The 138,345-nt window shown below is 50.1% G+C and overlaps 6 protein-coding genes across 12 annotated transcripts; 5 read left to right on the top strand and 1 right to left on the bottom strand.

Moving 5' to 3' along the window:
• Window positions 1-7,199: 7,199 nt before the first annotated feature.
• DYNLL2 (dynein light chain LC8-type 2) lies at window positions 7,200-14,255 on the top strand. 2 transcript variants are annotated; one of them, XM_034068777.1, is made up of 3 exons: window positions 7,200-7,341; window positions 10,609-10,747; window positions 12,377-12,780. In XM_034068777.1, exons 2-3 carry the CDS (start codon window positions 10,613-10,615, stop codon window positions 12,512-12,514), a joined length of 273 nt encoding a protein of 90 aa, XP_033924668.1. In that variant the 5' UTR covers window positions 7,200-7,341; window positions 10,609-10,612; the 3' UTR covers window positions 12,515-12,780. The 2 variants fall into 2 exon arrangements, with proteins under 2 accessions (XP_033924668.1, XP_005154435.1); XM_005154378.3 differs by lacking the exon at window positions 7,200-7,341 and having other exon boundaries at window positions 10,590-10,747; window positions 12,377-14,255.
• Window positions 14,256-23,287: 9,032 nt separating this feature from the next.
• HEATR6 (HEAT repeat containing 6) lies at window positions 23,288-38,367 on the top strand. The gene is made up of 20 exons (XM_005154465.3): window positions 23,288-23,455; window positions 24,207-24,314; window positions 24,756-24,896; window positions 25,829-25,944; window positions 26,636-26,750; window positions 26,998-27,099; window positions 27,528-27,665; window positions 28,455-28,732; window positions 29,121-29,298; window positions 29,589-29,795; window positions 30,333-30,432; window positions 30,673-31,031; window positions 31,348-31,470; window positions 31,858-31,944; window positions 32,872-33,006; window positions 34,172-34,294; window positions 35,267-35,391; window positions 36,057-36,153; window positions 36,581-36,785; window positions 37,252-38,367. The coding sequence occupies exons 1-20, from the start codon at window positions 23,288-23,290 to the stop codon at window positions 37,821-37,823; spliced, it is 3,477 nt and encodes a 1,158-aa protein (XP_005154522.2). The 3' UTR covers window positions 37,824-38,367.
• A 9,000-nt stretch (window positions 38,368-47,367) lies between these two features.
• HNF1B (HNF1 homeobox B) lies at window positions 47,368-68,493 on the top strand. Of its 2 annotated transcripts, none has more exons than XM_034068923.1 (9): window positions 47,368-47,705; window positions 52,327-52,526; window positions 53,793-53,979; window positions 54,453-54,697; window positions 61,887-62,050; window positions 64,571-64,703; window positions 64,796-64,987; window positions 65,651-65,769; window positions 68,392-68,493. In XM_034068923.1, the coding sequence occupies exons 1-9, from the start codon at window positions 47,368-47,370 to the stop codon at window positions 68,410-68,412; spliced, it is 1,599 nt and encodes a 532-aa protein (XP_033924814.1). In that variant the 3' UTR covers window positions 68,413-68,493. The 2 variants fall into 2 exon arrangements, with proteins under 2 accessions (XP_033924814.1, XP_033924813.1); XM_034068922.1 differs by having other exon boundaries at window positions 53,715-53,979.
• Window positions 68,494-76,342: 7,849 nt separating this feature from the next.
• DDX52 (DExD-box helicase 52) lies at window positions 76,343-83,672 on the top strand. Of its 2 annotated transcripts, XM_034069080.1 has the most exons (15): window positions 76,343-76,447; window positions 76,620-76,821; window positions 77,293-77,417; window positions 77,615-77,800; window positions 77,995-78,138; window positions 78,763-78,874; window positions 79,163-79,235; window positions 79,375-79,578; window positions 80,206-80,296; window positions 80,816-80,938; window positions 81,068-81,218; window positions 81,598-81,673; window positions 82,299-82,370; window positions 82,748-82,840; window positions 83,352-83,672. In XM_034069080.1, the coding sequence occupies exons 1-15, from the start codon at window positions 76,361-76,363 to the stop codon at window positions 83,437-83,439; spliced, it is 1,827 nt and encodes a 608-aa protein (XP_033924971.1). In that variant the 5' UTR covers window positions 76,343-76,360; the 3' UTR covers window positions 83,440-83,672. The 2 variants fall into 2 exon arrangements, with proteins under 2 accessions (XP_033924971.1, XP_033924972.1); XM_034069081.1 differs by lacking the exon at window positions 76,620-76,821 and having other exon boundaries at window positions 76,428-76,447.
• A 1,465-nt stretch (window positions 83,673-85,137) lies between these two features.
• On the top strand, window positions 85,138-123,570 carry SYNRG (synergin gamma). 4 transcript variants are annotated; one of them, XM_034068781.1, is made up of 23 exons: window positions 85,138-85,225; window positions 89,577-89,617; window positions 90,825-90,943; window positions 92,521-92,651; window positions 92,981-93,086; window positions 93,675-93,786; window positions 94,510-94,809; window positions 95,537-95,761; window positions 97,349-97,426; window positions 98,112-98,308; window positions 98,473-98,721; window positions 99,534-99,670; window positions 102,058-102,176; window positions 102,350-102,412; window positions 104,371-105,321; window positions 112,790-113,374; window positions 113,653-113,816; window positions 114,541-114,594; window positions 115,277-115,373; window positions 115,660-115,808; window positions 118,612-118,722; window positions 119,180-119,215; window positions 120,221-123,570. In XM_034068781.1, the coding sequence occupies exons 1-23, from the start codon at window positions 85,146-85,148 to the stop codon at window positions 120,350-120,352; spliced, it is 4,236 nt and encodes a 1,411-aa protein (XP_033924672.1). In that variant the 5' UTR covers window positions 85,138-85,145; the 3' UTR covers window positions 120,353-123,570. The 4 variants fall into 4 exon arrangements, with proteins under 4 accessions (XP_033924672.1, XP_033924675.1, XP_033924674.1 ...); XM_034068784.1 differs by lacking the exon at window positions 94,510-94,809; XM_034068783.1 differs by lacking the exon at window positions 95,537-95,761.
• Window positions 123,571-125,529: 1,959 nt separating this feature from the next.
• Window positions 125,530-136,547, bottom strand: DUSP14 (dual specificity phosphatase 14). Its single transcript, XM_034068688.1, has 3 exons — window positions 136,391-136,547; window positions 128,928-129,026; window positions 125,530-127,572 (listed from the first exon to the last, which is right to left on the bottom strand). The coding sequence occupies exon 3, from the start codon at window positions 127,465-127,467 to the stop codon at window positions 126,871-126,873; it is 597 nt and encodes a 198-aa protein (XP_033924579.1). The 5' UTR covers window positions 127,468-127,572; window positions 128,928-129,026; window positions 136,391-136,547; the 3' UTR covers window positions 125,530-126,870.
• Window positions 136,548-138,345: the final 1,798 nt, after the last annotated feature.

The raw sequence follows: 138,345 nt of genomic DNA, 5'->3' as shown, positions 1-138,345 counted from the left end.
AACTGAAGTTTTTGGAAGTGTTTAATTGATGTGTATAATTCCATGTGAACAGCTGAGAAAGGCAAAGGTGAAAGGTAAAATCAACTGCTTTTAAATGAGCAGGTTAGACTATGTCGTCAGAAATGAGGAGTGGGAGCACCCTGGTTATCTGCTACTGGCTGTTCTGCACCAAACTATGTGGGGCAAAGCAAAACCAAATCGATTTTCATGTCTTTTATGGTATCAGGCTTACAGCCATGGTCTTGGGCTGCCCCTTGCGAGGTTTTTTTGCTGTTAAGGGCAGAGGAAGAAAGAGCAATGAATGTGTGCTGCCCGGTTGTGTGGGCACACATAAAGCAGAGCCTCTGTGTGCTTTTGTTTGCTCTGAGAGCATCAGAGATGTCAGTGAGTAATTTTTTCTCTCCAGGGCTTTCTTTTTGTTATCATTTCCCATTTTACTCCTCCTTACCCACAGCAGAGGGCAACTTTGCTCCCTAACTGATTGCTTGCCTGTTTGGGAGTTAAACACAAGCTGAGTGCTGTGATGGACCAAAGCATCCCTTGAGCACTGGTGGGGCTGTGCTGAACTGGAAATGCACCTTCCAGACACCCACGTGCTGGGTTTACACGAAGGAGAGGGGTTTGGGTGCTCACAGGAGCCTGGGGAACCTGCTGTGTCCCCAGTGCTCCATGGCACAGATGTGTTTGTTGCGTGGAGCCCAGCGCGGAGGCAGAGCCATCTGAGGCCACTGAAGCTGTTCCCAAGGACACATGCCATCTGTGCGGAGGTTTGCTCTCCTCCACGGATGTTTCCTTGCCATGGGACCTCAGCAGCTGCTGCATTCCATTACCAACCACCACCTCTGCAGGCTTTGCCAAGTTTCCTCACTAGAAACCTCTCCTCTTCCCTCGCCATAAAGTGCGTTCCTGACACCTCCTCCCTGTCTCACCATGAGTAACCAGCACCCCTCACACTGGGGATGTGGCAGGATCCTGCCCAGTAACTCCCACTCTGGGGGGTGCCAGGCAGGGGATGCAATGTGCTCACAGCCCCTGCAGTGAATTACACCCTAATAAATCAGCTCAGGTGTGATTTGCTGTACTTCCACAGCACATTAAGCAATAGGCAGAGTAACCTTAAGCATTCCTCTAATTAAAACAAAATCGTGGCCTCTTATGTACAGAGAGATATTACAGACTTCAGGGATGTAGGAAGCTTCCGTTACTGATTGAATGAAACATTGCAGCTCCTTCCATGGAGTTCAGTGACAGCATTAACAGAGGAGAGGCCAGGCTGGTGAGGAGGGCAGGGGTTTGGCTGCTGCTGTCACTGGGCCTGTGAACTCTTGCCTGTATAAATACACATTTATATACAGGGCTGCCTTGCAAGGCATCACCTCCAGTGCCTGCCCCTCATTTCTGGTCCTGCTCTAAGGGGTGTTTGTGGGTTTGCAGAGTTGCACCCACAGTGCAACTAAATCTGTTCACAATGGGTTTTTTAGCATTGCAGGATAGCTTCTGGTAAAGCCTCAGCAGTGATCAAAGGACGGGATGTGTTTTCCAGTGAGAAACAACCACTCAGAAGCCTTTTCAGGATAATTTTATGCTTAGTAAGTTGCTCCACCTTGAAGAACTACTCCAAGTAATGGGAGTGTGTAGTGGAAACGTCTGCCAGCCTGGATGAAAATGGTGCTGGCTGTAGATTCTGCAACATAAACATTACTGAAAAATAGTGTAAATATGGGGGATTCTGTCTTTTTTTTTCTCCTCATTTCTTCCCTCACGCAGGCCAGGAACTGCTACAGCTTAAATAAATCACTGCAGAAGTGCGACTGACCTAAATCGTTCTACACCGTGCAGACCTCCTTGCCTGCTTTTGGAGCAGCTCGCATTTCTAGTGTGCCAGAACAGAGTGTGAGCTGTCTGTGTGGCAGTAGCTGCTTCCCACACCCTGGGGAGCTCGGGGGAAGGTGTGAGATCAGCTCCTGTGTGGCTGCTGGGGAGACAGAACCACCGGCTCAGTGGGTATGGTGGTGCTGCACCAGCCCATGCCTGGTGCTGGAGGGATTCCCTGCCCTGGGTGGGAATGCTGCTTTGCATCCCGTTGGGTCGTGCACAGGTGCCCAGTTAATGAATGCACAAGTGTGTAATCAGTGAATGCACAAGTGCCCAGTTCGTTTACATTTGAGCACCCAAGGTGCTCACACATTAGCACACAATTAGTGCATCAGCACCCAATTCATTCACCCATGAGTGCCCTGGAGGTGCATGAGTGCCTGACCAGCGCAGGAGAAACCAAAAAGGTCCTGTAGTGAACCTGCACAGAACCACAGTGATCTCATGCACAAGTGCAGGATTAGTCCATGCATGAATTCCCCATTAGTCCATGCATGGGCACACAGTTGGTTTGCATATGAATGCCCAGTCAGTGTGTACATGACTACTGAACTATTCCATGCATGAACACCAATTTACACTGGTTTCCCAGTTGGTTCCTGAAACAGGGACACCCCATGGGACTGCAGCCTGTGGCTCACAGCAGGGGAGGAAGGAGGAAACAGAGAGGCTGCTGTGGATGTGCTGCAGGAGGAAACCCCAAACCTGCAGCCACCCCAAAGCAACCCAGCATTGCCTTGGCACCCACAGCTCATCCGAGAGTGATGCTGTGCTCTGCTGGACCACAAAACCAACCTCAGTGAGCCCTGTGGCTCAGAGGAGGGTGCAGTAGAGGATCCCAACAGCACTTCCAGCCTTAAGAGATTTAGGAAGCCTTTAGTGTGCAGGCAGGGCCCCTTGTAGGACCAACTTCCTTTGGTGTTTATGTTGTCTCCAAACCCACCTTTCACTTTGGGACAGATGGGATTGATGCGAGTTCCCAGCTCTCTGCACTCAGCTGGTCTGGGAGCCAGGCCTGGGCTGCATCACCCCTCATCCCTCCACATGCACAAAGGCAGATGTTGTGTTCCTAATAGGACCCCGCTGAGATTCCAGGCTCTTATTTACAGCTCCTGCATGAACTGCACACCACAAGTCACTTGCAAAAACTTGCAGCGAGCAGATGACCTGAATCCATATTAATAAGGCTCACAAGTGGTTTAGTATTAGTTTTTCCTACCTCACTTGCAGGATGCCAAGGAACTCACTCCCTCCTGGAAAGCGACACTAGACAAGAAGCCATCTACAGCTTGTCACAGTTTTAAGCCCGTTTGCCTTGGAGATGAGCCCAGGCTGCCCTGCCGTGGTGCCACGCTGCAGCTACCGCTGCTCCAGGGCAGATCCAACAGGAGACATGTGCACACTGGAGACACCAAAGGGCCTTGGTGGCTTTGGGGACAGGGCATTGCATGGCCCAAGGATGTGTTTGGGGGGTTGAGACACACTGATCCCAGCAGCAATCATGGCTAGCCCCCCTCTTCCCAGCTGGGGAACCTGGGGGACAGCTCCAGGGCTGGGTTTTGTGCACTCTGGACTGAAAGCCTTTGTAGGTTAGGCATGGATGAGGTGCTCAGAGCATCAGGCACAAGAAGAACATGGTTCCCATCCCCTAGGGGATGTGAGAGTAACTCAAGGGAGAAAGAAATGCACCCAGACTGGATCTGTGCCTCAAAGAGGATGGCAGGTAATGAAAACACTTTATCATCCCAAATTTGTGAACTGTAAACTGAAGGACTTGGGGTCTCACATTGGGTGTTTATGGTCACCAAACCCTCAGCATCAGCACTGAAGGTCCTCACTGGAGTTTTATGTTTCCTTTTGTAGGGCATTTTCTTTTTCCACGGGATTTATTCCGGTTCTATAGCAGGATTCAGGGAGACAATAACGTACATTAACCAGGGCGCTGAAAGCTCTTCACAGACAAGATTGATCAAAGCACAGCCCTGGCCTGATCACAAACCCTCCCTTATGCAGTTTGCAAAGCACTTGCCAAAACAATCAGGCTCCTGGTACAAAATAACAGGTGAGGATGTGGCTCCAGCAGCTGGGAAGCTGGTGGATGGGGACTGCAGCCTGTGGAAGGGCAGATCCAGCTCACCCCATGGCTGCCGTATGGATGGGCTGTCACTTGCAGGGGACAATACTGCATCTTGTGAGGGGTCTGACCCTGCAAGGCTGCCCCGTGGCAGGAGCTGGGTGCTGGTTGAGCTGCTGCCAGTGCTTCCCTCTCACCCTTAGCTCTCCTTTCAGTGCAGTTGCTTTGCAGTGCCTCTCTGCAAGGAGCTGCAGGCTCCCTGCTCGATGCCTCAGCCACAGGAGGATGATGATCGGTGATTGCAATGTCACCAGACAGGAAGAGTGCCCGCAGCGTGTGATGTTCGTGCTCCAGCTGCAGCAGGCAGGGCCTGGCAGGGAGGGTTTGTGCTGCTGAGAGGATGAAGTGGCCAAATCTCCCTTAGTGTGGAGCGGTGGCTCTGCTCCAGGGTGCCTGGTGCTCACACACATCCCTTGGGACATGTGGGGAGAGTGAGGAGGGGAATTAATAACAGAAGGTTCCTTACTTCTGCTGCTTTTATTGATTACTGGCAAAAGAGAGTGACTGATGCTGGAGCCTGGAGAAGCACAGGGAGACATGAGGGAAGGAGACAAAGGTGACGTTTCGACAGTTGTCTGCTACAGACACATGCTGCAAAATACATCAGTGGGCCACGTCCATGGCAGGGCAGAGCACAGGGAACGGGCTAAGTTACAGCAAAGTGGGTTTAGATTTAGTAAGAGGAAAGATCTCCTGGGGGGGGGTGTTACAGTGGATGGATGTACAGATGGATGGTGTTACAGATGGATGCACACTTTGTGGGCTGCTGCAGCCACACTCCCAGCCTTTGGATCCCAGACCTCTGCATTTCTTATGGCAGTCTGTGGGGTTTGACTTCAAATCGGGATTGGAAATGTGTCCCACGGGAAGTATGTGGCCACGGGGCAGGAGGAGCAGAGCCTTAGATGGCAAACGGCTCCTCGCTGCCAGGCCCTTTTCCTGTGGATCCCTGTGGAGTGCCTCATACAGTGACTCAGAGGAATTTCTAAATAAATGCTTTTTGTCACCATTCAGGAACGCAGCTCCCTCCCTGGCATCTGGAGCACTTTCTTCCATCAAGGCCGTGCTCCTCCACATGCCAAGGACAGCGCCAAGCCACAGCCAGGCTGTGCTGGGCAGGAGTACAGCTCCTCCACCTCCTCTTGCTGCAGACTCGTTGGGGAAGGAGGCAGGATGCATCTGGGATGGGGTTACAGAAGCAGCCACTGATGCTGGAGCCTGCTCTGTGGCCCACTGACTGCCCAGGCAGGGCTTTTCCCCCCCCCTTAGCCTCAAGATCAGCACCTCACCCCCTCCAGCCATCCAGAGCCCCTGGAAACAGCACTAGAACAATATTTACTCCTGCTGTTGTTGAGATGGGAGCTCAGAAAGGGCTGTAGCTAAGCCTGTTACTGCATTAGCACCGGCATGCAGCCCAGCCAAAGCCAGGGGCCCAGCTGGGGTGGCCTGTGCTGACCCAAAGCATGTCAGTGGGTGCAGGGCATCGCCTGCATCCCAGCAGAACGGGCACTGCTCGCTCCCCTTCCTGCAGATGGAGCAAGGAAAGCCAGCCTGCAGAAGAAAGCAGGGAAAACACTGCTCCAAGGGTGCAGGGAGAGCATCAATGCAGAGGGATCTCTGTGTTTAAGCCTGAGGCTGCAATTTGATGGCTGCAGCCCAACCCTCTGCTCTGGCTGTGTATTTACTTATTGACACTTTCTTTCTCGGGCCAAGCAGCTCTTGGTGCTGCCATGGGATGTCCATGGGATGTGTGTGGTGGCGGGCAGAGAGTAGGGACCCACAGCCATTCCCAACTGATGCACTTGATGCGTTTGGGGTCTGAGGGGATGCTGATGCCCTCATATTACCTGCCTGAAGGTAGGTTCTGTGCCACCTGCACTGGGTTTACAAACTTAGTGCAGCCTTAGTCCTCACTTTTTCTGCTGCTCTCTGGCTCCTGCAGTCTTAGTGCTGAAGCTCAGGTCTATTTGGGAATAGTAAATATTGTATTTGCTGGCAGGAGTTTTGACCAGTACCTCAGAGGCTGCAAAGGTCACACCATGAAATACCCATCTCATTAGCCAAAAAGGATCTGCCCATTCATGGGCTGCCTGCTCAGGAGGCAAATACACAGCCATGGAGTGAGCTCCCACCCGTCCCCTCAGTGCTGTTACCAGGCTTGTCCTCCCTGAGCAACCACATTCAACAGATTCCAGTACCTGGTTCTCCAGGCCATGCGTGCAATTAACCCTGGTCTCGTTAAGAGCCGGATGAGGGCAGGCAGCCCCGTCTCCATCCCAGTGCTGCTCACAGCAGGGCACCAGGACTGTGTTCTGCATCTTCTTCAGGTGGTTCCTTTCACTCAGCACCTCTGCTCAGGTGAAATGGAGCAACCAGCAGGCTGGCTGGTGGCTATGGCAGACGGGCCCATGGCACAGGTGTGTGCCTGGAGCTCCAAGGGGCCGAAGCTCAGCATCACAGCAGTGTGCCTGGATCCTGCTGGGTGCTCCCTCGCTGCCAGCCCCAGAGCAGCGGTTATGACCATGAGTCTCCTTTGCTGTCTCTCACCCTGAGGTGTGCACACCATAGCGTGAGGTTTGCCTGCCACAAGGATCCTGCCCCAGGGATGCTGTGGTGGATACACAGCACTTCATCCTGCTCTGATGGCACTGGCACCTGCTGACTTACTAAAGCTGAGCTTTACCACGGCTTTACTTCAGGCAGAGCAGTAATGCAAACCAGGGTATCACAGTGCTGCACGGGAACAGGGTTCAGCAGATACCTCAGAGGACATCAGGTCTACCCGAGGCGGTCGGCCCCTCCCAGAGGCTCACGGTCACCCGGGGATCGGGGTCCCCCCTGCAGAGGGGACTCCCCCAGAGGAGCCATGGCTCCGTAGGGCAGCACAGACCTCTCCAAAGGGATCAGCCCCATGTATCGGGGTCCCGGGGCCGGTTCTGGGGGGGTCCCTGCAGCTCCGGGACCCGCCCCCTCACGGCACCGGGGTAGCCCCGCCCCCGCGAGGCCCCGCCCCGCGCCGCGGCCGCCCCGCTGCATTGTGGGATGAAACAGGATGTAGGCAGAACAGCGCGGGCGGACGGGCCGGGGTGGCGGGCAGCGCCGCGGCTCGGCCAATAGGAGCGCGCCGTTCCGGGCGGTGTAGCCAATGGGAGAGCGCCGGGCCGCGCGCCGCAGCGGGCGGGGCGGTATTTGAGCGCGGCGCGGCGGTGAGGCGCAGAGCGCGCGGCGCGGCGCAGGGAGAGGAGCGGCCTGAGGCGGAGCGGGTGCGCGGCTCTTCACACCGGCTTCTGTTCCGTGCCTCGGCCTCCCGGGGTGGCCTTGTCACTGTGAAGGTGAGCGGCACCCTCCGCCGACACGGCTGGGGGGGACTGGGCGCTCCGTGTGAGAAGAGGCCGGCCGGGAGGGAGGCGGGGATCGCGGCTTCGGCCGGCCGGCGGGTGCGGCCTGTGAGGAGCTCCCGGCGGCGCTCGGAGCCCACCAGGCCCCGGTGGTTTGATGCCAGCCCCGCTCCGGGCAAGGTCACCGCTGCCTCGGACGGCCCTGGGGCTCCCCCCTCCCCCTCGTGAAGGTCACGCGGGGCTCGGGCCTGCACATGCGCCCGGCTCCTGGGAGCGTCTCCCCGGGCCTGCTTGTGCCGGGGTGGGGAAGGGGCTGTGCCGCACCCCTCTGCTAGGGTCGTGGTTGAGGAAATGGTACATGCTGAGCTTGGGCCTCATCCCCACCTTCGGGCTCCGTGGTGTCCTGGTGGGGAAGTGATGGGTGCTGGGCTTGGGCCCTGTGCTGCCCAGTGGGGGAAAGAGTGCGTGTGGGAGCTTGTGTCTCATCCTGTTTCCAAAGCTGTGTCTTGTCCTGGTGAGGGAAGGAGAGCCGGTGCTGATCTTGAGCATCATTTAGCTCTCAAAGTCCCATCACTGTCCTGCTGGGGGAGTGGTTGGATGCTGGTCTTGGCTCTTACACTCTTTCTAAGAGCTCATCTTGCCCTGGTGAGGGAAGGGCTGGATGCTGGTTTGAGCCTGAACCCCCACATCCCCAGGACTTCATCCTGCTCTGGAGTGGCTGCTGGGGCTATAGCCTTTTCTTCCTCAAGACTGCATCCTGCCCTGGGCTGGGGAAGGGGTGGCTGCTGGAGCTGTATTATTCTGCCTCCCAACCTTGTCTTGTCCTGGGCTGGATGCAGAGGCCTTGTGGTTTTCGTCTGAGAGGGCCAGACTCAGGTGGTGAGGCCCTGAGGGCTAGCCATGGTCTTGTGGTTTAGGAAAAAGAAGTATGTGTGGTGTTGCTGGGATGCTTGTGGGGAGGATGCTTCTGTAATCCCGTGGGGTAATGAGCTGGGACTGGGGCCTTGTCCTGTGCAGGGGGGTGGAATGAGGTGACCCTTGGAGCTGCTCCCTGCCCAACAATGGGTACAGGGGACCCTCTCTGCAGTAGCACTGTCAGCTGCCAGCCCGTCCTATGGGTTGGCCTGTGAAGGATGCTGTGCCCTGGAGCAGTGTGGTGCTGGGGAGGGCAGCACTTGCAGCTCTGCTGAAGGAGAATCGTTCTCCTTTTCTATGGCGCTGTTGGCCCTTGGCAGCATGGGCCTGCACTGAGATGCTCCTTGCCTAAACAATGAGGAAGGGAGATGCTTTTTGCAGGTCACTCTGTGGCTGGTTATGTAATGGCCCTCTGAACTCCGTGTGTAGCAGAGGTATGCAAAGGCTTGATGTGTGTGTGAGAGCTTGCCTCTCTTCTTTGCCTAAAGAAGCTTTCCTGCAAGAATGACCCACGAGTGAATTTCTGCCACTTCCTTTCCCCTGTGGGCTGAACCCCCAGAAGACTTTTTCCAGGAGATTGCAGCATTCCTGGATAGTGAATCCAAATCTATGGGCTGTTGGTTGGGCTGTTGTAAGCTGCCTTGTCCTGCTCTGGCCCCCAGCTTAAACCACAGCATGGAAGGGAACAACCTGCCTGGAAGTGGCTTTTCCAGAGCTGTGGTAGGCACGTGTGCTCTCTGTTGGCATTTGAGCGCAGTTTCTGTCATTCCTCCTGATGCTATTAGCGTGTGTTAATAGCAGTGCTCTATTAAACATTGTATCTAAACCGTATAAATTAAGGTTGCAATAGAAGCCTTCAACTGCAGGCAGAGTGAAGAATTGAAGTATTGTAATCATAGGGCTGCAATTATGTAAGTGGATTCTCTTTCTCTCTGGATAGCAGGCTCCTTTAATTGCTGTAACAAAGCTACTCCTTCAGTTTTCTGGGACTATTCCAGGAAGTGATCATTGCTGCAGATTTTCTTCACTCCCCAGTAGAGCTAAAAATGTGTAGTTTCACTATTTCAAAACATGCTTGGTAGTATCATTCAGGACTTGGAGCACTGTAAAAAGACTTAGGAAACCTGATGGTGCTTTGCAGGCTTAATTGGAGGTACTCCTTGTCATTAGGGAGCTTATTCCCACAGTTTTAACATGCTCTGGCAAGAGCTGCTGTCAAGGTGAGCAGCTGGGGACCTTGGTGAAGACCTTTGCTTGAGCGGTCCCCCAGATAAAACCTGTGCCTCCTGACTGGGCCTCATGTGGCTGGGGAAGGGGGGCAGGGGCCTGTTGGAGGCAGGACTGCACAGGGCTCCTTCCACAGCGCAGGTGTGTGGCCTTGAAGAAAGGCTGCAGGGCTGGGATTGCCCGGTTTGTTTTCTACAGTAATAGTGACTGTGCTGGAAGTTTCCCAGGGCTTAATGTCTCCCTGGGAAGGCCACGGCAGATCTATGTGTAAGTGCCTTCAGGGACTGGTATGATGCACCTGAACTAACACAGAGTGAAGGGGGCTGCATGCTCAGCTGTAGTACACAGCTTTTGACTTTTACTGGCACTGGCATGCTGGTGTCTAGCATCTGTGGTGTGGCTCTCAGGTGGGAGAGCAAAAAGGAGGCTGCTTTGCCAGGCCCTGACTGTGGTGGGGCTTGCTTCCCCTGCCCCTGTTTCTAGGCTGCAGCATGGTGTTAACCTGTTTCTAGCTCATCAGACCAGCTTTGTCCCATGGGAACAGCTGAAGTCTGGGTTTCTGTGGCAAAGCAGCAGTGAGGTTGAGGGAATGGTAGGCTAAATGTGGAACAACACCACTCCTTCCAGGCTAAACTAGCAGTGGTAACTATAACACCTGGGATGGTGGTGGAATAAAAGCACTGCTGCTAACATATGCTTCCTGAGCCTCCCTACTGGTGATGGGCAGGGCTCTGAATAGATGATGCTCCAAACTGCTGGTGCTCCTGGAAGGCAAACTTGGCTTTAGCCTACTGATCTATAGGAGGGTTCTGGCTCTCTGCAGATCTCGTCTCCTCCCACACAGTAAGCTTCTTCTGCATGTGTTTAATGCAGGTGTTGATGTTGGGCTATCTTTGATCTAACCTCCAGACAGTGCCAGTGCTACAGTGCTCCAGCTGTAAGGTGCACCTTAGCCTACAAGGGACTACTGTAGGCTGCCCTGCAAAACTCACCCTGGCTGTAAGAGGGGCTTGTAGTATCTGCTTGTGACGCAGTGTGCCATAGAAAGGACAACCTCTGATGCACAGGAAGCTTCTCCTGTCTTGGGAAGGAATTAAAGGATTCTATGTTCTGTCTTAGGTTCATGATGTCTGACAGAAAGGCTGTGATCAAGAATGCGGACATGTCTGAGGACATGCAGCAAGATGCTGTGGACTGTGCTACACAGGCAATGGACAAGTACAACATAGAAAAGGACATTGCAGCATATATAAAGAAGGTAACTACAGGATGAGGGGGCTGCTCTTGCTGAGACTTCCTGAAGCTCTTAAGTATGTGTGCCTGTCATGAGCTTGAGTGTCTGAGGTTTGATATGTGTGTTTGGAGGGGGAAGGTGCTTTCTTCTTGGCTTTTTTACTGCTGTTCCCAAGAGGATGGAATGACTTCTCCAAGGTCAGAGGAGGGCTATGGCAGAGCTCTGGCAAGCTCTGAGCAATGTTGAGTGCTGTCCCTCTGGATTTGCCAGCCTAGAAAGAGCTGGCTGCAGTCTCTGTTTAGGACTTGCTCCAGAGATGCTGCTGCCTCACTTGCGGTACCAGTGCAGGGTGGGATTACTGATTCACTCAAAGTGGGCAGCTGTGCATGTGCAGTTCTCCCCACTGTGTTCCTGGCTCTGGGGTGGGTGGCGTGGAGGAGGATGGGGCCTTGTGCTGGCTGATGGGATTGTGCAAGATGCTGCTTTAAAAGCATGCAGGCAGCTGCCCTGGCTTTGGAAGAGGTGTCTCCCCATGTGCAGGAGCTCATGCTTGATGGCATCTGGGGAGCTGGCAGTTCTCTGTAGCCATTTCTCTGAATGGTCAATAAAAGAGCTTTTGAAGGAGGAAAGTGACTTCATAGAGAGTGCAGCCCTGGCACCTGGCTTTTGAGCCTTGCTTGTAATCTAAGCTTGAGTCGAAAGGATTCAAAGATGTCTCCTAACCTCTGTTCACTTTGAGGCAAGACTTCTCTCAAACTGCTTGGGGCAGTGCAGCCTATAAAGTGAGTGAGTGGCACAGAAAAGGCATCTGAAAAGAAGCTGGCCTTTATTTCCTGTGAGTGTGTTGGGAGGAGGAAAGCAATTTGATGGCCCTTTGTGCCCTGGCAAGAAAGTCTTTTTCTTACTTTAAAGGTTACCTGCAAAGAGCTCAAACTGTCTTGCTGCTGTCTGAGAACTAACACTGGCTTTAATCGTGAATGCTTGGTCTGTTCTTTTGGCTCTGTCTTGGTGGAGGAAAGGGTGTTCTTGGAAGTTGTGTGTTAACTAGAGGGAAGAAAATGGTCTTTAACCCCATCTTAACTGCTAAATGGAAGACTATTAAGGCAGCATTCAACTTTGTCACCTCTGACCTCTCAGGTCTTTGGGTGCTGCCTGGCCTGTGAATTTGCCTGCTTGCTTTCAGTGTACATTATCTCTCCTTTATGTGAAGAGACACAAACAGTAAAAGCCAGACTTCTCCTTCCTTGTTTTAGGTGACCTTTAAGCTCAAATGTTTTGCTGGAACAGACATGCCAGAACCTTGCTTTTTTGTGAGTGGGTTTGGAATGGGAGAGGAGAAATATTCCCCTGAGCAAGCCTACACACAGGGCTTGAATAGACTGTACCAAGGAAAGCTCTTGCGTCTGCTCTTTCTGCCAGGGCTGATGGATGCTCCAAGTCTCAGAAGCTGATTTGCTTGTGTTTGATCATTCAAACTATCCAGTGCAGAGGTCTGGTTGCTTAATATGACAGTGTCTTGCAGTGGGGAGTCAAAAGATGCTGGAGGTGGGAGGAGAGGCAATAGTGAGTGGACAGAACCAGCTAAGAATTTGGGCTTAGAACTATTTTCATGTGGGCTTTCTTGGCCTTAATGCCTCTCTTCTCTTTCTTCAGGAATTTGACAAGAAATACAACCCAACTTGGCACTGCATTGTTGGCAGAAACTTTGGCAGCTATGTAACACACGAGACAAAGCACTTCATCTATTTTTACTTGGGTCAGGTTGCAATTCTTCTCTTCAAGTCTGGATAGAAAGTAAGAGCAAGTGAAATTCGGACTGTAATGCACTGATGGCTGAAGCCACGACTCCCTTTAACATGGCTATGCCGCTGCATGGACTGTATACTATATTTAATGTGTATATGTTGCAGTAAAAATCTACTTCTGTCTAGTTGCCTGGGAAGAAGGCGGCATTTTTTTGTTACTGCTTTTTTTGGTTGTATTGCACTAGGAAACCTGTAAATGCTTAAAACAATGGCCTTTACGTGGGAAGAAATAAAACTATTCCACAGCAGCTCCCTCAGTGGTAACTCCTTCTTTGAGGCTGGGAAAACTTCTTTGGGCAGGCCAAAAGATCCTGACTTCCTTACTGAGTTTTATTAGACTGTTAATCTTGTAAAGAGGAGCAAAGCCAGTTTGAGCCTCTGTACCCACCCTGCAGGCTGTAGAGAGCTGGCTCTCCCAGTAACCTCAGTGCAGGTACTTAGCCCTTCCCTGAAAGCTGGTGGGGTGGCTCTTGGTTAGGTGGCTTTCACATACAAGTTGAACTCCACCTTGGACTGTGATAAACAGGCTTGCAGCTGGCACCCTCAGTGTTCTCTTTCAGTGTCCATCACTGTATTTTTGGCGCTGCTGAAACATTGACCTAGACTTGTAAGCAACTCAGCCTGGTCTAGAAGACTTCAACAGCCATCCCCCTGAGCTGCTGCTTGCTGCAGAAAGTGACATCCCGTGGCTATTAGACCTTGATACTGAGATCTAAAGCCACATGGCCCATCCCTGCAATGGAGTAGGATATCAAATTGGTGACTACTGACAACAGCTCTATTTGGCATGTTCATAGCCAGTTGTCTCAACACTGCCTTAACTTGATGCTCTCCTTAAAGCAAGTTAGTCATGTGGAAGACTTGTAAGTGGCCACTGTCTCCTTTTTTTATTTTCTGTAGCTGATAAGCTGTTTCTGGAGGAGTGTCCTCCATGTTCTGATATCTGCTTTTGTTCTTAAAGCACAGTACCAAGAAGTTAAATTTACATGTGATGTTTGTGTGAAGGAAACTCATGTGGCATCTGCTTAAAAGGCAGACAAATGTCTTGGTCTCCAATAGGTTCAGCAGTGATGTTGTCTTAGTATGTACTGACTTTTGGATTATACTGCAGGAAGTTCTTTTATCTGGGTGTAGAGAAATGCTGTGTGATGGCAAGTAAATAGCTGGTGCTTGTCATCAGGTCTCTTTATTGGTTTGTTAACTAATGCGTAGACAATATCACTAGACTGGTTGCACCTAAGTTGTGTCACTGAGATGATCTGGGTGTTGATAATAAGTCATTGCTGGGGGAAAAAGAGCAGGGTGAAGGGAAGTCTTTGTTGTGAAAAGACTTGATGACCCAGGTTGATGACTTCCTGAAGTAAAAGTCCTTCTTGTCTCTGTGCAAAATCCAAAGTATGCCTAATTTTGTAATATCGATAGAACAATGTTGTAACTAGAAAGAATGTAGCTGTCATAACTTCACGTTGATGGAAATGTTTCCACAGGGGTAATGTGCCTTGGGCTGTCTGGGGCACTCGTGTGGTCTTTGTCTATTCAGAACTCCATTCTGGGTCTGAAAGGAGAATGTTTTGGGTTTTGGTTTTTTCCAAGCATGAGTCTAATGTGAATCTGTTCACGGTCTCTCGTGGAGCAAAATCTGTTCCCTTCATAACTGCAATGGCTCAAATACCATTTATTTTTCTTCTTTTTTTTTCAAACATTAAAGGTGAATTGACACATTTAAATAGTCTCTAGTCTCTTCTTCGTTACCGGATGTCCCAGGCAAAGCCAGCACTTGTCCGCAGAGGGTGAGCAGTGAGTTCTTTGCCCTTGAAGGTGCTAATGACCCGAAGGACACATTTCTGCAGAGGGAGAACCTCAGCCTGGGGGAGTGTATGTGGCCAGTCTGTGCTGGTGCTGACCTCCAGCCTGCCTCCAACCCTGCTCCAGATGGTGGGAATGAGGGGAGTGTGTCTGCTGCAGCCCTGATGTGCTGTGCCCAGTAACCTGGATGTGCAGGTTCTGGGCTGAATCTCTTAATGACACCAGTCGAATGGGGTGCTATAGCAGCTGGGACCCTGGCTCCTGGATACTCTGAGCTGTCTTTCTGCTTTGCAGGGAATTGGGCTTCCCCTTCAGGATTCCCCTTCAGGCTTCCTCCCTGCGCTCAGTAGAAAGGTGAGATCTAAAACTCTTGCTGGTTGCTTGAGGCTGATGTATATTTAATGCCTCCAGCACTGCAGGGACTGTGGGCTTGGCCTTAAACAACCCCCTTCAGCTTGCTATCTTGCTCCTGATGCAACCTAAATGTGGGGTTGTGGCCTCCTGGTATTTTGGAAACGCTGTGGGCGCCTGCCAAGCGCTGTAGTGTAACAGCTATGTTGTGGGACAGTAACACCAGCATGAGAAAGGAGGGGAAGCTGAGCTGCAGACAGCCATGACTCATGCAAAACAGCTCTAAAATGAGCTGAACCCAAAACTCCTGAGCAGGCAGCAGTGTGGCTGTTACACACAGGCAATCTGCTGTAGCCTACGCTTGGTAGTGCTGAAAAGCAGAGGTGGTTTCTCCTTTGGGGAAGCTGGGAATGATGCTCCTCCCTCACTAGTCCCAGTCAGCCTTTTAGCTGGAAGTGTAGTTGCAGGGTTTAAGCAGGTCTGGCCTGCTTAGGTCTGGGTGAACACTGCAGCTCCAGGAAGGCTTCTGTAGCAGTGTGGGGTGGTTGGGTCCCTTTGGTGCAGGGGCCTGTTAATCAAAGCAAGTGCAGCTGCAGCATGGGAGGGCTCATCCAACCCTTCCCAGCCCAAGTGCCCCTTCCAGCCATGAATCCAGTGCCTGTGGTGCTGCTGTAAATCTGTCTCTGGAGGGATGGAGAGGCCCTACCCAGGCTGGAGGGACAGAGCTGACACATGTGAGTAGAACATGAGTTTGGTGCTTCCTTGGATGTGTCACTGCGGTGGGAGTTCTGCTTCAGGCTCGGGAAGAGGAGCTCTAACTCACACCCTTAGCAATTAGGCAATGAAACTGAGTCCTGCTCAGCTGCCCTAAGCCCTGCAGTGAACACTGTGTACTCAGCCTTGCCCTTAATCCATCCCTTGTGTAGCCCTAGGGCTCTGGAAGACACAAACTGCCCCAAGCTATGCAGAGCTTCCCTCTAAATGGCTGAGGATGATGTGAGATGTTAACATGGGGCTTTCTGTCCTTGCTGCCTGCCCCTGGGGCTCCCCAGCAGCTGCCTGACACAGCTTTTGGCTTTGGCTTTTTCCATTGCTGGGCTTCACTTTGTCCCCAGTTTCCACCAGGCGCAGGTGTCCTGTGTTGAGCATTAACTGTTTCTGTGCTGGAGGAGCCAACAGTATCCCCAGGATGGCTGCTCAGTTTCCACAGGGGCATGAAGGTGGTTGGAAACATCTGGATGTGGGGCACTGTGTGGAAGGTATGTATCCAGGGAAAGAAACTGCTTCCAGATGTGCTTGGGCGAAATGCCATTGAAGTGTAAACTCAGTACATGTTCCTGCCTTGCTTTACAAGGTTCAGAAGATGTCTGCTTGCAGGGGAGCCTGAAGTGCTTGTGGGTGGGGGTCTGGGTGCAGGGCAGTGTCTGCAGATGTGTGTGCTGTGGGTAACTGTGGTTTGTGGTTGGAGAGAGTGTCCCATTACTTTCTGTTGTACAAGCCAAGTTACTCAGTCCCTCTCATGGAATATTTCTTCCAGATGTGGCCTTTGTGGCACTGGAGAGCAGGCAGGCTGTTTGTGGGCAGCTGTGCTCCATGTGTGTAACTGCTAGCCATGATCTGGGATTCCTTCTGTGGAAGGAGCATGGTGCAACGCCCCAGGAGAAGGTGTTAGCAGGGAGAACCAGCCTTGCTCCGCCTGTGGCACAACGTTCTTCCCCTTCTCCATGACCACTGAGGACTTCAGGAAGGGAGAAAGTAATGGCAGCATCCTCCCCACCCTGGGCATCCTGCACAGGGACCGGGTGTTGCACCCTGCTCCTATGGGAGCACCCAGGCTTCTTGTCAGTGCTCTCCTTCCCTCCCATCCAGCCTCAAGCACGCGGAAGCAGAGGCTGCTGCTGGTGAGTGTGGTACCCAGTGGATGGATCCTTCTCTTGGTGCTTTTGTGGCAGATTTGAGATGAAGAGGGAGAACATGGAAATGATTTTTATCTCACTTTCAGTCTCCATCGGGTAAGTCCTTAGGAGGCCGGTGGCACGCGGGGAAGGAAGCAGGGCTGTGCCATCCCTGCCCACTCGAGGTTTCCCTGCTTTGTTCTATTTATTGAGCAATGATTCCAACACCCTTTCCCAGACTGTGACTCATAGCAGCAGTGTCTGTGCATAAGCCATGTGTCTCAGAGTGCTTTATAGATACAGGAGCTGCAGGAGTCAACTGTGTTTATTAAAAGATGATCAGATGCTTCCTCCCTTAAGGCAGTGTCTCACTGAGGCTGAGTAATAACTCATTACCAATGAGACAAATAACTGCTTATTGTCAGGCCAGTGCCTCCACCAGCCCTGCTGTTAGGAGGCAGGCACTCTGCTTCTACTGCACTGAGCACCAGTGCTCTCAGCACCCAGCACAGGGGGGAAAGGAGGGAGCTGCAGGGGCAACCCCAGCACTGCTTCACTCTCAGGAGGATGTGGCCTTGGGTTAAGCTGAAGGAACAGTTTTATCCAGCCCTGATGTAGCTTGTTTCCTCCTGCTGTGGGCACTGGCTGCTGTTGTGGCCTCACATCCACTTCTGTCCCAGTGCTGGGGACTGAGATCAAATGCACAGAGCTTGCTGTGGCCTGGTGGAAAACCCACTTTCCACAGCTCTCATCCCATGCAGGCTTGGTCAGAGGCTTTCCTCAGACGCCATCCTCTGGCGTAGCTGCCATGGCACCTCTCCATGTCCTTTGTTCCCTCCCTTGCTTACACATCTCCATTGATTTATGGCCGTTGCGGAGCAGCCTGACTGCAGCTCAGCTGCTTGCCCAGACCCTTCCTGCCTCTGCCCCTGGCCTGCAGGATTCAAGCCTCCCCCCCACCATGCAGTAGGGCCCCCCTGCATTTAAACACATGCATGGCCTTTTCTTTCTCCTCCTTCCATGCCGGGGGGTGAATGGAGTGCTTTCAGGGGGAGGAGATTGCTGGGAGCTGCACTCTCCCTGTGCATTGATTGCAGCCCATAAAAGCATCCGAGGAATTCACCACAGCAGTCCCTGTGCAGGGTGAGTGCAGTGAAAGCCACCCTTTGTTCCTGCAGCTCTGGACACTGAGTCCTACACACTGATGGGGCTGGAATCTGCAGAGCTGGATGTGTGCTCCCACCAGCACGTGAGCCGAAGCAGTCCCTGTGTGGGTGCCCCACTGCATTGAGTCCATTGGGAAGGGTTTTCCCATGTCTTACCCCAGCCAGGGTGAGCAGCATGAGGCACGATGGAAGGACTTCCCCAAGGTTTGCCAGCGGGGATGAGCACCAGGGTGTACACACAGCGTGACCCGGGCTTTAGCTGCTGAAGCTGGGTCAGAGGAATGCAAATCCCTTCTTACACAGATCTCTTTGCACCAAGGGTTTGATTACAGGTTTGGGGTTTAATCTCATGCCTGTCTCGTGGGGTTTCCTTGTTGGTTGTGCTGGGGCTGCTCCTCCAGCAGGATAGGCCCCAGGGCTGACACGGAGCTGGGATGTGCCTCTGCTGCAGCCTGCACACAGGCAGCTGGCACCCAGCCTGGAACATGGCTCTGGAAAGCAAGCAATGCCTTTTTGTTCCTGAGGGAAGCCCAGAATGCTTCGGCAAGGACAAAACCTCTCAAATCCACTTCTAAAAGCCCTTATTTCTCTTAAGGGTTCCAAATACCTGGGCCAAAAGTGTCTGCTCCTCTGTGGCCTTTGGGTCAGCTTGGATGGGTTCAACCCGGACCCACATTGTGAAGGCTCCCTTTGAAACCATGGTTTGTGGAGGGGCTGAGGGACAGCACCCATGTGTCCCCCTTCAGCAGAGACCCACCCATGGGTGCTGCCATCCCCCTGGCCAGGGGTCCCAGGACCTTTCCAGTGTTGTAATTAGCAGTAGAAACCCATTGGGTGACTCAGCACACATCGGGTGCCAGGCCAGGGCTCTGACACTGCCACTGTCCTCCAGCACTGAGGAGTGCAGTTCAGGCAGAGCCTGGGCTGGCTGAAGGTACCAAGGACTTAAATGCTTTATAGAAAATCATTAAGCAATTGAATCTGGCAGCTCTCACATCACAGAACAAGCAGCTTGAGGTCTGCAGTAAACAGGGCAATGCTTCTTGGTCGGTTGGGATGTCTTATTGGAGCCATAACTGCAACCCGGGCTTCCGGGTAACTATAATTATCCCTTAATTGCCATTATTGTTTAACATTTTTAGCAGTTGCAAGTGCAAACTGTTGGTTTTCCATGCGGATCCAATCAGGAGCTGAGGTTCACAATGAAAGCAATTAAAATCCTGTGATTATTCCAAGCCTGCATGTCTCTACAACAGCTTCAATCTGCATAACTTGCCAAGGCATAGGCTAGAAACTCAGACAAATTTAGCACTGATTTAGTAACCCAGCAGAGCTCCTACCCCTCTCTGCCTCCAATGATTTGCATCTACGGCATTTTTGGAAGGATGAGGGGAGGGGAAACCAAGCATTTTCTAGAATACATCCCTGGGGAATATCCAGCGGAGATAAAATTATGCACATGAATTATGCATCTGAATTGTGATTTCACTCCTATTTTTGTTGGGATTAGCTCATGTTTGGTGTGTATCCCTGGCAGGTTGCTGGCAGCTCCAACTCCCAGCAGGTTGCTGTGGTTTCGGGTCCTGTGTTCCTCGCTCCTCACAGAGCTTCCTGGGATCCAGCCCAGCAGCAGTGATGGCAGTCCCTGCTCCTTCATCCCTCGAGGGCCTGGGCAGGTAGGTTTTCTGTGTTAATTCATCAGTCTCTAATGAGAACAGATTTAGGTCTGGAACTCCAACAGCAAGTCTGTGCTGTGTGGTATAGAGGTGTTTGCAGGCTCTGCTCACACCAGCCAGGCTTCATCACAGTCCCCTCGGTCCCCATCATCTCCCAGGAAAGGCAGAGATGGAAACATCCCAGCTTCACCGGCTCTGGGAGGATAAAACCTCGAGAGAGGAGCATGAAGGCAGTAGCAGGGTTCCCAAAGTCTTGGAACCAAATCCTTGTCCCAGGCTTGGCTGCAATGGCCCTTATTACAGGGGAGGAATTATCCCAACTACCCAATCATGTCCCAGTCTCTGCTGCTGCCCCGCACGAGCATCCTGACAACCCAGCAGTCGTTTGCAGGAGAGAAGGAGATTAGGGAAGGATATCAAGTATTTGTGTCTGTTGGTCAGTGGCAAACAAGCCCAGAGCCAGTGCTGTTTGTCCTCTCATCTGGCCACAGCTTGGGGAAACAGCTGGAAAGGCTGGGAGACACCCACTAAATATAGGGGGCTGAATGGGCACATGCCTATGGGGAATGGTAGATGTGTAGCGGGGTGCAGGTAAATCCCAGTCCCTGGGGTGTGTTACCTGCATGTACACATTTGCAAGCATCCCTTTTTCCAAGGAAAGACCAGCAAAGGTAGGATTGATGGGAACAGTGGTGTCTGGGAAGGCCTGGGGCTGAAACCCCCCACATTCCCATGCAGGTTTTGGGCCAGGTACGCTCCCAGAGCAATAACATGAAGATGAACTCTCTCCATTTTGCCTTTTACAGGAAGAGATGGAGCTGACAGCTCTGCAAGGTGAGGAGGAGGCAGGAGAAGCAGCAGCAGCTCCCAGGTCATCATCACTTTGTCCAAATCAGCAGGTATCAGCCATGCCCTTGAGCTCTCCATTGTGGCTCCTGTTTAGTTTGGCTTCCCCCTGACAGCTGCCACAGCCCTGCAGTATCAAACCACCTGCCTGAATTTCAAGGAAGTCATCCATATATTCAACAGGAATCTCAACTTCCAGGAGCTCCCGAGGGCCTTGAGATCAGAGCAGCTAAACCAGGGGTTTCTGTTCACAGCACTGGGGCTGGAATTTGCCCTGGCTGAGATGTCTGCTGGGGGGTGTCCTGGGGCTAAGCCCCATCCCAGCACCATCACACTGGTGGGATGAAGCCAGCCCAAGTGAGGGCACCTCCTCCATATGTTTTTAACCCAAAGGTGGCTTCTGGAATCAGTAGAGGAGGTGATTCCTCCACAGCCTGGGGAATCCTAACTGCATTCCTCCCTGAGACCTTCAAAGGAGCCTGAGGAATGCAATTCCCACTAATTTGCTTTGGAAATACCAACTTAAATCACAGTTCTGGCATGCTGGGAGGAAGGATCAGACCGGACTGTAGCTTTGCTAAAACAACAGTTTTGATGATTTATTAAGACTTACATTTTGAACAGCATTATCTTGGTTGATGTTAAGATGCTCCTGCGATTAATGAAAATGTCATACACTGACTGGGGAAGAAAGAGCCCATTTTATGTCCCCAACCAGATGGCCCAGACCAGCTGCTCACTTTCCTTCTTTGAACTGTGATTCTAATGACTTCTGTGTCCTTTGAAGTCTGCTTCTGAGCTGCTGAACCAGATGTATTTGCATGACAGTAGCAGAGTTTAACAGTCGAGGACTTGTGCTGTTTTCCCTCATACCCTACCACATTTGCTCTCCTTTGGGGGTTTGGAGGGGTGAGCAAACACTGATAAAATGTACCTTGGTGTAACATCACCAGCTGCAGTGCAGTAATTCCCTGAACCTGCAGCATCTTTACCCAGCCCTGGGCTGGTTTCTAAACCCATCAGCAGTGTCAGTCTGCTTTCAGTCATGGATTTATGAGGGCCTCACAAAAGCAGGAGCCGCTGTCAGAACACACGTTGCTGCACCGCTCTGACAACAGGACAAGGAAAAAGGAAGAGTTTAAATATGTATTAAGAAGTTCTAAAAGGAAGAAACCACAAAATAAACTGGTGACAAAAGGAACAAACCCCAGAGTGGGGGATTGGTGGAATTTTGTGCCAAATAGTGAAGTTGGGAAGGCAACGCTGACATTCCTGGCTTTCAGACTTCAATCCCAACGCAGCCCTGCCTGGGTCCATCCCCAGTTGCTGCCTCCCACAGCACTTACAGGCTATGAAGCAGCTGCACTGCCCAGAGCAGTGGCTGGGCTGAGATGGCAGAGAGCGCTCTAAAATCGTCCTTGCACAATATTAACATGCTTGAGGGTGTCTCTTTGCTACTTGTTTTGCTGTGACTGCCTCAGAGGCCTGTTGGAACAAATAATAAATGGAATGATAAAGGTAAGAAGCACAGCAATGAGAACCAGACAGCCCCAGGGCAAACAAGAAAGCCAAGGCCACAGCACTGGTGGCACAGCATGTACTTTTCTTGCTCGAGGTGCTCAGTCTGAGAAGGAGATGAAGGGAAGGTAAAGGGAGGTGAACCAGGGCTAAGAGCCTCTCGAGTGAGGTTCCAGACCTTGGCTTCTCCTGGCTGTGCCATGGAAGGAGAGGACACCGTGCCCTGATCCTGCAGCTCTCCTGCTCCATCCTGGGTGATGCAGATCCCTGTGTTGGCAGTGGTCCACATGCAGCAGGCTTGGCTCGGTCCCAATCAAGTGCATTTCCTCATCAACTGGGGCCATTCAGTCCTTGGCTTCTCTCCTGGGATCCTGTGCACAAGGAAGTGGCAGGTGGCTGCTGTTCACTTGGTGCAAGGAATGAATTCCAGGTGAGGTGCAGATGCTGGAGGAGCATCCCTATGGTGGGCAGGTTTCTCTTCCCAACTACCAGTCCCTTGTGTCCCCCGTGCTGTAAATCTGTTACATCTCTGTGCCTCAACCAGGTACAGACAGATCTGGGCCAGGGCCACGGGTGTGCGACAGGAACAGCCTGTGACAGTTCAGCAGCCCTTCTCTGTGCTCTGATTCCAGGCTACATCCATCACTTACAGCTGCTTTTAAAGAAACACTGAGTGTCCCCAATAGTTAAAACCTGCACAGCCCCCCCCCAAACTGCTCCTTGGGGAGCACGGTGCATGGCTTCCCAGGGCTCCTGCTCCATTCAGGGAGCACTGAGCCGCAGTCCCAATGGCTCTGGGTGTTGTGGTCATGGTATGGACAGGCAGTGCCACCCACTCTTGTGCTCCCCATGGCCACGGCACCCAGCCCCAAGGCCCGGAGCTGCAGATACTGCCTGGGGTAGGTGCTTGTGCTTGTCCTGCTGCTCTGTCATCAGGAATTCTCCTTCCTTCCTGGGCTCAGCACCATGTGAGAGTGGAATGACCATGAGGGTAACACTGCTGTGAGGGTGACGTTGCTATGATGGTGGCAGTACCATGATGGTGGTGCAGCTGTGAGGGTGACATTGCTATGATGGTGGCAGTGTCATGATGGTGATGTTGCAGTGAGGGTCACACAGCCACAGGGGTGGCGCTGCTGTGAGGGTGACACTGCTATGATGGTGTCAGTGCAGTGAAGGTGACACAGCCACAAGGGTGACACCGCTGTGATGGTGTCAGTGCACTGAAGGTGACACAGAAGCAGGCCCTGTGCTGCAGGACGCACATGCACACACGTGCACACACATACACGCACGTGCACACACACATACACGTATGTCACACGCACACACACACATACACACACGTATACACGTCACACACCCACCCCCGCCCCTCCTGCTGCCCTCGCAGCCCCCCGAGGCCGGGCCCCGGTCCCACCCCGGTGCTGCCCCGGCTGCGCTCCCTCCCGCCCCGGAAGTGCTCCCCGTTGCCATAGCGCCTCCGGCGAGCAGGCGGAAGATGGCGGCGGCCGTGGCGGAGGCCCCGGCGCCGGGCGGCTCCTTCGGCCAGTTCGCGGCCCGGTTGTGTGCCCTGCGGCCCGGCGGCAGCCTCCGCACCGAGCTGCACTTGCTGCTGGACCAGCTAATCTCCGAGAGCTGCGGCCCGGCCGCCGGGCCCGGCCCGCAGGTACCGCGGGGGACAGCGTGGCCGTGACGGGGCCCTCCGGAGCCTCCTCCGCGCTGCCCCTTACCCAGGGCCGTGTTCCCCGCTCTGCCTTCACCCGGGGGCCCGGCCCTGCTGCCGGTGTGGGCAGGAGCGAAGCTGGAGGTGGAGGGTGGGCGGCAGTGATGGGTCTGTGGGCAGCAGGAGCAGTAATGGACCGAGTCATATCGCAGTCTGATGTTCATGCGATAAAACATGGCAAGTTTAAAGTAACTCCTTCAATGCTGAGTCCTGTAGTTACACGGTGTTGACACGGCGTTGTTTGCAGCACACTGTACTTCATTGCTGCTCTATACACTGCTGATTTACCCCGTTTTCTTCATTTCCAGACTAGGATTACTTTGCACTTTTGAATTTATTTATTTGGACAAAGGTCTCCCTGTGCCCCTTCTGTGCCTTCATCTAACTCTGGATATTTCTTTTGCTACTATTATCAGCTTTGTTTTAACTCTAGTACTTAAGTTGTGTTGTTTGAGCAGTACTATTGCAATGAGTTCAGTGTCAGCATCCCCCTGCACAGGGATGGAGATCTGCGGGTGAATGAGGGGAAGGGAAGCTCACTATCTGGAGTTTCATTCATTTCAGTATCCCTGTGTATGGATGCCTGTGGTACCCACACACAGATCTGGTTGTGCAGTCAGAGTCTCAGCTGATGATGGGGTTTCCACCCTGGCTTTGTAGTCTCTAAGTAATAAACTGAGGCTTTGTTTCCCAGGATGTCTGTGCTCTGCTTGTCCAAGCCTGTCAGCTGGTTCCTCTGGATCAGGAGCATCTCGTCAGCAAAGTCTGTCAGCTTATCCATCACTTACTGAACAGGTTTCAGGTATGGAAAGTTTGGCCTTGTTCCTTCCTTCCTTGTGGGCTGCCTCTTGGGTACCTCGCTAAGGGAGACCCCCTGCCTTCTTACAGTGCTGTGGAGCCAGCCTTCATGCAGATGTACTTGGATTTTTCCATGTGTTGTGTATTTATTCTTGGCTGCAGTTCTGATCTGTGGCTCTAGCTTGATTCCCCATGCAAAACCAGCTTTGTCAAACATGATACACCATCAAAAATACCCAGGTTACAGGATGCTTGTGTTGTTTTATCCATTTCTGAAGTGTTGGCTGATCCTGTGATGCTCTGTAGTTTTAACAGCCAGATCACCCAAATATGTAACCAATACATCTGAGTATATTAGCATGTACTAATATACTAGTTAATATATACAGTATATTAGCTCCATCAGTACATAATGATGTTTTCTTGACCTCCTCTGTTCCAACAGGTGCTGGTTGATGAACAGAGCTTGAATTTCCTTCTCTCCTACTGCATCTCTGCTCTTAAACAGTGCAGCTCTTGGACACATGTGGAAATTGTGCAAGCCTTGGCAGCTCTTGTCTACAATAATGGACCTAAATGTCAGAAAGTGAGTTTGCAAGCAGCATTTTACTATTTCTACTTCTATTTATTTTTTCCCCAAAAGAAAGAATAGAAAACTATCATATTCTCAAATTGCCTTATCTTCATGTTAAGTATCATATAAATAGCGACTGATGGAAGTTGAATTTCAGTGTGGTAGATGTATCTACTAATAATAAGGATATAACAAGGTTCTTCCCATGCCAAATACCTTTATACCTGCAGGCTGCTGCTGTAGGGACCAGCTCTGACCTGGCTTGAGCCAAAGGCAGGCTATTAAAGAAGGGCACCAGGCTTAGTCTGCGGTCTGACCACCCTGGTATATCTGTGTACCCGGCAGGAAGAACATGGGGAGCTTCAAATTACACATTACTCAGCAGGCTCCATTGAGGAGCCTGCAATTTACCCAGTAACTAGATCAGTGGGCTCAAAGCCCTTTCAAAGTGGAGCCTATCAGGTGTCAGTCCTGAGGTCTGCATGAAGCTCCTTGTTGCTGCAGTGTATGGTGCTTGGTATGTTGAATCCTGCCGTCGCCAGCTCTTGGCAGCGTGCAGAGCAGTTTCTGCTGCTGGGCTGAAGCACGGGGAGGTGATGGTAGCAGTTTTGGAGCTGCCAGCTTGCGTGGGTTTGTAGCCTATATAACTGCAGCAATTTGGTACAGCAGTTGTTACTAACTTAGCTTTGTGTCTGGGAAGAAAGCATAAACTGGGATCCAGCCTCAACTGTGCTCACACTCAGTAATTCTCAGTATAAAATAAGGGAACTTTGGAAATTTATGTTTTCATCTCATTTTTGTCTAAACATAATCTGTCTGTGAGATCTGGATCTGCAGCTGACAGCTCTTTTCTTGGTAGCATGGATATGTTTAGCTACCAAACAGAAGAAACGAGGCTGAGGGAAGAGCACTGATTCCTAACGGCTCCTGGTGGTTTGTTTTAGCATCTCCCGGATTTGCTGGGCAAGACTGGGCTCTTGGTGCAGCTCAGCGATGCTGCTCAGCCCGACGTGGAACTCCGGAGGGCAGCAGTACGCAGCATGGCAAACCTCTGTCTCAGGTGCGTGCGAGCCTTCCAGATGGGGGAGTGGGTGCTTTGGGAGATGTACATCTGACAGCAAGGTCAGCTCTGGGCTGGGAACAGCAAATTTAGGTCTAGTAAGGGGTATATGCATGAATTTGAAATGTAGGACTTTGGTGCTCCAAGGTCTCTTCTCTCTGGATAAAATGGTAAACTCTCAGTCTTCCAGATATAATGACACAGAGATTAGTTTAAGGAAGAAAATAAGAAGTGTAGTTCTGGGTGGTCCCTGCAATGATTCTCTGGGTTAATTTTGCATGAGAAATTGCCAGTTAAAAGCTTTTGCAGTGATTGTCAGTTATTCAATTTTTCCGTTCCATGCGTAAATATGCTGATGCCACAGTCATTCTAAGCCCTTTTCAATGCTGATTTTTGCCTAAAAAGCATTTATAAGCATGAGAGCTTGTTAAGCTGTGCTTGGAGAGTCATTGTAATCAAGAAGCAGGCCACAAAAGCAGCGTAGGTGTAAGGCATGCTATGACTGTACTAGCTCATTGTGCAGAAGGTTTCCTTCTGTTCTTTATGGTGGTAGAGCTGATCCCTTTCAAAGAGCCACCTGAGGCTGTGCTCTTCAGCCTAGCAGAGGGCTTAGGTCTGTGTCTGTGTAACTTTATAAAGCTGTGGGACGGATTGTAAACCAACCACTTGCCTCTTCCTGCTTTAACCTCAGCGTGCCTGAACAGCCATACTTGGAGGAGTCCTACAGAAGTGTCTGTTTTCAGACTTTCTTAAGTGTTCTGCAGTCTTCAAAAACCTCTGATGTAGATGACATCACTTTTTGCATGGTGAGTGTAAATGTCTAGAATGCTCTCATTAGGAGATTGTGCTGCTGGAATGTTGGAATTTGGAATATGTGACATTTGGAATGTTGTCAACTGCGATTTTGCTTAAATAGTCTGGGTTTTTAATAAACGTAAGTAACTGTCCCAGTAATTATGTTGAGTTAAACCATATTTTCCCAGAAGGTCACTTGAAAAATGTGAACCTTCAGTGTTTTGGGAAGGAAAAGTAATTCCGTGTGTTGGTTTTCAGTTACTGCAGAATGCACTGAAAGGTATCCAGTCGCTTCTCAATGGTGGGAAGATGAAACTAATGCAGAGTGACCAAATTGGATCTCTTCTTGCAGTATTGAAGGTGAGTACTTCAATCCACCTTGAGAAGGAGGCAGACTCTGAAAGGTGCATCTTCTAGGTGCTTGTTAAATGGGAAACAATAGAAGACAGGAAAGAGGGAGCAGAGAAGCCTGAGCATGGTAGGAATAGGTATTGTGAGATATAAAGATGACACTGAGTTTCTGTCACAGCTTCTTAACTAGAGTTCTCACAAAAGAATGTGAGAGAAAGATGGGAGGCTCATTTTTTTTGGACTCACTTAAAATCCTTCCAGATATAGTTGAATTTCAGATGTTGCAATGCTGTTATATAGCACTTACAGGGGAGAGGCAAGACCTGGGGGGAGGATTACAACCCCAACTAAAAACTGGTGAACACCCAAGTAAATACAGAGTGAATCTTTGTGCATCACAAAGGGAAAGGACCATAATGTTTTTGTTTCTATTCTAGAAATGTATGTTTCATGGACTGCCAGGACTGAGCATAGAGATGCCAGCAGCCTTGTACCCGGTTCCATTACCTCAGTATGACAAAAGGTTGCCTGCCAAACAGGAACAGTCAGAACCAGCCACCTTTAAGCAGACAGGGGTAAGTTTGAATTGCACTGATTCTGCTGCATGTTCATTGTGCAGTTGTGTGTTACCTGGCTGATACTAGTGGCTCTTTTGTGTTCTGAGCATCTGATACATTCCACATTCTTTGCTTTAAACATATTGATCATAAATCTCTGCTCCAAGTAAAACTGCTTTATAAACTCAGATGAAGAGAACAAATGGCTCTGAGGATATTGCTTTTCCTAAGATGAGCTCTGTGCATCAGTTACTCATCTATAGCCAAGAATTCTTGGCTTGCAGACATGGGATTGGTGCGTGCAGACGAGGCAAAGCTTCTTATTTTATAAGTTACATTTTCTCTCTAACACTTGCACAACTGTTTGACTCTTTCCTAGGGCAGTCAAGTTCATGTCAAGACCGATTTCCTCCCCCCGCCCCATTTGTTCTGCTTAATCCTTCTACAGGTTATTTTTTAACCCTGCAAACATTTTGGATTACCAATTATCTGAAAGACATGAGAGAAAATAAAGATGAGAAGTCATGTTGACTTGTTTCTTTTTACATGTTAAATGTCTACTGTAAATCTACAGCAGCATTTACCATTCTTTAATCACTTTTGTGTGAAATAGAGTTTTTAACTGAAAGCTTTCTGGGAAATCTTTTGCTTTACTGATATAGAGGCCAAACCTTAAATTTTGAGGCTACTCAGGTATTATCTCCTTGCTTACACTAAGGTATTCCTATACTGATGTTACTGTTGCTGCTAACAAGCAGAGTTTGCAGACTCTCAGATAGTAAAGAAGTGGGTTTTGTCTTAAAACAGAACAGAAGAAAAAAGTCCAAAGCAAAACAAAAGAAGGAAGAGTCTGTGGAGGAAGGAAGAGATTCAGGTGATGCAGGAAATGAATCGGCCCTTGGAGCAGACATGATGAAATTGCACTTGGGAAATGTGCAGAAGAGTCCTGGTTCAGATCCTCGGAGTGTTGCAAACGTGTCTGCTGGGAAGGATCACTTGTCTTCACGTTATCCTAGCTGGAAAAGAATCAGCAGCAGTGAGTCGGAATATTCCGATGCTGAAGGTGGAATACAGAGCAAAGTGAGGTGATTGTTGCTGATGGAAACATAAAGCATGGCAGCAGCGTGTGCTGCTGTTCATAACAATTTCAACTCGTGTGTCATGTTAAAACACAGCTTCTGTCCCTGCAAACCTGACATGAATTCTACGTGTGTGCAGCCTCCCACACTTCCAAGAGCATCCTAGTGCTTTGGTCTTCAAGCTGTTGAGAAAATCAACAGCTTTGATTTATATGATGATTGAAGAAGATAGGAAAGCAGTGATTTGTATTGGTTTGAGAGTAAATTTGTTCTTTCTCTTCCCATTCTTGGTCTAAAGAATTTCTTCTCCCATCTGGCCACTAATGCTAGTGAGAGGTTAGGTCCAGTACTCTTCTTTGCTGCTATTTCATGAATCTTTTTGTTTGTTTTTAAGATCTTACCAAGCCAATGTTCGTCAGGGGGCTCTGGCCTGCTTCCTCTCTGCTATAAAATCAATAGAGAAAAGAGTTCTTTATGGCTACTGGTCAGCGTTTGTTCCTGATGCTCCTGGTATTGGCAGTCCCCAGTCAGTGTCCTTGATGACTATTGCTTTAAAGGACCCTTCTCCAAAGGTGAGGCAGCTCTGGGTAGAAAAAGCATTGTCTTTTTTGCCATATTAATCTTGAGTTGTCTTCTCTGGCCTTCAGTAAGTACTTTGACTACTGTATCTGTGTTGCTTGGTCACTGTGCTGCAAGAAACGAAGAGGATGTATTGGGTAAGGAAAAAAAGGATTGGTTGTACTGTGAGATAAAAAAGGAGTTGAATTTTCTTGTCCGAGAAGGAGACTTCCCTAACTTTTCGTGTTCTCCATCAGCTCGAAGGAGGTGTTAAAAGTGGATAATAAATGTTTTATCATTTCAGACCCGTGCCTGTGCGCTTCAAGTCCTCTCAGCCATACTGGAAGGCTCCAAGCAGTTCCTTTCTGTTGCTGAAGACGTTAATGATCACAAGAGAGCTTTTACTCCCTTCTCTGTAACTATTGCTTCAAGCATCCGGGAGCTGCACCGCTGCCTGCTGCTGGCCCTGGTGGCAGAATCCTCTTCTCAAACACTGACACAAATAGTCAAGGTAACCGTACTGTTAGTGTTCCAAATGCTGCCCAAGAGATGATATTGATCTCTGGATTATGTCTTGAAGGGAGATTGCACAGGAATTGCTGTAGCTGTTGACTAAGGTGATGGTGGGAAATAATTGTTACCATCTTGTATGACTTCATTGACTGAGTCTTCCTACAGAGCTCTAGGGTTCTTTCCAGCCCAGTTCTCTTGTTCCTGCATTCATTTTGTGTAGGTTTTGGGGTTGAGTGAAACTAATGATTCTGAAGACTCACATTGGCTTTAAAAGTGGAAATAGGCAAAAAAAAGCTTTCCATGGGCTACTGAAATTTCCTTGGTCTGTATGCAAGGTCACAACAGTTAAATACTTGTTCTTAGGAGCCAAGTCTGTAGCCAGCTTTCAAACAGCAGATAATTGCATTTGTTTTTAGGTGCCCTCAGATAATTAGCTGTCAAAATGACCTAAAATTGCCAATGTAAAACCAAATGTGTTGGAGGCCAGGCTGACATCATAACTACCGCTCCATGCATGTTCTTCTGTGTGTTTCAGTGCCTTGCAAATTTGGTTTCAAATGCCCCATACAGCCGTCTAAAACCTGGGTTGCTGACGAGAGTGTGGAACCAGATAAAGCCCTACATTTGCCATAAAGGTTTGTATTCTGTTTGGCTGGAGCCTCTTTGTGCGTGTGATATCTTCATTCAGCATTGCTTGTCATGTAGTAGTTGTGGATTTCCCTCTTTCCCCCTGTGCTTCATAAATACATAAACATATACGTTTCCATTGAATTACATGTTATGATCTGTCTTGTGTGAAAACTGCTGAAGGATGCTGTGTCAGTGAGATGCTAATGGAGTGGCTTTTTCTTCCCCTGCCCTGTTCTTTCTTGCAGATGTTAATGTCCGAGTTTCTAGTCTCACATTATTAGGGGCTATAGTATCTATCCAAGTACCTTTACCAGAGGTGCAGTTACTTTTGCAGCAGCCCAGTTCTTCAGGGCTAAGTCATAGTGGTAGCACAACCCCTCACCGTTCTAATTCCTCTGAGCAGTGGAGAAAAACCCTCCCCTCAGAAGGGGAGCCTCCAGATAACCCAGCAGGATGCACATCTCCAGAACCATGCTGGCTGCTCCGTCTCTGCGTTTCCATCATTGTTCTGCCCAGAGAGGATTCCTGTTCTGACAGTGATGCGAACTTCCCATCGTTTTCCAGTGTTTATGAACCATGTCCCCTTCGACTGGAAGCTTTACAGGTAGGGAGATACTGAATGTGTTGCTCTTACAGGCACCCTTGCTTAGTTTTTTAGCTACAGGACACCTCACTTACAGTAAAAATTCATTGTGTTGCTACCTGATAGTGCTTTTGTGGCTGGTTTTGAACAGGACAATGAACAGGAAGGTTTTGAATGAGCTCTGGTATTCTAGAAGTTGTACTGCAAAGTACATCAGAGTTTAATATGTGGTTCCAGTGTTGATTTGCACATGAGCATCCTCTCTGTGTGTACTTGGAGTATTTTGGTTTAATAACACGAAAAAAGGGTGAATAGATTTTCTTTTGTTTGTATTTAGGTGTTGGCACTGCTTGTAAAAGGCCATTTCCCTATGGCTCAGAGCTATTTCCTAGAGCTTGGAGAAGTGGCTTGCAGATGCATGGAAGAAATGGATCCATCCATTCAGCTTCACGGAGCCAAAGTAAGAGCATGAGGAACGCTGCTTCACTGAGTCAATTTTATCTATTAGTGTGCTTGGCAAATACAGATGAGTAGTGATGGATATTCAGAGCACGTGTGATTTTGCATCTGCAGGTGCAGGAGCTGTGTTCTGTCACCCAAAGGACAGCTCAGAGGAGATTTCCTCTTTGCATGGCAATCTGTTATGCTGTCCTAGCTGATGACTTGATGTTAGAAAGGCTTTTCCTCTAATTTCTTCCCTAGCAGGGACAGAATAGAGTCCAAACCAATATTGAATCCTTCAGTTTTGTTCCCTGGGTAAATTGCAGTCGTAGGTAAAGGTTGCTATGGTTCCATGGAACTTGAGGCCTCCCTGATGAAGACCCAGTTGCCTTTTATTCCCTTGCAGCTCCTGGAGGAGCTGGGCACAGGTGTACTGCAGCAATACAAACCCGATTCAGCCATCAGCCCTGAGCAGAGAGTACCGGTCAGCACGGTAAGTGCGTGGGCTCCCTCTGGGATTCCACTTCACTGAGCTTCCTCTCTTGAGCACTCTGCAAAGCCACTGGCATGGGTAAATAAATCAATTGCAGGAAAGCACAAAGGGACTCGGTGCCCTGTGGCTTTATATGTGCTGATATGCAGAATTTCGGTAGACTTCCTTCATTGTTCTGTTTGTGTCTATAGGCAGGTGGGGGAGAGTTGTTTTATGTGATGTTAGCACTGCCTCTCTGCCTTTCCTCATTCCTCCTCTTCCTACCTCATCTAGGTCAGAAAGGTGGAAGAACAGAGTTTGGTGAATTTGCATTGTTACAATAGCCAACCTGCATGTTCTGGCTGCTCATGAGTGCAGAGGAACCACAATACATGTGCTTTCAGGAAAAGTCACTGTTTGTGGCTGGCTGTTGGACAGGTTTGTGGAAGCAGAGGCACTGGCATTCTGGTAGTAAATTCATCCTGTTGAAGTCTTGCTTCTGTGAACAGAAGCCAAGTTGAAAAGCTTCCTTGGCCTATGCTAAGTATTGAGCTGGTCACCAGTGACCCTACAAGATAGGAAACATGTCCAGTAGCACCAGGTTCCTGTTACTTGATGTGAATGCAAATTGTCAAGCACATTGAAATACCCAGCTATGTGGATTCAAGAAGGGGGTTGTAATTCTACCTAGTGCAAGCTAATCCAAGTGTATATGGCCTTGAGAATGAAAGAAACAGAACTCAATGAATAAGTGCTTGATAGCAGTGCTAAAATGTTTCTGAATGCCAAGTAGTTTAGGCTTGCAAAGAGTTGCAGTCGCTTCCATGTGTGGTTATGCTACCTGCTTTAAGTATGTCTTAAAGATGATCATAGCAAAAGACAACCTGTTATAGAATGTATGCAGAATTGCTGAGTTTAAGTAGCTAAACCTGGCTGCTTCTTCTGTAGGTTGTAACTTTCTGGACCATGATGTTGAATGGCCCTTTGCCTGGCACTCTTCAGAGCTCTCCCCATCCGACTCTGCAGACAAGCGCCTGTGATGCCCTGTCCTCTATCTTGCCTGAAGCTTTCAGCAGACTGAAGGTAAGAGCACTTCTTTAAGGTGGCATTTTTAGACCCACTGAGGTTTTGATCTTGTCTGCCAGACTGCAGCAGTATAAAGCCTCTTAAAGCTTAAAATGAGAGGGTGGAGAAACCTTCCAGATTTTTCATGAGCATTCTGAGCAGGTTGTGACCATTGAAGACTGGAAAAGGCAACGTTGGGAGTGATTAATCAGCCAAAACAATTAAACTGTGGGTCACAGAAGCTGTTTGGCCCTGCCATGAATACTCGGCCTTGTCAATGATGCAGGGGAGATGGAGGGCAAGAATTTCTTTGCTTGAGGAAGGGGTGAAGGGTTGTTATTTTGCTGGTTAGGTCTTTTGAAGACACAGCTGAGCTAACAGCCATGGGCTGATGATGGTCACCAGTTCACATGCATGGCTTTTCTCTTGGCTGGCTTTTAAAACACTGAACTGTGGCGATTGCCCTGGCAGAAGCAAACAAATATGTTGGCCTGACTCTCCTTTTGCAACATAAAATATGCTTTTGAACATGAAAGCCTTGGCAGTGTATCACTACTGCATTGTGCCTCTCCTTTTATGTCACTGTGCCCTTCTTGATGGGAGTGCTCTGCCAGATCTCATTTGCCCAGGAATTGCTAGTACAGCAGTATCTCTGGAATTCTCCGTCCGGTTTCTCCAAGCACAGCATGTACTTCATCACCCTGTACTTTGATCCCATACACTTTCTTGTCCCTGTGGCCATGTGGGGTCAAATCAGTGCCCACTCTGACCCTTTGCTCTGATGAAACCAGGATCTTTGTCATGGATTGGTAAACTGACAATCTGTCCGGGATGAACTTAATCTGCCTGGCTGTCCTTGTTAATGGAGGGGAAAGAGTGAAGTAAGACAGGAAAAACCAACTGATCCAGTGGGTTTACCTCTGCTGGGCCATGCTGTCTGCATTTGGATGATAGTTAATATTTTGGTTTCCTTTGTAGTCTTACCTAACAGCAAAAAGATTGTGTTTGCTGGAAGCATTCCCGTTTCCTGTGTGGTATCCTGAAATGCCACACAATTTACTTTAAAGATTATGCTCTGAATGGTAGTTTGTATAGCTTCCACATATGAGGGTTTTTCAATTGTCTTAGTGGGATAGAGATCTCTTCAGTTTCTCCCTCTTGCCATGGCTGGTTTTCATTGCAGAATGACCAGCAGATCCTGTGTGTCACTCTGCTCCTTGGCCTGAACCACAGTGAGAACCCGCTGGTAAAAGCTGCTGCTGCACGTGCGCTTGGAGTCTACATCCTCTTCTCTTGCCTCAGGCAGGTCAGAACTGCCCTGTGTTTCTTATTTTGAGCTGTTTCATAATGGGTTTGGTGAAGCACAAGATGTGGTACATGAGTTCTTCTGGAATGAATCGGCCTTCCTACTTGCTTTTGGTCTGTAGTGTGTATGGAGCTCTTCCTTATTGTCTAGACCTGGTCTTGCCTCTTACGTGGTGAACAGAACCAGTTCAGGTTTAAATGAGATGAAGCAGAAACTAAAGTGCCTCATAAGCGAGAGCAAAGGGAGGGAAGCCAGGATCTTCCCTGAGCTCTTAGGGACAGAAGTGAGGGGCCAGGTTGGCACAAAGGAGCTGCAAGAGATGAGGTGGAGCTGTGAAGGCAGAGCAGGGATACAACATGTTTTTAATGTGAAGGCTCCAGCTTTGCTTCCAAGCTCAGAAGTAAAGCTTATCTAGAGAAAAATGCTGGATGGTTTCCATAGGAAAAATTGGTCTTGGCTTGGCTGAGCTGCGAGACTCCAGAGTTTTTGCAGTGTGGCCTAAACTGAGCAATTGGAATAATTATGCAATAGCTGATGTTGAGATTTGATTCCAAAATACTTTGAAAGCAAACTCTTTTCCATAGGCAAGGGACTGAAAATGAAACGCAATGGCCATAGAAGAGAAGATTGAACAGGCAGCTCAACAGGGAGTTTGGAGAAGGAATTACTTTGAGTGGGATTTGGTGAGAGTAAGATTGGCAGTGCAGGAAATCATGTTAAATCCAAAGTAACTAAAGCACTAATAAAATAACACATTGAAACCTTTCAGCAGCAGCCACTCAAGGGAGTGGTGAACTTGATCACTGTTAATTTAAGATCAAACCAAGCTGTACAAACATACTGAGCATATGAATGGAGCTGGTCTCTGTGCAGGTATCGTTTCCCCTGGAAAGGCCAGAATGAATATGTTACTAAGGAAATCACCTGAATCTTTAAAGCTGCTCAACTTTGCAGCACTTCTTACTTTCACAGGACGTGATGTTTGTGGCAGACACAGCAAATGCTATTCTGGATTCCCTCCATGACAAGTCTCCCAGCGTCCGTGCCAAAGCAGCCTGGTCCTTGGGCAATCTTACAGACACCCTGATCATCAACATGTACGTAAGTGGCCTTGGCCTCTGGGATTCCTTTCCCTGCCCCTACTCCTGTAGCATCACACAGAGGGTATTAATCTACTTAGTATCAAAAGACCATCAAATGTGGCTTAGATGCTTCTCTCTAACCACTCAGCCTGTGTGTCTGTGACCCTGTTACAAGAATCTGGTATCCATCTGAGGGCTGAGTTCTAAACTGCTTGGGTTCAGCTCTTTCCGCTCCTTAGTCTGGAGTATATTCCAAGTTTACTTTTCAGTTTTCTATTGCCTGTGTGTTGCTTTGTGTAATTGAGTTTTCCTGGTTACTTTCAGCATAACACAGGAGGAAAATTAATAAATATTTAACACTTCCTCAAGCCAAAGACTGACCTGCTGTTACATTTTTAACAGGAGGAATAGTTATCATATATTCCTGCTGCAGAATTGCCTCTGAGCAATTCATTGCCCTCTGTTTTTTATTACAGACTTAATGCATTGCTAACTGGCTTACTTGCATTGATAGTTTGGTTTTAAATTAATAAACATACTGGTCACATGTAGTAAGGTCTGCCTTACATATTAGCCCTCTAAAGAGTGAAGGTTGTTCATACGCCTCTGTAAAGGACTGTATCCCATCTTTGGGGATGGATCATCCGAGCTGGCCTTTCACTGTGTGATTCTCCTGCCAGGGAAACGATGGGACAAAGTTTTCATGAGGAATTTTCGGATCTCCTCCTGTTGAAAATGTTACGCTCTGCAACTGAAGCATCCAGAGACAGAGACAAGGTACGAGTGAGGGGAGGGAGGGTGGAGTTGTGCCATGGTGTGGTTAACTCTTGCATTGTTGTTACAAGGAAGAAGAGCAGGGGGAGATGTCACTGGTTACTTTGGGGTGTTTTGCCCCAGTGATGGGGAGATGCAGCTCAGCATCCTCTCTTGAGGGCTCATGCTTGGAGGTTTTCTGTTTGACCTGCAGGGCAGTTGATTGTGCTTTTCCCCAGTGCTGGAGCGGGTTGGTTTGGTTCTTTTTCAGGGTGACCATTTGCACAGAACAATGCTTCTGGTGGCATTTAAGAACTTGCCATCTGATAAGACACCAAATCTGATTCCCGACGGGCTCTGAGCATGATTTCACAGCAAGCTTGACAAAAGCTTTGCCTATAAGCTGAAAGCCAAAATGGTTTGGGGGTTTTTTTGTGTATGTGTGTTCCAGGTAAAGAGCAATGCAGTCCGGGCCCTTGGGAATGTGCTTCATTTCCTTCAGCCGTATCACATAGCAAACCCCAGGTTCAGGGAAGCCATCGAGGAATCTCTCCAGGCCCTCATCTCCACTGTCCAGAGCGAGGCCACAATGAAAGTGCGCTGGAATGCTTGCTACGCCTTGGGGAATGTGTTTAAGAACCCTGCCTTGCCACTTGGTGAGTAACTTGTGCCCCTGGCTCTGGGTCTGCACAGCAAGTTGTGGTCTTGATGAGAAGGGCTCTGTTACAGATGTGTTGGGGAAGAGGGGGAAAGCAAACTGAGCAGAACCTTGTTGTCAGAGCATTCCTGCCAGTGAAACAGGCTCCGATCCTGCAAATGTTAATACAGGCACCAGTGTGGTGTATTATACAGTGAATACAGTGGCCTGTATTCAGTTGGATCTGTCATGTTAAAAGAGAGCATGAGGGTGAGATTATAGCTGTGAATAGATGCAAAATGTCACTTTTTCTCTTAAAAACCAGTTAATCTTCTGAAGCTTTGTAAACAATTTTTCATTTCATAACCCCTGATTCTCTCATTTACACCAGAATAAATAGTAAGTGTAAACCCATTCAGTATTCAGAAGATGGATTTATAGTTTTATGTACTTTGATTGAAATGGGTTTGGTTTGGGCTTTTTAGGAGAGGCTCCCTGGACTGCCCAGGCCTACAGTGCCCTTTCCTCAGTGGTGAAGTCCTGCAAGAACTTTAAAGTCCGGATCAAGTCAGCCATGGCCCTCTCCATCCCAAGCAGGAGGGAATGCTACGGCTCCACCGAGCAGTTCTGCCACATCTGGAGTGCCTTGGTGGTTGCCCTGCAGAAGAGTGAAGACACTGAGGACTTCCTGGAGTTCAAGTACAGTGCCAGCCTCAGGACACAGATCTGCCAGGCTCTGCTCCATTTGTTGAGTCTGGCAAAGAGCACGGACCTGCCTGTCATTTGGGAAACCATAAGAGAGAGCAGGGATGCAATGAAATCCTACATCTTGCAGTATCTGAAATCTGGTGCTGAAGAAAACGAAGCAGGAACCCACATGGACTTGGGTGAGAGGGAGGGAGTGTTAAAAGGAGCTATTGAACATCTTGGTGGGTTAGAGAAGCAGCTGCAGGGCAAGGCTAGGGTAAGGGTGTCTGTTTATCTGCAGGATATCCTAACCAACCACGCCAGTGCTGCTGAATTAAGAGGCTTAGAAACACCACACCAGTGCTGCTGAACTAAGAGGCTTAGAAACACCTCTTTTGGTGACCAACAACCTACACTTCTGAGTGGGCACAGAGGAGAGCCCACTGCTCTCACATGGGCCATCCGGAATGAACACTTCCTGTAGCTGGTGGTCAACAGCTGGTTTCAAGCTTCCTGAAGTCATTCATAAACCTGATGGAAAAGATCTGGATGATTTTATACACTTTAGTATTGTTTTTCATTTCTGTGTTTGATGAACCCCTGAGTTGTCCTCCCTTGGTTCTGCTTGCACATTACCCATGTCCTGGGTTCAGCTGTAACAGCTGGTTTTCTCCTTACTTGTACTTGGTGCTGCTCTGTTACAGCATTACCCTTGGAAAACAAACACCTTCTCCTTCTTGGTGTGTTTTATGAAACCAGCCTGTTCTCTCAGCTTGTGTGCAAGCATTGGGTTACTCTGGCTGCCGGATTCAAAATCATGGTTGTAAAGGAAGGGCCTGGAAGAATTCTGTTTTTCTGAGCACTGCAAATGTTGTGTTCCTGCAATAAACCCCAAACTGCCAATATTTGAATAATTCCTTAGAGCAAACACACTTTGCCTTTACCCGTCTGCCTTCCCTGGGTCTTACACTTGGCCTGTGCCTCCCTCCTGCCTTCCAAAACCTGGAAATGCCTTAGGTTGTTTAAGCCAGAAAGTGGGTCCCCCAAGGCTGGAACTGTGCCTTTTGGAGCAGTGCTACCCCTGGGTGGAGGTGCAGTGATGTCCTAAAGCACATGTGGCTTTGTTTCTGCAGCTCTGTCCCCTTCCCATTCCTTGCTGTGTTTGCTGTGTGCTTACTGTGCTGATAGCTGCAGGAGGACGGAGCTCTCTGATGTTGCTGGGGACAAATCGATGCCTCCAGGAATGAGCCGGGGCCCTGGGAGTTAAGTGCCTGCTCTCCTCTGTTTGAACAGAGCTCAGGGCAAGCCCTGGCTGTTGTAAAAGCTCTTTGGGATACAAAATTCATCTGCTTTGTTCTTCCATCCACGCCGCTGGTTTCAGTGGGCCTCAAGTGCCGTGAGTATCCGAAACCCCTTCACAGTGATGGAGTCTTTATTGCTGCAGGCATGGAGCCACTTCCCTGGCATGAGTGACTTCTGCTGCAGCAAGGACCAGCTCTGCCAGTGTCTGGTGTGCAGTCTGTCAGTGCTGTGGAATGCTGAGCTGCTGCCTGGGACAGAAGCTGAGGAAGAGATGGCAGAGCTGAGCACCAGCACTGCCTTTGCTGGTCCTATCCTGGCTCAGGAGCAGCTTGGCTATGCTTCAAGTTACAGATGACACTTGCTCCTTTTCTCTGCCTGCTGCAGTTGTAGCTGTACCCATCTTTGAGTTCCCACCATCTGAACCACACTCTGTCACAGCTGTGTTCAGCCTCCAGCAGAAATCTGTCCCATTGCCACTGAAAACACAGTTGTGGTTGTGCACACCATCGGCTGCTGCCTTCTGTACCATTTCCCTAGGGATGCTCATAGACTCTGAGCATCCCAGGCATTGGTGTGACCTGTTGCCACTTCACTAAAGACTGACACACCAGTTTAGGTAGAATCTGGGTTTTGTGGTCTCATCCCACATGCTCATTACCTCCTGCGAACAGGATGGGTCTTACGTTGATGCCAGTGTTCATCCTCCTGTATAGGAATATGCATTTCCAAGCTTCTGGACACCCTTAGCTGACTCTGGGTTAAAACCAGTGTGTGCACAGGGGAGAGCAGAGAGGCAGGAGCTGGTTTTTGCCCTGGCTGGTGGCACAAACTCCATTCAGCATCTCCTAAATGCACGTTCTGGGAGAGCAAAGGGGCAGCTGAGGATATTCAGGCCTAATTTCTGGGTCATTCATGGGGGTCAGCTGTGCCCAGCCCTTGGGGCTATTTCTGCTGCTGCTGGTTGGTCCTGGGTGTAGTTGTGAAGGTGCTGGAGCCGAGCTGGGTTCTCCTGCCTCATAACCAGGTCAGTGATGGTTTCATGTGTCTGATGCTTGGTTGTGGAGCAGCGTGGGCTGCATGTGCCCTGTGCCACCTGCTTGCTGCCATTGAGAGCAGTGGGGCCCCCACAGCCTCTGTCATTGCTGAAGCACGAGGTGCTCGGGGCCGGCAGCACCTTCCCCAGCCCAGCCAAGGTTTTATTGTCCTGCCCCTTTATTGTTGTGTTTACAAGGCAGGCACTTTATAGGGTTTCCTATGAATAGTTTCAAGGAGAAGGTAATTACCTTATCACAGGCAGGGTGATTTATAGCCGAGGTGGCAAGGGGACAGGCGAGCTCCCCATCGGCTCCGTTTGAAAGACAATCCTGCTGTTCTTCCGTGCGGGGTCACCGCGAGGGGGGAAACAAAGGGGCTTTAGTGCCCGGTCCCAGCCCCGGGATGTCTCCTGCGGCCGAGCCCAGAGGGAACCGTTCCCTGTGCCCAGTGCAGGCCCTGGGGCTGCCCATGGTGATGGGTTCAAAGCTCGGTGCTGCGGCTCAGGTTGTAAAGTCCTTGTGGAATTGTGTGCCTGGAGACAGGAGCAGGCTCTGTGTGAGGGAAGGGTTTGGTGACCGAAGCACTGGATATTGTTGGGTGGCCGCAGACCTGGCTTGCAGCAGCTGAGGAACCCGTTACACCTCTCCCTTTGCCTTCATGTAGTGAATTGTATTTTGATGCTTCTTTCCCTTCTTCCCACTCACTGTCTCTTTATGGACTCTGCGCAGAGGCAACAACTCACCTGCTGCCTCGTGGGGTTTGCACTCTGAGCAACTGATGCAGCTGAGGGAAAGTAGAAGGGATGGGAAGGAAAAGGGGAAGGGCAACGTAAGGGAAAGAAAGGCAACAATTCACCTGATTCTGTGTGGGTTTTGCACTCTGAGCATCCTGGTGCATCCATTCCGGCAGCTGAGGGGAAGGGGAATGGAAGCGGAGAGGGAGGGAAGGGACAATTCACCTGGTTTCATGTGGTTCTGCGCTCTGAGCATCCCGATGCAGCCGGGAGCGAGAGAAAGGGAAGGAGCCACCGGTCCCGGAGCTGCCCCGGCCGCCGGGCCACGAGGTGGCGCCACCTCCCCGGCCACTGCCGGTACCGATCGCGGGTCCGGCCCCGGGCGGCTCCCGGTGAAGGGTGCGGGGGTCCCGACCGTGCCCCCCCCCAGGCCCATAGCGCACAACGGGGTGCAGGTGGGGGGGAAGCCGCGTGCTCCTGCGGGGGGTACGCGGCGGGGCCGGGGGTCCTGATGCTGCTCCCCAAGCAAGGGGAAGGGGGCACCTCACCTGCCCCCCCAATGGGACCGGGATTTAGCTCTGTGGGGCGCACATCAGTGCGTGAGCAATGGGGTGGCGAAGGCAGGGGTGAGTTCCAGTGGCGGGGTCAGCGGGAGCGGCTCCTGCGGCCGCTCCTCCGGTAACAAATGGCTCTGCGCTATCTCGGGCCGCCCCGCCGCTAATGCGGTGATTTTTATCCTGTCTGCTTCCCTTTGCTCCCTTCCGCCCCACCGCAGCCTCCCTGCCCCTCCTGCCGCTGCCCTGGGGTCGCCGCTGATGGATGGTCCCCGGCAGCGCCCGCAGGCGCGACCCCATTGCACCAAGCCCTGCTCCGAGGGGATGCTCTGCCCGGGGCTCGCAGGGACGGCAACAGCGGGGAGCGGTGCACAGGGAACAGCGAGGCACCGCATGAGGAGCACCAAGTGGCGATGGGATGGTGATGGCAAAGGGGCTTGGAGAGCCCCGGTGAGCAATAGCATCCCTGGGGCTGTGCCACCCACGGGAAACGAGCCTCTGCTGCGGAGGGGGGGGCCCTGCAGCTCCCCGGGGGCCCAGACTGGTGTTCCAGTCTAGACGTGCTGGTATGTGTCAGTCCAACAAGTTTCCTTGATGGCCCAGCAGCCAGGCATGGCACGCTCCACGCTGGCACCGGGGGGGCTTCCCGCAGGGCACAGGGGGCACGAATACACCCAAATGCCTGCTCCAGGCTCCCGGGGTGGCCCCTGGAGCGTTTGCCCTGGAACGGGAGGGAAAACTATGCGAAACCTGGAATTTCCTCGTAAAACCAGGGGCAGAACTTGCTGCATCTTGCTCTGCGGAGGGCTTGCGTGAAAAGCTCCATCCCACATCTCCCGCTGCCCCCGTGCGCGGCAGGGCTGGGCTGGGTAAATACATTTGGGGGTTCACCGGGGCTGCGGTGCCTCGGGGCTCAGCCTCGCCGCTGGTGCTGGGGTGATGCTGTCCCCATCCCTCCCAGTGCCACCCATCACCGACGGGGTGGACAAAGGTGGCTTTCAGGGCGCCGCCGTGCTCGGGCATGCTCCGGGATGTGTGAAATTCGGCTTTGGCCCAGCTCCTTCCTGGAGCGGAACTGTTCCCAGCGAAACCCGGCCCCGCCACCCACCCCTAATGGCTTTTCTCTGTGCGCCTGCATTAATGACCGCGAGGCCCGGCCTCGTCGGGGGGAAGCCATGCAAGTAATTGCCTGCATGTTTAATTCGGGGTTATGATAGGGGAGTCGCAGTCACACGGCGGCCGCTCGGGCTCCGCGCCATTGACTCCTGCAATTTGCTGCCTGGGTTCTGCTCCCCCCCCACGGCCCAAAGGGGACCCCAATAGGGGCTGGACCCTCCCATGGAGGGCACCCAGGGGAGAAACGCGTTGGGAATGGGGGGCCCCACCGGCAGCAGGGGTTGGGGTGTGCTTGGCCAGCGTCACCCTGCCCATGGGGACCTTTGCTGTGGTTGTGAAGCTGTTTGCAAGCTCCAACAGCATCTGTGGCCTCCAAACCCCTCTTCCACACACACCCCGTGGCTTTGCCTACAGGGAGTTGGGGTTTGGTCTTTTTCCATTATGGCAAAACGGCAGAGGTGACCCCTGCCCAGGGGGGAGTGATGGGCACCCATAGCCATGGGGACGGTGGCCAAGACTTGGGGTACCCAGGCTGGGGTCTCCCTGTAGTGCAGCCATGGCTCACACTGAAGCTGTCCCAAGGACAGAACCCCCATAATGGGGATTCCCCCATCCCCTTGTGTGTCCTGGGCTGCAGCCACCACCCCTGCTTTTGTTTTCCCCGAACACAGCCCCAGCCCTGTGCTGGTTCCAGCTCGCTTCCCTCCCCTTTGTCTCGGAATTAACCAGAGGCCCGAGGACGCTCGGTGAAGCCGAATGGCATCTGCCCAGTGTCTGGGCGCACTGGGAGCGGCTGTGCCACGCCGGTACCATGGGCTGGTACCGGTCCAGGCTCCATCCCGCAGCCGCACATGGGATGGCCCCTGCTCACCGTCGGGAGCCGTTGGCTCTGCCCCATGCCGGTGTGTGGGGCTGCGGCGCTGTTGTGGTGTCCCGTGTGCCGCGATCCCGGACCGATAGCATTGTTTGCCCTGACACGTAACCGGTGACAACCTGCGGGAGCTGTGCCATGGATGGCGGCGGCGCTCCCGGCCTGCCCCGCGTCCAGCGCCGTTTATAGCCCGGCAGAACTCGTTTGGCTGCGGCAGCCAAGCAGAACCCGGGGCCTGAGGCTCGGGGGGGGGGGGGGTGCTGGGTCACGTCCGCACCCCAATACCCCCAAACACCTCTGTGCTCACCCAGCTTCAGAGCAAGACTTTGGGGTGGTCAAGGGGACCCCCCCCCCCGGCTCTTATATTGAAGGGTCTGGGTTTTGGGTGTCCAGAGGGGCTGGGAGTGCATTGATGGTAGGGATGCGGTGTCCAAAGGGCACTGGGCCATGGCCATGGTAATGCTGAGCCCCACAGAGCCAAGGGGAAGCTGAGCAGCCCTGCCTGCGGTTGAGGAACCACAGCACCCCTGTGCCCCCCCCCCCCCCCCAAGCAGCAGCGTCTGGGCAAAGGACGGGATGGGGGGGGGTGAAGCCGGGCTATGGAAGTGTTTCTTTGCTTTGCTTTCGAGAAGGGAGAACTTCAAAGGGGCCATTTATCAGCAGACAAAGAGTCCTGAGCTGTTTGCAGAGCGTAAGGGAGAAGCATTAATTATGGCAGTGTCAGGGAGCCCCCCCCGCTGCTGTCCCCCTGCCCACCCGGCCTGGTCCCGCTGCCATCCCTGGCTCCTGCCCTGCTGCCATCCCCGGCTCCTGCCTCCTCTCCCTCTGTCTGGTGCTGCACGGGACCTGCCTGGCGCTGGGGGTGGCACCGCGGTGATGGGGTCCCAGTGTGGGGATGGGGGCTCCCCGTTGAAGGGTTGGGAGAAGCCCTGCTCAGTGCTTGTGATGGGTGAGATGATGCCTTGGTGGGAACCAGGCAGGGAGGAATCCCTGGAATCCCAGCCTGGTTTGGGTTGGAAGGGACCTCACAGCTCATCCCATCCCAGCCCCTGCCATGGGCAGGGACCCCTTCCACTGGAGCAGCTGCTCCAAGCCCCTGTGTCCAACCTGGCCTTGAGCACTGCCGGGGATGGGGCAGCCACAGCTTCTCTGGGCACCCTCACAGGGAAGAGCTTGGTACTGAGAGCCTGGGAGCATCTTTTCCCCAGGGAGACCAGCCTGAGACTGTGCTCAGAGACAGGGGCATGGGGTGGAGGAGGACTCCTTTCTGCATCCCTGCCTTGCTCTGTGAGCCCTCAGGCACATCCCTTCCCAGAGCAGGTCATGCAGCACGGCTGATGATGGGTTTTGGTGCCGATGGGGTCTCTGTGCTGGATGGATGCCCAAGGGGATGAGAACATTGGGCTCAGCCTGGAGCTGGGGCACCAATCCCCATCCTGAAACCTCTGCAGGACGAGACCCATGGCTCCATCCATCACTGGGGCGGGAGGATAGGAGTGAGAGCAATTCCATCCCGAACCATAGTGGGAGTGGGATCGGTGCCATTGTCCCTGCGGTGTCGGGAGGCTGCAAACATCGGGGTCCATGGGGCGCAAAGGGTCTGAGTGTGGGACGGGCAGCTCTGCCTTTCCTGTCTGATCCCTGCCGCAACCGCAGCTTCCCTTCGCCCCGCGCGGGATCAACCCGGGGTCATATTTAATAAAGGTGGGGATGGGAGCAGGCTTCCAAACATGACGTCAGCCCCGGCGGGGGAGGCGCGGGCAGCCGGGAATGCGAAAACCGCCCCGCGAGTGGGGGCCGCGGACACCGGGAATGCCAGCAAGGGGGTTAATGGCCCTGCTTCGGTGGGAACGCTCTTGCCCACTGCCCGCGGGGTCAGGGGCGGTGGAGTCTGCGCCCGCTCAGGCGAGAAATGGAGCTCGGGGGAAGGAATGAGGCACCAGGGCAGAAATCCCCTGGCATGGGTTGAGGTGTGCGCCGCTGTGATGGGGATGTGGTGATGCCACAGGCACCGGGCCCCAAGGCTTCCACAGTGTGGGTTCTGCTGCCTGTGCTCGGGGCGAGGGATGCTGGGCCCTCCGTGGGTGATGGAGGTGGTTGTTGTGGCTGCAGGGAGGGATTGATGGGCTGTAGCTGTTGCATTAGGGTGGTTGTTCCCTTGTGGTGGTGAGGAGGGGATGGGCTTCTCTGGACACATTGAAACCCACCGGGATGTGTTCCTGTGTGACCTGTTTTGGGTGGCTCTGCTTTGGCACAGGTGGGACTGGGTGACCTCCAGAGGTCCCTTCCAGCACTGATGGTTCCATTGGGTACCATTGAGCCTCTGGTGCTGTGAGCGATGGGGAGCGGGAGGAGAGGCTACCTCCAACCACAGGAGCTGGTGACCAGCACCAGGCACCCAAACCCTCCTGAGCCCATGGGCTGGCTGCAGACTGGGGCTGGAATCCTATGGGACAGAGCAGAGCGTGTTCAGCTTCCCAACCCCTCACCTGCGTTCCCATCACCATCCCCTCCTGCTGATAGCTGGGGCTGGTGCCTTCCCCTGGCTGGGAACCCGTGTGCTCCCAGCCCCATGGAATTAATGAGCTGTGCCCGACAGCGATGGGAAAGGGCCGGTCCCAGTGAGGCTCTGACACTGCTGCGAGGAGCTGGGTGTGGAGGAAGGGGGAAGAGCAATGGGGTGAGGGAGATGGACCAGAAAACGATACCCACTTCATTAGCCAGGTGGCTCTGAATGTGTGGAAACAGGGCAAGGTCCGGGTCACCCACCGTGACAGAACATCATTACCATGCGATGCCATGAGGCCTGTGCAAAGACCAAGTCAAAGCTCACCAGACCACTTGAAAGGGAGACGGGACCTTCCCAGAGCAAGAGCCAGGCTGTTCCCAGGGTGGGGGGTACCCGAGGGCAGGCACAGACTGTGATGGGGGGGTCTGGGCATGCAGTGCTGTGAATGGGGCAGTGGTGGGGAGCACAGCAGTGGGCTGTTGCTCAGGGGCGGTGCTGGCTCTGTATGGCCCCTGTCCCCGAGGGCAGTGTTTTGGTGTCTCTTTGGGGTGATCAGAGACCCATTGTGGTGTGAAGGAGGAGAGCACCTCCCTGGTAATGCAGCCCTGGGCATGTGGGAGCAGAGCTGGGATGATGCTCAACTAGACTGGGGTCCATCAGGTTTTTTGGGGGCGTTCAGTCCTCTCTTCTATAGATTGTGCTCAGCCTGTGTGTGCCCATTAAGCCTAACCCTAACCCTAACTGCTCCTGCACTGGGTTTCATCCCACTGCAGGGTGTGTTCAGCTGTAGGTACCCTGTGAAAGTCTGAATCCGGGTTGGAAGTGCTGGGTTTAAAGTAATTGGGCAGGTACCAGCCAAAAACTGCAGGGAACTGGGCTACAAACTGAAAGTGCTTTGGGAGGCTGGAGGGGTCATGACCAGAGGTTTTGGGCACTGGCCCTGCCTTCCCCTGCAGGTCCCTCTGTGTGAGCTCTGTTTGTGGTGGTGGCTCCTGTGCCTGTCCCAGCTTTGATGGAAGTGAACGTGTTGATCTGTGGGACTCGGTGCAGTCACAAGGGCCTGGCTTGGATCTCTTTTGCCCACTTCCAGACCTGCTCCTTGCTCCTGCCCCTGATGGATGCCAAGGTTCAAGCGGGACTCAGTGTCCCCTGAGCACCCATGTCCCTGCCTTGCTGAGGGTCACTCTGTGCTGTGCACATCCAGCTCGTGGTGAACCTGTGCTGAGCCTGGCCCAAAACTGTCCTGCAGTGTGTGCCAAGACCCCCATCGGGGGCTGTCCTGGAGCCTGTACCCGCCCTGTGCCAGGGCTTGGGCAGCAGGGCCCTGCTTGGAGGGGGTGCTGAGGTCGGGGTTCCTCAGCTTGGTCCCGTTCCGGTGCAGGGCACAGCTCCCAGGCTCCGGGTGAGGGCAGGAGCGGTGCAGTCCGGGCTTTGCCCATCCCCATCCCCGAGCTGCGGTCCTGCAGCCGCGCACCGAGGCCCCCGACGGCAGCAGGGCCCGCAGCGCTGGGGTCCCCGCTCCCGTCCCGCTGTGCCCCCGCCGCTCCTCTGGGGCCTCCCGTCGGCCGCGGGCAAAGTCCGCCCCAGAGCGGGCGATAAGGGCCGGGCCGAGGCCGGGGCGGGGGCCCGGGCGGCGACCGGAGGAGAGGCCTCCCGGCGCTGATTTGCATAAGGTATATTGCCTAATGGTGGCCGTCATGGCTTGGTAGAGGGCGGCCCGCGGCCCGCAGCAGCCCGGCCGGCCGGGGCGGAGCGGCAGCGGCCGAGGGAGGTGGGAGGCGAGCGGCGGGGAGGATGGTGTCCCAGCTGAGCGCCCTGCAACGGGAGCTGCTGGGAGCCCTGCTCAGCTCCGGAGCCACCAAGGAGGGCTTGATCCGCGCCCTGGAGGACATGGTCCCGGCCGCCGGCTTCGGCGTCAAGCTGGAGAGCCTGCCGCTGTCCCCCGGGGGGCCGCCCGACGGCAAGGCCACCTTTGCGCCGCTGGCCAACGGGCACGGCAAGGGCAAACTGTCCGGCGATGAGGGCTCGGAGGACGGCGACGACTTCGACACGCCGCAGATCCTGCGGGAGCTGCAGGCGCTCAACACGGAGGAGGCCGTGGAGCAGCGGGCAGAGGTGGACAGGATGATCAGGTACCGGCGGACACCGCAGCCGGGAGGGGACGGGGCGCACGCGAGCCCCCATTGCAGCCGCTCGGTCCCACAGCCCCACAGGTTCCAGGCGGGTTGTGCCCGCTGCACCTTGCCCGCTGCGCCCGAGCCGCGGACGGGTCCCGGTGCGCCGTGGCCCTAGGGGCTGTGCGCGGAGGGGAGCGGGCAGGGACAGGGGCTCGCCGGCCGCGTCCTCCCGTCCCGTCGGGGGCTGCCAGCCCGGGCGCACCGTGCAGGGTCGGAGCTCCGCCGGCTCCGTTTGTCGGCGCCGGGAGCCGCAGACATAAACTGCAACACGTGGAGCGCGGAGCTATTAATTTATTTCTATAAATCATCAACAGAAGATACACAAAGGGCCGCGGTGCAGGCGAGAGCGGCCGCGGGTTACTCATTGCCGAGGTTGTAAAGCGGCCCGGGAGGGCGGAAGGAGGAAACCCCCGCGGGCTGCGCTGCCCGTCCCGGTGATGCTGCTCCGCTCCGGTCCCGGCCGTGCCGCGCCGTCGGGGCGCGGTGAGCGGCCCCGGGCTCTGCGGGCAGCACCTGCCCCGGGCCCATCGGGGCGCGCACGGAGTCGTCTCCGTCCCGAAGCGCAGCCGGGGCCGGTGTAGGCGGATGGGAGCCCCGCGGGACCCCCCTGAGCGCTCCGGCGGCACCTTCGGGTCCCCGCCGTTGCTGTGAGGTTTTATACCGGTATCGGGGCACCGATCCCGCGGCCGGGCTGAGCTCCCGGTGCCTCCTGCGCCCGTTCCCAGCCCGCATTGCCTGGGGCAGCCCCGGCTCTTGCCCCCCAACGGCCCCGGTGCCTCGGCACTGATGGGGACACCGCTGCGGTGGAGCCCCAGGGGGGCAGGCAGTGCCTTTTGGGAGCAGGGTTTGACAGCGGTGCCCGTTCCAGCCAAAGGGCTCGGCTGGGACACGGCTCCGTGCGAGGGAGAAATCACTGCAGGCCGTTTAACCTGGGATCCCACCCCTCCTGTGCAGCACCGTGCCCTGCACCTCTGGGTGCTGCTGCCTGGCCCCAGTCTCCCACTTGTTGCTGGCCGCATCCATGCCGGGGTGTCCGTAGGGTGCAGAGAGGGCTCAGCCCCGGGCTCCCTGTGCTCCCACAGGTGCTCTGTGCAAAGTTTGCCTTTGGTGCAAACAAGAGCAGGCACATGTCCCTGAGGAGCCTTTGCAAGGAGCTCGTGTTTGCTCTAAGAGAGGCCTTTGTACTTGGAGAAGGAGCTGGATAGGGGAGTTGGGATCCATTTATTGCAGCTACGCATGAGGAATAAACCCCCTCTGCTCTTGCTCCCCAGGGCTGGCTCCGTCTTGGGCTATTCCCATATCCCTGGGGTGCTCAACCCGCAGCTCCTTTGGGCATGTGGTGCAGGCTCCACTGCCCACCATGGCATGGGCTGGAGTTGCCCATCCCAGGCAGTGGTCCCAGGTGGTTCAGCCCAGCCACAGCCCCTCAGCAAGCAGCACATTCCCTTTGGACCCCCTCATGGCTTCAAGGGATACCTCTGAGTTACCGGCTGGGCTTCAACCGCATCAGGGTGGCAGGGGGTGAGTGCCACACACGGGCAGGCTGGTCCCACACTGGCGCTGTGCTTCCTCATGGAGCCTGGCCATGGGGGTACCGGCGGCATGGAGAGCCCAGCGCTGGGGCGAGATGCCCCATGGCTCCATATCCCTGCCCGATCCCACCTTCTGGAGCTCACAGATCCCAGCAGATCCCACGGGCCTGGGGTCTGTGGGAAAGCCACACACCCTTGGGGACCTGCTTGGAGATGCCCCAAAGCCACCCCGATATGCACAGGGAGCGATGGGCACAGCACATGTCCCTGTGCTGGCTCCCCATGCGCAGGGGAGGTGGGATTGGGGAGGTCATTCCTGAGGGAGCCAGGTTTATAATCCATCTGTGTAAATTCTTGGCATATTTCTCCCAAGGATATGGAGCTTATTTACCTGTTTGCAAGGCTGGCAAAGGGGGTGAGCGGGTCCGGGAGTCCCGGGGAGAGGGACAAGAGGCTTCATATGGAGCTGGGGTGGGAAATGTCCCTTTCTCCATCAGTGTTGGTGGCTGAGCTTCGTTGAGGTTTATTTTGTGTCCAAAAAACCCCTTTTCCTTGGTTTTGGTGGTGAAGAACCTTGCGGCAAGGGCCATGAACTGGTTTTCCAATGTTACAAAGCACTCCTGGCTTGGGTGGGTTATTTTGCATGTAAGGAAGATCGGGCAATTAATGTGGTTTTGTTTCGTTTTGGTGACAGAACAAAAACAAAAAGGGCTTGTGCTGAAGAGAAAGCTTTTGCCTCTGTTGCTTTTTAGGCTAAGCAGAAAAGAGAAGGTGGGAGGGGGGGGAAGAAGGTGAAACAAACACTGAAACGTTTCATTTTGGGTCAAGTCCAAACATTTTGTTTAACATGAAACAAAATGTTTGGGTTTGGTTTCAGGTTGTTTAACCCTTCTGAATGCGGTCAAGTTGATTTGTAAAGAGAAATCCCTGCTCAGAGAGGAAGGGCCGAGGAATTGTTTTGAAAGTGGAAGTGTGAAACAGGGTGAAACCTTCCTGAAAATAACAAAATGGAGGGAAACGCAGGGAATTTTTTCTGTAATTCTCACCTATTTTTTTTTTCCCAGCCAAAATGCTGCCAAATTCCATGGAAATTCAGAAATCACAGTTGTCCTGAGAGCAGCCTGAACTCTGGCGCTGGCTCACCCTTAGCTCTGAGCAAGCGATGCCCTTGGTTTATTTGTGACCCAAACAGCATTAGAAATGATAATGAGCTCTGTTCCATTAGCTTATTATTAATCAGTAATTAGGAGGATCACTTGGGTGACATGCCAGGCTCGTGGCAAACGTCCCTGTGAGCCCCTTGGCTTGGGCAGGGCGGCCGCGGGCTCTGCCTGGCTCCATCGGGAAGGAGCGCTGTGGTACCAGGACATGTTCTTTGCTCCCTTCTTGCTGGCTCCCACCTTCTCCTGGGGCAGCACAAGGACCCGAGAGCCCCAAAACCTCAGTGGGTTTGGACGGGAACAGGCTTTGCTGTTTGCACCGTGCTCATCCCAGCCCAGGGTCCCGGCTATTGGGATAACTGGCGTCAATGTGTGTGCCTGTGTCCTCATCCAGCTCCGTGTGACCATCACCGTGTACACAGTGGGGTTCTCCTGCCCGGAGGATGCAGGATTGGGCACAGGGATGATGCCCCTAGGAAGGCTCCGTGTTGTCCTTCCCAAGTGGGACAAAGCCGCTGCCACCATCAGCACGCTGGCTGTGGTCGGGTGCTTTTGCTTTGGATCCAACCAGCTTTGTTTTCGCATTCAGGACAAAAAGTAAGGAATCCATTTCTTGGGTTGTTTTTCTCCTCCTTGACAAGTTGAAGGATCCAAAACAAGGAATGGGCTGGGAAAGCAGCCGGGCAGCTGCTCCAAGCGCAGCATTATTTGAGTGCAGGACTGTGACCAGGCTCGGGCTCCGCACTGGGTTTGTCGGCTTTAAAGCACTTCCTTCTAGTGCAGAATAAACCCGGGGCTCTGGGGTACAGAGGAGGTGCTGCTCTGTTCCTCTGCTGTGTGTTCCTCAGGGCTAAGGAAGGCAGACAGCATTTGATTTGTGGCTGTAGTTGTTTGTTCCTTAATTCCCGGTTAGTGGCAGCTCCTCCAAGGACACCAAAGTAACGCGGGTTTAGGAAAAGGCCATTTTCCACCTGAATCCTGCAGGAATGGAATTCAGGTGTTTAAAAATAGTCAAGAATGACTTAATGTTATTGAAGGGTTTGGGTTTCCATTCTGGGGCTTGCTTGGCTTTGTGTGCCTGCTTTGACCTTCACTTCTCTGCCTTTTGCTTGTGGCCCCTGCGCGCTGTTGTGGGAGCATGGAATTAGGGTCTCTTTTCAATGACTGTTGAGTTTTAGGTATTTATCCCTATGGGAATGGAGGGGGGATGAAGCAGCAAGGACAGTGAATGGTGTCTGGTGGCCATGCGGGGTCCTCGGTAGCCAGCAGCAAGCCCAAGGGCATGGGGCAGAGTGCAGGTACCGCACCCGGGGCAGGAAAACCATCCCAGCAGCTCCACATGGAGGTTTCTCTTTCTTCAGAGAGATTCCCAGTATGGGTATCCCAAATCCATACATGTATCTGTGTGTTCCCCTGTGCATGTGTATCTTCAGAGGGAGGAACTGTAGTGAATGCAGTAATGCAGTCATTACTGGATGGGCTGCGTTTCTCCTTGGAGGATCTGGGTGTTAATGTGACCTTGACGATCCACAGGGATCCTCTTTATTCTCCCTCTTTTGGTGAACAGCCTGGTGGGCATCCCCGGGGTGGCCTTGGCACCCCATGATCCCCTGTCCCACCAGCTGCTGCCTTCGTGGGCAGGATGGGGCTGGTTTTGGGGCTCCAGGAAAGGCAAATGCCCCAGGGGTCTTGTGCGCCCTTCTGAAACAGGTTTAGCAATAATAATATTAATAATAACAACAACAATAACAATAGTAATAATGATAATACTGATGATGATGGTAATAATAATACCAACAATGATGGGTTTCCATCCCGGGAAGAAGAGAACACTGGAGCTTTCCCCCCCTCAGCATTGGTTAACCCTTGTTTCCGTCCCCGCAGTGAGGACCCATGGCGGGCGGCGAAGATGATCAAGGGGTACATGCAGCAGCACAACATCCCGCAGCGGGAGGTGGTGGATGTCACCGGCCTCAACCAGTCCCACCTCTCCCAGCACCTCAACAAGGGCACCCCCATGAAGACGCAGAAGAGAGCCGCTCTCTACACGTGGTACGTCCGCAAGCAGCGGGAGATCCTCCGGCGTAAGTACTCACACCAGCGCTCGCCATCCAGGGATAATGGGGTCCTGCATCCCGGTCCTGCCTATGGGTGCATCCATGGGTGAGGAGCGGCTCCTTGCCTGCTTCCGTGCCTGACCCAGGTCAATAGAGTTCTACATGTCAAATGAATTTAAGGCATAGGAAAACTGCTCAAAAGCCCCTCCTGATCACAGTAACACAGTCTGGGTTTCTGTGTATTTGTTAGAGCTGGGAAAGTAACGAATGATTACACACAATTTGATGCCTTTCCCACCTCTGCCCCTTTTCCCTTCCATCCCCTGAGACTCCTCATTTTCTGCAACTACTTGCAAAAAGTAAAGAGATAGAAAAGAGGAAAAGCCTGTGAATAGCTCCTACTTGTAGCATGGTCCTGGGGCTCTCTGTACTATCTAAACTGTAAGACCAAGTGCATGGGCTAATGTGCACCTCTCTTGGATGGGTCAAAGCAGCCCCGGTTTTGACTGAGCTGAGTTCAGGGCACTGACACTGCCTCCCTCTTCCAAAAGGATGTGATCTCCATTCGATGGGAAGTGCAGAGAAGGGTTTAGCACCATTGCTTTGAAAACACACCTTGAAGTGCGTTTTCAAGGCCTGCTCCAGCCTTGCCCTGCACTTCCCCCCTTGTCACGGGGGAAAAGCCATTAAAAAAGAGGGAGAATTCCCCTGCAAAACTGGGCATAATAAAACCCTCCCATTAATCTCCCTTTACTGCCACGGTGACAAGCACTGGGTCCAGGGCGGGCGGCTGGGGAAGGTCACCTCTAGCACTGCTGCCCCGGGCATGGGGCTGGTGTCCCACTGCACTGGGATGGGAGCGGGAGCTGGATGGGGGCTCTGTGCAGGCAGAGCAAGGCACCATCCCGCGGGGGCTTTGCAGCCACCCTGCCTGGCTCCTTGCTCGCACAAATCCCCCCTAGAATGCATTCACCACTGGCCCGGACCCTGCCCATGTATATGCATGTGCTGCACGTGCCTCCCCATTGAACACCATCCCGCAGGGGTGGCAATAACCACCCTGGCAGCACACAGACCAGGTCCTTTCCTTGGGATGGGTGTCGGGAGCACCCAGATGTGCTGGGGCCGTGGGTTTGGGGTGCTGCAGGAGGGACACGGGGACACACACACCACTGCTGCTACAGGCCAGCTCACGTCTGCTCCTTTCTCTTTCAGAGTTCAACCAGGCAGTCCAGGGTTGTGGAAATAGGACAGACAAAAGCAGTCAGGATCAGCTGCTGTTTCTCTTTCCAGAGTTCAATCAGCAGAACCAGGGGGCTGCCCAGCTCGACGACGCCTGCTCCGAAACCCCCAGCAAGAAGATGCGCCGCAACCGGTTCAAGTGGGGGCCGGCCTCCCAGCAAATCTTGTACCAAGCCTATGACCGGCAAAAGAACCCCAGCAAGGAGGAGCGCGAGGCACTGGTGGAGGAGTGCAACAGGTAAAGGCTGCCCCGCACTGCCCATCCTCCAGCTTTCTCCCAAAAACTCCATGGAATTCCAGGCTTCTGGCCGCTGGCTCGTGGCAAGGCTTTGCTGAGCTTCCTGGCTTCTTTCTGCCTTGTTTTCCCCATATGGGTGATGCTCGGGGCTTGGTGAGCTCCATATTGGGGTAGAGATGCCTGAGGGATGCTGCAGGCATGCCCTAGAGATGCTGGCTGATGCCCTGGGGATGCTGCAGTGATGCCTGAGGATGCTGCAGGGATGCCTGAGGGATGCTGCAGGGATGCCCGAGGGATGCTGAAACATCCCAGCTATACCAGAAGGAGGGGGATGGCTTTTACAGCATGGATATAGTTGGAAAGAGCAGACAGGCTCATAGGAAGGGCTTAACCCCCCCAGATCTGCCTGATGGTGCTGTGGGAGCCCCCATCCAGCAGCAGCCTTGTTCCAACGTGTCCCCTTGCATGTGCAGGGCTGAGTGTCTGCAGCGAGGGGTGTCCCCCTCCAAGGCACACGGGCTCGGCTCCAACCTGGTGACAGAGGTGCGGGTCTACAACTGGTTTGCCAACCGGCGGAAGGAGGAGGCTTTCCGACAGAAGCTGGCCATGGATGCCTACAGCTCGGGCCAGCCCCCCCCGCACAGCATGAACCTGCTGCTGTCCCACGGCTCCCCGCACCACAACCAGCCCAGCGCCTCACCGCCCACCAAAATGACAGGTGAGCCCTCAGCAAGGGTGCTCGGGTGGTGGTGTTGGAGTAAATGCAGTGCTGGGTCCTGTTTGTGCTGGGGATAGGGGTGCTGAGCCCTTAGGATGTGCATGAGTAGTCTTGAAGATGGGTACCCTGGTCCCTGGTGCAGCCTCGAGGGATGGTGGTGGGGAGAGGAGCAAGTGGCATCACTGCAGTGTTACAGCCCCATGTTTTGGGGCTGGATTTCCATCCTGTCTAGAGTTAATTGGTATTTGCTTGGTTGGTTTAATTCACTGGAGTCCCTGTGTGGGCTCATTGGGCAGGGAGATGGGCTGCTCTGTGCCTGATGCATCACTGCTGGAGACTTGGGATGCAGCCCACTGGTGAGCACTGATTCTGAGGGTAGGGGTGCACAGGCAATGCCACAAAGCCCATAAGATGAAGCAGTGTGTCCTGGGCTCCAGGCTGGGTGCCGGGTGCTGCACCATCCCCATGCCAGAGCAGGCAGAGGTGGATGAAGGGAGCTGCTCAGAGGTGCAGGGCTCAACCTCCACCTCTCCCCATCACAATCCAGCCCTGCTGTGTGCAGTGAGGAGCCGGCTGGGAGAGCAGCCCTGCCGAAGGCTCCGGGGGGATTTAAGCAGGAGATAACACTGCCGGGGAGGAGAGAGGCATTGTTGGGAGAACAATCCCCATTGTCCCCCTCCTGCCCTCCGCAGCCAGTGCACCGGGTCCTGGTGTGCAGGAGCAGGCAGTCAGTGATGGGGGGTCAGCAGAGGGGCTGCATCCCAATCACCCCTTGGCATGGTCAGGGAGGTTAAACGGCTTGGAAATGATCCTGCCTGGCTCATTAGGCATCCCCAGCTCGTTACAAAGGCAAATTAAATGAAACCCGTGTGTGGAGAGTCCCTGCGGGAAGGGCAAGGTGCTTATGGAGAGGAGGCTGAGCTGGGGACGGTGCCAGGCCATGGACACCATCCCCAGGGTGTTAGCAAGTGAGGACAACCCAAAAGTGGTACCCGGGGCAGGGGGATGCAGCAGCATCCACCCGATCTCCCGCAGAGAGACAGGCAGCATCCATCCCACTCCCGGGTACCACTCTCCCTTAGGGCCGGCCCGCGGTGACCACGATGTGACCCTGCCCCAGGAATGCCCCACACAATGGCGGGGACAGGGAGGACGTTTGCCCTCCTGTCACCGGCTGATTGCTTACAAGGTGCCCTACAAGCACATTGTCAGCACCATCAGCTGTTTTCAGTGTCGGCCGGCGGGGCTCCACAATGCCCCACCAGCATGCAGCCCCGCATTGTCATGGCTCCTCCCTGTGCATGCTTAATTGACAATTAAACCGGGCTTTGAACGAACCCCAGTGCCTTTGATGTGCCCCCGGCCTGCCAGCGCGCATGCAGCACCCCCGAGAGCCTTTGTTTGCTTCTATTAGGGGATGGCAATTACTGTAACCACGGGCATTTATCTTGGGGCTGGAGGGCCCTTAAGCCCCGACCTTTATTTTCCCGTCGGAGCAGTGCCAGCAGGAGCCGGTCCCGGCTATAGGGCCGATGACAGCCCATTCGGAGGGGCTTTTGAGCAGGGCAGGAGTGATGGTTGCAGTGATGGTTCATGAAGGGCCCCTCTGGAGGGGTCAGGAGGGCTCTGCTGCAGGAATTTCTTAGTGGATGGTGCTCGTATCCATCAGTCTTGCAGAGGAGGAGGAGATGGGCCTGGTGAGGTTTTAGGACTGGTTTGGGATGGAGCTCAGACGTGATTGATTCAGGCTCACCTGGACCAAGCTGGGTCCGGACGGCTTACAGCTCCCCAAACCAGCTCCAAAACCGTGTTTAAGATGCGATGCCTCAATGGGATGTGGGGCAGTGCTGCCCGGCTGACCCCATCCTGGGCTGGCCATGCTGGGATTTGAACTGCCCTTGCACTGCTGCGGCGGCGTCTGGGGCTCTCAATGCCTTAACAGCTTAATGACGGTGCAAGGATGCTGCCCGAGTCCTGCCCTGCACAGCCCTGTCCCCCCCAGGACATCCCCCAGCAGGAAACGATGGGGCTGGTGGCATGGGGCAGCTGCACAATCGCTCCCGTGCCCGCAGACAAAGGGGGCTCGGCTGCTCCTCGGGACATCAATGGGGTCTTGCAAAAGGGTGTAATGACAGCCGGGCAGGGATAAGGGCTGTAAAAGTCAAACATCCTCCTGGCCTCTTCTTGGGGACCCATCTGTCAAGCCTCAAGCTGTAGTTTTTAACTGTTTGGAGGTAAATACTTAAAGCTGATCTGTCTCAGAGGCTTCTTGCAGACTCTGGACTTTCCCCTTACTGCAGGCTATTATCAGCGATCTTGGTTCCCTGTTTGATTTGAAGGTCACTCGGGGCTTTATCTCGGTGCCATGCTGTAGACTCTGGCTTATGCCATCTTTATCTCCAAGAGGACAATCAGTGCATTGATGAGATTAGGGGAGGCACCTCCCGTCCTCAGCCCCCCACCTCCCCCTGCATACAAAGGGATGGCGGCGCCCGGCAGACCCTGCAGAGCCTTGTCCCCATGGCCGGGGGTCACAGCATTGCTTCCAGCCCATCCTGGTGGTTGGGGTGTCCATGCATCCATGCATCCATCCATTTGTAACTGCTCTGCAAACATCAGAGTAGTAGAGCAGTTTCAGAGTATGCATTTGTATATGTATTTATATATATGAATGTACAGTACCCCTATATTTTTAGCTATCCCTATAGAGGGAGAGCAAACATATATATGAATGTACCTTGCTTACATATATTTAGATATCTCTGTAGATGGAGATAAAACCCATATATATAAATGTACATTACTTATATATTTTTAGATACCTATAGAGGGAGATAAGAAAACATTTCTATATATGAATGTACATTACTTATGTATTTTTAGATATGTCTGTAGATGGAGATAAAAAGCACATATATATTACTTATATATTTCTATACCTATATAGTCACATTACTTATATATTTTTAGATATGTCTGTAGATGGAGATAAAAAGCATACATATATTACTTATATACTTCCTATACACTTATACTTCTTATATACTTATACTTCCTATATATTTACACACCTATATACTCACATTACTTGTATGTTTGTAGATATCTCTATACATGGAGATAACAAACATAAAGATAACTCAGCACCACCCCGAGATCCTTCCTAAACCCACTTTAAGGGTTTTAACCTTTCCTTAAAGAAGAGCCCATCAATAAACCCTCGGTCCAAAGGTGCTTTGGTTTCTACCTGCATCCTACATGTTGTTGCCCTGGGTAGGTGCTGGTTCTGACTGGGGACCCGGTGCCAGTGGTTGTAATGTTTTACTGTTGGGTGCACTGTGGGGCTCGGTGGGTACAGGGTGCTGTTAGGAGCTTTTCCCTGGTTTATGGGGGGTAATTAGGACTTTATGACAGCAGCGCGATGGGAGGGTCCAGTCCCCATAAACAGGTTTATAATGGATATAAACTATGCACCTCTGTAACGTAGCAAGATTAACGCTTTAGGGACAATTTGAGTGGCAGCCCCAAAATCAGAGCTGGATTTGAGAGGGTGAAAAGGTCCCATCACCAACCCGACTGCTTCCACGGTGTCAATAGGTGCAGCACTGTTGAGTCCTGCTTCACCCCAAAAGTCACACTTTGCCTTTTCCACTCCCACTGCCGGCTGCATCCCTGTGGATCGAGCTGAACCCCTGAGTTATCCATGTCTGGGTGTGCAGCGTGGCTGGGTCTGTTTTGGGGTTGGGCATTGCTGGTGATTTACAGGATGTTTGCAAAGCTCCGGGGCAAAAGTGCATCAGGAGCTGCAGGAAGAGGTTGGGATGTGCTGTGTGACAGCAGCAGCATGGGAATAGTTTAGAAGTGCAGTGATTTTTCTTCTTTAAAGTGCAATTTAATGATATCCATGGGACGTAAAGCAGAGGAGAACCAAGAGGTTTCACTGCTTCTGCCTCCCAAAGATTGGGGTGTACCCAGAAAATGGCACAAGCTGAGATGAAAACAGCAAAGATACCAAAATGCCAGGTTGAGGTTTCCATGTTACTTTCACAACCCTATCCCAAAAGCTGCATCAGGGGAATGGTTTTGGCATCCCTGGAAGCAGGGGGGGGATGCTGGGGCTGGCTGTAGAAAGCCATGGGGGCAGGACCCATGATTCCTGGTTGGCTGGAATGCAGGGTTAAGGCTATAGGAGGCGGACTCCGTGTCTGGAAACATGGGAAAGCAGTAAAACAGTTCACGGGCTGTGCAGCTTGGGGGCTGCACAATAGCCAGGTCCCATAAACAGAATTTAATGTTATGGCTCTAGCTCCAAAAAAAGAAGCCTTTAACAAGGGCAGTCTCCGTGTCCAGGCCCATTCCCAGTGATCCCCATCTTGGCTCCTCTCTTTTGCTGCCATAGAGGTCAAGGAGGAATAAACCTCTTTGCATGGGAGCTGCTTCCAGCAGTGGAGGTGCAGGAAGGTGGCAGGAGAACAGTCAGGTTGGGCTTTGACAGTGCCTGAGCCCCTGCTCATAAACCCTGGACCCCAGAGCCCCCTGTTTGCTCCAGGAGGAAGCCTTCATGTCCTGGTGCACACAGCCAGAACCATCCCTGTGCATTCACTCTGGCTGTTGGGATGCTGGGGGGATCCCAGGGGTTGTGCTGCCAGGGGATGTTGTGCAGAACAGGGTCCTGCTGGAACAGGTAGAGCCCAAAAGCAGGAAAGTGGGGCCAGCAAGGGGGCTGGGAAGGAGAAACTTGGGGGAGAAAGCTTGAAGGTGGCTAATGCTAATGCCCAGGTCACTGCCTTAGGCTAGGCTGGGCTGGAATGTGCCATTTTCCCAGGGAATGGGGAGCTTGGATGGAAGCTCCCCACCATCATCCGGGAGCTTGGTTATAGCACTGACAATAGCAGCAGAAAAGTGCTTTTTTCCCAGTATTAATTATTTAGTTTGCCCAAATCCAGCCCAATCCTGAGGGCCTATGGACAGCAATGCCCATCCCATTCTAGGAATGGGAAAAACCCAAGTCGGGATAGTTGATGGCTTCCTAAAGCTCTGCAAGGTGGCAACAGCAGAAGGCTTTTATCATGGCAAGCAGTTCCTGGGCTTTGGGGATGCAGAAGCTCAGTGAGAGCAGGGTCTTCAGTGGGGCTGGACACTGGCACCATTGCCACCAGCCCCATAGCCTGACCTCACACTCCTCAGCAGAGTTAATCTTCATCAGGGCTTGGAGTCTTCAGTGGGTTTATCTGGAGCCCCAAAACCTCGGTCACCAGACTATCAGGAAATCTCAGCATTGCTTATTGTTCCTCACACAATGAAAGTCTTGTCCTTGGGATTGGGAGGGAAAGCTTGAAAATCAGCTTGGAAATGTTTTAAAGACAACTTCCTGGCTTCGAGTGTCCTGACACAGCATCCTCAGTTAGACATGGAACGATTTTGGGTTGAAATAGGACACTTTTTGGTTTTACTGAACCCGAACTCGAGTGAGGATGGAGCAGACACCCTGGGTTTCTTCCCAGTGGGAGCTGCCTGCGCTCCTGGTCTATCTTTAAGATCATGCTCACAAGAAAGGGCTCTATTTTATCTCCCCTGCCATTGTTTGAGCAGCGCCGCAGGATCTCGGGGCGGCAGCGGCTGGAGCACACTCTGCACGAGGCCGGGAAGAATGCGTGTGACAGTGCCCCGGTTGAGTAATGTTTACCCTGTTCATGGCAGGGACGTCCACTCGGGCCCGCAAACACCCACCTGCCAGAGGACATTCCTTTATTATCAGGGATAAAAGGGGCTTGCTGGGAAATGATCAGGAGCCAGACATCGCGGGAGATTCCTATCTGCGGGACGTGTTTAACCAGCTGATGGGGGACGTTCGGGGGTGATTAAAGAGGCTCTTTGCTGTGATTTTTGGTGGAGGGCTCAGGGAGCTGCCTGTGCTTTGGTAGATGTTCATGGAGCTTATGGGAAGCTCCTGGACCCCACTTACTGTTTGTTTCCTTTCCCTTGATTCAGAGGTATTTAGTGTAGCGCTTAGAGCATCCTCTGCTGAGCTGGCCTGTATCACCTCCTCCCTTCAGGCATCTGGGAGGAGGAGATCCCAATCCCCCAGTAGGATAATCCTTTACCTCAGGATGTCTGTGCTGGAACAGATGAGAAGCCACCAGAAACCTCCACAGGCTGAACAATCCCATCCAATGGCGATTTCTGGGAGTCCCTGTGCAGTGGCCATGGTCACGGGTGGACGATGCTCTCGCTGGTGTTGGTTTTGAAGGTGGACTTTGCCTCCATGGTTTTCCTTCCCAGGAGAGCTCTGGGCTGTCCATCCCTGCATCCAACCACTGCTCCGATGCCAGGGCAGTTCAGTGAACCCATAACAGACGGCTTTTCGCCGTAGCCGTCAAGGCAGCCTCGTAAAAGACGCTTTTGTTTCCCATGGGTTTTCCTGGGTTAATTATTTGTGATCTGTGGATGCCTTTCCATGACACATGGCTGATGATCCGCTTATCAGCACGGGGGGGCTTAGCCAAATTAAATAGATTCATATAGAAGAGCTGTGCTTGAGCCAGGTTTCCCTGGTGGCAGTGGGCTGAGGGCTGGTTTGAGGGCTGTGTGTGTCTGGTCCCTCTGTGTTCCTACTGCAGTCTGTTAATCATACACTTGTCAAGAGGGAAATCGGATGTGGAAGGGCCTGGGGAAGAAGTGAGAGCGGTGCTGCTGGGAGCTGGGGTGGCCCTGGGCTGTGTGGAGCTGGGAGGGAAGAGCTGGAGGATGCAGAGCTGGTCCCTGCAGCTCAGAGCCCTCAGGCTGATGTCTGAGAGCTGTGGGGACATGGCAGGAATGGTCATGATGGATGCAAACTAAAGCACAAGGGATGCAGAAGGATGTCCAGGCTGCTGGCCTATGTTGTGCTCCTTTTCTGAGGCATTGATACCCATGGGTTGGGCGCTCATCATCCCTCTCCATAAGCTTCCCACTATCATTTCAGAAGATGGGGTGTGGAGAAGCTGGGAAGCAGTACCAGAAAGAGGAGCATTGCTCCGCACTATCCCTTCCGTTTATCATTCAAAGGTGCCATGTAGGAGCTTGCCCACCCATTCACATCCCTGTGCCAAAGGAGCTGAGGAAGCAGCGGAGCCATTCCCCTTTACAGGCCCAAGGCACTGCCCCATCTGTGCTGCCCATGGGGTGACCCCGATGTGGTGTTTTGCAGGGGTCCGGTACAGCCAGGCGGCGAGCGGCGAGGCAGCATCCTCCGGTGCCATCGGCCACCACGGCAGCGGTGCCATGGTCCCCACGAGCCAGGCTGTGCTGCAGCAGGTCTCCCCAGCCGGCCTGGACCCGGGCCACGGTTTGCTCTCTCCCGATGGTAAAATGGTGAGTACACCTGGGCTGGCGTGGCGGCGGCGCTGATAAGATAAGAGGGCCCAGCGGGCAGAGCAAACACGCTTTCACCCCCGGCTTTCACACGCGGCCCATAGCGAACAATGGCGCATTGTGGGGTGCGCGGCGGGCAGCGGCGGGTTTTCCATGCTTCCCATAGGGAAGGAGCCCTGCTCCGGGGTTTATTGATCGCATGCCTGGTGGATGGGAGGATCGCTGTTTGTTTTCTGCTGCCGGTGACACGGGTGTCGATAAAATGCTCATTCATTTGTTGGTCCCTGAGCCCTCTCCACTCTGGTGTTCTGTTGGGGAAGTGCATTCCTGGCAAGCAGGGATCTTGTTATCCCAAGGAATCACTAACCCAGCTGCAGCGCTGGAGCTCCTGCTTCTCCCCATCCCCATGTGCTCTAGTAAGGGCTTTGCTGGGCAGAGCTGCAGATGCCGTTGCAGAGAAGTGGTTGTAAACACAGGGTTGGGCTGGGCTTCAGTGCCCAAGCACTTGGGCTGCTCCTTTCCGTGGGTGCCTGACTGGTGCAAAGCCCTTTGGAGGAGTGCGTGATGGACTGGGGCAAGGAGGAGATGCAGGGGGCTGGGATGGGATGGGATGGGATGGAACGAGCAGGGAGATGCAGGCGCAGGTTGGTGGAGGTTCACGTGGAGCCTCTGCTCTTCCGGGAGGAGGATTGTTCCCTGCTGAAAGCGAAAGTCAAACATGGCTCTGTGTGGCAGGGCCAAGCCTGCTCTGGGGTTTTCACTTCCATTTTCAAAGGCTTGGCTTTCCCATCGGTCTCCTTACAGAGCTGGTGGCTGGGGGGCCCTCATTGTCCTTCCCTCAGCTATGGCACCATTCAATGTTGCCTTCCCTTCTATGCTCTTTGGCTAGCGAGGGTCTCTGTGCAGCCCCTCACCTGCTGACCCTGCAAAGCCACCGAGCAGGGGGGATATTCCCAAGCACAATCCCAGCCCTCCCAGCACTCTCCCTCCACCCCAAGCACACCCATATCTCCACAAGGGTGTGTTGAGCCCTATAACCCTGAGCCTTGAAGCCATAAAATGAGTCAGGACTGAAGGCGGCAGCAGCAGGCACTGGGTGCCAGGGCTGCGGCATGGGACATGGCAGCATGGGAACAGAGGGGGTTAAAGCGGGAAGAGCAGCTTGAGCACTGCAGTGGGCACTGGAGTGTGGTTGCAAGAGCCCTGCTGAGTTATTCCCACTTCATGGACACTGCACAGCGCCATTGGGGACCGCTCGTGTCCTCGGCAGCGTGCGGCTCTGCCAGCTTATCTCTGATCTTGAAGCAGGGCTAGCTAGTGCTTGCAAGTGGTTTAATAGAACATGCTGTAGGCTGTGGTTTCTGGTGGGTAAATGTGTGCCTCTGGTACCCCACACGGAACCCAGAGCTGGCAAGGAAGTTGCTGCCTCTGAAGGCTGCACAAGGCTTTGGGGGTTCAGGCTCCAGCGTTGCCCTTAGTCCTGGTAGTGCAAAGGGTCTCCCTCAATGCTTCAGTGCCTTCCAGAGGCAGTTGTGGGTGCAGTGCTTTGGACCTAACCACCCATGCAAGGAGGCTGGGCTGCGGGCGAGCAGCGTGTGCTCCCCTTGAGCTGCTTGACTTGTGCAGGCGAGTGTGTCGTAACCCGGCCTTGGAGAGCCTCTGAAAGTGGAAAATACCGGATCAGGAAATATGAGTCACTCCCAGGCCTTGGAATTTATTGATGGATTTGTTTCAATGGCAGCGGGGCCATCGCCAGCTCACGTGTGCACAACAAACACCGTGTCCGCAAGTGTCACACCGAGAGCCACCGGCATGGCTCTGAATGGGAAGTGGGGCTGCTCAGTGCAAGGGGGTTGAGGAGGGGGATTAGGGGAATGGGCAGCAATTAAAGAAATAAGGCTCTTAACCTCCTGTGTGACCTGGGGACCAGCTCCATTCTGCTCAGCACGCTCCAAGGGCCCTTGTGTGTTTGATCCCTAAGTCCTGACCTGAAATACTATGAGCTGGCTCTTGCTGAGCACACCTGCCTCATCTCAACAGTATCCTGCCCATCTGCCAAAGGGGGGACTAAGATCATTACCTTGGCATCCTTTTTATCTGATTTCTGCCTTTTTTCTTTACCTTTCTGAGTTCATATTTCCCACTTTCCCCTATAACCGTGATGGTTAATGAGTGTTGAGAGTCCTCAGCTGTCCCCGAGAGCAGGAGCTTGGGCCTGGGGGACAAAATGGCAAAGGGTTAGGATGTGCCATGTCCTGGCACCATGCTCTGCTGGAGCTGGAAGCTGGTGCCAGCAAAATCCTTCACCGCTGCTGCTTTGCTATTTATTAACATCATGATTGTGCATCCAGGCTGGGTTCTGTGCCCCGGGGTGGTGGGAGCTGTGTGCTGCAGCAAGACTGCACCGCTCGCCTCTTGGATGGGGCTTTAGATGCCCCCTATCTCCCCACTGAAGCGGGATGAGGATGGGAGCAGCCCTCAGCTGTGCCTCTGATGTGTGTCCTGCTGGCTCCTTGGCAGATCTCAGTTTCGGGGGGCGGGCTGCCCCCGGTGAGCACCCTGACCAACATCCACAGCTTGTCGCACCACAACCCGCAGCAGTCCCAGAACCTCATCATGGCACCGCTCTCAGGAGTCATGGCCATCGCACAGAGTAAGTGCTCCTCCCCATGGACCCCATTGTCCCCCAGCAGGAGGGGGACCCATACCTGGTCACTGTAACATCCCTGTTCCGCTCTCTCCCAGGTCTCAACACCTCGCAGGCGCAGAGTGTTCCCGTCATCAACAGTGTCGCCGGCAGCTTGGCAGCTCTGCAGCCCGTCCAGTTCTCCCAGCAGCTCCACAGCCCACACCAGCAGCCGCTCATGCAGCAGTCACCCAGCCACATGTCCCAGCAGCCCTTCATGGCCACCGTGACCCAGCTGCAGAACTCGCACAGTAAGGAAGGGGCCGGGTGGTCCCTGCCAAGGGAAGGGCACTGAGGGTGAGCTCAGGTGGAGAACAGGCTGTGCTCTCCTCCTGCTCACACCTTTGGCTGCTGCCTCTCTCCTGGGTACCAGTGTGAGTGGGATGCATGGTGCTGCCATATGGCCACATCCCACCTCATCCTCTCCTTCCCCTGTGCCATCAGCTAGACCACATCTCCCATACCACTCTGCTACTGCCCCGTGGATGGGATGCAGCCTCCCCTTCAGCATCTTGTATGAACTTCCATGTATTTTCCCTTCCATGTTCTTAAATCACCTGCTTTGACAAAGAGGTAGCTTTGTGCTCCCTGCGAAGCAAAAGCTTCCCTGCTGTGCCCTGAAGGGATCTGGCTTTGCCCCTCAGGCTCATCCATCACCCCCATGGGGCTCTGCTGCAGTGGGGTTGTGGATCTCCAGTGTCTGGTCCAGCCACAGCCCTTCAGTCCCCACTCAGGGTGAGCTGCTACCTGAGAGAGAGGTGGCTTAGAGGCTGCTTTCCTTCCATGCCTTGTTCTATCTCATCCATGTCTCCATGATGCTCATCACCATGCAGCATCCCTGTGGCCTGCTGTAATGCAGCACTTGGCTGCTCTGCCCTTTCCATGACGGTTGCTTGTCTCCCTCCTCTCTGCAGTGTATACACACAAACAGGAGCCTCCCCAGTATTCCCACACTTCCCGCTTCCCCTCAGCAATGGTGGTGACGGATACCAGCAGCATCAGCACACTCACCAATATGTCTTCCAGTAAGCAGGTAATGGCCCTGCAGATGGAGATGGGGGTGCACAGGGTGGGTGTGCAGAGGTGGAGCAGGGATGGTTCTCCCCTGGAACTGGGGCTGGAGGAGGGTGTAGCTGAGGTTGAGACCTCCAGCACTGAGAACCCCATCCCAGCCCCTTCACAGGCTCCAAAACCCAACTTGCGGATGGGGTGATGGGGATTTGGGTGATGGACCAGCTGTGCTGGATGATGAGGACTTGTCTGGTGGTACCTGCTGGGCCATGCTCATCGCTGGGGCAGCCTCATCAGAGTAGGAGCATCCTACTGGGGTACAAACTGGGCTGAGAAGATAAGGACCAAGCAGGTTTTGCTGCCTCGGTGGCCAGGTTGAATCAACCCTGCTTGGAGTCGAGGGGAAGAGCCGGGCTCTGATGCTCCCCGACTTCCCATAAACCTTTATCATCATCCCAGTGGCAGCGCAGGTGTAAGGCTGGACTTATCCTGGTTTGCATCAGGTGTGTGAGGCCTTACTCAGACAATAGTCCCTTTCTGAAAGCCACCTCTGGGGACTGTGGGAAATATGTGGCCCTTATTGATCGCTAGATAAATAAGAGAGAGCCTTGAACTTGCATCCAGATAAACTCCCTTATGGAGGTTTGACAAGGGGAGAGGGAAAAAATGCCTGCAATGACCACAGAGTAAATACACCCTGGGATTGCTGCGAGACAGCGCCGGGGATGGATGGTGCAGGGGTGAAGGATGGGGCTGGGGTGGCAGGTTGGGAGTGGGGGTGCTGGGGAAGGTGATGAACACCATTGCCCCCGGCTGGGGTCGGGCTCTGGTGCTTTGTAGTGCTGCGGGGTGACCATGGGTGTGCAGGAGGCGGTCAGGCCTCGGGAGCACCATTTCCTCCGTGCTGCTTTATCAGCCCATCTGGTGTTCACCCAGCCCGAACTGCCCCTGATTAACTGAGCTCCCCCACCACGGGGGCTGCCTTTGATGCCGGCCTGGCCCCACGGAGCCCTGGGCACACAGGAAATGTGCCTGGCAGGGAGATAGCGCCCGGCCATCCCCTCCTGCTGCACTGATCCCCCCCATCACTTTGCTTAAAGCAGGTCCCATGGCTCAGGAGGGGGGAGATGGGGTCAGGTCCCCAGGAATTTGCTGTAGAATGGTCCCTATGGGTCCATACTACAGCAAATGGGTGCACTCACCCTGTTAGAGCCCTTGTACATGGTGAACAAGCACTGCAAGCACCAGGGGCAGGATCAGGCTCTTGTTCCCCCGCAGCCCCCGGGGTCTCTTTTCCTCCCAACCATTCAAGCTAAAGCTGGAGAAATCCATCTTTGAATATTGATTCTCTTTCTCAGGGGTTTCATTAGCAAGAGGTGAATGAAGTGCTAAGAGGGAGCCTGGGGACCCATAAATGCTGCTCACTCCCCCCAGATGGCTCAAATGCCTAAATACCTTTGGTGATTTGGGTTTCTGTCCCTGGATGGGGCTAACAGGGGCCATCATTTGGCTCCTCCATGCTTTGCCTTGGCAAAAGTCAGGCACAAGGATATCTGACAGCAATGGGATCTTCCAGGGTGGGCAGAAAGGATGGGAAGGTCACTTGGATCAGTGCAGTTTGCTGGGGAGCACATGGATAAACCCAGACATAAAACCCCAGTCTGGGGTTTGTGCTACTGCTCCTTAAGCAACCCCCTGCTTGCAAGAGGAGAGGCTTTCCCACACAAAGCAAAGCCTCCAGCATTCCCTGGTGGCAATTCTGCACCCCATAAGCTCCATGCTGGATGGAGCTGGGATGCTCCCTGTCCTGCTGATGGGGATGGAGGTTGGAGTTGCCCCCCCAGCTCTCCCCTCTCAGCCCAATGCCGCAGTTCACTTATCAGATGTTGTTATTTAGACCTGGAAGGGGCAAATACCTCCCGGTTCCTTTGACAACGCTTGAGGCCAAGCCACCATTTTTATGGTGTTAGCAAATAGCCGATAGCCACGGCCCGGCCCTAATGACATCTCATGGGAGGCTCCTGGCGTCTCCTTATCTCCACCTTACGATGTTTGCTGTGAGATCCAGCCCACAAGGTCACTCCTGATCCCACACCATGCACTGGGGGGACCCCGGGTGGGGAGCCCAGCCTGCAGGATGGAGAAGGGGCTGCTGCAGTGCGATGGATGCGGTGGTGGATCGGATCCTTCCCCATCTAGTGTAATGGCTTTAACCTGCCAGAAAAGTTAAAGGAGATGGAGATGGGGTCTTAAGAAGCTCTTCCCTGTGAGGGTGCTGAGGCGCTGGCACAGGGTGCCCAGAGAAGCTGTGGCTGCCCCATCCCTGGCAGTGCTCAAGGCCAGGTTGGACACAGGGGCTTGGAGCAGCTGCTCCAGTGGAAGGGGTCCCTGCCCATGGCAGGGGTTGGAGCTGGATCAGCTTTAAGGTCCCTTCAACCCAAACCAGTCTGGGATTCTATGATTCTATTACTATTTGGGGAGAGGGTGGCAATACCTGCGTAGAAAGCGTGTTCCCCCTCGGGGCCAAGCAGAGCTCATGTGGCAGCACCGAGGTTCAGGAATGATGCAGGAGGTGATGCCTCCAAACACTCTGCCATGCCTTCCCCCCCGCCTGCCGCTCACTGCACTGCTCTCTCCTCCGCAGTGTCCCCTGCAAGCCTGGTGATGCTCCACACCTCACTGCTTCCGCACATAGCAACGGGATCTTCCTTTCCACAACATCCCGGAGGTGACCCCTGTGCCGAGCCCGGGGAGTCACCAGAGCAAAGCCCAGCGCCGCAGCGAGGAGCCCATCAACCCAAACAGGAGCCGGAGGCTCGAGATTCCCCATCGGAACGGGCCTGGATTCACAGGCGCCCACCCGGGACCTCTCCTTCTCTCCGTGCAGTATTTCCAAGCTGTGTCTTGGGGATTTTTCCTGAAGTATTTGCCTTCCACGAGGCTCTCCCGAGGAACTGGAACAAGCTGTGCTGGGAACTGGCAGAAGGGGAGCATGGATACTATTTAAGTTATATTCCTCCATCCGATGGACTGAGAGGGACTTGGGTCTGTTACTTGGCGTTTGGAAGGAGGAATCGCATGTGCTGTTGAACTGAGCCAACTGAACTGTAAATATAGGTACAGTCTGCTTCGTCCTCACCCTTCCCCACTCCTATACATAGAGATTTATATAAAAAGAAGTAAATTTTGTCCAATGGATGTAAACTACTGTAATTAAGTGCAATTCTGCCATCTGTATATATTGTTCCCACATCTCTTTCTCCTTTTCTTCTGTTTGTTTTTTTGTTTTGGTAAAGGTCAGAGCTGAGGATGCTTTTGGTGTTGTATTTCTCTTCTTCCTTTAAATGAGTTCAATTCAAAGGCCACACTGGTCTCTGCGGGAGGACAGGCAGAAACGTGTCCTCTGCATGGTGACATCCCATGTAAAGGAAAGATACAGGGCGAGATGAGTGCAGCCCCAAGCAGGACCTGGACCATCTGCAAGGGGAAAGCTGCCACTGTGGAGATCCCAAGGGGTTCTCCTGCCTCTGGGAACTCTGAGGTCAGTGATGGGATATGGAAGCACTCAGCAGCCTGGTCAGCACATTAGGCCGTTGGGAAGGGTTCAGCGTTGGCAGCTTTCAGGTGAACCTGTAGCATTTGCTGCTACAGAGGTGAATGGGGCTGCAAGGAATTCTGGTGGGGTCTTCCTCAAGTGCAGTCCAGAGACTCATTTTCTCCCCTTCTTGGGGTGCAGAAGGTGCCCAGTTCCTGCCCAGTAATGGCCAGTAGAGGTGGCTTGTTTTCCACCATTAGCAGCTTGATGATGAGCCTTGCCGCTCCACTCTTATCAATAAACACAGTGCTGCAGTAGCTGTAAAAGCCACCATCTCCCCTCCTGCGAGACACAAACTCCTCCATCCCTGCTCCCCCTTGTAAATGGATCGAATACTCCCCAGTTTTACAAACCCTTTGTTAACTCTTGAGCATGTGCCAACTACTGAGAGTGGTTTTGAGAGGTGCCCATGGATGGATGACCACTGCTAAAAGGAAATACACTGGATGCTTTCTTTGGGGCAAGAAAAGCTCTTTTGCTCTGTGTTTGTACAATGTCAAGTGCAGTGGGACTCTAACCCTTGCTGGGATTGATAGGAGTTGCCCTGCTGTAAATAAGTCATTATGAATTGAAGACCAATACTCGGAATGACATTTAATTTAATGTATACCATAATTAAACACCATTTCTTCTGAATCACTGCTGCTGTGTGGTGTGTAAATTCCACAGCCATCATCTGCTGGGGTTTGGCAGGAGGTGGGAAGCAGGCTGGTGGCAGGGATGGGTCCCTTCCGCTGTCCCTTGCAGTGCTCATCTAGGTTTCTACCTGCCTGAACATGGTGAGTATCGTGGTCTGTGTGTTTCATATGAAGCCCCAGACACCAGCCAAAACTAGCAGGAGGCTCTAAGAGATGGGGACACCCTTACCCTCCTAATGATGCTCTAATGAGTTTGCCTTTAGCCCAGCACAGTTTATTCCTCATCCTCTGCTAACTTTAGCAGCTGAGTGTTAAGCAAACCAATTAGGAGCTGAGGGCCAGACAAAGCCAGACCCCATCGCTGTGGATGCTGAGGCCATGGGTCAGTAAAGCAGGAGGGGAAGCAGGAGGGTGTGCTGTGGTTGTTGTAAAGCTTTAGAAGATCTTTGATTGCAAGGAGCTAACATAGCTGAGTGACTCAGAGCACATCAGTAGCTCCTTATGTGCTGTCACCCACCCCTGGGTAGCAGGAGAGGGGAAGGTAGAATGCATGATGCGTCGTTAAAGGATGCTGTGGATGCTACACATGCCAATGCCTTCATTCAGAGTAAGCTCTCCCTGGTCTAGATTTAACCTCTGGCTGAGGAAACCTTTCTGCCCAGGGAAATTCCATCCAAACTGCTCCCTGAGCAGCCTCTGCAGCAGCTGGCATAAGGATGGTCCCTGTCCAGACCTCACCTTGCCTGCAGAAGCACTGGGTGCGGTGTTTGCTCCTGTAGACACCCTCACTGCCTCATCAAGCTGTTGGAAAGTACAATGTAATGTCAAATGAGGCTCCTGGAAGACCTTTCTTTTCCTCCTGTTGCTGCCGGACATGTTGTGTTTGGCCATGATGCAGTTGTTATGGAGCAAAGAAGCTATCAGAAAAACAGCAAAGTTCGTTTATGACCAATAGAGTTTTACAGGGCTGAGTGATTACTTTATAGTTCAGAGCTGTTCACAAGGGAGTTCCTTGCACATGAGGATCCACAGGCTGCCACGAGGCTTTACTGATCACTCTTCAGTCCAAACCAGGTGAGTGCCACCCTCACTGCCTGCCCCAGAGCCACGACAGGGCTGTATGAGACTGAGCATGAGCCCTCAGCGTGGGGCTGTTCCTTGGTGCTTATCACCCCTGTAACTGTGGGGAGGAATGGAGCCAGGGAAGCCCCATCCAGGGCCAAACCCTGCATGCCACTGATCCTGGAGGGCTGGGACACCTTGGTGCTGGGCTCCCCATCCTTAGGTGTGTGATGGCAGGCTGGTGGTGGTGCAGGCCTTGCTGCTAGAGCAGTGCCGGAGCTCAGCCACCATCCCCAGCACTGGCCAGGCTCTAATCCTGCTGCAGCCATTCCAGCTCACATCAGCCAGCATCATGTGGATTGCTAAGGAAGTACCAGGTCCTTCCCATGGAGGAGCAGACATCCTGCTGGCCATGAAGGCAACAGGGATATCTCCAGGGATACTGAAATACAGACGAGCTATTCCAGCAACTTTAGAAATGCCGTTTGGCGCATGGGTAAGCGTAACATGCAGTTGCACAACAGCACCGGCTCCAAACGCTGCTGCTTTCCAGACTTGTTCTGCCAGTCCAGCCAGATGGACAGATCTGCTGGAAATTTCGGCAGGAAAAGCAGCACAGCAGCAATGTGGGGCTGTGCTCCCCCTGCTCAGTGCAGCCTGCACCCCACACCCCATCACCCAGTGATCCCAGTGCTGTGTGATGGGTCAAAAGGGAAAGCATTGTCAGTCCCCTGCGGACAGCAAACACGCTCTTCCCTTTGAAGCCTTTGAGCGGATTTGGTTGGGCTGGTGGTGAAGTTTGAGGAGTACACAAAGAGGAATGCAGCAAGTGCTTGTGTTGGGAGGCTGGGCTGTTGGCAGGCGTTGCCAGCTCCCCACTGCGGTCTGGCCATGGGAGCAGGGATATGGAGCTGGAGGAGTCCCTGTGCCAGGCAGGAGGCAGCTTTGGGCAGCATGCATTGATCCCACAGTGTGTTTGCAGGTCTTCAAAAGCCTGTGAAGTGTGGAAAGGATTGATGGGGGTAAGAGATGTTAAGTCATAGAGAGCAGCAGCAGCAAAGGATAGCACTGTGACAGTGTCCTTTCCTCATCTGACCCAGTGCTGCCAAGCACCTTAAAATGCTCTCAGCAGGTAGAGAAAACCCCACTCTTCCTACTTCAGTGCATCTCCAATCACTCCTGCAGCTCTGGGTGCTGTGACCTCCACAATCCCTGCACTAACCTCTCCACAGCAACCAAGAGACCTGTGGGCTCACCAGCCTGTAAAGGTCTTATGGGGCCTTGCTATTCCATCACCCAGGGCTGCCTCTCCAGCTGCAAGCAGCCCAGCACACCCACTGCACCAGTTATCCCATCCCAGTGTGTGTGTAATATGGAGCCACACAAAACCTGGACCTCAGACGTCCCACGTAATCTTGTGATTCAAGGAACTTTGATTTTACTTTAATATTCAGCAGAATTAATTCTCCTCTCTGTAATGAAAACGCTGCTCAAATGGATTCTTAATTGCAGATAAATCACACATCTACACACTCAACTGTTATGCTTTTCAAGTAATAAACCAGATCATTTGTCTTCCTCAGCTGAACAGAGACCAACCAGCGCAGCGTTTCCCCCTTTATGAAGAATTCATTTGCCTTAGAAAGAAAGCCTTTAAAAAAACAGTGCCAGGCTTTCTTGCAGAGGGGATCAAAGCTCCCCCACTGCTGGAAACCAGTTTTGCTAAATAAGATGTGGGTAAAGGGAAAGAAAGTAAAAGTTTTTTGGGAGCTGTTGGGATTACGACACCCTTGGGAAGGATGAGGACGCGGGGTCAAGAAGTTGTGACCAGGTTAGCAACACAGGGAACAGAAGGGAAGGACAAAGGAACAGAAAGTGGAAATGGACAGATGAATGAGGAAGCATGTTTCTTTGCCGAAAGAGAATGGGTGCTACATCAATTCATACTGAGAGCTAAAGGATGAGGGTCTGTTAATGGATTGGGGGACACAGCAGGGATCAGAGGTCATGAGTGCACTCAGCTGGGCTAATTGACTGTTATGTGCATATTAGTGATGATGATGCAGTAGGATAGTGGGGAGCAGATATGCAAAGGTTCCTCTGACAAGCACTGTCCTGTAATTACACCTGTAAAATGAATGCACAAAAGATGCTGGCCTTACTTGGCTCTCTTCAGGAGGGGACCCCATGGCTACAGGTAAGCATCTCCAACCTGATGGAGCTTGTGGTGGAATAAACTTGTTCACCACATTTGCTTTGTAATTTAAAGGGGGTTTATTTCAGTGCTGTGTTGGGTATGGAGCAATGATCTCACCTTCTACACTATCCCAGCAGTCCCCTGAGCACCCCTGTGTGGGATGGGGCTGTTTTGGGGTCAGGAGTGTACCCTCCTGTTAACAACATGCCCGTACCTGCTGCGGTCTGGTCCCTGGGGCTGTCTGCAGGGATAACAAATGACAGGGGGGAAGCATACATCCTGGGCTCTCCCCCACACAGCAGCCCAGTCCACAGGCACCCTGCCAGCAGCTCCAGGCAGAGCAAACTGGTGACTTCCCTCCTCTGCTAGGACTTTATGCCAACCCTGGTGTGTTGGAAGCTCCGTGTTGCCCAGCACGTACAAGTGGGTGCAGGGGGTTCATGTAAAGACCATGAGCTGGCCTAATACATGCAGTGTTCACCCTGTGCAGTGTGGCTGTGGCTGGGGGTGGGGGGGTGGAGGGGTGTTAATGCCCCCTCAGCTGGCACAGGCAGCTGTGTCCTCTTTGCTGTGGTGCAGATGGAGCGAGAACTCCCTGGCAGAAGGCACTGTGCTTTCCCTTTATTGGTTGGGATCAGTGATAGGGAACGAAGCCAGTCATCCTTTGCCCTGGGGTGCTCTGCAGTGTGCACCTGAGAGGAATGCTTCTCTTGGAGGCTTTAGGTCACCGTGCTCACAAAGCAACAGAGAAAGAGTGAATTCAGCTCCAATTGATTCAGATACAGGATCAGTTTGGGAGAGGAGGTAAAGTTTTGAGCTAACTTCCATGGAATTGAGATCCAACCTCTGTGTGCTCTAACCAAATAGGATTGCCCAGGTTACATCAGGCTGTTGGGGCTTTAATCACCGTGTCCATGGCTGGGCTGAGCTGAACAGCCTGTGCTCCTGCCCTGCATGCACCCTGCAAAGGCCTCGCTGGTCAGCTGGTGTCAGCGCTGAGTTGGCAATTAGCACTGGGTAATTGATCGAGCAGCACTGGGGCAGCAGAGTTAACCCAGCAGTGTGACAAGAGCAGTTGTGCTGGAATATGGGATCATACCACCAGGGACTGCTACTGATGGAGGTCCCTCCTTCCTGGCACACAGCTTTCTACCTCCTTGGAAGCAGAAAGTGCCTTTCTCCTTACACAAAGGGATTTCCCAGTCGACTGATGAAGAGATTTCCCGTTTCCTCACTCTTGAACATGCTGACAGCATCTCTTGGCGAGTGATGGATCCTGGAGATGATTTATAGTGCTTTGTTACACAAATGCCTCCACATTCTTCCCCATCCTCTCACAGCAACCAGCAGTCACTTCTCCCTGCAGAAAACAAGAGCCTCAGCCCAGGAATGGCCTGAAGGATGTGGCGTCGAGTCTCTGGCCTGCAATGGCGTTACCTGGGGACACAGAAGAGGGAAGTGTTGGCATCGCTGTGCTCTGCACCCAGCCGCGTCTCCGTGTGGCTGCTTCCACCCATCCATCGGGAAGTCAAAAGGCTGGCAAAGGAAAAGCACCATAAATCAGGCAGGAAGGGGCTGCGGGAGGATGGTGTTTGTGCCATTTTTCATCTCAGAGTTTGTAATTAAAGCAGTGAGTGTTAAGAGGGGGAGCAGCCATTGCCTCTGTGTCTTAACGCTCCTGGGTTTTGGCAAGATGAATATTTAGCCCTTAAGATTTTTATGACATAAAATAGTTCCTGTAATGTTGTTGTAACTTAATGGGATTCCTGTTTGTTTTACTTCAAAAAACACCCGGAAAAACAGTGTATTGTTTGATCTGATACCGAGTTCTAGGAGACCCACCTGCACTATTGGGTCTTGCAGTTTATCATAATGAATAAATACATGAATTAAAGAGATTCTGATCTTAATCTGTGCAGAGCCTCTTGATTGCCCTGTGCAGCTGAGCCAGTTGCTGGGCTGCTCCTGCCATTGCCTCCAGCGCTTCTTCCTCCGGGCACAGTGGTGAGGCTGGATCTTATCTGTGGGAATCAAGGACTGAACACATTAATGGGCACATTCCTTAGTTTAGGTGTCACTGGGACTGCTACTGGCTTTGGGTCAAACCTACACCGAAATGGTGTATGTGGGTCTTAAAAGCATGGAATCATGGAATGGTTTTAGGGTTGGAAAGGGCTTTAAGATCAGCTAGTTGAGGAGGGTCAATGTGGCATTGAGCCCTAAGTGGGTTTTAACACCATAGAATCATAGTTTTAGGGTTGGAAAGGACTTTGAGATTGTCAAGTCCAAGAGATCATCTGAATTAGGAGGGTCTTGTAGGACTGAGCCCTAAATACTTTTTAATACCATAGAGCCATGGAATGGTTTGGATGGGTTGGGTTTAAATGGAAGCAAGAGAAAGCATTCCTTTCGTTCGGTTGTTGCAGCTCACAAAGGCACTTCCCCATCAATCCACGGAGAGAATATGACACAAGGGATGAGCCAGGCAATGGGAAGTGCTACTGAAACACCCGGGACCCAAGTTTACATCTCTAAGGGGCAGAGTGGCCGTGCCCAGCAGTGCTCACCGCTGCTTGAGCACTGTGATGGATGGAGCTCAGTGCTTTAAGAGCAGATAATGCTGCTGTAAATCACCAGCGCCCAGCCACAGCCCAACAAAAACTGCCCTCAGAAGCTTTTGTCCTTTTATTCGGCCGAGACCTTCCTTAAAAGCAGCGCAATTAACTCGCCATCAGGAATACACAAAAGGACAAAACGCTTATAAAGGTGTCGAACACTTTTATGGCTCAGATTGGGGTTGGGGTTTCTGATTTGCTTAGACCTCACATAAATGATAAAACAGAAAGGAAACCGGGGATCAACACACATCACCCTCCCCTCCGGACCCTTCCACCCCCCGGGGCAGCTGCAGTGATGGGTCCGGAACCTTTCCCGGTGCCCCGGACCAGGTGCGGCCTAGAGCGGAGCTCGGCCCGGTGGAGCCTGCCAGCGCGGTTGCCATAGCAACGCGGCGCCATGACACCCCCGCCGTGGCGCCGTTGCTAGGATACGCAGCCAAGGCAGCCCGCCTCCTTGCTTCCGGAAGTGCTCGGTACTTCCGGTGTCGCCGCGCCGGGGCAGCATGGAGGCGTGGGACCTGTTCCGGAGGTTGGGAGCCGGTGCCCGCTTTGACGTGCGGCGATTCGGGCTCGATGCGAGGCGTTTCGGGGTACGGGGGCACCGGGGGGAAGGATGGGAGGGGTGCGGGTTGTGTTCCTTGCGAGACGCCGGCTCCAGGGCCCTGTCCTTTCCGTGCGGACATGACAGGGCCTACCCGCGGCCCGGTGGTAACGGTCCGGGCCTGCCCGGGTATCACCGTTGTCCCCGCTCTGTTCCCCCAGGTGATCAGGGCAAACAGCGGCAGCGCCTCCCTGGAGAGCCTCGACTTCTTCGGGCACAAGGAGGGGTCTGCCGAGGAGGGCTGCGGGCTCGCAGGGGCTGGACAGGAGGATGGAGCCGGGGGAAGTGGTGGAGAGACGGTAGGAAAGAGGAAGAGAGCTGCGGAAAGCGGTGAAGGGAAGAGGAAAAAGAAAAAGGCACGAGGTATTCATATATAGATACAGATATGTGTGTGTTTCTGGTGGGAGACCCTGATGGAGTTCATGTTAATTACCTATGTCAGTTTACTTTTAATCTGAAGGTACTGTAGGTCATTCTGCCAGAAAACAAGAGGGTTCTGGCTTCACCGCGTGTGCCAGAGCTGATAAATAATTGGCCAGATTAATGGCTTAAGGCCAGGTTGGATGGGGCTTGGAGCAAGCTGCTCTAGGGGAAGGTGTCCCTGCCCGTGGCAGGTGGTTGGAACTGCATAAGCTTTAAGGTCGCTTCCAACCCAAACCATTCCATAACTTGATGTTAAGATCTGGGGAATGTGGCTGCCATCCTTCTGGAGTCTTCATTAGCTTTACTGGGAATGAGAGAAAAAAAGTTTAGCAGTGTCCTTTTCTACTAAATAATGTTTGTCTGGAGTTTACTAATGGGAAGATCTATTTTTTTTTTTTTTGGAACCCGCAGGAGCAATTCCAGAGTTGTCAGAAAGTAACGGGATAAAGTGGATGTCCTCTCTGGAAGCAAAATACGAAGATGCAAAAGACAAAAAACCTACTGCAGAAAAACTTGAACGCTTGAGAAGACAAAAGGTAGAACCATGAGGTTCTAATGTAGCAAGAGATTCCTTGGATTCTGTGGGATTTTCAACTGAAAATTTGGGTTCATTTATGGGAATTTCTCTTGGGAAGAGGGTGGCTGAATATGGGGAAAATAATCAGAAGGCGAATCCGTATTTCTTTTGCTTTATACTGTCACATAAAGAGAGAGTTTGTCTTTTGCCTTTTAGATAAACCGCTTTAGAAATCAACACAAGATCAGTGTCCAAGGAACTGATCTTCCTGACCCGATTGCCACATTTGATCAGCTTCAGAAGGAATACAAAATCCACCCCAAAATCATGGAGAATATTCAGGCTGCTGGTTTCCAGGTCCCAACACCCATCCAGATGCAGGCGATCCCTGTCATGCTTCATGTAAGCTTTTTTGGTGCTGCAGTTGATTAGAGATTGTATGGGAAGGTTTGGAGAGCAATGTTCTTGAGCTGTGCTTTTAATGTATTTTGGGTTACTTTGTGGCATTCATATTTATGTGAATGTGATTTTTTTCTTGGGGGGGGTTGATTTTGTTTCCCTAGAAAAATGTAAGACTCTTCTTGTTTTCCTTATAGGGCCGGGAACTTCTGGCTTCAGCTCCTACTGGGTCTGGAAAAACACTGGCATTTTGTATTCCTCTCTTAATACACCTGAAACAACCTAGGAACAAAGGATTCAGAGCTCTGATCATATCACCTACCCGAGAACTTGCTAGCCAGGTGGGTGTTGAGGGGAAAGTGGTATCATATTGATGTACTTCAAAGTTTCACTCTGAATCAGTAAAATAGCACCTTAGTAAATAGGTCTATTTCCTATTATTTCCTATTATTTCCTATTATTTCCTATTATTTCCTATTATTTCAGATTAATTTCTCTCAGATATCAGAAAAAAAGCTATTTTAAACACTTCTTTTAAGCCTTTAGTCTTCTGTGAAATAGCTACATATCTTGATCTAATCTGAATGATTAGTTTAGAGGCTGAAGATTCTTTGATCCCATTTAAAAGTGCCCAGTGCTTATGTGCTCTTAATCCCTGCTTTCATATTTGCTATAAAAGATAAATTTTTTTGGTGATTTTCCCAAACACAGAGTTTCAACAAATAACTTCAATATTAAAGCTCTGTTAGTAAACTGAAATCAAAATGACAGTTTGGGCAGAGCTCCATTTATATTCGAATGGGCTAGAAAGCTGCCTTTTGTTATGCTAAGGAAACTAGACAGTGCTGGAACTGAGGTGATGCTTGAAGCTGTGTCTGCAGCATTGTCTGCAGGTTTTCTGGTTAGAAAAGCTCATCAGCTCAGTTTGAAAGTTGGTTATTTAACCTCTGTTGCTGCCTCCCCAGACACATCGGGAGCTGGTGAAGTTGGCTGAGGGGACAGGCTTCAGGATACACATGATCCACAAGGCAGCTGAAGCAGCAAAGAAGTTTGGGCCCAAGTCTTCAAAGAAATTTGGTAATTGTTGTAACTACTGAAGTGCTTCTAAAAACTGAAAGAATGTCCTTAACCTTTCTCGTCTCTTCTGGCCTGTGTGGTTTTGAAGAGCTCAGTTCATACCACTTGAGATGTGTGATGTATTGCTCAACACTAAAAAAGTAGTTGGTGTGGAAGAAACAGGAATTGAGACAGCCAGGGGACCTCTGGCAGACTGGGTTGGAACTTGTTTCTCAGGGCTCCGTTAGTCTGATTTATTTTGTGTCTTTTTCAACATTTTGCCTCTTCTTTTCTCCTTTCTTCCTATAGATATACTGGTTACTACTCCAAACAGACTCATTTATTTGCTGAAGCAAGATCCTCCAGCAATAGACTTGACCAGGTACTGATGAGTCTTTCTCAAATCTGGCTTTGCCACTAGCTTTGCTGCTGAAGGTTTGAGTAGCCCTCGCATCTGTGATGGGTCTGTTAGTGCCTTCTCCCCACATGACTTGCTGAAAGGAGAACCTCTCTGTTCCCAGTGTGGAGTGGCTGGTGGTGGATGAGTCGGACAAGCTCTTTGAAGACGGGAAGTCGGGGTTCCGGGAGCAATTGGCCTCCATCTTCCTGGCGTGCACGTCCCCTGTGGTGAGACGAGCCTTGTTTAGTGCCACCTTCGCCCATGACGTGGAGGAGTGGTGTAAGCTCAACCTGGACAGCGTGGTTCTGGTGTCTGTTGGAGCAAGGTGGGTGTGCAGGTGGATGCTGACTGTCCTCCTTGGGTTGATGACTCTGTTGTGAGTCTGAGGACTGCAGCTTTGTTTCCAGCAGATGTAGATCTTTCTCACATGCTGGGAAAAGAGTTTTCCTTTGCTCATTACTTGATCATCAAATAACCAGCAGTCTTGGGAGTGTGTTCTGATGAAATAAGTTTGTCTTGCAATATTTCTTGTGCACCAGCTGGTATTTTATGGTGTTTTTTAATAAAAAAATAAATAAATGTATAAATAGGTAAACATAGATTATATTATGGATGATATTTTTGTATACTCTATAATAATATATAATATAGTATGTATTTTTATGGAAGTGTAGACTATTGTATGTTTAGATTGTATTTTGGTTAGTATTTTTTCCATATTATATTCCATCTATTATATATTTTATATACAATTGGATATTTTAATTATTTTAATATTATTAATAATATATTAAACTAACCATGATTTAGATTAGATGTTATTATTCAGCTTTTCAACAAACTAGTTTACTGCCATTTATAATGCTATATAACGTGTGGCAGGCAGCACACGTGAACACGTGTGTCTAACCCCAGTGACAGCAGCACGCCTCTTCTGTGTTCCTGCTTTTAGGAACTCGGCAGCAGAGACGGTTGAACAGGAGCTGCTGTTTGTTGGCTCCGAGACAGGGAAGCTCACAGCCATGCGGGAGCTTGTGAAAAAGGTAATTGGGAGAGATGGAGAATGTTCTGCTTGTGGCCACACTGAGCTGTGTGTTCTGTCAGACACTCAGTTTCCTGGGACAAAGGCTTCCCTGGGACACATGTTAATCCATTGTCCAGATACCGTGTGCAAGAGGAAGAGTAAGTACCTGCCTCAGAAAACTGAGTGTTCCCTGTTCTTGACTATGTATTCGAGTTTTGCTTTGTAGCGGTTGGCATTAACAGTCTGTTTCATTTCACTGGGCTGTGTGAGTGGGCTGTTCATATTGAGTGGGGGAAAAAGAAATCTGGTTTTGTGCATTAACCACCAACAGCCAGGAACCATTCCTTCAAAGGAAGTGGAGATGAACCTGCCTAGTTCTGACTCAGAGATTTGGCTAGTCAAGAAAACAACCAAACCAAAATCCATCCTCCAAGATACAAAATATTTGGGCTTTTTAAGTCTCTGTAGTAGCTTGGGGTCTGCAATCAGTAGCAGTAGGAAAAGGACTTGACCCTTAGACAAACTTACTCTTTTGCAGGGTTTTGCTCCTCCTGTCCTTGTTTTTGTGCAGTCTATTGAGAGAGCTAAAGAGCTTTTCTATGAACTTATTTACGAAGGCATCAATGTGGATGTCATCCATGCAGACAAAACCCAGCAACAGGTAGGACGATATGATTTCTTCTCAAGAAACACTTCAGAAAGAAGGGTTTTTACACAAGGGTTAGGAAGCAAGTTCACATTCTTTCTTAAAGTGGTAAGTCTCTAAAGTACCTTTCTTTCCTCTTCCTAGAGAGATAATGTAGTTCACAACTTCAGAGCTGGGAAGATCTGGGTGCTCATCTGCTCAGCCTTACTAGCTCGAGGCATTGACTTCAAAGGAGTGAATATGGTCATCAATTACGATTTGCCAACGAGTGCAGTGGAATACATCCACAGGATAGGTGAGTGATGCGAACAAGTTATGGCCTTTATCTCATTTCCTAGATCTTTAACGTAGATGCTGCTGTGCATGAGCAAAAACCCTGAAACCAAGCCTTCTCTTCTGCTGCAGCACGAGCATCTATATTGCTCGAGCCAGTTTATGTCTGGGTTCAGCTTTCAGTAAAACTATGTTACTTTTTGTCAGTCTTCTATGAACCTTAAATATTCAGAAATACATAAGGAGGCCAACAAGAGAGCTGGAGATGGACTTAGAAGAGCATGTGGTGATAGGATAACAGGGAATGGCTTTAAACTGACAGCAGGGAGATGAGATATTAGAAAGATGAATAGAATAAAGGGAGATATTTAAAGGAAAACCTCTCTGCAAATCTTTGGCAGGTCGTACTGGAAGAGCTGGGCACACAGGAAAAGCAGTCACTTTCTTCACAGAGGACGATAAACCTTTATTACGGAGGTAAATTGGAAACATGACAGAGTTAAAATGGTTTCCTGTGTTTTGTATCGTGTACTGCTGAACTCTGTTGTGTCTGGTACCACATACCTCCCAAGCACAGTACTGCCATGCTTTGGAAACCCAGTGCTACTGTAAAAAGCTCTTAACAAATAGAGAACTCTGTGTCAACATGGTAAAACTAAAGGCAGTACAGCAGTATGGGAAAGACGGAGAACATTTCAATGTAAGGTTTCTTTTTGAAGCCTTTCACTAATGCAGCAAGGGAGGAACTAGCATCCTTTCCCTTCTTTCAGTCATGATGCCAATAATGACAAGGCGATGGCTGCTTCCCTGTATTCAAAATGACTTGGTTTCATTCTCTGGTTTTGCTGATTGCCTTTTCCTCATCTCCTTGAAGACTGCACTGGCCTAATTTCAATTTGTTTAAATGCATCCAAATGGAGTAATTGGCTTCATTTAAGACTTTTATGTCTCTTTGTTTCTTCTTCCATCTTACTTCAAATTTGCTCTTGTGTACACAAGAAGACATCCAGTTGTTAGGGATTGTTGTTTTCCACCGAAGATGCTTCTCTCTTGTCCAGGCGCTTACTACCAGTGTTGATCTCTTCCCTCATCTCCTTTCCAGTATAGCCAATGTTATTCAGCGAGCTGGCTGTCCTGTGCCAGACTACATAAAACACTTCCCCAGACTGCAAAGGTATGTTCACTTGAGTACTTTCCCACTTTGTTTTCCATTTTTAAAGCCTGCAGGAGTGGTGGTGGGGCTATAAGGGTTAGGAAGATCTAGTTGTTTGCAATGTAATTGCAGTTTAGCTGCAAAAGGAATTTTGGACAGGATAGGGGTGATAGTTTTTTACCCAGACAAAAATAGAAACAGAATTCCCAACTTAAGTTTTTCTGGAGTTAACTAAAGTTTGTTTGGATGTCTTGGAGAGAGCATGGCTAATCCTAGAATAAAGGAAAGTATGTTCAGAGTCATAAATCCGTGACCAGTAAAGGTTTCATTATCTGTTTTACTTACTTTGAATATTAATTTTTGCTCTTTAATCCTTCGTCACTAAATGTTGTTCTCAGCAAACAAAAGAAGAAATTCATTAAGAAACCATTGACGAGAGAATCCATTTGTACCACTCCTGAGTGCTTCTTGAGAAAGGCCAAAAGAAAAATGTAAGTAGGTTTTTCTCAAGAGGAGGTAAGAGATGCTGGTTACCCAGAGAAGGCTCAGCAAGCTTCTGCCACAATAATAACTTATTTAAGTGATAACTGCTTTTAGTGATGGTGGAGTTTTAGTGTCAATACCTGTCCTGTGGGAATTGGATTAATGCTGTCAGTTTGTCTCAACGTGATGCCATGTATCAATGATAGCAAGCTGAGTTTAAACCACTGGCCTTAAAGCCTGGGTTCAGAGTAGCTGTTGCTTGGCAGAACTCATCTTCTATTCTTCTGGCAAAGGGCTGGCTTTGATTTTAATACATAGAGGACTAATACAGGAAGATCTTATGTTGTAATGATAAAGCTCACAAAGACGTGGTGTGCAGCAGTTTGCTTTAGTAAAGTGGGCATAAAGAACACCATTACCAGCGCTTTGGGGTGTTGCTACAGAAGTATTTATGGCACAACTGCTGTCTGTGTCATGGCTGTCGTACTTCATACGTGATGTTCAATGTCTTTCTTGTAGGAAAACTACCAAGCAAAATGTTAAGGGACAAAAGAAAGCTAAAGAAGATAAAAAGGGCAGTAAGTTACAGCCTGTTTCCAGCAGCTGAATAAGAACAGCCTGTGTGGGAGCTGGGGCTGACACGTCCACACTGAGCAAGAGAAGAATGAAGAGAGCCGCAACTGTGAAGGGAGAAAAGTATCCCTAACACTTCCTTCTGGTGAAGGTGGATGTTTACATGCAAGAAAGTCTCTACTGAAATAGTGGTAGAGGATTCCTGAATGCTTCTTATAGAAGCTGAAGACTCTGCTCTTGCAATAAATGACTTCTGTTGCTGAACAATAGTTCAAAAATAGCATCTGTTTGTGTTGCTCTCACACAGTTTCACATTAACTCCTTGGAAATGCAGTTCGCTCTGTGTTCAGATCACCCCTAAGATGTTTATTAGACATCAGAAGATTCAGGGGCAGACAGTTCCCTGGCTATTAACAAAAATTCATTTGCATGTGAAAGTAAAGCCTTTTCCCTCCTGCTTTTTTTTGCTTTTATAAACTCATTTTGAAATGGGTAATACTTGACATGTCTGTAACCCTCAGTTTCATAGTTAAGTCTCAAACAAGAACAAAGTCATAAAAGATTCTAATAGAGGGACCTGCCTTGATGGAACAAGTCTGCAGGCATTATTCCTTAGCTTGGCCACACTCCACCTGTTTTCCACCTTCTAAATGGGTTCTGAGTCCACCATGGCCCTGTCGGAATTCCAGTAAGACAGGAATGGCTTCTCCTTTGCACCTCGCTGTTCTTGAAGCAGGATTTTCTTCTTGCCTTGTCCTACTTAATGCAGTTTGGAAATGGATCCCAGGTCCTTGTAGCTCCTTTACAGCAGAATGCTGTTCATTGTGCTCTGTGAGAGACTGATGGGGGTCCTGTGTCCTGTTTTACTTGTTTCTGAGCTAGACTTGCTTTGTTTGCAGAAGCGCATCCTGTGTTTGGGTTGTATAGGAAATGGGGTCTTCATTTTGACATCTGTGTGGCTGTATTTAATAAGAGAAACTGCATATTCTGGTAAATACCAAGGTGGCTGCTGCAAGATGATGGATGCGACACGGAATGCTTCACAATGAGTGAGAAATTAGCAAGTCACCTTTAAAGGCACTGCTAACACGCAGAATAGTGACAGTGGGAGAGAAAGCAGCTTTCAGGCACTCGTGCATGTTAACATAGCAGGGAGCAGCTCTAGTTCTGAAGATGACAGCACAGCTCTTGCTGAGGTACTTTGCTTTAAAATGGGAACTTGGATCTCACTTTGCTCTTTCTCTGAGGCTGTGTTTGATGAACACCGATCAGTCACTTATAAAGGCCTTTAAGCAATGGCCTTTATCAGGATTTACCCTTCTTTGCCTGAGGTGAAGAACAACTCCACAACTTCCACACTTTGTAACGTGTTTTATGAAGCTTTGGCCACTTACGAGCAGAGAGCAGCCGCTTCAGCATGGCTCTGTTCAGTGCATCCTGTAGCACCTCCTCAGTCGCGTTCCCTTTACAATGCTTGTGGGTTTCAGCTGGCCCAATGACCAGGTAATGAATACCCCCAGAGCCATGTGTGGCAGAGCGGCACTGGGCCGCAGGACACCCTGGGGCTGCGTTTATCCCCTTGGTGTGAGGGAAGGACATGGCTGAAGCGCCTCCATCCACACAGCCTCGGCTTTGAGGCCGGGCCCCTGAGGGGAGCGGCGCTGGGGGCGGGCCGCGGCCGGGCCCAGCCCCGGAAGCCGGCGCCGCGGCTCAGCTGACAGCCGGGCCCGGAGCGGGGACATGGCGCTGAGGCCGGCACCGGGAGCGGGGGCACCCGCAGCGGGAGCACCCGGAGCGGGCGGCGGAGCGGGGCCCGCCAGGTCGGTGGTGGCGGAGCGGGGCCGGAGGGAGACAGAACGGGGGGAGATGGAGGTGTGAGGGGGCCATGGGAGGGGCAGAGGTGAGGGGGGACCCGCGGGGTGCAGGCTGCGGGTACCGGTGCAGTGTGGGAGGGGAAGGGCCCAGACGGGCTGAGGGGATCGGGTGTGAGGTACGTGGGGTCCTGGGCGGGGTGTGAGGGCCCCAGGTAACGGATGTAGGGTTTTGGGTGGGGTGTGTGGGGTCCTGGGGATGTATGTGGTGTTCCGTGTGGGGTGTAGGTGCCCTAAGTGAGGTCTATGGGGTCCCGGGTGGGGTGTGTGTGGTCCTGGATGGGGTGTGTGGGTCCCGGGCAGGCTGTGTGGAAAGCAGCCATGGTGGCTGCACAGTGCATTGTGATTCATGAGCATTTCAGGAACCTCCGGCTGGTCCAGGCTCGGGCAGTTGGAGCCCATTTGCCATCAGGCTCTGCAGCTGCAACCTCAGACATGGGATGGAGAAGGGCTCCGGGGTTTCAGCATCCCTGCGTGCTGTCAGCAGTGATAAACGCTGCTTATCACCGCCAGCACGGAACGGAGCCGCTGCTGTGGGGAGCTTCGTGTTCCCCCATCCCACAAAGGGCTCCTCAGCAGTGAGGGAGGGCTGAGGAGTGGTGTCAGGAGGGAGAAACAGCGGCCAAAGAGACCTGTGAACGTGTAGCTGTGTTTCTGAAACGGCCTTTGAAGACTGAAGTAATTCTGCTTTAGAATATAGGCTCTTGAGTGCTCTTTATGTGTTGTCCTGCTTCCAGTGAGTGAGTGAATTCTGTGCTTCACAGATAAGTTCATGGAGTTGTCCTGGATCTCTGACGAGTGTGGTTTATGTTGGTGTGATCTGGGATGTGAGCAGGGCAGGTCTGCCCCCGGGTGACCTCGCATATACAGGTGTATGTCCAGGTGTATGTGTGTGCCTGTGCATGCTGTGGAAGGGATGGGATGCTGTTGTGTTTCCCCGTGTATATAAAGCTGGAACAATCCTTGTGAAGGGCTGGATAACACCTCTGACCCCTTAGAGCAATGCTGGGAAGTAAGACTGTAAGGCTTTGAGAAATGAAGGGATTTAAAAGCATTGTTTCCCATGGTTAGTACTGGGGTTTCCTTGAGAGTGAAGTCTGGAGGTAGAGGGGAAAAGCTCCTTTCTCTCTGTGGGTTCTTTGCCTTGTTTCACATTGATTTGTGTGGATTTGTGCTGCTCACCAATACTATGACAGCCTGCATTGCGTTGGTAGAGTTGTAATAATGGGGAATTAAGGGGTTTAGAAATCCACTTGTAGATGGGAGAAAGCTGTGTGTGGTTTGGAGCCCTAGGAATACAGACAAGGATTTGCTGCTTTCCATGCTCCTGCATTTGGACTGAAGCTGATGGCTGTTTGGCTTGGGTTTTGGCTGTTTTTTTTAAGCTCCATGTTTAAGATACTTACAAGAATTCACAGATTTATTACTACTTTATAATTCACTATTATTACTACTTTAAGAGCCCTGTTGTAGAGCAATTGCTTTATTTTCCTTCTATTTATTTTATTTGTGTGTTGTGCACATATTACACTTTCTTGTTGCATGAACCTAGATGGTGAAGTGCTTCTGCTCTTGAGGACCACAGAAACATCACCAGGTTCATTAAACCCTTGTGGAAATAAGAAGTAAGAAGCTCTACTGAAACATCATGCTTGATAATAGTCCACTAATCTATATCCTTTAAACACCTGGGGTCATAAGGGTTCCCATTGTCTGGAAAGTCATTTTAGAGCATGCAGTCAGCCTGCTATAAATGTTCTTTTAGCCCTCAAATAGTGTACTGCTCCTTTCAAATGGCTTAATTTATCATGCCCATCCTTTTTTCTTCCCCTTTAAAAAAGGGAAGCTATTCTAATTTGGTTAATAATAATTTTGTCTGTTCTCAATCCTCCTCTCGGTGCTGTTATTTGGAGATAACTAGAATCAAAATGTTTTCTTTAAAAGAAAGTTATTTCTGTTACGTTTATCACTATATGCTTATGAAGTTCAGTGGTTCTGTGGTGCTTCAGGTGACCTCGGAGATGCCTGTGCCTCAGCCATGAGCATCAGATGTGTCTGGCCATTTCTTTTGCATTGTAGTTTAGAACTAAAGCTCCTGTTGCTTGAATAAAGAAGTTGATGGGGGTTATGTGTGAGGCTGATGTTGGCACTTGCACATCTGAGTGAGTGAGGTTCGTGATGGAACTCGAGCTGCAGGTATGGAGCACTGTGCTGCAGGAGCTTTGCTTTGCTGCTTTAACTACCCCTTCTTCCAGTGCCCTCCAATTAACTGCAGGGCTTTTTGTCAATTGTTTTCCTTTCAACAGAGACTCATAAATAAGTCAGGAGCTCTGTAGAAAGGGATAAATATTTCATAGTCTGGCCTTTATTTGCCTCCAACAAGCAGTGGTACCTTGCTATGCGTGTTCAGGTTCCAGTACATATGCTGATTTGGAAGAGTTCTTGTTGGCTGGATTCCCCAACAAGAAGGGAAAGCACGGAGCTGTGAACATTTATCCATACATGTGAGCATTTCAGAAGTAACTTTTGATACTTCATCATTCCAACTAGATGAAGAATGGTGTATTTTTATGATGCCTACAAGTGTTGCACTTGTGGGTCTGGCTTATGCAGGCACTCTGCTCCATTCGTGGCAGTGCTCAAGGCCAGGTTGGACACAGGGGCTTGGAGCAAGCTGCTCCAGTGGAAGGGGTCCCTGCCCATGGCAGGGGTTGGAGCTGGATGAGCTTTAAGGTCCCTTCCAACCCAAACCCATTCTATGTTCTGCACTTACCCTTGTTTTAAGGGGGGATATTGCTGAAGGAGGCAGTCTGCATGGACAACTGTTGCCATAGCTGAAACCAAATGCAGACAAATCCCTCTGTGATTTTCAGCCATTTGTTTTCTTGCTGTTAGTATTTGTGTGCTAATAAGTGGATTAAAAGTGACCAAATTGAACCCCAGTCAGTTCAATAGACCTTGGCTGCAGTGTGAATGGTGTGGACCAAACCCCATCCAGAGAAGTTGAGCTCTTGTTTTGGGATGAAGTAGTGTGTGTTTGCACAGCTCTTCAGAGAGAGAACCCAAACCCTGTGGTGGTTGAGGCTGATGAGACCCGAACCTGTTGGAAAGAGTAGGTGTGTGTGAGTTGTGGAAGGAGAAACCAGCATAGAGTGGTCAGGGTAAAAGAGGAAGCTTCAGTAGTAGGAAGGTTCTGGGTTAGAGGATGAAGTGAAGAGTAATATGGGTTGTCTTGGTGACCGTGTAACCTGCTGTCTGTACGGTGGGTAGGTGCAATTTACTCCTGGATAAATGCATAATTTAAATTCCCTATTTTATCTCAGTGCTCCTGTTACACAGCTCTTTTATATTTATAAACCAGGTTGGCTTTCAGAACTTCCTGCAGGTTTTGAAAGCCTGTCTGCAGCCACCAATGGTGGCATTTTCTTCTTCAGTTTCTTTTACATCCCCCCTTGTGCTGAGGAATATTGAATATCTAGAAGTGTGTTCCCTTTCATGGCATTTTGATGTAGTAGCTGAGACAGTGGGTGAGGTTCTTGTCTGGTGAATTACTGCTGACGTGCGTTTTGGGGAGCTGCTTGCAGATGAGACTTGAAGTTCTTTGTTGCTCTTTGGCAGCACAGCCCATGCTCTGTTTCAAAGGGAGAGCTAGCAGTTTCCATTAGGGTTTCAGCTGAAATCTCAACAGCTCTTCCTCCAGGTGCACTTTGCCCTTGATACTGGAATGGAATTTTTCCAAGGCACTATTTTTCTTGGAATCAGATATAATTGAGAAAATAGAAACTGCATTATTTTGTGTTTCTTAATGTTTGAAAGGGCAAAAATGCCGAGGTGATGGGGTTCCATGGATAATTTACCTCTATGCAGAAAAGTGTTCCTAAGCAGCTGAGAACTATTGTTTGTGCAGGTGATGGTCTTGCTGAATCAGAGACTTCAACAGGAGATGCTTATTCATTCTGCAGTGCTTGAAGGCCGACACTGACAAACTGACCTGTTCCCAACCTGCATAGGTGCCGAACCTTGTGGGTGATGGGGATGAGTCAAAGCCATTTTAGTGCTGCTGGGGAGGATAAGATCTCTTCCTTCCTAGCCTGGCAGCCTGTGACGGTGCTGGTGGGACTCTGGTGCTTTGGGGGATCCCTGTGAGAGGTGGCTTTTCCCTGTGATGGGGTTGTGAGACTTGAGAGATGAGGGGAAAGTGCTGACCATAGGTGGGCAGGGATGCCGATGTGCAAACTGAGGTAGCTTTTTCAATCATTTACATGATAGATTTTCACCTATCCTTGTTTTCCTCCTGCAGCTTCATGTTTCCTGTCGCAGGTGGTTTAGGCCCCCCTCAAGGTATGTATCAGCTTAAGGGCTTGAGCACAAAATCCTTTGTTTCAGGTACATTAAAGAACTTAAAATGATTCTGCACTGATGCTCAGAAGAGTGATTGTGAATTCAGCTCCACAGCTGGTTTTCCCCTTGAATTCAGTGCTCTCACAGCTCTATTTGTCTAACTTTCTGTGCATTGTTGAAGATGCAGCATTACCAGAATGCTGCATTAAAAGATCTAGGAAAAATACATCTCTGGGCTTTAACCTGAATTTGCCTTTAAGATGTTTGTGATGTTTTGAGTGTGGTATTTAACCTCTTTATGCTTCATCTACCAGCTGTGTATACCCATATTGTGTGGGTGTTGCAAGACCTGGTAAATATTTACAAAGCACAGCAAGACCCTGGGACAAGAGTCACAACCTGTGTGGAAAGTATTAATACAATAGGAGAGCCTCAGCCTTAAATTGCCTTTGTTCTTATTCCTGCTGCAGTGCTGTTTGTTTAATTAATGGAAAATACAGGAAGAACTCGTAGGGAAGGCAGAGAGTTTCCTTATAAAAGTTGCAGGGACTGATATATGGATCATTCCCCAGTGTGTTGTGTCCCTCCTGGAGTGCTTTTGCTTGTGATGTTCAGTTATGCACAGTTATAATTATCTCGTGGTGTGCTGGTAACAAATGACAGCAAAATCTGAGATGTGAAACTGCTGCAACATAATCCACTTGGCTTTATGCAGTGAATTAATACATTCCAGCTTGGTTTGCCCAATTCTGTTGAAGTTTAGCTGACAAATCCTGTACCCATTCTAATACACACAGTGGGCTAATGAAGCTACAGACAAGTTACTCAGCCAGATTGGGGTGTGAAGCTGCCTTGTGAAGTGATGTCTTTATTTTCCAAGACTTATCTTCAAAAGCTGCCAGTTTGTCAGTTCGCCTCTTCAAGAGGAAGGGACAATTACAGCACCAGTCAGCCTGGTTAATTACATCTTGTTAATTGGAAGTGACCCTTTCAGAAATCACAGGGCAAGAAACCCACAGAGAACCCTTAGGATGGTGGGAGGATTCATCAGCTTAGTGGGTGGGAAAGCCCCATAACGATTCTTCCTTCAGGCTGATCACTTATCCAGACAGCCCAGCCAGACTGAGAGCTTTTTCCTTCCCTTTGGTGGCAATTAAACAGCTTTAACACTAACTGGGAGCTTACCATGTTTAATGTTTTCTTCTAGGGATGATTCCTATGCAACAGCAAGGATTCCCAATGGTTCCTGTCATGCAGTCCAACATGCCAGGCATGATGGGGATGAATTACGGTTCTCAGATGCCTCCTGGACCCATGACCATGCAGGTGAGTGGCAATGAAATATGGACTGAAGTGGGATAATATAGAGAATTAAAGATGATTTAAAGAATTCTCCAAGTTTCATTGGGATCGGGATGGAGGCAGTGGAGGATTTTGGCACACATTACTCACAGTATGGAGTCAAGAGAAGTGAGGGTGTAGTGCAAGGACAGCATCACTAACATTTAAGATAACCTGGATGTTATAGGCCAGTCAGAGATGTCAGAATCTGAACATTGATTTCATTACACATGCTGTGACACCAGGGTGTGATAAGAGAAGCGTGGTCTCAGAACAGGAAAGGAAACAAAAGCATCAACAAGATGGTAAAAAGCAACCAGATGCCACCTACTCCAAAGTGTGATTAGTAATAGTATTGAATTGTTAAGTCACTGTAATTCAAGACTCCCAAAACACACCTCTTCTGTCTTAACTTTGCTTTGTGCTTTTCTTCCTTTGCTTTATGTATTTACTGGTAAAGTGGTGTCTTGGGCAGTGTTTTACACGAGACCTTCATAAACTGATCAGAAGTGACTGTGTCCACAGTCTGATTGTGACCAGTTCACTGAATGGTCTTGTCCCTTTGTAACTCCAATGCTAGAGTTCATAGAATGGAATTTCCTGAGTGTAGGTGGCAATTTGTAAGCTTTGTTTTTAAATACATTGATCTGGGGAGCAAGGAATCTCTTAAATGGGATGGATTTTCTCATTTGACCAGTTCTCCCATTTGTCCCATTTCCTATGTTTCATTCTCATTCTTTTTGTTGCCTAAAGTAACTTTATCTCCAACTCTGCTGTTGCTAATTGAGCAGTAAGAATGGAAAATGGGAAGCTAATATGTTTTCACTCCTTTAATATTTTTTCCTGTTTAGCACCATATGTGCTTATGTACAAATTCGCACTCTGCTGAAATGGAACGTTTGGGCATGGCTCTGTAGCCAAATTGCTATGTGACAAACTGAACTGATCACATCTGGCCATGCATGTCTTTACCCTCCCTTCATTTTGTGAGATCTATAGTAGGAAGATTGAGAGCTGGTCTAAAACTAATGAGCAACTTCTGTTCTCTTTTCAAGTGTTCCGGTACCAAATACAAAATGAAGGGTAAGAGAAGGAAATGATTTTCTGGATCTTTCTATTTCAAGCAATCTTTGCTGCTATAATTGTACCAGAATGTATTTCTCAGCAAGTGTTTCTGATACAGACACAGGTTATTCAGACAAGCCTCCTCTTGGCTGCTGTTGTATCGTGTCTCCCTCTCTTGGACTCTGGATAAGCTGTTAGTGAAATGACTAGAGCACATTTTTTGGCATCCTTTGTTGGACAGGAGTGGGCACCTCCAACAGGGAATTTATTACGTGATCTCTCAGCATAGGAAACAAAACCGAACTGTAACTCGAGAGGGAAGAGTGCCATCTACTGAGGGACCAGCGCTCTGTGCTGTGGCAGCAAGTCTGCTCCTCATCCAACTCTTCATTTTACGAGATCCCCCTCATTTGCAACGTGTCAGGGTGTCACTGCAGAGCTTTGGCTTTTTCTATGGAAAAAGTAATCTTGGAGTTGTGTTATTTACTCCATTCTAGGGTGGCATGCCCTTAGGGCCCATGCCAGCGACTGGAATGCCTTACATGGGACAAGCTTCTTTCCTGGGAATGCGCCCAGCAGCCCCACAGTACACCCCGGACATGCAGAAGCAGTTTGCAGAGGAACAGCAGTAAGTGACACTTCACTGACTTGGGAAATTCTTCTTTTTAAAGGGGGCCATGTACTGTGGAGGGGTGGTTTACTCAGTAATGTGTTGATAGCTCCTCTACAGAATTAGTCTGTTTAGGGCTGCTAGAATGTTGAGATCATTCCATTGCATGTGAAGGCATCTATGAAGTCAGTAGTGGCTGTCACCCAGCTCTGAGAAGAAGCAGAAATGTGTACACTGAGCCCCCGAATTAGAGACAGAACAAATGGAAAAATCAAGCAGATGTTTGCCATGAAAACTGGAATGAAAAAGTATTTTTAGACTTGTTTTTTAACATCATTTTTCTTCAGGAAGAGGTTTGAGCACCAGCAGAAATTCTTGGAGGAGGAAAGGAAACGGCGCCAGTTTGAAGAGCAGAAACAAAAGCTGAGGCTCCTAAGCAGTGTGAAACCTAAGGTATGTCCTAAATAACAACTGCAGGGTTTCTTTCTTCAGGCTTTTTTTTAATGGCTTGTAATGGGATGATCTTTTTCAACAAGCAAATAAGTGGGGAACTAGTATGAGACATCAGGTGACATCTTGAATAGCATCTGGAATAGTACTTTCTGCACTCTTGGTGCAGTGTAAACAGTCTGGTGTTGCAGATGAAATCAGCTCAAGAAAAATAAACCAACCTGGTGTGTAATGTTTGGGAACAGATGGAGTTTCTAGAATATGGAAGGTTTGGTTGCTTGTTGTTAACTTTGGACAAAGTTTTGGACACTCGTGATGAGCTCAAAGGCCAGAATGCAAATGACTGAGAAAGGTTTTATATGTTGTTCTTGTGCATAAAGCTTTGCCTACAGACTGGGGAATGCTGCTATGGTGTAGTCTGCAAGAGGAAAGCTTTCTAAGTATGGGAGTTAATGCTGGTGTGCTTCAGGAAGGCACTGCTGGAGAAAGAAAGGTTGGATCTACAGCAAGCATTGCTGGGTTTTGTGTGGATACTGAAAGAAAACTGAGCTCTTCTGTGAATGTTCAAAAACGTGTTCTGTGCTGTTCCAGACAGGTGAAAAAAGCAGGGATGAAGCTTTGGAAGCCATTAAAGGAAATTTAGATGGGTTTTCTAGAGACGCTAAAATGCACCCAACACCAGCAGCGCATCCCAAAAAGCCAGGTTTGTCATTTTTCTCATCTTCCAACTGAAACTAAACCACTGCTGTTTGAAATCCTCAGCAGGGGAGCTAATTCCAGGAAGTGTTTTTATTTGGTGGCACAGAGTGAGTGGATTAAAAGTGTCCTTCCAGCAACTGTTTGTTACATAAAGTTTTATCTCTACTGTGGGTTTCCTCTTTGGTAATTGAGAAGTTACAAGTGGTTTCTGACAATTTCACATTGTAGATTTGCCCATCCTGCATCAGTTCTCTTAAATGCGTGACTGTGGATTTGATCAAGCAGAAAACTGTCTAAATGAATAGACATTTCTTTTGTATCTTATGATCTAGTACTGAGTTTCTGAGGATGAAACAGTCCTTTGAGGGTGAGCATCCCCCTGTGCAGATCCCTGTTATGTCCGGTTTGAAGTGGTACCTCTTGATTTGTTTGTTCCAGTCTGTTTAAACAGAATACTTTCATAGCCAGTGTTAAGATCCAAGTATCAACATGTTTACATCAAATCTCTGGGAGAGAAGATGCACGGTTGGAAGTGGCTGCTCAGCTTTACCTTATGTTTTTGTTATGTTGACAATAACAGCTCTTCACATCCCTGTCAAGTGATGCATCCACTGCTGTTCCCTTACCCATTTGCTATGTATTCCTAGTATTTGCCACTTTTCCTCCCTTTCCACCCGTAAACCTTTTTCCTCATCACTTTCCATTGTGTGTTCATTCCATTTTACAGATCATCCCACATCATCCCATTCTGCTGTATCTGTTTCCCACTCTGCTTTTGTTGATGATGAAGAATTTAGTGACTTTATACAGGGGCCTGTTGAAATCCCCACACTGGTGCCTCAACCCACCTCTCAGCCTTTTCAGCCTTTCCATTCTGCTGCTGAGGCTGGGCAACTGCTTTCCGAACAGGCTGTGGTCCAGCCTCTCCCTGCAGCCCAGACTCCAGTGTTACCCATCCTGCATGGTACAACTGGGCAGGTTCCTTATTTTCCTACCTCTGCATCTTCACCCAATATTCATAAAACAGGTAACTCTAAAGTATCTTGTTTTTTACATGTCACCTTCTGTCATAGAGCTACACAGAGTCTTTACTTATTTTGTTGGGGTTTATTTCAGTCTGGCCAGAAGAAATAATATATAAGCAATTGAGTAGAAACCTGCTGATCCATGGGAAAGGGTGATTTAAATCCCCTTCTTCCTCCCTTAGAACTGCACTATAAATGCAAGTCGTGTGGAACCAGACATTGCTAAATATGCATATGGCTGATCTTAAATGAATTAAGTCTTGTGTGCTAGCATCTCTGTAAGCCTGTGTAGTAGGAAAAGATGCAGGTGAGATGGTGGTATGAAAAATAACTCTTATGGTACATGGAACACTCGTGTGCTTCCTCTCTTGGAGGCTAAATGGATGGTGGTGAGAGTAACATGATGAATTTTGCTGGGGTAAGTAGATACTGGGCACAACTGATGCCTAGATGATTATGCAGTGATAATCCCAACAGAAAATAGTTTCATGTATTCCTTCTATTTGGTGCTTTTTGTTTGTTGAAGTTGTTGTGTATCCATGGTAAGTAAAGGGCAGAATCAGGCTATAGAAGTGTTTGCACAGGGTGGTGCTATTGGTCTGAGCTGGGGTGGATGCTCATCATGATAACCCCTCAGTGGTACCAGTAATAGTTTTCCTTTGAAATGTGGAATTGTGATCTGGATGGTTAATAACAAAACATAAATAATTCCTCCTGCTGTTTATTCAGGCTCTTCCTTGGAGGAGAAAGGCTTAGATAATGGCTCAAATGACTCTGAACAAGAGCAAACCACACTTAAAACATCCGAAGTTGGGCACAAAGCCTCGGCTGCAAGCCAAGTTCATCCCAGTCTAACCATCAGTGACTGGGGGGTTGTAGGTGGCCAGGAAAGTGGTGCCACCGCTGCAGAGGTGCCCAAGGCTTCAGAACAAACCAGAGCAGTTGAAGAGTGTGGTGAGCAAATGAAACATTTGAGAGAATTTACATCTAATGAGTTGCTGCTTGGATGCTAACACACTGTGCACTAATTCTGAGGTCAGGCCTGCACAAGTTTGCTCTGAATGCCTGCTTGAATAATACATCAGTGCCTCCTGCTCCTTGCTAAAAGTATGACTATGATTTTGCTCTGAACTTTTTCCACTCGAGTTTATTGCTGTAATCATTTTTAACATGTGTTAATCAGGTCTGCTGGTTTCAAATACTCTGTCCTCTTTCTTGAGGGAAGATGTGTTCTCTGAAGATTCCTCTCATTTTTATGTGAGGAAATTTATTACTAAAGATGGTCAATGTCGTGGTGGGTTTTCATCTCTACTTTGAGGAGGATGCAGTCTTGTTAGGTTAAAACTCTTAGCTAGTTAATCCTTGTTTCCCAGACAATTTGCTGCTCATGTGTGTTATGTCTAAAAGTACTTGTGCTGTAGGGATCAAGATTTCAAAAGCTGGTGTAGGTGAAAACTTCAGGCAAGTTTTACTTCCAACAGCAACTGGAGCTGAGCAGTTCAACTGAACAGCTATTGTCAAAGGTTTGAGTAAGACTCTCCTATCTGTCACCTAACATGGCTGAGAATTCCTTTTTGCTTCTCGTATCATTTGATTTTAAGGGGCTGAATTTTGCCAGAGATTCAAGGGTGAGAAGCAGGAGTCAGTAGGATGCGGCAGTGAATGGAAGGATGGTTAAAGCTGAAGGATAACGAGCCTGGAGGAAGTAGCACATTTCTTTTCCTTGGCTGGTGAAATGGAAGGAATTGCTTATATAAAACTGTGCCTGGAGTTGTGGGATGATTAGAAGTTAGACTGCACGCAGGAGAGAATCCATGTGGAAGATGAGGAGGTGCACAGGCACTGGGAAAGACAATGAAATCTGGAATTATTCTGATTTTTGTCAGAGCTCCATCCAAGATGAGCATAAAATCTGCTCAGGGAGACTGGATAGGAAGTGCAACTGTGAGACTGAGGGGAAGAGTCCGCACAGTAGAGAAGGAAATAACCAGTTCAAAGGGAGTAAAGTGGTGGATCATGTTATGAAAGCCTGTAATAGTGAAAGTGGCTGTGATGTCTTCCGGGTCTGAAGACTGGGAGCAATGGGGCAGTGGATAAGTTTTTATGAACATGGGGTAAGATGTTGCTGAGATTCATCCTGTTTGTGGATTCCCCTGACAAGGATGTCCTGGTGCTAGGTACAAATTAACTTACTCCCCAAGTAGCTCTAACAGCTGCTATGAAAGTTCAGGAGATGATGAGACTTGAGCTTCTGCACAGCTAGAAATTAAGAGGGAGGCAGATGAGGAGCTCCTTATTTCATTATGTATGTAACTGTATTCTTGCTGTTACTGCCAAATCATTCTAGTTATTAGGTTGAAATACATATTCCTGCAGTAGCTGTTTGTCCTCTGAGCACAGTGATTCCTATCTGAAATCTTTGCCTGAAATGCTAAAGAATACTGACCAACTATGATCTAGTCTCTTAAGATCTTTGTACTCTGACCCTGTACATATTAATACAATTGTCTTTCTTTTTCTTACTGAATGGACCACGTTTAGGAGTCGGGGTATTCCCTACACAGGACCCAATTCAGCAAATGATGCCTCCTTGGATTTACAATGATAACTTGGTCCCAGGTAAACAAGAAAGTGGCATTTAGCCAAGCAGGCAACACAAGGTGTGAACGTATGTGAGCTGTTGTTGGTGCTTCCTGAGCAACGGGTTACTCTCCAGGCATCAGATGAATCCTGTATCTTTGATATGTTATGAATTTATGGTGGCTTTATGTGCGTTTGGAGAAGTCTGGGGTTTATTCATGCTCAATGTTTAATCTAGAATTTGTTATGTCAGCAGAAGAGGTTGTGTCGCTGTGATAATACTGCTTTTATGGGTAGTCTGGCTTTTGGCCTCTCTTGGAATTAAGCAGGCTCATTTCTTAAGGCTATTTATCGTACATATGTAAATAACACAGTAAATAGAAAATGAAATGCTGTAGTAAATATTGATTACACTGAGGTTTAAATACATAAAGATGTTATAACTATATTTTATATGGATTATCCTGCAATTTCATTAAAGAAACCTTTTGCAGTAGAGCATTAAGTGTATTTTATATGAAATATTTCTTTATGTTAAACTGTAAAGACCATCCCATAACGCATGTAGATGAAATGTGATGATACAATCCAATGCCAGAATGCTATTGCCTTACCTTCTACTTTGAGTATTACTAATTTGATAGGATGTTGAGGCATAATTGAGAAGCAGTCATAAATTCCCTTGAGCCAACAGTTGTCTCTAACACTGACTCCCTTATCACAGAGTTGTATAAGAAAATCTTAGAAACCACTTTGACTCCTGCTGGAATAGATACAGCTAAACTCTATCCCATCCTGATGTCATCTGGATTGCCCAGAGAGACCCTTGGACAGATATGGGCTCTAGCCAACCGTACCACCCCTGGGAAGCTCACCAAAGAGGAGCTCTACGCTGTCCTGGCTATGATAGCAGTGACTCAGGTATGGATAACACTGGAGATCAGCATGTTTTGGTGTGGAAGGTTTACCTGCAGCTTGACCAGTACCTGCTCTTTCATGATTTCAGTAACACAAGCTAGAAACTGGAACAGAGAATGTAACGTGCCTTTTTGATGCTCATTGTCTTTGCTCTTCTGCCTTTGCAGAGAGGAATTCCTGCGGTGAGTCCGGACGTGTTAAACCAGTTTCCAGCTGCCCCCGTTCCTACGTTAAGTGGATTTCCAATGCCGCTGCCTGCCGCAGTGAGCCAGCAGCCTCTGCTGCCCCCTGCACCACCCGTCTCCATGCCTCTGAACATCGGGCCGGCCGTGATGGGGATGAGCATCACGGCTCCAGCGGGCGGAGCTGCAGCACAGCCCTCCGGAGGCTTCCTCCCCTCCTACCCACCCAGCCAGGTCAGCTCGCTCTGTTACGTGGCAGATCTGCCTTGTCCTGGAAAGGGAATTAGCCTGGCTCTGAGCTATGTAGTGGCAGCAGCCTTTAAGTAAACAGCAAAAAAGAAGCTGAAATATCCAGCATGTGACATCCAAAAACATAAAGTTAAGTCACTAAGGAGCACAGAATCATAGGATGTTCTTTCATTTTTCTTCATTTCTTTCTGGTGACATTAGAAAAGGTACAGAAACATTCTCCATTACAAACTAGTGGCATTAAAAGAGGATTTTAGTTGTAATTAGGATGTTGTAATGCACATTAAATGGGATTTTAAGTTAAACTACACAACAGTCTATTAGCTCATAAAATAAGTTACATTCTTCAGGAGAACCAAGGACTGAGAGAACCTTTGGTTTCCAGCACTGTAAATCATATGGGAGGTAAATTTTGCTCTTTGAAAATATGGTTCATCCTTCTTCAGTAAAGGTTTCTTCTGATGCTTTTGCTGTCTGTATTGATTATAAAGTATTGATTGATTTGAATTGATTTGTCCTGTGTTAAAAGATGACATGGCTATGATCAGTAATCCTTTTAATGCGAAAGGAGCAGAGTTCCTTGTTCACCTGTTCTTTGTGTGTGTTACTTGTAATCCTGTACACCTTGTGGGTGTTTTGAGTTGGTGCAGGTGAAGTGGAACCAGTGACCGTGCTAATTTTGCATGCTCATGTTGAAAGGTTTTTTCTTCTTCTTAAGCTGCTCTAAACTGCTTTCATGCTATCTGACAATTTGAAGAGACAACAGAACAGCAATTGACATGTTGTTTGTCATTCAGGTAGTAAAACCAGAAGATGATGACTTCCAGGAGTTCCAAGATGCTTCAAAGTCTGGCTCACTTGATGACTCCTTCACTGATTTCCAAGGGGATGCAGCTGGCTCCTCTAAAGCAGCTGGTTCACAGCACCGGAGCAGGTACCACATCTTTGTATTCAGTATTTGAGAGCTCTCTTAAGAAATTAAATGTTTTCCTCCTTTGTGGGTAGTTTTCTAGCCTGTAATTTGGTTTTGTCACCTGACTTTTACTCTGCCAGTTTCTTTTAAAGGTTGTTACAACCACAATTAGGCTTTCTGAATCAAAACTGGCATTTGATGTGCCATAGGTGGTTGGCCATACTTTAGCATTCGAGCCATCATGCTGAGGTAAATTGCACATACAAGGTAAGGGGGTGGGTTTTCAAGTCCTTGTACTGTTGCACAGGCAACTGGAAGTTATTTCATGCTGTGCATTCAGGGAAAACCTTACGTAAAGCTATTGAGAAAATATACACCAGGACGGAGGAGTTCTGCTTTTAGTGTGTGCTTCCATTAGAAGTATGACCCCACATTTGTGGGAGTTTATAGAAACCATTTGTTGACATCAAGATCTTTCTTCAGGCCCTGAATATGGACCCCAAAGTTAATGTAAAGAGCTTGGCATTGTACTCTGAAATGACTGAGAGCCCCAGTGGACAAGGTTTTGTTAACTCTGTTGTTTCTCTGGCCAGTGCTTAAGCTTTCAATAAGCGACTATAAATCTCAGTTGAAATCTCATTCAGACTTCATCACTCTTGGCTTTTCTTCTGGGAGGCTGCCAGAATGTAGCTCTGGATCAGGGATATTTTGTCTAACAGAATAATGGAGCATGTTTACTCCCTTGGAGAGTTTACAATCTCTCAAAGTCCTGTGATTACAAAACTTCACTGTCGTTTCCTTTTGCTGCACATGGCAAACTTTCGTGTGCCTCCCAGCTGTCTAATTGTGGACACAGACCTTTCCTGTGCAGGAATGGGCTGTTCTTAGTTGCAAACAGAGCTGGCTCTTTCCAGGTAAGCACAGATCACCAGTTGCTTCCTCAGCGGTGACGTCAAATGGAGACACTAAAACAGATTGTTCTGTTACACGGTGCCTAATGGCATTCTGTGCAAGTGATTTCAGTTGGCTGATGTCATGTGTAGCTGAAGTTGCTCTCTTTTAAGTATATCTTGATTTGAGTTAGATGGCATTTTGTAATTAAAGCTATTCTGCTGCTCAGAGTTTTATCAGAAGCATCATTTGTAAATTCCACAATGGAAGTAAGGGAATCCAGCAGTGTTTCTTTTTCAGTGCAGCAGCTCTCTTCATTCAGTTGTGCAAGTGTTCAGTTTGGAGCAGAATGGTACAGTGAGCTATAATCTAATTGCTTATGGAGCTTTACTTGAAAAAACCCATCTGCAGAGCACAGATGATTAACCATTACATGTGCCAAGACTGCATAGCTAATAGCCTGGTTTGCAGTGATGTGAGGTGTAATTATATTACCATAAGCTATATTTTGACATTGCACTGTCTGTCTGCAAGCACCACAGACCATCATTAGCACGTGTGTGCAAGTGCAAGGTTTGTGTGTTGCTTGTAGGCTGCTGATAAGGAGATTTAAATGGCTCTGGAAAGATTCTTGCTTCAGGCCGAAGAACGCAGTAGAAATTCATTCACGTTTTCAATGTGCATAGCGTTGACTGACACGAACTAGAGGTAAAATGCATCATTCATATGTAAAGGATGATGTTGTGTAAAGCTGCCAAGGTCTGATAAGGAGCCTTGCGTGGAGGGCAAGCAAAGCTCTCTCAGAATGGCTTCTGAATCTTACAGCAGTTGCTACATGGTGTTAAGTTATTGTGGTGCTTTCACTATAGAAAGTAGAATGTGTTTATGTGCAAAAAGATTTGCTTGTGGAACTATGGACTAATCCTTGGTTTGCTCATTAGATAGCTACCTGAGCTCCCTGATTTGCACTGAGACAAATTCAGAGTTAGCTTTTCCTTCCTGTAGTGGTTCTGCTTTATTCTCTTCATATGTAATGAAATATAACCAGAAGTAGATAAGCTGAAAGCATGGAGCTAGCAAAATGTCATGCAGTTTTAACTCTTTACTTTATCTAGTTCTATCAGGGAGAATTGTCATTACACTGCCCGGGACAAAGTGATAAATGAAATGGTGATTCCTAGGGTATGTCTATGTGCATATTCTCTCCTGGGCTAAGAATCTCTGTGGCGTGAAGCTCTGGAGTGTTCAGTTCATGGTTTGGTGCAAACTAGAATCAAGAATGGGGAAAATTGACTTCTGGCCTAAAGAAATAAGGTTGGGTGAGATAAAGTGTGAATTAACCCATCAGTTACCAACTGATACTGATGGAGTTACACCAGGTTCTCGATCAAGCACTCTTTTGGGTGCAAGCTGAGGTTTGTGTAGTCTTAATAAGAGGCTCCTTTAAATAAAACCTGGAAATGTAGATTTCTTGTGGATAAATTAAGGAACTTTGCTTTTCTCTCTTTTGTTTTTAGTGTTCCTTCTTTACTAATGCCACTCCCAGGTAATAAGACAGTCTCATCAACTGATAAGTATGCTGTGTTTAAAGGAATTGCAGCTGAGAAGCCTGCTGAAAGTACAGCTGCTTTTGGAGGTAAAAGGAAAAATACACAATCACTATAAGCAGTTTCTTGTAATGTGTCATGTATCTTGGTTTTGGCATTGATACTAGTCTTTAAAAACCGGAGCAATTATGCCAGTATAAAGTTTACAGTATGGATTCATAATGCCTTTTTGTGAATGTATTCCTTTTCTCCTACTCACTAGATGGTGGAGACAAGTACAGTGCTTTCCGTGAATTAGAGCAGCCATCAGAGAGCAAATACTTAGGTGAGCAAATACTGAGGTAACTTATGGGGGGGTTTGAGCTATTTTAACATATTTTCATTTATTTTTATAGCAGTTCTCTATAAGCTGCAGCATCTCCCTTGCTACAGTTGTAGAATAATGATGGTTCTGCTTCCCTAAACAATTTAGCAAGAAGTATCCTGAAAAAACAGTGCAATATCCTATTGGAACAATGTACAAATTGTACTTCTAGAAGATAGGCATCTCTTCTAGGTGCTTCTGAATTTTATTTTAAGATGATATGATTGGAATTTGTTCATTTTAAGTAAGGAATCCTATCTTCTTAAGAGACAGAATAAGACGTTTCTGGACAAAATTACAACTTTTTTCTGTTGTTAGGGTGGAATGAAACCTTTTCAGTCTGTGGTGCTCTAAGAATAAATCTGATCCCTTACATTGAAATCTGTGGTCAACTGGTTTTGATTGGGCAAAGTAAAACCTAGGATAAGACTGCTTACCTGAGTTCATTCCCACTCCTTACTTGTCAGAGACAGAATTCCTTTCAGAGACTGAGTTTCTGAAACTCCTGTAGTGTTTTGGGAGGTACTTGTGCTCAGTACCTCTTCAGGATTAAATGCATGCAATGAAATGAAATAACATTTTACCTCTTTCCATACATATTCTAAACCACATAAAATTAACTCTATTTGCCTGTTATCCAGCTCTGACCACTCTTAACCCTTTCACCAGCTCACATTTCTGATGGAAAAGTTTGCAATTCAGCAGTAAGTGTAGTTTGCTGTGATGTGTTAGTTTTGATCAATGAATAGCAATACCATGAACAGTTGTGTTGTTGCTGGGCCAAGTGAATTGATTTGGAGGGGAGGGAAGAATGTGTCAGGTATAGTCATGGTCCTGTACTACTTTTATAAACAGTATTCTTCTAAGTCTTGCTGAAACACATTTAAAGTATGATATTGGTGCTGGAAAATTAAATGTTAGTGGTGTACTTCTAAAATAGAACAAAATCTGTTCGCTGGACACTTGTTTTCAAGTATGCTCAATACTATAAAATGACAAGTGGTCTCAGTATGTACATGCTGGTGAATGGGTTAAACATTTTTCATGTTCAAAAGAAATTGCTTTCTGAAAGGTAATTGTGTATGAACAGGAAAAACTTATAAAGTCAGTACATCAAAATGCTTAATGTCAATTCAATGAAAATACTGTTACCAAATGCTTCATCAGGTTTGAATTATAATCCTTATATAGTGTGATCCTACACTCAGTGGGTAGAGGAACCAGAGAGCTGCACATCTTATGATTAATCGTGCTCACTTTCATGTGGAAGTGTCTCCAAGCTTCTTTGTAAAGCTGGAATCAGTCTTAGCAGGAGCTAGAAGACGCCTCCTGAGTTATATTGTATTTACTGAAGTTCTGGTCACACACTCTGTAGTGTGTTTAGGTGAATCTGCTAGACTAAAATGGGAGCCTAAAAATGTCTTAAAGCTCTGCTGAAGCCCCGTAAAGAAACTGCATGTAGGCAGTATTTCGAAGAGAGAGGGGTAGAATTGCTTCTGTAAGAAAGCACATACTGCATTGGTATAAGTGAGATTCAGGATTACATTCTTTGCTTGGCAAATATGAGGATGAGGTGAGAAAAAGAACTTACATGGAAGCTGAATAAGACAGATCACCTTTTGAATCTGTTGGCCAAGATGTGTTTTGATATTAACACAGCGTAAAGGGATTGTAATATGACTTTGAGGCTGTTTGGAAGACTTAAGTGTGTGCTGGAATGACTTAGGATTGCTGACCTTGAAACTTGGGTGGTTCATAGAGGTTGTTTGCGGTCCTAGGGCTTAATTTAGATAGTTTGCATAAAAACTTGTGACATTGCATGAGCTAATTTGCTTGCTTGCATGCATGGTGTGAGTATGATGCATTTGTTGTCACTGCAGTGCCTTTAATGATTGTTTCCTCATTGTTCTTGCTCTCAGGAGAGAACCTTGCAGAGTTCAAGCCTGCAGGATCCGATGATGGCTTCACGGATTTTAAAACAGCTGACAGTATCTCACCATTAGAGCCACCTACAAAGGACAAAACATTCCCTGCACCCTTCCCTTCTCTGCCTGTTCAGTCAAAACAGCAAACACAAGCAAAGACCTCTTTGAACCTAGCAGACTTGGATCTCTTTTCCTCTACTGGAGAAACCAAGCAGCCGTCCTTTCCACCTGCATTTAACACAACAAAATCGGGCTCCTTTCCTCCACCACCCCTTCCAGCTACCGCTGCCCAACCAGCACCCAGCAAAAGTTCCAGCTTAGCTGATGACTTTGGAGAGTTCAACCTTTTTGGGGAGTTTTCTAACTGCTCATCAGCCAGTGGACAAGATGACTTTGCAGATTTTATGGCTTTCAACAATAGCAGTGCATTTTCCGAACAGAAACCAGATGACAAATACAATGCACTCAAGCTAGAGCCTGGTCCTGTTCCTCAGCCTGGCTCCTCTGCCAGCACAGTGAAGAGTGGGCAGAGTTCTGCCCCTACTGCTACACCCACCAAATACGATATCTTCAAACAGCTTTCTCTGGAGGGCTCTGGAGGAGGCTTTGAGGAGGTGAAGGACAACGCGCTTTCTTCAGTGAAAAGCGATGATGATTTTGCTGACTTTCACTCTAACAAGTTTTCTTCCACGTGCAACAGCGCAGATAAGTCCCTGGTGGACAAAGTTGCAGCCTTCAAGCAGGCCAGAGAAGACTCTGCTTCAGTGAAGTCTCTGGATCTTCCTTCCATCGGAGGCAGCAGTGTTGGCAAGGAGGATTCTGAAGACGCGTTGTCTGTTCAGTTTGACATGAAACTGGCTGATGTGGGAGGAGATCTTAAGCATGTCATGTCTGATAGCTCTTTGGATTTGCCAACAGTTAGTGGCCAGCATCCACCAGCAGCAGGTGAGGAACTGGTTAGATTGCTCTGGTAACGTAGGTGATGGAGGTTTCAGTGTTCTTCTGTGTGCTAAATTACAGTATTATGCACTGGTCTTTCAGTAGTGAAAGGCACTTCAATCTGTGTACCCGCTAGCCAACAGCCCCTTGGCAGGGCAGCGTTTCTTTCTTGTCTTAGGAGACTAGAAATAGACTGAACAGTTTGATCTCCAGGCCGGTTTATTTCTGAGAGTTGACATCATCATCATAGTGCTGGTACCCATCAGCTATTGTCACTTAAGGGATTTGAATGGAACATTTTCCAACGCAAATGATGTCATTCCATTTGCATTAGCAAGAAGGATGGCAGTCTCACTTCAATCTCTTGGGTTCAACAAAGCATTTGGTCTGGGGACTTCACCTGCTCTGTGCTTCTACAAGGGCAGGCAGACCACTGCTTCATGCTGTTGTTGAAAAGCTGTTTAATCAACACCACAGGTGTATCCCTGGTACCGTGGGGCTTAACCTGTGCAGTCAGTATTTTGCAGGACTGCAGGTAAAAGTATAGAGTTAAATCCCTCACTGGACTCATTGTGCAAAGGGCCTGTAAGTGCTACTCTTAATGATTGGTGACTCCTAAACCTACATTTAAAACTATGGGCTTTTATTTATGAGGGTTTCACCTTCTTTAATTCCCCCTTATGAATGTCCTCCTGAGGGAGTGACTCGACTCAACCATCTCTCATCTGATCTGATCACATATCACCAAACCGATACCCCAAGTGTCCTGCTTTTTCTTATCACATGTATGTAGGAAGGTGAGGTGTAGTTAAATGTTCTGTGGCCTTCAATAATACAGGAACCATTACTGTGTTCTAGCAACAACTATTGTGCAGTCGGAGGCTTTTCTGAGCAGGGGGGAGCCTACAAACTGGAAAAGCTGTTCCTGCAAGAATTGGTTGTTTCCAGATGAAAGATTTCTTCCATTTTGCAGCTAGTGGGTAGAGATAAATACACAGTGCTATAGTTTTGCATTCTATGATATTTTGAAGTAGGGGAGAGAATTAAGGTGGCAAGATGCTCTCGAACAGGGTACAACATATCAGGAATAATTTATTAGCAAAGACCTTTCATTTTCCTCTCGCTGCTTGGTACAATTCCAAGCCGGGTGAGCTGTCAAACGCAGCCCCTCCAGTGGTGTCTGGGAGGGTTACTTTGGGTTTGAAAGCACTTTTTTCCTAGTATTTTTCTAGCCTCTTTTGGTGGTAGTTTGACTTCTGGAGCTCTTCTACAGGACGTGAGCCTTTGCCACAGAAATCAGTGCTGAGTGATTGCCATCTGTGGCCGGGAAAGACTCTTTCTGGTTTGTTTAAAGGGGTTGGCCGATCATGTGCTTGTTGCTGAACTTTTGAACTCTGAAGTATTAATTAGAAGCTATTTTTATTGACCTTCAACGAGTCTGTATTCTCCTCTGGTGCCAAGCAGGGTGTTTTTCCACAGGGAGAGTTTTACTCCATTGAACTCTGTTTGGGTTTCGGAGCAGAGCGTGCTCCGGCCGACCCCTTACGAATACTTGTGTGCTCACGTGGTCCTTCCTGTGTGTTTGATGCATTTCAGGCTCTGAACTGCTGATGTTCAAGTCCTTTTTTCAGTTTACATGAAGTTAAAAAGCAGATTTCTTCCCTCCCCCCCCTTCATTTTCTTCTATCTGTAAATCTAATGTCCAAAAGGGACAGTATCCCTTTGCCATCCTCACTGCTGAGACTAGTCATTGGGAGCTGTATGTCTGCAAGCACTGTGAAACACCTCCAGTGAAACAGCAGCAGCACAGAGGTGCTGGTAAATGCCTTGACTTTTCTGACACACTGACACAGAGGTCTTTATCCTTTGGCTATTGGGATTTCACCTTGTGTAGCTTCCAGGTATGGGCAGGTAGGTTGCTTATGCTGGGAATTAGAAAGAAATCACTGAGTTGCTTCCCAGACTTAAGTTTTTGTGGGAAGAAAGGTTTTCAGTTTTGCTCTGTCCAAAGGGGATACAGTCTCTTTAAACTTTGCTCTAATTCTTTGTGTGGAAGGTAGATGATGCTAATGTTGCCTGATTTCTCTTGCATTTACTTCGTATAACCCTTTGAGCACTGGCTGCATGCTGTTAGTTTCAACCAGGCTGCTTCTTTTAAGCCAAATTTGTGTCCCTTTAAGACAAAAGTCACACAAACCTGATTTATTCTGTGTCCTGCCAAACACTGCAGTGAGAACATGCCCTCACCTGGGTATTCTCAAAGGGTTATCCATTTGCTGCACTTACCAATCTGTAAAGTACCTTTTTCTTTGGCATTATTGGAGATCTCTGTATATTTTAATCAACTTCAGGTTTTTTGCTGCTTTTCTAATGTCTAATTTCAACTAAACATTTCCTGTGTGAATGTGCCTTTTCAGATTTGCTTTGATATCTCTCTTCTGCAAGTATTGACCTGCATGCTTTATTCTGATAACGCCCTTCCGAGCTCCTATGTATCACTATCTTTTGTGACCTGTAAGTCCTGCTGTGTTAATAAATATTATCTTGGCATATTTTGAACACGTGGGGATGTGTGTGATTTGTTGCAAACCACCATGTTAAAAGTACAAAGTTTAAAGTCAAAGTATCCCCTTCAGCTGGCCGGTGCCTTTCTCTTGCAGAGCAGCGTGTGAGTGAGCTTCTTTGTCCTCTTCCAACGCTCTGACCTCGCGCCCTGTGCACTGCTGAATCTTCACCTATCAGGCTGAATAACTTGTCAAAAGAGCAGGATGGAGAGGGGTTGACCATAGCGTGGATGGCAGAGCTGTTGCTGCGCGTTGGTTTGAGGCTACAGCATTAGGTCAGACTGAAGATAGAGAGAACGTTTTCTCTGTCCTGTTGTCTCCCCATCTGGATTTCCCTGCTGCCAGCCAAGGTTCTGGGGCACCTTTGTGAAGGGGACTGACTGGAGAACGGTTTGCTATTTAGGCCTTTGTGATTGGGAGCCCATTAAGCAATATTCAGATATTTATTTAGCTGATCTAAAGCAATTTAATTGGTGTCCCAAAGTAAAGGACTCTGCTTCCTTGCTCTATATGGGAAGTCCTGCCTTACTAAACATTGAAACTAGCAAACGTGAATGCCTTTAGAAGAGAAAAACCCAAAGCAACAACCCTCTTCCATTCTGGAAAACCAGTAGCTTATGCCTCACCCTAAAGCTTTTTAAACTTGAGGGCTTGAGTATAAACTTGAGAGACTTCATTCTGCAGGGTTCATGTTGTATTTATCCATTAGGATTTCATATGAACTGAAACGTAAAACCTGAAGGTCTCCCATCCTGGTTAAAATCCCTACATGTAGTGCAATCTTCTGAAGTGTCTTTCCCAGTTTTCTTTAGAATATCACTAACACTGTCAAGGGTTTTCCTTAAATGATTGAACTGTTGCCATTGAAGCCTCCAGCTTGTAAATTGCCTCCAGCCATAACATAATCCATGCTTGCTGAAATAAATTGTTATAGTTGGCTCCAATGAAGGATGGCAAGTTTTCCTCTTAGATGAGATAACACTGGGAAGCAGTGTTATAACAGTGTTCAGCCTCTGTCAGTATTCCCTGTACATTCCTTGGCAGCTCTTGCATTGCCTGGCCCCAGCAGTGGCATGGCTAGCTTGTAGTTGCCCCCGGCACGTTGGACTATGGCTTTGGTGGTTCAAAAGGGATGGGAAGTTAATGGTAAACATTTCAAACCTTTTCCTTTGGAAGAAATACAAACTGGGTTTGGTTTCTGAAGCTTTTGGAAAGTTGCTGCACTCCCGCATGACACGGTGAAGGTTGCTTTTTCCAGTCTTAGTCCGCTAGAAAATAGTTCTAAGGGGGAAAAAAATGTGGGTTTTGTGATATGTGAACAGATCTGACTTTGATTTTTGCAGAGACACATGTACCCATCCCTCCCTGCCCCATTTCGAAGTGATTTGAGGATCAATACCAGTATTGATGTATCTAGTCTGAAGGGTGTTTCATGGTCTCACCAGTGTGAAGCTGATGGTGCTAATGACACGTCTGAGCACCATTAATCTGAGTCAGAGCTTCTGGGTTTTTATACCAAAACTAAAGTCCCCTGTGTCATTTCTGCAAGGCACCATGGAATTGCTGCTGAGATTACTGAGTGCTGTTTTATTATGGTGTATTTCACTGAAATCTATTGATCCATCTCCTGTGGTAGGATTATAGGATTCCAAAAGCATGATCAAGTCAAGATTTGCCCTGCTTTGACAGGAATTTGCTGTACGCTCTCCAAAAAAAGCTAATTCAGAAATCACTTTTAACCTCACACAAAAACGATGGCACATCCCCAAACCAAGGCATTTTCATAGCATTTTGCTCATTTTTTTTGGATCAAAAATTGATGCTTCTCATCAACTCAGATTCTGTTCTTACTAAGTGTCCTCCAGGAGCAAATGGTGGTAGCTCTGTAGCATCTCTCTTCATCAAGTGCGATGCTTAGTTAGAAGTAATTAATCTCTTTTCCCACTTAATCATCTTTTGCTTTGCAATAGTACCACTGATACCCATGCATCTCTCTAAGTTCTGAAGTGCCATACCAGCAAAAGGAAGCTTTTATTCCATCGGAGGCTGGAGCTGCAGCGTTGTAACCAGAGCTCTTTTATTCATCACACGTACCTGTGCTCTTTAAGGCAAAGGCTGTTGGAGGAGCAGTTCTTAGCACTGCTTTGTTATAGCAAAAGGAGTGTTTTATTAAGATACCCACATCATGAAGAGCTCTCTGGGGTCAGCCATCGAGAGCTTTGCACATGTAAACTGCTGCTTCACTTATGAGCCTGGTGGCAAGTTGCTTTGCTGCCTGGCAGGGGGAAAGCTCCTCTCTTCATTATGCAGCAAATATGCCATGAGCTCAGATAAACCTTGAGCTTTGCCTTCGCTATGGCAAAGGTTCTGATTTCACTTCCTCTATTCAGAAACATCCAGCTTGTGGGAAACAATTCTATGAAGTGCAAAGCACAGCAAAATGTTGGGTTTTTTTTTTCTCCATAGAATAAACCCCAGGCATTTCCCTTGGATTATGAACAGTTCCACATTCTGATTTTTGATGCTTTTCAATAAGTTGCTATAGGACTATGTTAGCTGTAAACCTTTTGTCTCTGAACACAGTGTTCTTCCTGTAATATAATGGTGTTAGGAAAGTTTATTCGCCAGAGTAATCCTTTAATAGCTATCCAAATAAATGTACTGAGTTGCACTGTGACATTTCATCTCGGCTCTTGCCCTCTGCAGATGGGTTCCACATCTGCTTGAATTCACCCACTGAATCTTGGCTCTTAGTTTGTAAGTGACTGAAATCCTGTTCTGCCTTCCCTGCCATCACCTATTGATTCAGGACTTCCACTGCCGCTCCTGCCTGTCCCTGAGCAGGGATCGGACCAGGACTACACCAACCTGGTCCTTAAGGATGGGTTTTCAGCTCAATCTCTTCCCTGTTATCAAAGGAATAGGATGTGAATGTGCAGATCCTTGCAGTAGGACTATCGCTCTCTCTTTGCATTTCCCTTTGAGCACTGAAGCAACCGTGATGCTTAAATCTTTGCTGGGTTTGGAGTCAACACAAACTGGGAGATGAAGAGAGGCTGCCTCGTACACTGGTGCTCACAAGGATTAATTGCAGCTGGCTAACATAGTGGAGGTTATCCTGGCACTGCCTTCAGTGCTAGCAAAGCTTTCATTTAACTTCTTCAACCAAACTCATGTTTGAGAGCACGAGGTGTGGTTTCTTGTGATAAATTACTGATCCCTTCCAAGTCATCCCTTCCTTTTCACCTCGGAGCCTTCTTTCTCTTCACTGTTGCCACAAGCAGGTGATTTCATCTCCCCCCTTGTTTATGCTTCTGGAAGCTGCTTGCTGTGTGTATGTAATACTCACATTTGAGACCTTGCTGCCTACATGTGGGGTGTGAGGGTTTGCTGTTGATGTGCTGTCATGGGCAATGCAGCAGTGCCAGGAACACTATCCCTTAGGAACATCAGATAGGCGCTGCACCGTGCCTTGCTGGCCCGTTGCAAAGGGCCTTTATTGCTGTAGCCACAAAACTTCATCATTATGTTGTATGTTTTAGCTAATCTATATATTATATTTTATATATATATATTTATTATATTTAGCTAATCTATAATTAGCTCTGTATGTGGAAAGCAGCCTAAGCACAGTGTGCTCCCCATCTCCAGCAAAAGGAATAAATGAAGGCAGAAATGCTTAACAAAGTGGCTTAATCCTCAGGCTGGGGTGGCCAGATTGACTGAAGGCTGGTAAATCAGCTTCTTCCCACCCTGGCTGTGTTCAGCCCGAGCTGCTGCTGCCATGTGCCAGTTCAGACTGTGATGTCTACCCGAAGAGCCTCAGCTAAAACAATGCAAAGGCAGTGTATTTCTGGTTTAGGTTTGCTTAACCTCAAGCCTGTTTGGCCGCAGGCGCTGAGCCGTGGCTGAATGTCTGATGCAAGCTGACAGTTGGTAATGCTGGACAAGAAATGCCAAATGTGGTAGAGGAGAGGTTGGTTTGTTGGGGTTTTTTGCTGCTTTAATGAGAGCTACCCAGCCCCTGGCTCCCTGTGCCTTCGCTATGGATCAGTCAAGCTTAAACATGAGAGAGCAGTGAATGAGTAGCGGACCCCGGTCCCTGTGCAGGCTCCTTTGTTGGCTCTAATGTAACCAGGCTATATCTCACACCTGCTCATGACAGTGAGAAGAACCTCTCGGCCCATATAATTGCCAGGTGAGTATGAACGTTGGGAGCTTCCTGCAAAATGATTGGATTTGCTCTATATTTACTAAGTAGTTTGTGAAAGCTAAACCATGGTCTGCAATCTTCCTGCCATTGCTGGAACCTGTAAGTTGGCCATGTAACTGGGAGAAGCTGAAACAGCATTTCTGGGGTTTAAAAGTCCTTGCAGCACATTCCTTATGGATTAATTTTGTATTCATGCTTTGATACAACTCAAGTGTATTAATACTCTATTGGAGGGGATGGGAAGTTAGCCCAGTCTTCTGTGTGGTTGGGTTTGATGAGATGAACTAACACGTTCAGATGTTTGAGTTACTAAGGGTTGAATTTAGAGCATAGATTGTGCAGCCAGCATCAGAGAACGGAACCAGTGATGTGTGCAGGCTGTACTGTCTGGTTATTTTATTAGTGCTTCTTCCCTGCCTGTAGTGGGATGGTGACTTTCAGCTTAAAATATAAGACAGCATTCAAAGGTCAAGGCTTACGTTTATTAAATGGAGGGGTTTTTACACCAAAGGTTTAGCTATTTGTCTAGTTATTTTTGTGCAAACTCTCGTTTAAGCCTCACTGAAACAACAATTCACTGTGTGTGTTCTTGCAGGTCTTTAAGACCCTCAGCAAGTTGCTGTTGGGTTTTCATACAGCGTAGAGAGATGTAGCGTTTGAACTTCAGCTTCTAATTGCAAGGGTTTGTTTTTCTCAGATATAGATGACTTAAAATGTGCCCCGTTTGGAAGCTATAACAGCGGGTCTGCAGTCAGCAGCCTGGCAAGCTATGAGTGGTCTGACAAAGAAGACATTCATCAGGGCAAGAAGCTCTCCTCCTTTGTCCAGTCCTCAGGAAGTGGATCCTCTGCGGCTACTTCTGTCCTTCAGAAGAAGGAGACCTTGTTTGGCAGTTCAGAGAACATTACCATGACAACAGTTTCCAAAGTGACAACCTTTCCTAGTGAGGATGCTTTGCAGGATGTTCCCTTTGCAGCCTTTGCAAGCTTTAAAGACCCTGTATCCAGTGCTCCAAGTGAGGACGACATCGGAGACTTCGGTGATTTCGCAAGACCTCCATCGGAAGCACAGGATGCAGCAGCTGATCAAGAGGCAGATCTCCTTGGTGGTGCTGTCTCCTCAGCACTGCGGAGAGAATCCACAGATGACTTTGGAGAATTCCAGAGTGAGAAGCCCAAAATCAGCAAGTTTGACTTCTTGGTGGCCACTTCCCAAGGCAAGGTGAAATCCAGCGAGGAGATGATCAAGAGTGAACTGGCCACTTTTGACCTGTCTGTTCAAGGTAAGTGTGCTCAGGGTGGAGGATGCTCATGATGCATGTGCTCATCGAAGACTGGGTTTTCTAACCAAATCACCAGTTAGTTGATGGGGATTGTTCCAAAGACCACTGGAAATGAGCTGAATCTCTCTTTGATTCCTATGGCATTTGGACATCTTCTTTCTAGATAGAAAATATTGTGCCAAAAACCCAAAGAGTTGAGGAGCTGGGGCTTTATTAATTTTAAATAGCCTGTGCCTTTATGAGTAAAGGAATAACTTGTTTATAACCTCACTTTTTAGGGTCTCATAAAAGGAGCTTAAGCCTAGGAGACAGAGAGATAAGTCGCTCTTCACCTTTACCAGTCTTGGAGCAGCCATTCAGAGATCGTTCGAATACTCTAAGTGAGAAGCCTGCTTTGCCTGTCATCAGGGACAAATACAAAGACTTGACTGGGGAAGTTGAGGTAAGGAGTTCTCTGGGATACAAGCAAATTGGCAGTGACTTCATCAGTGTGGTAGCAAGGGTGTTCTGTATCCAGCTCTTTGGGACTTTGGCTATTTGAACTTGGGGTATGATTCTAAGACAGCATCTTAGATTGGATGTTTTGATTGGAATCTCCTCATAAAGGAGGCTGCTTCTCTCCTGTCTTTTAAATCTTATGAAGTGGGAGAAGTGCTGTTGCCTGAAACTCAGAATCACTTGACCTTGTAGTCTAAGCCTGCAACTGGAAGTTAGTTACAACTTGCAGCTAATCCCAGTTTTGGCATTGAGACCATTGGCTTTGGGAAATGGCTTAACTTTTTTGGCTGTGTGGTAGTTATTTCTCTTGCTCATCTTGAGACTAGGTGGTAAAAGAGCTCAGGTTAGATTCTGCCAATCCCCATTTCTAGAATAGCAGATCTGTAACGAGTGTGTTGGGAGTAGGTATGCACAATGCAAACCTCTTCCCCGTTCAGCTATGTCCTTCCTTTTGAAACTGGTTATAACTCCCAGAAACCAAATTTTAGAGTTCAGATACAAAGTGAATATTTAAGGAATGGGGGGAAAAACCAGGAATAGGTCTGTGAGAAGTTTACATAGCTGCTCTGCAAATAGTCTCTTAAAGTACCTGCCCACTGTAGGTCTGTTGTGATAGGGGAAAGGGAAATGTAGGAACAAGATTCAGACTGTCCTATTCTTTCAAACAGGAAAGTGAGAGGTACGCATATGAATGGCAAAGATGCTTGGAGAGTGCCCTGCAGGTGAGTGCACAGCCTCCTCCACAACCCTCCCTCCTTCCTGTAGGTACCACCTCACGCAGTGTTTAAGACCATACAGGCATAGAAAGGGTGGGAATCAGCCCAAGTAGATTACAGCTTTTAAACCCAAAGCTGTCACGCAGCAGAAGCATAACCCCTCACTTAAAGATCCTCTCCTAATCTCCCTGTCAGCTGTGATTAGTTTGGCTTTTGCCTACAATTACAAGTTAACTGGTTACTGTGGTGGTCCTGTGTTGGGGTGCCTTGTTCAGGGCACTGATACCAGCATCTGGCTCATCAGCACGGCTTGAGAAATGGGCTTGAGGCCATTCATTTTCTGGTGATGGGTGTCAGGTATTCCACAGCCAGACCTTCCGTGCATTTGTGTATCAGCCAAAGCTGTGAACGCTGCTATTAAACCATACAGCAGTGCATGCAGCTCTTCAAACTGTTATTTCAGTAATGAAAAGATTTGGGGGAATACATTAAGGTTTGAAATGTTATATTCTCCCCTTGATCTTCTTATAGTTACAGCTTGAATATATAAAAACATGATGGAGTATGGCAATCGTTTATTTAATTTGCCTCCTTTTTTGCCTAACAGCTTCTGTTGGGGACAATCTTGTTGGTAATGATTGTTTTAAGGTGGATAACACCCTCATCTTATGAAACTCATTTCCACCAGGTCATCAAGAAAGCAAATGATACCTTAAATGGAATCAGTAGTTCATCGGTTTGCACTGAAGTCATCCAGTCTGCCCAAGGCATGGAATATTTGCTAGGTATGTTTTAATGTACCATGTCTCTTACACCGAAAGCTCTCCTCTGGAAAACAGCAATATATACTCACTCTTTCCAAGAGACTATTATTTTTTAGCTTAATCTTTGCCTGCCCCTAAATAAGGACCAACTCCTCTGCTCAATAAATGTAATACTCCTTTGAAATACCCGTCCATGACCACCTCTTGTGTTCTGTGCCTGTTCTGTGCTATTCCTGAGTTAAAAATTCCAGGAACCTGTCCTGGCAGTGAGTTCTCTGCAATCCTCCGCTGTGTTTTGTGTCAACAGGGGTTGTGGAAGTCTATAGAGTAACAAAGAGAGTTGAGCTGGGTATCAAAGCAACTGCGGTCTGTAGTGAGAAACTCCAGCAGCTGCTGAAGGATATTGATAAAGTGTGGAACAACCTGATAAGCTTCATGTCACTTGCTGCTTTAACGGTAAGACCCAAAATAAGGGATGGCTTTACTAAAACAAATGCTACAATTACACATAAAGTGACTTCATGGGGTGCCCTAACGTTACAGTTTGTGTTTTCCCCTTGCAAAATGGTAATTTGTGAAATCCAATTTAGAGCTCCCTGTAAGAAAACACCGTGTTTGTACATAAATAAGAGTTTTCTTAGTGTCTTCATGATGTCAGTGATATTCTATGTGTCTGTGGACCTCTCCAGTAAGGGAAATTCAGTAAAACTGAAGTTCATTTAGGAAGCCAGAATAATGTGGGGCATATTTTGGCTTTGGAACATCCCTGCAATGAGTTTGAGTGCTTGCAACCCAGGAGCACGCTGTGTAGCGGCCCAGGGATAGCTAAACTGTTCTTTTGAACTCTTTCCTTTCTCTCTGCTTCTGGAAATGCCCAAGTTTGTTTTGGTTCATGCTACAGACTGAATTCCTTCCCCTCCTCTGAATAGAGCTGCCAGAAAGAGCTCACTTGCTCTGAGACAGTCTGGTAGGAGCTTGAGAGCTTTCTGCATAACTGGGCAAGGGTTACATGGGGCTCTCTAAGAGGTGGCCCTTAGGGAGGCAGCAGTCCATGGGAAGGGTCTGCAAAGAGACTGGGAGAGAGGACACACTGGGGCAAGGTACAGAATAAATGCCATCAGAGGGCAATAAAATCACTTTGCCACTAAATGCTTTGCACTTCTTTGTGTACGTATGTTGCAGGAAATACAATGAGCAAAATGGCTTTATTTATCCATGGTAAAACTCCTGGGTTTAGGGAATCATGTATTGGTAGGTGCTTGATGCCATCTTGCATAATGGATCCCTTTAACTCAGTATATACCTAAGGAATCTTTAACTCTTCATATCAGTACATCACACCAAGCATCAATAAGCAGATCATTACCATGGGTATGTTTTCAGTGACCATGTTCATTTGTGGCTTCCTTCTTGCAATACAACTATGGCCACTAAAGGTTTTGGCTTCCCAGTAAACCCTCATTTATAAGCAAAACCCAGAGTCCTTGGTTTCTGCTTGAAAGTCCCATCTTCAGCTCACTGTGATTCCCTGCAGAACAGGTACTGTAGATGCTCAATCCCTTTTTACCCACCTTTCACACACTTTAGCCCTCTCCAGTACAAACAGCAGTGGCAAACAGGTATTTTTGGTGCTGTCCTGTGTTACACTTTCCATACATTACTGCTTGCCAGGTGAAGTTGATAGATGGGGATTCATCCCTTTGAACTCTGGTGCTGTTGACAGGAACAGTCTAAAAAGCTATCGGGATCCTCTCCTGGTTTAAGCAAGTGGATTAGAATTTAGCTCTTGAAGTGCTTTTCCTTGGAAGATCACAGGGATTACCTTGAAGTCCAAAGCTTGGCCACGTGTTCTCCAAGCTGCAGCAGCTCATGGCTGGTAGGAGGCTGGCTAAACTGTAAGCATGGTAGGAGCTGTGAGCAAGGACTTCTCTTACACACACAGTGCTCCTGGAGTTATTTACTAGGCAGGGACTCCTCACTCCTGCAGTTCTCACATCACCCCTTTTTGTTCCTCTCCTCCATTGGGTCACTGGAAGCTGTAGAACCCACACCTCGTGTTCCCATCACAGATCCCAAGTGATGCAGAAGTGCCAATGAACCAGGAGTGTTTTAGCTCAGAGGCATGTGCTGGGAAAGGTTAATTTTATCTTTTAAAGGCTTTTGTTACGAGGGAATTTTCTGCAGAGCCTTGTGGTTTTCCAGTGCAAATTAGAGGCTGACCTTCTCATTTGCTTCACTCATGCATCTGGTAAACAAATTTTAGAGTGCCTTTATTAATTTGATTGATTTACTTAAGGATTAAAGGGTGTTTTCTGCAGGATTCCAATTATTCTCCAGCCCTTCTGTGGGGGAGCATGACCAGCATAGCAGGAATGTGGATTAAGAGCACACGTGTCCTAGGAGCACACCATTTGTTTAAGCTTCTTGTATCTCCAGTCACTGCACTACAATCTGAAAGCAAATCTTCAACACTTTTATACCATCCTTATGCAAAGCTTTAAACTATCATTTATCTTGTGGCTGAAATGCAGGTGGGAAAGGGGCTATATTCATGTATTAATTATTTGCAGGGTTGTTCTCCCATCCTTTACCTCTCTTTAACCTGAGCTTGTGTATTGCCAGTGACCTTAATTCTTCTCTGGTTTGCTTAACCTTAATACTTTGTACTTCTGTGCCATATTCTAGATGCAGAAATAACCTTGGGGGAGAATAACAACTGCCCCTTTTCACTCAGGCAATGAGGGAGAATCCAGGACAATAAACACCAGCACAGACACCACTTCAAATGTGAGCAGTGCAGGCTGTGCTGGCCCATGCCTGCTTCCCTTGCAGCTGCACAAATAGCTGTTGCATACCACTGTTTATCTCCGTCCAGTTCTTAATACACCGAGTTGAAATGGAGCAGCCACCGCCTGGGCTCTCTGCTTAGAAGTTTCTTCCCCTTTTGATGTGGGAATGTGGAACTTCAGAACTCTTTCCTTTGTAGTCTAACCCTTTCTTCACTTGCTCGAGCATTATAAATGAAGGCTGGTGGAGATGGCAGGGCAGGATTGCAAACACACACCAATGACTTCAATGAAACCACGCAGGGTTTGTGCAGGAATGTGTTAGGTCATCCCTGCCATGGCTCTTGGGAGCAAGCAGATTGAGAAGTTTGATCATGATGTCTGAAACGCTTTCAGTTACTTTAAGTAATGAATTTTATTGTCTTAATTATATATATAGGTATAAACCTAGTTTTGTTGTCTCCTTTCTTCAGCCAGATGAAAACTCACTGGATTTCTCTTCTTGTATGCTGCGCCCAGGGATTAAAAATGCCCAGGATCTTGCCTGTGGAGTGTGCCTCCTAAACGTGGATTCAAGAAGTAAGGTAAGTGGAGCAGCCTTCACTATTAGACTCAGCTTTAATCGACAGCTTGGACTTTCATTTAGGCCTTGGGTGTATCTAAAACATTTTCATGGAAGTTGAAAAGTGGAAAAGGCAACATCTGACCTATAGATGGGACTCGAATAGTCCTGTGTTCACTGGGCTTTGGGTGATGTGGATAAAACGGATATCCATGGATGTGGATAAAAGGTTAAATTGTTCATAGAAGGGGGAAACTGGGATACTAAGACTTAAAAAGCGTGTGTGTATATATCTATGTATTAAAAATACAACTCTTTTAATGACTTTTCTTTATGAAATGCATCTCTGAGGCTCACCAGAAGGGGATTGTTGCACTTAGCAGAGCTGGGAGGGAATCCCAGGATGTGTACAGAGTAATGCCAACCCAGTAACATACCCGGGCAGTCTTGCTGACTTTTTGGTTTCAACATTATTGCAGAAAGAAGAGAAACCTGTGGAAGAGCTTCCTAGAAAAGTATGAACCTGTAAAACCATATTCTCTATAGACTCATTCTTAGTTGAGTGTGGGAGGCTGAACTGGCTTTCAGCTGTCATCCGCGATTGTATCAATCATTAATCCTTTTCTCCTAGTCATCTTTTGTGACCGTAACACTTGATCTGATCAACTAACATGCTCTAGAGCCTCCCCTTTGTCTTGTCTGCATGCTTGTATCTTGTGAATAGCTTCCTGGTTTTGTGCCTCTTCTGTTGTGTGGTAGGAAACGCACTGCAGTGAGTTTGAGTTTGTAGCTGCCTGTGTGTCTGTTGCAGGAGAGGGGGAACTGTAGGGGTTTTGTGCTACAAATACTGACTTCTGGCTATATGGAGTAGGCAGTGGCATTTTTAGCAATCTCTGTAGGAAATCCAGGGTGTGGGGACCAAGGGTAGAATGGGGGTTTTTAAATAGGTGGCTGTGAAGCGTTGGAAAGTATCTCCTAGCAACAAACATTGAGATGTTTTAAGCTTGTTCACGGCTTCACACACTGTTCAGAAGCTCCTATTGTAAAGCAGCTCCAATTAACAAAAGAAAGTAGATCAGATTCAACCTGAAATAACTCCAGTATCAAGAATGGCACCTGCCTAAATCACAGCCAGATTGGAGCTGGTGAAATAAATGCAGGAGGTACCCACTGGCTGGCAGAATAAGTTTATATCCTTTGTGGATCTGTAGCAAAACTAAAGGATGGATGAAACAAGGTGAGTTAGTCGCCAGGCCTCAGATCAGGCAGCAGGGTGCTGATCAGATGCCTCCTTACCAGAGTGTAAGAGGCAAAGTGGGCATCAGCTGTGATGGATGGAGCTTTGTCCACTTGTAAACCCTTTGCAGACTAAAGTAGAATGCTGGGTGTTCAGAGTGAGAGGGTCCCAGCACACTGTGCCAGTCTGGGGTGATATCTGGGCAACAGCCATTCTCCACTCGAGTTTCCAGACCCTGGAATGGATGAGACCATCACACTTGTTCCACTTCTTGTTATTTTAGGCCTTCAATTCAGAGACAGATAACTTCAAGCTGGCGTATGGAGGGCACCAGTACCATGCAAGCTGTGCAAACTTCTGGATCAACTGTGTGGAGCCCAAACCTCCAGGTCTCATTTTGCCAGACCTGCTCTGAAAGCAGTTGCACTGAAGATGGAATTTCAGGTCTGATAATGCACGACATTTGGGGTAAATGGTGTGATGGGGTAAATGGTGTGATAGGGTAAGTGGAAAGGCCTGGGGTGTGAGGTTAGTGGCTAAGATTGGAGTTTTGTACCTAACAGGTTAAAGCCACCATCACATACAAATTGCTCATGAAGAATTCCACTCGAAAGGGGCAGGGGTTTAGAAATAACCAGTGTGGCAGCATTTCAGTCTTTCTGATGGAAGCAGGTTAGTCTTTATGTGCAGTGCAGTCTGCTAACCAAGTGCATAAACCTGAGAGAGGCCAATACCCAGCTTCCAAGAAAAACTGGACTGATTTGCACAGAAGTGACCACTTACATACTTGAAGGACAGCTTTGCAAACACATATTTTCTTTCGGGGTATGGACCATGATGGTTTTCTCTGTTTGCTGCTCCAATATTACGAGTCACAGTAACTCTCAAGGCAAAATGAATTATTGACTTAGAAGGAATCAGGCTGCAGAGCCACTGTATATTTATACTTCCACTGATCTGTACTGTAAATTATACTGTATTCGTGTGTGTAACTGGTTAGTGCTGGGGGATAAGGACTTGAAGGAACTGTTGACATTTCCGCTATAATACCTGGATTCTTTAGTGCAGGCAGCTGGATTTTAGACCTTGTCTTTGCTACTCTGTTGTAAATACAGTCTCCTTCCTTGGTTTATGTTCCACCTGATCCTTTGGTAGTTCTGTGGCTGCATCACTATTGAAAACTGGACTCCATTGCCAGCAGTGTGTCTGCTCCTGTGTGTATATATATGTGTTACCTCTGTCACACCTTCATACGCCTTTCTTGATGGGATGCCTGTGTGTAACTTGTGCTCTCTGTAGTAACGTGTTTCTCTGACTCAGAGCTGGCAGCACAGGATGGCCCTGAGCTCCTGCTGCAGGTGGGTGTAATTTAACCCTGCAAGGCACTGGTGGGCTGACGCAGGCTGGGGTTTGAAGCAGGGTGTTGCTGTTGCTTACGGTAGGTACACCTGTATGAACAGAAGGAGGTCAGTGGAACAGTCTAAAATGTTACACATGCATCTAAAATACCCAGTTCTCTCTTCAGATGCAGTGTGCAGATGAGAGTGCAATCAGCTCTAGTGCTAGTAACAGAATTGTCAACCCAGCGGGAGCTTCATGGCATTAGTGTAAGAGCCTTAGCACACCAGCGTCTTCCTCAGTGTGCAGTGGGGTCTGCATCCACCAGTACAACTTGCTTCTTAATTCTTTGATTTAAGTTTCTCAGCTCTCTACAGGAATCTCCCTTCTCTCTAAAGATACCAACAGCTTTTCCAAGCCTTGCCTCTGTTATAAGTAGCTGACACTGGTTGGTTATTTGCTGGAATAGAAATTCCAATGAGGAAAAACAATGCTCCGTATTAAAAAAAAGCCATAGTTATCCTCAGCTGTGAGTTACACCAAATGGAAGCATCTTGGCTCCGAGAGTGTCTGGCCCCTTATTTACACGAATTAAAACACATCATCTTGCTGCCTGAGATCAGCTCCTTCATGAACTCAGCCTCTTGTGCCTCCAGCCACAAGCTCACTCTCAGCCAGAGCCGGCTTTCCCCTCGCATGATGGTGGCTCCTGCCTTCTGTTGCCCAGGAATTACTGCGAAGGGGCAGTCACTCCCTGCCTGCTCTGCGTGCCACTCATTAGCAGTGTTCATTAGGCAGCACCACAGCTTTCTGAGCACAGACATGGGTTCCCATCGCAGTCAGGGGCTGCTGTACCAGTGCGAGTGTTCCCACTGCTGCCAGGGCTCCGCATGGCACAGGGAGCCAGCTCTTCCTTTCCCATCCTGAATTCCAGGAGCACTTCAGCGTTGCCTGGCTGGAAGCAAACGCCTCTGTTTGCTGCTAGCAAGGGGACTTCTCAAGTGGTTTGGAGCGGCTGGGCTGACGCAAGGCTGCTGCTTATGAAATGCTATATTGGGAAAGGGAGGTTATTGTTAGCGTGGGTTTCCAGCGCCGCTCCTGCGCACTGAGCTAGATGGGGTTCTCGGTTTTCCTCATTGAAAGGGAATGCCACAAATAAAAGAAGCCACAATGTGAAACTTAAAGCAACTGCAGCACCGGCTGCACTGACATGAAAGCATTTTTCAGTGATGTGGTCCTTGCACTTGTTAAGCAGGCGAGTTCCCTTCTCAGGTGCATCCAGCCTGTCTGTGGGACATAAACCCAAGGCATGGACGTGTACCATTGTAATTGCAGCAGAGCTAAGGGGAGTATGGCACCACTGCTAAGGGAAGGCACAGGCGGTGCTATGGTGCTTGTGGCAAGCAGAAAGTGCTTGGAGCTGCACCCCTTTACGTCATGGGAATATCCCAAATGGTTTGCATGTTGATACCCTTGATAAAGGCATTGCGCAAGGAGGATCATCTCCCATCTCCTAGTCATTACAGTGACTCACTGTTGCATTCAGCATCTTCCCAGCTACTGCATTGCCAGCCAAAGCCCAGTGTCCTTGCAATCTGTATCCAAGGTTACAGTATTTTCTACAGCACTTCATCTCAGACCATGTCCCCCCCTTGCTTTGCATAGAGGCTGATGGGCACACTGCCTTTCTCTTCTGTTGTCTTGAATTTCATGACTCTAACTCCTGCTCCTGCATGTTCTTCACTAGGAAACTGGATTTTCTTCCTTGTTTTTAATGTATTTGTTCTCTGAGGCTGCCCTGGGATTACCTATGGGAAGTGATTTTTTTATCTATTTGTGTATATTTGGAATTCTAAGGGATTATTTGCTTGGCTGCTTAATGTATATATTGCTTTATCCAGTTGTATTCCCAATGCATCCATGCTTACCTGTGCACTGCAGTTTTTCCCTGGGGGAGCTGGGGAGCCAGCAGAGCATCCCCAGCCCATTCCCTGCCATCCATTCCCACATCGTGGTTGAGCATCTCCCCAACCTTGCTGAGGTTCTTTGTGGAGTGGGAATCGTTCCATTCTATGCTTGGTGCTTCCTCTCTGGCAGCAGCTCCTCTTCACCTGGCTTGGTTTGAGCAGCTCCTTCCTTGACATTGGAGTTATGAAGTGATAGTGAAGTTCAACCCAAGGATGGGAAGCAGCTCATGAGAAGCCAAGGAATGCTCCAATTCCTGGTTAGCTCGTATCAGGTGAATCAAACTGGAAACAAAACCTGCCTTTGCAATAAAAGCTGCTATTGTACAAACTGCTTCTCTCAGAAAGATCTTTGCTCTGTGTGGAATCGACATTAAAATATAAATGTCATGATTTTATGAGGAGAAGGGGTCAGAAAACTTCTCTTTGCTTTGTGATCTTCATCCTGCCCTGGGAGTGAGCCTTGGTTCTCTCGTAGAAGTGCTTTTGTGATCAGCAGTTGGAGCAGTTTTGGTTTGTGCAGTGCTGGAGTCACTGCTGGTGTTTTAAAGCCTATGAGAAGAACGTGATGGACTTTAATACATTGTGAACTCCCTTGATTCCTGCGATGGGTTTGGAATCCTGTGTCATGATTCAAACCTTGGATTCAATAAAGAGCCTGTTCCCTATCTGACCAACCTGTGAAGTGGCTTGTTCCAGGATACAGCTAGGCAAAGCGTTGGGTTTGCTGCTTGTTGATGCCAAAGGTGTCATCTCCGTGGGGGGAAGCTCCTCCATGGCAATACCTGGGCAGGGAGAAACATTCCTGTGACAAGGAAAACACTCGTCTAAAACATCCTTTGTTGAATGAACACACGAGGGACTTCTGCAAAGAAACAGCCACAAGTATTAATACCACAGTGCTGCTCCCTAATAGAATCCCTAATGGATATTTCAGGTGGATTCTTCATTTCCTGATGTGCTTTATTAGGCAATTACATTGGTTTTATAGGTTTAACTTTCCCTTTTGTTTAAAAGTCTTGCTCTTGATGCTTTCCTGGCTGATCATTAGGCTCTTCCCCTTCCCTGGGCACAAGGGCTTTATCCTGGGTATATAATCTATGTAATAATACAAAGCAGAGAATTTCACCCTCCCAGTTCTTATATAGACAATAGTGTTCAATCAGACACAGTCCTTTTGTAGGGGAAGTTTGGTTTTGCAAGCAGACCCCAGTTTTTGTGTGTCTTTCCCCTTTGAAAGGTCAGGCTCCAGCCTCATGATCAGCCTTGTTTTTTCCCTCTAGTTCCTTTTCTCACTGCCCATTTCCCTGGTGTAACCCATAGGTAAAAATAGAGAGATGAGCAGAACGTGGTTTGTAAATGGATGGTCTCCCATGTCTGTCACTGAAACCAGGACACGAGCATGAAACCTGAACTGCATGCAGCTGATGGCAAAACCCCCTTTTATTCCAGTGGGCTAAAAACTCGTGCTTGCTCCACTGCAAAAGCAGGAGGAAACTTCCATGTGCCAGTGTGGGGCTGTGCTTCCCACTCGTGATGCTAACGGATGTGTTGATACTGGTGGGAAAACTGCTGTTGGAAGTATCTGGGGGGGTTATGTGCAGTTTTGTCTAAGAGCATCCTGGATAATGGCTGAGAGAAGGATATGGAAGGGGAATGGGGGGAATAGCTAAGACTTTTTGGCTCTGGAGCCCTTGCAGGGTTGAGTTTGCACTAACTCCTTTCACAGTGGTGTCTCCACGTGCAGGATTGTCATTAATGCAGTGTTAAAGCTGTGACCAGCCTCATGACTTCCATGCCCACAGTAGCTGGGAGCACAAACCCCCTGGGTAAGTGGCTCAATGTGAAGCTGTGAACCTGCACAGCCACCCTCACTGGGAACACTCTGCTCTGTACTTGAAACCTCTGGTCAAAGCCTCTGCACCCAATTCACTCTGTTCCAGACTTTTATCTTGGAAAAGACCATGAAGATCACAGAGTCCATGATTGTTCAGTGTGGAACAACCCTTTAACCACATCTGCTGCTCCTTAAAACCTCAGCTTCAGCCGGGGCTAAATGAGATAAAACTAAAACCTTTGATACAGCCAAATGAATGGCCTGGGGTTTGTGATGAGGAGCAGGGATTGCAGGACACCCACATGGCTGTAAAGTAATCAGCCAAGGGATGGGCACAGAGCACAGCATCTTCCTCAAGACTGAGGTTCAGGTTTGTTTAAAGCTCAGTGTTACACCATGTTCTCGCTGTTACTTGCGGTGCATCAGCGCGGTTCTGAAGAGGAAACCAACACATGTTCTTCTTTAATCTTTATTGATTTTTGTTGTTTTACAAGTATAGAATCTCATTTAGATCAGCTACCTCAGCATCCAGCAATCTGCTTTTCCTCCTTCAGAGATGCAACAGAGGACACGAGCGTCTCGGCGACGAACGGGCTTGCCTTGCTCTCCCCATGTCAGTGCTTCAATGAAACCATCCGGGGGGCAGCGGCTCTGCCGTGGGGAGGCTTCTCCCACATTGGGGTTGGAATCATTCTCCTCGCACACAGAACAAGGCAAAGCCTTCTCCATGAAGCCATCCTTGCCCAGGAGGGTGAGCAGGTCGCCATTCTGCGCAGAGCAGCTCTAGAATGCAGCATAACCTTGAGGACACGGTGATGTAGAAATGGGCTAAGGCAGGTCACGACCGTGCTTAGGGCTCAGTAATCAAGAGGATTTGCCTAATTCCAGTTTCCTGGCAGGCTGATGTTGGATGACACGGCCCAGTCCCTTCGGAAGGTGGCCATGCACACAGAGTCCCCTGACCATCTCTCTGGCTGTCCAGTGCGGGCAGGGTCAACCTCTTGCTCTGTCTTGAGCCATGTTTGGACCAGATCTCTGCTTACTTCCCACCCAACAAAGAACACCAGTTTTCAGTAGTGTATCCCAAGACTATTGCCCTGGCATGGAAGGAGTGAAAAGGGATCAGGTTCTATTTGATCTGGATCGTTGGAGTTTTGTGTCTGACAAGGACTGACCTCGCTCTTTTTATGCTTTCATTGGCTTTTTGGTTTTATTTTTACTTTTAATACAGATTAAGAGCTAACTAAAGATCTCAAACACTACATACTGAGAGTCACTATGGGTGGTAAAGAAAACACCAGCACTAGCACCACAACGCCTGCCTCCCTCTTGGAACATCCCATCACCCCAGAGCAGGACCTTGCTCCTCCCGTGCTAGTGCTGCTCCCAAGCCTCTATAGGGATCTGCAAGGAAGCAAATAAGCTATAAACGAAATACCCAGGCTACCGCATCATAAAGCACACTTTGTTCATCAACTCTGCCAAATGCCTTTCTGGCCTTTCCTCCTAGGATACCCATAAACTGACTAAAAAAAGAAGGGAGGCTTTATGGAAGGAATAAACTCATAAGGAGACCTCATTCTAAATCAGAGAAATGCAGGTGGGGGAATCCCTGTAGAGAGAAATGCTTTGAAGGGGATCGTTGGCCTTGCAGGTTAGTGAGGTGAGAATGAGTTGAGGTTCTGCTGTATGGTAAAGAACCCAAGTTGGCTGTAGAAGGAGAAGGGAATGTCCCCAGTCTGGTTGACTCAGAACAGCGCGTCCCTTCTGTTGTGCTCCCCATCTGCAGTCCCATTAAATCCCCCAGTAAGGCATCAGGGGTCTCCTCTCTCTCTCATAAACGTCTGGGATGATGCCATAGGGTGTCTGTACCATTTTAACCGTCGTCTTCCCAAAGAGCTTCCTCTCGTAGTCTATCAGTTGCCTCCAGAAGCCCACGTTGGGGCGTATAACAGGGCGTCTGGACTTGACCCAGTTGTAGGCCTCAAAGAGGGACACCTTGTGGTACTTCATCAGGTAGGCGATGCAGAGGGTGGCCGACCTGCTCACGCCGGCAGCACAATGGACTAAGGTGGCACCGTGCTTCCGCGCCACGCTGTTGATCTTGTCGGCGACGCTGTCGAAGTAGAGGGAGATGGGAGCGTTGGGCATGTCAGCCAAAGGCACTTTCACGTATTCAAACTGGGGCCAGTTGAAGCTGGGGATCTCGATGGTGGCATTGATGATGCAGGTGATTCCCCGTGAGAGGAGCAGGTGCCGGTTGGAAGCGACGCTGCCCCGGCTCAGGTACAGCGAGGGGGTGATTTGGGCAATGCCCCCCAGGGCACCTTCAGAAAGCATTCGTGGAGCCATCAGAGTTCTCGGTAAGGAGTTGTGGCTTCTGGAGGTCATGGAGGAGCTTGGCACTCACGCTTCCATTATGGGAAGGGATCCAACGGGATCTTCAGCCAAGGGGAAGGATTGTCTGGCTTGGTGGTGCAAGGACAGCAAGAGTCACTGCAAAACACAAGCAAGGCCACATGAGCTGATGGATGAGACCGGGTCTGGGCATGGAAAGGGAAACCCAGCTCACCCTGCTGGGGCCTGGGCAGAGCTCTGTGGGACAAAGTGGTTCTGGTTTGCACCCAGCTTATTACCAAGGGGCCCCCGGGCACTGCCTGGACAGATCCTCACCAAAACCTCTTCCAGCCTAATTAGCTCCAATTACTCGTCAAGGGCTTAGGCAGGTACCTGTGGAAGATTACCTCTGCCTGCTCCATGCTCAAAAGCAGCAACTGCACAACTGGCCCCAGGCCAAAGGGATGGTGAGAAGCTGCTGCGGATGCCAGCAGCTCAGACAACCCTGCCCTCTCCCAGTGCCACCCTGCTCCTTTTTGAGGTGCAGGATTGGCCCCACCAAAGTACACAGGCAGCAGAGAGCTGCTGGGTGGAAGGGCCGTGACTCACGTCCATCCGCATCCGTCAGTGGCTCTCGGCTGGGCCGGGAAGTGTGGAAAGAGTGACCTGGTTATGTCAGGAGCTGCGAGTAAACCCGAAGCACAGGCTGGGACACGGGAGGCTCCTTCCCTCTGCTCTAATGACTGAGTAATGCTTTGGAGACAGCCTCGCTCTGCAGAGGCTTGGGCTTGCCTGCGTGAGCCATGCATCCCTGGCTGGGGCACCCAGGAAGGAGCCCCACTTCGTTTCCCCTGTTCCTTTAGGACTTCTTGGAGAAGGGGATGAGCAATAGTATTCCCAGTCCCTTTTAGCTCTGTGTTCTCCAGCCAGAGATGGGCCATGGGAAGGCTCCAGCCACTGCATGCTGGGGAGTCCCTGCTCTGCCCAGGTACATCTGAGCCCAACAAAGCATCACTGGGCACCACATGGAGGGGACCTGGGGACCACTTTGTCCCTCCAACCATTAACTATGGGTCAAAGGGTCCCCAGAGGGCTGAGAGCCCTCTCCTGCAGCCCTAACACGACAGCACAGCCCTGCCTGCATCCCGTGTTCCAGGAAGCAGCGGCAGGTCTCAGCAGCAGCTTGTAAAGCTGCCAGGGGATTTTTGGCATGGCTTTGTGGTACGGTAACTTACTGAGCATAACACGGGCTCCTCTGTGCCTTATCCCTGCTGGCACCTACTTGAGCAGCCCCTGAACCATGGGCCTGAAGTGCTGCTGCTGCACTTGGAGTTCCTGCCCTGACAAGAAGAGTGTTGGTGCAGGGGGGAGCGCTCAGCTTCCCCTGCAGACACCCCAGTGCAGCAGCCAGCTGGAGCAGCAGGGAAAGGCACGTGCTCCCAAAGGAATAAAGTCCTTTGAGCAGGGGGAATCAAGGAGCTGTTACCGGTAACACGAAGGATTTGGGCACTTACCCGTGGTAAGGAAGTGTCCTGCTCCAGATCACCAACGGGCTCACGGATGTGATGGGCTGCTGAAGGGTGGATGGCTCACAGAACACGTCCAACGCTGAGCTGAGGAGAGAAGAGAGTTCATGGGGTTTATTGGGATCTGTGCTGGACCCAGACTCGATCCCAGGCAGCCCCTCTGCTGAGGTATGGTTAACCCCCAGTCTGGGTGCTTGTCCAAGAACTGGGAGCAGCACTGAAGTCACTCAGAGGAGTCTGAGCTGGCACAGAAGTAATGGCTCAAACACAATAGTTTAAGTAATTAATTTACTCTCCAAATGGGGATTTTAATGGCTCACCTCCCTTGAGGATGGCTGCGAAGAGTGAGCAGAGGGTGACTGCTGGAGCTCATCATCCTGCTCACAGCCAAGGGCCTCTGGTGCAGGGCAGAGCATCCCAGGACTCACCTGCCCTATATCCATGGGGCTGCAGCCACTCCCCACAGGCACCCAGGGCACTCCTCGGGGCAGTTTGGGAAGGGCTTCAGCTGCTTTCCATAAAGTGGTTCCTGTTTGCAGGCACCAACTGATCCAGGCATTTGCATGTGACAGGCTGGGCTCGCTCAGCAAACTGGGGTGCACTGAGCACCCCCGGGACAGCATCACACGGTCAGTGATGAGCAGCTTCCTATGGGACACACTGCTCTGCTGGGAAGAGCAGAGCATGCCAGGGAGGTGTCCATCTGCCCACCTCTGCTTCCTGCCAGCAGCAGAAGGGGAATGGGATGGATCTGGGGCCCATGGTCCTGTGTCACAGTCACACACCAGTTCCCAAGGCTCCAAGGGTCTGACACTGGGCAGCAGGAACCAGAACAGAAAGAGTTAATGTTCTGGAGCAGAGATCCTTATATAAGCAAGAGATGAGGCTGCTGCTGCCCAGCAGGAGCAGATGCAGGGGGAAAGATGCTCTGGAGAGGGGCAGCCCCGCATCCCTGCCCGTGTCCCACAGCAGGAGCTGCCTGGGATGCCATCGGCTGTCTGAGGCAGGTGACAGAGCCACAGTGCCCACACGAACCGGGCTGGAAATGGGAAGGAGCCTCATGTGCCATGAGCAGAGGCTGATGCCGATCAGGACTTCCAGCAGGCTTGTGGGTGCGAGTCTCCATCTGCCCCTGTAGCTGCCCCTTCTCCCAAGCCTCCTGCCTGGCCCCAGGACAGAGGCCGCCTGAATCCTGTCCTGCTCCCATCAAACTCCCTTTGCCTTTCCCAACACACCCTCTGATACAGCCACTTGGCACCGTCTCGTGTGACACAAACCCCACATCTCCTTGGCTCGAGTTTCTGAGCGGCTCCATCCCAAAGGGATGGATGTGGTGGTGGGCTCCTGCAAAGGCTTTAATTCCTGGAGGATGCAGGCCTGGGGTAAAGAGTGGCTGGTGTTGGGCTGGTAGCAACCAGGTGCTGCTGCTCCCATCGTCATTTGCAGAGCTGATTCCAGTTAATGGGATCGTTCATCTTGCAGCACTCAGCAAATCCCTCCCTAGGCTCTGCCCTGGTCTCCCCCATGCACAGGGACCACGCTGCTGGGTGCAGGGGGTCCCTGTTGGCAGGGGCTGGGAGCAGGGCAGCCTCCTCCCTCCCAGCAGATTGGTGGCTGCTGCCTGGCTCCCATCTGGATAATGAGGGGTGGGGAACCAAGTGGGTAATTACAGCCTGGAGCAGGCTCTGCTCTTCAAAGCCTCCAGATCCTCTCCACACAGCTCCTGGCCAGCACCCTCCATGACTGGGACCTCATCCTGCAGCCAGCGGCTCTCCAGGGCTCAGGTAAGGCTGGCTCCTATGGGGCACTGTGGGTTCCTGCTGTATCTCTGCATTGTGCTTTGCGTGGTTCATCTGTGGTCAGGCCCATAGGGAGATGGGGCAATGTGGTGGTTGCTCCCATGAGAGGCTGGTAGTGTGTAATCCTGGTTTGTATCCCACCTGGGCTGGATTTCCTGGCATCAGAGTGGCTCAAAAGCATTACTGGGATGCTGCTGGCATGGCTTGTGGAGCCAGTGGTCTCCAGTGCCTCAAAGGGGTTGCTGCTGGCAATGCTTGTGGCTCTGTTCTTCCAGGTCTTGCTTAACTGGAGTTTGGTTCCCTTGCTTTTGTTCCCTGGAATGCATCCTGCTGACAAGGGCTGAAATTCCCACAGGAAAGCATTCCCGGGTCCAGGACCTCCTGTGAAAGGCTTGAAAGCACCTCTGAAAGCTTAAAAGACAGAGGCAAAGAGGCAGACGTTAGTTAAACACACTGTGATCTCTGGGGCAGGAGGGGAGAGCCTTGTTTGTTGGTCTCTAGACAATGAGCTGGCAAGTCTGAGCTTCTGCTTGCTCCTTCTGGTGCTGTGGATGGTTCCTCTGGTGCTTTGGGATGGTTTGGGGGGATTTCCCCTTTTCTATGGGCTCTGGCTTGTGAGCAGAGGCTGTGGCTTAGTTCTGAGGGACCTGAGTCAGACTTGCAGCTTGTGTTGGATTCTGTGGCTGTACCTGGCAGAGGGGAGAGCATCCTCAGGCCCTTCTGCCCCCGGACCATTGGAGCTGTGTGCCCCCATGGCTGGGGGGGGTCGGCTGGTCCAGCGCTGGCTGTGCTGCAGAGGTGTTGTTGTGTTCCCAGAGCATCACATGGGGCTCGGAGCAGGTCTGTGGGCTGCAGGTGTGAACTGGTCCGTGCTGGAGCAAACCCTCTCCCCCTTCCCCGCAGAGAAGTTACTCATTTCAGAGGTGACAAACGCTCCCTAACGCTGCAGTGAGGAGTCAGTCCTGCAGGTGCTGAGCTCAGGGCTCTCCTGGCCAGGCTGAAGCCATTTGCTGCTCACAAACTGTTGTGGAGAGCAGCACAGGACAGATCTCAGCAGAGAGCACAAACCACAGCCATGCTCAGGGTCAGGGCCTGCTTGTGCTGAGTCCAGGGGAGCTCAGGGTGGGCCTGAGGCCAATGGCTGCCTGCTTATCCTGGGTATCACTTACATCCTTATCCACCCTTATCACCTGGCAGAGCCGAGGGGAGGATGTTTGGGAACTGCTGGTTCTTGTGCTCCTCTTCCCATTCATTTTGCTGTGCTGGGTCTTTGCTTCCTGCCTTTGGCTGTTGTGGATGTGCTCCCAAAGCTGTCACAGCCTCCTCTTGGGAGCATGGCTCAGAACCATCAGCATATGAGGGATGAGTGGTTTGGATTTGAACTGGGAAGCAGGAGGGAGCAGACTGAGGCTGATGGAGGATGCCTGGGCTGAGCCCTCATTGATTCCTGCTCACAGCCTCCGTTATCCTCCCAGGCGAGCCCAGGGTGGAAGCTGTTGGGTGTTAAATGCAGGTAATAACCTGGGTACCCACAGGTGGGAGCAGGCCTGGCTGCCCATGCAGCACCCAGCAGGGCCCTGTGCTTGCAGCCACACACCGGTAACTTCACACAGGTTTGAAGCACAGGTCCTGGACTTACCCTTGCTCAACAGCCCCAGATCAAACACATTTACTCCATGAGCACAGCCTTGTTCCAAGGTGCAGCTCTGCCTCCTCCACACAGCTGGAATTCGGGCTGCTCCCATGACCTGAGCCAGCTCTCAGGGCTGATGATTCCCTATCAGCCTGTCCCAGCCTGCTGTGATGCTGCCTTTGGAGGGGTGACAGCAGCATCACAGCCCATCTCCCTCCCATGGGCACCAGGCTTGGGGAACAGCAGGACCTTGTAACCCCCCTGCACACAGGAGCAGTGTCCTTGCTCTTGCAGCTCCTGCTGCAGGCACGTTACCCCACGGAGCCTTGGTCTGTGACCGGCTTAATGCACTGAGGAAACTACGAGGGGTTAACAAGCGATTGTAAACCGCATGGGTAGCATTGCAAGCGTTCACAGACCATCGGGGCACACGTTATAGCTGGAACTTGTAAAACACATGTTGGGCTGAGCTCCTAAACGTCTAGCAGTGCTCTGGGTCCCTCCCTGCTCTGCCAGCCAAAGCCTGGCTCCTGCTTTCCTATTCTCCCAGCACCAAAGGAGCTGGAAACAAGGGTGGTGAGGTTTTTGGAAGGATCCATCTGAGGATGCTCCTCGGCTCTCCCATATGCAGGGGAGGCAGCTCCAGCAGAGCCTGCCCACGGGCACACCACACGTGCCCTGCTCCCTGCCACGCAGCCGCCTCTTCCTCACCGCTGTGGAGTGGGATTGAGATTGGGATCGGGAGCAGGCAGAGGTGCTTCCCCTCTGCTGCACAGCTGGGTCCTGCCGGCAAAGCTGCTGCCATAGGGATTGCTCCCAGCTGCCGTGTGGGAGACAGGAATAATCCAGAGCACGTTGGTCCTTGTATGCGATGCGTGTTGTATCCTGTGTGTGATACAGCCGGGGACAAGCTTCCCTCTGCAACAGGGTTTTATGCAGGAGAAACAAACATCTTTCTTGTTAAAGCAGTGCCTGTTCTATGGGAGCTGCTGGCTCCATGCCTGTTCTATGGGAGCTGCTGGCTCCAGTGTGCTTGGGGGGAGCAGGGGGAGCACAGGGCTCCCAGCACAAGTCTGTAATGCAGCCATCTGTATCCTACTTAAAACCTCTGAAACACCCTTTACGAAGCAGACCCAAGCCTTGAGGAGGCATGAACAGGATGCTACAGTTGTGTGCAGCATCGGTTCTGTGCTCAGCTGGACACCAAGGGCTGGCTTCAAACCTGGAGTGGAAACGGGCTGTGCCGAGAGCTACAGCTCATCTGGGTACCAGCTGACGGCATCTGGGTTGCAGGTGCGTTAGAAAAGCTCCTCTGCTCCATCCTCTGCTCCCTATGCCCATGTGTGACACAGGGGCTTGGAGCAGCTGCTCCAGTGGAAGGTGTCCCTGCCCCTGGCAGGGTTGGAACTGGGTGAGCTTTAAGGTCCCCTCCAGCCCAAACTATTCCATGATTCTGTGTTCCAAATGCAGCCCCACTTCCCAGGAGGGGTCTCCAGTAAACCTGACTGTGACATAGCTCCTGCTGGAGGAATCCCCTGTGGATTCCAGGTGTAGCTCATCACAGGGCAGTCAAAGCAGGAATCAAGAGCTGGAAGGGCAGCAGGAAAGCAGGAGGGGAATGGACTGGTCGTAAGGAATGAGGTCACCTCTGAGCACATCCATGGGGTTGCTTTGGCTAACAGGAAGAGAGGCTGATTTTCATCCATTAGAAATCAAGTTTCTGTGTGGCAACAAATACTCCCTGTGCCAGCAGCTGGGATTCCTGCTGCTGGCATTCCATGAGCTGCTGCCCAGCCTCCCAGTGGGAAAGGACCCTCCGTGCTGCAGGTGGGATGGGGATGAAGGGGAATATTAAGTCTCCTCAGCCCAGGAACCCCAATAGAGCACAGGGCAGGAATGAGCGGCGGCACTTGTTGAGCTTCCTGCTGGGAAACTAAAACCTGCCTCGTTGGTACTATATTCTCACTATCTATAACTATTCCTACCATTATGTTCTCCCTCTGTAGGTTTAAGTGGGGGAGCAGCTGTGTGAGACCAGCCACGAGCTGCAGGGCTGGTCCTGGGGCAGCCTCCCCCAGCCCTGTGCTGCTCAAGGACAGCAGGCAGTGCATTTGCCTTCCAGGTTAAAGCTTCCTACCTGGGGAGCTGGAGCTGCTGGGGAGGGATTCCTCAGCTAGTTCCCAACGGCAGAGCCTTATCTGCTGGCTGTTTGCATTCCCGAGCACTATGGTTGCTCAGTGGGCTGTTTCCTGAGCCAGCAGTCAGTGTGTGTGTATGGTGAGGGTTGTGTACCTGGAAAGGCACTGAGAGAAGCTCCTGTACCCGATTTGAGGCATTCCAGGGAAAACCATCCCATAAGGAAGGTCCTGCAGTGGTAGCAGGGAACTCCCTGGCTCTACTGGGGAGCGGGAGTGAAGCTGCTCCTGGTACCTGCTGCCTTTCCCAGGTGCCTTTTCCCTTCTCATTCCCAACTTCTGCCTGGGCACCCCACTGTGCCCCGTGGCCGGTTCCCTGGGATAAAGCTGGTACCGACTCAAAGCAGAGATCCGCTTGAGACTTTCCATGCAGGCTCCTGCATTTCTTCCCTCCCTCCTGCGGTGCCTGATGGTTTAGGCAGGGTCCCCCCTTCCACCCCGTACGTTTCTAGCAGCAGAGCAGCATGAGCCCTCTGCCTTTCCAGCTCCGAGATTCCAGCTGGGATCAGGTATTGAAGTAAGCCATGCAAATTCCAGTATTACCCTGACCAACGAGGGAGCAGCACCAGAGCCTGGAGCAGACCCAGCAGAGCACAGCAAGGGCTTGGATGAAATCCATGGGATTTCTCCTTTGTTCCCGCAGGAAGGATGGGATGTGCCTGCCCTGTCCAGGGCCCTTGGTGGCAGAAAGGACAGGCAGAGCTGCAGGCTCACACCTTGTAGGCGTGAACCGACTGGAACCTGCTGCATTAGTGCTCCCCTCCTGCCTTAGCCAAGCCATGGCCGGGAATGGTGTGAGCTCCCCAAACTGGGGACTCCTGTTATCCATAGTCTGGATAGTTGGAGTGTTACAGATCCCATCCTCACCTCCAGGAACAGGGATGGAGAGGCCCTGCAGGACACTCCCTGCCTGAGCAGGGACAGCTGATCCCAGGTGCCATAAGGGAAAACAGTGTTTTGTCAGTGCTAACCCAGCCACCATTCCTGTGGTGATGGCATTTAGGGATAACCTGACCCCGCAACCCGATATTAGGCCGTCCGTCACCGCTGGGAGCTCCGGCACACACAGACTCATGGGCTGCCCCGTCGAACAGGTTACAACCCTTCCCCATCTCCCTGCGGCCAAACGCCACTCATTGATTCCTGCCGGACTCCGGGGCTGAGTCAAGGCCCCGCACACGCAACCGGTTTGCTTTGGAGGCCGGCGAGCCGCAGGCACGCGATGGGGTTCGCCAGCACCGAGGTGCCCAGGGCACCCCATGGGCTCCCATCCCGATGGGAAGCGCTGCCCCCCGCGGGGGGGGGGGGGGGGGGGGGTATGGGTGATGCTCCTGCATCCCCGACCCCTGCGCTCGGTTAACGATCGGGAGCGAGTCCCCACCACCGGCCCGGCTTTAACCATCCTCAAGCAGGTTCCTGGGGTTTGGGGGCACCTCTTGGCATTGCTGCCTCGGTGCTCCACAGCATCCCGGCACCATCCCTGGGCACCGGGACCATCCCAGCCTGGCACTGGGCACAGCCGGCTCCCAAGCCATTGGGTCTCCATCCAGCCCCAGTGCCCCAGCGGGGCTCCAAGCCCCGGTACCGCGCTCTGATGGCGGCGGGGTGGGGGGATCTCCTCGCATCCCAATGGGACGGTTAAAGAGGGGGCCCAACGTCTCAGACCCGAGGCGAAGGGGAGGCCGGTGGTGTCCATGGGGACTGAAGGCAGGGAGCCCAGGGCGAGCTGTAAATAACACCCGATCGGCGGCGAAAGGCGACAAACCGGTAACCTCCCCACCATCCCCGGTACCCCCGGTACCCCCCTCCCCTCGGCCCCCTCACCATGGCTCCGCGGCGGTTCCGTGCCGGGCGGCGGCCGCGCAGCACTTTTATCCGGCGCGGCCGGGCTCGGTCTCCGGAGCTGCCACCTGACCGCGGCGCTGCCGGGGCCGCCCCCCGCCCTCCGCCCGCCGAGCCGCGGTTTCCAGGCTACGGCGGGGCCCGGCCCGCCCGGCGCGGCCCCGGGGCGGAGGCAGCTGGCGCCCGGCCCAGCCTTAAAGGCGCCGCGGCCCCGCCGGGGTTCCCGTGGTCCCTGAGGGGGGGGGTCCTGTGGGGACGCGATGGAGGCCCCATGGGTATGGCAGTGAGTCAGTGAGGGGCACTGGGGACATGGTGGGGTCCGTGAGGGGATATGGCAGTGTGAGGGTCCGTGTGGGGACATGAAGGAGGCCCATGGGTATGGCAGTGTGTCAGTGAGGGGCACTGTTGACATGGAGGTGGGGGGGGTCCCTGTGAGGACAAATGGAGGTCTCTGAAGGGGATATGGCGGTGTGTCAGTGTGTCAGTGAGGGGCCATGAGGGGATATGGAGGTGGAGGGGGTCCCTGTGGGGACATGAAGGAGACCCATGGGCATGGCGGTGTCAGTGAGGGGACGTGAGGGGCCCTGTGGACATGGGGACATGGCGGGGTCTCTGAGGGAATATGGCGGTGTGTCAGTGAGGGGCCCTGTGGACATGGGGACGTGGGGGGTCCCTGTGGGGACGAATGGGGGTCTCGGAGGGGATATGGCGGTGTGTCAGCATGTCAATGAGGGGCCATGAGGGTCCCTGAAGGGGATATGGTGTTGGGGGGGGTCCCTGTGGGGCCATGAAGGAGGCCCATGGGCATGGCGGTGTCAGTGTGGGGACATGGTGCTGCGTGAGGAGTCCCTGTGGGGACATGAGGGTCCCTGTGGACATGGGAATGTGGTGGGGTCCCCGAGGGGATATGGCAGTGTGTGAGGGTCACTGTGGGGTTAGGGACATGGACGGGGCTCTGTGGGGAGGAGAATGTGGTAGAGTCACTAAAGGAACATGGCGGGGTGCCTGTGGGGCCGTGAGGAGCTCGCAGTGAGGACATGATAGTGTGTGGGGATGTGGCCACATCCATGCTGGGTGCGGTGGGGGACATGTCATGTCCCCTGCCAGTGTGTGTGGGGACAAGGTGGGCTCCCTTGGGATGTTCCAGAGTCCCTGTGGGGACGAGGCGGGTGCCCATGGGAGCCAGGTCTCTGTGGGCTCAGGACATTCCCAAGCGGCAGCCACTGCTCTCTCCTTGCTGTGCCAGGAGCAGGGAAAAGGATGGAGTGTGGCTTGGGAATCCTGGCTCCTATGGGCGCTGTGCTGGGGGCAAAGGTGGTCCCTTCCTGGTGGCAGGATGGGCCAGGGGGATCCACACGGCAAATGGGATTCTTTGGCTTCGTTTGGAAACCACCTAAGGTGGAAGGCTCTGCTCCCACCCCCATGGCAGGGCTGGGGCAGGGCTGGCAGGGGAGGAGGAGGAGGGCAGCAGCCTCCACTTTAACTCCCCAGCCGCTGGAGTGAAGCGTTCCCACCCCGGCTCCTTTTTGCTCACTTTCTGGTGGTGTTGTCGCACGTTCTGGACCGAAATAGCGCTAAATCCCTAATAGGAAGCTCCCCCAGCCCCAAGCCCTGTGGCTGGTGTCTCACTGGAGCAGGTTTCGTGACTCAGCAGCCCAGATGGAGCCGTCCCTCACAGCCCTCAGCACCAGAGCTGTTTATTGCTCCAGAGGCTGTTTTTCCATGAGGCTCCCTAGCAGGCAGCGCTCTCCCTTCAAGCCCTGCCTCTCCAGCGCAGGCTCTCGTCACACTCCGCGCGGAGGTGGGCGAGGAACAGAAATAGACAAATTAAGAAAGCCTCAAAAGGCCAGAAAATGGAAATGTGAAGGGGTTCGGCTCTGCCTCCGCCTTGCATCAGCCCTGCTCTTCCTCTGCTGCCTCCCCGGAGCGGCAGCACC

The sequence above is a fragment of the Melopsittacus undulatus genome, chromosome 13 (genome assembly GCF_012275295.1).
Source record: "Melopsittacus undulatus isolate bMelUnd1 chromosome 13, bMelUnd1.mat.Z, whole genome shotgun sequence".
In the NCBI taxonomy this organism is placed as follows: Eukaryota; Metazoa; Chordata; class Aves; order Psittaciformes; family Psittaculidae; genus Melopsittacus; species Melopsittacus undulatus.
The sequence above is the reverse complement of the archived record's forward strand: the minus strand, read 5'-3'. Positions and strand labels throughout refer to the sequence as shown.

Coding starts and splice junctions, on each gene's coding strand:
- DYNLL2 (XM_005154378.3), top strand. CDS start 10,595: ATGTTCTGTCTTAGGTTCATGATGTCTGACAGAAAGGCTGTGATCAAG. Junction 10,748..12,376: donor TTGCAGCATATATAAAGAAG/GTAACTACAGGA, acceptor CTCTTTCTTCAG/GAATTTGACAAGAAATACAA.
- HEATR6 (XM_005154465.3), top strand. CDS start 23,288: ATGGCGGCGGCCGTGGCGGAGGCCCCGGCGCCGGGCGGCTCCTTCGGC. Junction 28,733..29,120: donor GGAATACAGAGCAAAGTGAG/GTGATTGTTGCT, acceptor TTTGTTTTTAAG/ATCTTACCAAGCCAATGTTC. Junction 31,471..31,857: donor TTCAGCTTCACGGAGCCAAA/GTAAGAGCATGA, acceptor ATTCCCTTGCAG/CTCCTGGAGGAGCTGGGCAC.
- HNF1B (XM_034068922.1), top strand. CDS start 47,368: ATGGTGTCCCAGCTGAGCGCCCTGCAACGGGAGCTGCTGGGAGCCCTG. Junction 62,051..64,570: donor TCTCTCCCGATGGTAAAATG/GTGAGTACACCT, acceptor GCTCCTTGGCAG/ATCTCAGTTTCGGGGGGCGG. Junction 64,988..65,650: donor CCAGCTGCAGAACTCGCACA/GTAAGGAAGGGG, acceptor TCCTCTCTGCAG/TGTATACACACAAACAGGAG.
- DDX52 (XM_034069080.1), top strand. CDS start 76,361: ATGGAGGCGTGGGACCTGTTCCGGAGGTTGGGAGCCGGTGCCCGCTTT. Junction 76,822..77,292: donor GAAAAAGAAAAAGGCACGAG/GTATTCATATAT, acceptor TGGAACCCGCAG/GAGCAATTCCAGAGTTGTCA. Junction 81,219..81,597: donor GGAATACATCCACAGGATAG/GTGAGTGATGCG, acceptor AATCTTTGGCAG/GTCGTACTGGAAGAGCTGGG.
- SYNRG (XM_034068781.1), top strand. CDS start 85,146: ATGGCGCTGAGGCCGGCACCGGGAGCGGGGGCACCCGCAGCGGGAGCA. Junction 94,810..95,536: donor ACCCAATATTCATAAAACAG/GTAACTCTAAAG, acceptor CTGTTTATTCAG/GCTCTTCCTTGGAGGAGAAA. Junction 99,671..102,057: donor GGTTCACAGCACCGGAGCAG/GTACCACATCTT, acceptor TTTTGTTTTTAG/TGTTCCTTCTTTACTAATGC.
- DUSP14 (XM_034068688.1), bottom strand. CDS start 127,467: ATGACCTCCAGAAGCCACAACTCCTTACCGAGAACTCTGATGGCTCCA.